The sequence below is a fragment of the Schistocerca serialis genome, chromosome 9 (assembly GCF_023864345.2).
Source record: "Schistocerca serialis cubense isolate TAMUIC-IGC-003099 chromosome 9, iqSchSeri2.2, whole genome shotgun sequence".
Taxonomy (NCBI): Eukaryota; Metazoa; Arthropoda; class Insecta; order Orthoptera; family Acrididae; genus Schistocerca; species Schistocerca serialis.
Window position 1 is genome coordinate 45882719 of NC_064646.1, and position 125610 is coordinate 46008328.

The window sequence follows — 125610 nt, forward strand, 5'->3', positions numbered from 1 at the left end:
CAAAACCTCTGAAGTCTCTGGTGCGGTCCTTCCACTTGACATAGAACCAAGGTGCCATGATAAATTCTGGGACAATGCTGCAAGATGAGAGATCTGTTGAAATTCCATACCCAAGGCTGGCCTTCTCAGCCTTCTTTGCCAGTCACTGGACTGATCCAACCCCTACCCCTTTGGGTTTGCCTCCTCTTAACACCCGACAAAACAGGTTTCCACAAAGCAGGCAAAGTGAGTGTGTAGCCAAGGATGTGACATCAGACAGGAAACAATTCAAGAAGGCTTGTAGCTATATGCCTCTGCAGAACCAGTTTGCAAATTACTATCATCATCAGCACCAGCCATTTGCCATCCACTGCATATGCAGGCCCCTTCCAGACTTCTCCATGAGTTACCATCTTCAGCTTTCCACATCCAATCTTTTCGTTTCACCACCTATGTCCTATTTGTCTCATTACATTCACATCCTATCACCATGTAAGTTTCGTAGCTGGCAGTGTCGTGTCCCCAATTGCTCTATTTTTTCTTATCCACTTGTTTGTTTTACTCTACTTCCTGTTTTCCATTACTCACTAGTCACCACTCAATTACTGAACATCTTAAGATGATGAAGAAATTGATGAAATGTATGACGAGATAAAAGAAATTATTCAGGTAGTGAAGGGAGACGAAAATTTAATAGTCATGGGTGACTGGAATTCGTCAGTAGGAAAAGGGAGAGAAGGAAACATAGAAGGTGAATATGGATTGGGGGGAAGAAATGAAAGAGGAAGCCGCCTTGTAGAATTTTGCACAGAGCATAACTTAATCATAGCTAACACTTGGTTCAAGAATCATAAAAGAAGGTTGTATACCTGGAAGAATCCTGGAGATACTAAAAGGTATCAGATAGATTATATAATGGTAAGACAGAGATTTAGGAACCAGGTTTTAAATTGTAAGACATTTCCAGGGGCAGATGTGGATTCTGACCACGATCTATTGGTTATGAACTGCAGATTGAAACTGAAGAAACTGCAAAAAGGTGGGATTTTAAGGAGATGGGACATGGATAAACTGAAAGAACCTGAGGTTGTACAGAGTTTCAGGGAGAGCATAAGGGAACAATTGACAGGAATGGGGGAAAGAAATACAGTAGAAGAAGAATGGGTAGCTCTGAGGGATGAAGTAGTGAAGGCAGCAGACGATCAAGTAGGTAAAAAGACGAGGGCTAATAGAAATCCTTGGGTAACAGAAGAAATATTGAATTTAATTGATGAAAGGAGAAAATATAAAAATGCAGTAAATGAAGCAGGCAAAAAGGAATACAAACGTCTCAAAAATGAGATTGACAGGAAGTGCAAAATGGCTAAGCAGGGATGGCTAGAGGACAAATGTAAGGATGTAGAGGCTTGTCTCACTAGGGGTAAGATAGATACTGCCTACAGGAAAATTAAAGAGACCTTTGGAGAGAAGAGAACCACTTGTATGAATATCAAGAGCTCAGATGGTAACCCAGTTCTAAGCAAAGAAGGGAAGGCAGAAAGGTGGAAGGAGTATATAGAGGGTTTATACAAGGGCGATGTACTTGAGGACAATATTATGGAAATGGAAGAGGATGTAGATGAAGACAAAATGGGAGATAAGATACTGCGTGAAGAGTTTGACAGAGCACTGAAAGACCTGAGTCGAAACAAGGCCCCGGGAATAGACAACATTCCATTAGAACTACTGATGGCCTTGGGAGAGCCAGTCATGACAAAACTCTACCATCTGGTGAGCAAGATGTATGAGACAGGCGAAATACCCTCAGACTTCAAGAAGAATATAATAATTCCAATCCCAAAGAAAGCAGGTGTTGACAGATGTGAAAATTACCGAACTATCAGTTTAATAAGTCACAGCTGCAAAATACTAACGCGAATTCTTTACAGACGAATGGAAAAACTGGTAGACGCGGACCTCGGGGAAGATCAGTTTGGATTCCGTAGAAATGTTGGAACTCGTGAGGCAATACTAACCTTACGACTTATCTTAGAAGAAAGATTAAGAAAAGGCAAACCTACGTTTCTAGCATTTGTAGACTTAGAGAAAGCTTTTGACAATGTTAACTGGAATACTCTCTTTCAAATTCTGAAGGTGGCAGGGGTAAAATACAGGGAGCAAAAGGCTATTTACAATTTGTACAGAAACCAGATGGCAGTTATAAGAGTCGAGGGGCATGAAAGGGAAGCAGTGGTTGGGAAAGGAGTGAGACAGGGTTTTAGCCTGTCCCCGATGTTATTCAATCTGTATATTGAGCAAGCAGTAAAGGAAACAAAAGAAAAATTCGGAGTAGGTATTAAAATTCATGGAGAAGAAGTAAAAACTTTGAGGTTCGCCGATGACATTGTAATTCTGTCAGAGACAGCAAAGGACTTGGAAGAGCAGTTGAAAGGAATGAACAGTGTCTTGAAAGGAGGATATAAGATGAACATCAACAAAAGCAAAACAAGGATAATGGAATGTAGTCAAATTAAATCGGTTGATGCTGAGGGAATTAGATTAGGAAATGAGACACCTAAAGTAGTAAAGGAGTTTTGCTATTTAGGGAGTAAAATAACTGACGATGGTCGAAGTAGAGAGGAAATAAAATGTAGACTGGCAATGGCAAGGAAATCGTTTCTGAAGAAGAGAAATTTGTTAACATCGAGTATAGATTTAAGTGTCAGGAAGCCGTTTCTGAAAGTATTTGTACGGAGTGTAGCCATGTATGGAAGTGAAACATGGACGATAACTAGTATGGACAAGAAGAGAATAGAAGCTTTCGAAATGTGGTGCTACAGAAGAATGCTGAAGATAAGGTGGGTAGATCACGTAACTAATGAGGAGGTATTGAATAGGATTGGGGAGAAGAGAAGTTTGTGGCACAACTTGACTAGAAGAAGGGATCGGTTGGTAGGACATGTTTTGAGGCATCAAGGGATCACAAATTTAGGATTGGAGGGCAGCGTGGAAGGTAAAAATCGTAGAGGGAGACCAAGAGATGAATACACTAAGCAGATTCAGAAGGATGTTGGTTGCAGTAGGTACTGGGAGATGAAGAAGCTTGCACAGGATAGAGTAGCATGGAGAGCTGCATCAAACCAGTCTCAGGACTGAAGACCACAACAACAACAACAACTGACTATTACTAATCTTCAGGCCTACTGTCATACTTGCTCTGTTCAGCTACATTATACTCTGCAGTTTACACTTAAGTGTTTGGCATAGGGTTCATAAACCACTGTTAGACTGTTTCTCTACCATTCTGCTCTTGACTAGAATGTGAGAAAAATGAACATTAACTCTTCCTATGCAAACTCTGATTTCTCCTATTTTGCCACAATGGTCATTTCTTACTATGCAGGTGGGAGTCAACAACATATTCTCACAGTCAGAGAAGAGTTATTGATTCATTTCATGAAAAGCTCTCATAGCAATGAAGAAGTGTCTGTTTCTAATACTGCCACACCAATTCATGTCCATGACACTCTCTTCCCTATTTTGTGCAAACCAAGTTACTGTCCTTTGAACTCTGCTGGTGTCCTCCATCATTGGTGTCCTCCATCATCCTGTCTAGTAAGGATCCCATATTGCACAGCAGTACTTCAGAAGAGACAAGTGTAGCGTAGTGTAGGCAGACTATTTAGTAGATCTGTTTCATCTTAGAAATGTTCTACCAGTAAAATACAGTCTTTTTTAACCTTTTCCACGACTTTTTCTATGTGATGGTTGCAATGTAAGTTGTTTGTATTCCTAGGTATGTAGTCAGAGACTTTTTATTATTCAGGTCAACTGCCACATTTCACACTGTGCAGGTATCTTTTCTAACAAATTTTATAGTTAATTTTGATCATCTGATGACTTTACTAGACAGTAAACAACAGCATCATCTGCAATTTAAGAGGGCTGCTCAGATTGTCTTCTAAATTATTTATATAGATTAAAAGAGCGTAGGTCCTATAAATCTTCCTCAGAGAATCTCAGATATAACCACGGTTTCACTGAATGACTTCCCATCAATTACTACTATGACCTTTCTGACAGTAAACCACAAACCCAGTCAATCAGCTGAGACGATACTCCAAAGGCGCACAATTTGATTAGAAGGTGCTTGTGAGGAACAAAGTCAAAAGCCTTCTGGAACTAAAGAAACATAGCATCGGTTTGAGATCCCTTGTTTACTGCACTCATTGCTTCATGTAAATAAAGAGCTAGTCATTTTTCACAATACTGGTATTTTCTGAAACTGTTCTGGCTCTGTGTCAATAGATTGTTTCCTTTGAGGTAGTTCATAATTTTGGTACACAGTATATGTTCCAAAATCCTAATTCAAATTGATGTTAGTGATGTGGGTCTATATTTCAGCAGATCACTTCTATTTCCTTTCTCTTTTATTAGCATGTCCTGTGAACTTTCCGGTGTATAGGTACAGATCTTTCGCCGAGTGAGCAGTTGTGTGTGTTTGCTAAAAATGGAGCAATTTTATCAGCATACTAGACAATGAGCCTCTATATTTTGCTGAATTAGTTTGGGATCCAAAGCAAACAAAACAATGTCACCTGCAGATCAGAGGTTGTTCAGGTAAGATCCATTTATGCTTATTTATTATTCATCCCAGTTTAATGTTTTAAAAGCCCTTTCTGATTTGTGTAAAATAGATTTGCTGAAAAAAGTCATGTTGCATAACTCCTTCCTTAGTTCTGAACTATTCACTCTCTTGATAAACTTGAATCGAAACTATAACATGTAGCCTTGTATCCAGATGTAAGCTTGGCAGGGGGACAGGGGGTGACTCATATTAGTGTAATAGAATGTGGAATAGCTGAAGAATTGGAGGAAACAAAACACAATCTCTTAAAAATCAGATTCAAAACTATTGAAAAACTGTGTCTGTTAATTAATTTAATACTACATTCATGGCCACGGTTGCTAATGCAATATATACTGATGAGCCAAAACATGATTACCCCCTGCTTAATAGCTTGTTTGTCTGCCTTTGGAATTAAATGCACCACTGATTCTGCATATCAGGGATCAGACAGTTTGTCAGTAGATTTTTGGAGGTACGTGGCATTAGATGTCTATGTACTTGCCATGTAAATAATGGACCACTGTTTTTTGTATGCAGCGATGGCGCCTGATAATGACCCAGATCGGTTCCGTAGGGTTTACATCAGACAAATTTGGTTGCTGAGATAGCAACATGAATTCATACAATGCTCCTCAGACCACTGTAGCATGTTTCTGGCTCTGAGAAACGGACAATTATCCTGCTGAAAAATGACATCGCCACCGGGGAAGACGTCAAGCGTGAAGGCTTGCATGGTGGTTCACAGCTGCCACCGTGTCTTCAATTACTGCCACAGTTCTCAGTCAAACACAGGGGAATATCTTCCACAGCATAATACTGCTACCACCAGCCTGCATCTGTGGCGTGCTGTGTGTCTGAGTTGTCATTCACACCAGTGACAGTGTTTGTGTTGACGACCATCGTCCTAATGTAGCAAAAATGTGATCTACCCGAAGACACGACACGTTTCCATTGATCAGTGGTTGAATCCTGGTGATCCCATGCCCACTGCAATCTTAACTGATGATGTTGGGTCAACATGTGAACATGTAGGGGTGGTCTGCTGTGGTGCTCCATGTTCAACAGTATACGATGAACACTGTGCTCTAAAATACTTACGCATACGCCAACATTGTGCTTTTTCAGCAGAGATGCCACAGATCACCATCTATCCTACTTTACAGAGCAGATAGGCTTCTGAACCATAAGTTCTGTGAAGATTTATGGATGTTCAACCATTTAGTGCCTTGTGGTAGTTTCGCTGTCCTTCTACCTCTTTCCGTAGATGCTCATGGCAGTAGCACATGAACATTCGACCACCTTTCCTGTTTTCAAGGTACTCATTCACAGGTTCTGTATAATAATAATAATAATAATAATCTGCCCTTTGTTGAAGTTGCTTATCTCAATGGATTTCCTCATTTGCAGCCCATGTCTCTGCTAGGATGATCCCCCATCCACGTCTGCTTTGCTTACACATTTGTATTACCGCGTCACATGCCTGCAATGCCATCTGGCAGGATCTAGTGATGGAGTGGGCAGTGGTCATAATGTTTTGGTTTATCAGTGTATATGCAATGGTGCTTGACTCAAAAGGAAGTCAATCCAAATCATAGCTGAGGATGAAATTGTCATGACCTGTATTTGGTCACATGGGGAGGAGAGGTGGTAGCATGTATTTCCTGATGACCATGGGATCTTTGTCTCCTGAATGCCCAGATTTTTGGGGCACTCAGGGTAAAAGAATCATTTCGAGCATTGCATCTGTGCACAATGAACTTATTCATTTATTTTATTTTTATTTATTTATTTATTCATCCGTGGAACAATAAATATTGTATGGATGTCGTCAGATTACAACACATGAGCACACATTTACATTTACAATTAAACAGGTTTCTCATATTTTGTGTAGTTTTTATAACTAGTCATACACATATTTATAATTACATAATATTTTGGTGATAATGTCATATGTTGCTAATAATCTACATCTATGTTAAATATTCTTTTACAGTATAACAACTTTTACTTACTAAAAAGGTTTTAAGCTTTTGTCTGAAAGTGAGGGGCTCATTTATTTCTTTAATTTCTTGTGGTAATTTATTGTACAGTTTTATCCCATTGTAAAATATACTTTTTTGCGTCTTTGCCTTGTTCTTTCTATCTAGATGGAGGTGGTGACAAGCTCTTGTTTCATGGTCATGTATTAGGCTGTTTGTGTTGTACATGTTGAGATTTTTCTTAATGAACATTATGTTCTGAAAGATGTACTCACAAGAAACAGTTAGAATTCCTAGCTTTCTAAATAATTCTAGACAGTGGGCCCTGTTGTTGCTATTTGTTATTATCCTTATGGCTCTTTTTTGTACTTTGAACACAGTTTGTATATTACTGGCACTTTTTCCCCAAAACATGATCCCATAGCTGAGGACTGAGTGTAGATATCCGTAATATGTTATTTTAAGACAGGTATTATTGCATACCGGTGCAAGGATTCTAAGAGCATAGCATGCTGTGGATAATTTTTTTGCCAATATGTTGACATGGTTTGTCCATTTCAGTTGGCTGTCTACATTCATTCCTAAGAATTTGGTACTTGTTACACATTCTAATTCATTATTATTAACTTTTATTCTAGTGGCGTTGCGTTTTTTGTTCAATTGGAAGTTAATATAGTTAGTTTTCTTTACATTTAGGGTTACTTTATTTTTTAATGACCAGTTGTGGACATCATTCAGAGCCTCGTTTGCTCTTTCTGACAGTTGTGTTGGATTTTCACCTGTTATTACTATGTTGCTGTCATCAGCAAAAAGTATTTTTTCGCCATGTCTGATACTTTGTGGGAAGTCGTTAATGTATATAAGAAACAATACTGGGCCTAATACACTTCCCTGTGGGACGCCTATATTCACATTTTCTGGGTCAGACAGGTGTTTTATAAGGGAATTGTTTGAAACTTGTGATATCTCAACTCGTTGAACTCTGTTTTCCAAGTATGATTTGAACCACTTCTTTGTCACACCTCTTATTCCTATTTGCCCTAATTTATGAAGTAAGATTTTGTGGTCAACTGTATCAAAGGCCTTGGACAAGTCTAAAAAGATACCACTTACATTTTCACCTTTGTCCAGTGCTTCTAAAATTACTTTAGTGAACTATGCTATAGCATATTGTGTGCCTTTTGCGGGCCTAAAACCAAATTGGTAATTGGAAAGAAGATTATATTTATTCAGGTAATTTAGCAGTCTCTTTTTGACTAGTATTTCTATTATTTTAGAAATGATAGACAGTATAGAGATCGGCCTGTAGTTCTCTACATTTTCCACATCCCCGTTTTTAAGGATAGGTATAACTTTTGCTTGTTTTAGGTACTCCGGAAAGTATCCAGATTCGAAAGATTCATTAATTATGTCTGTTAATGGGCCCTTTATGGAGTCTATACAATCTTTAACTACGCAGACTGGGATTTCATCAAGTCCTACTGAAGTTTTATTTTTTAGTTGGTGTACTACTAGTGCCACTTCCCTTTCTGTAGTTGGCAAGAGCACCACTGAGTTTGTTGGCTGGTTCTGAGTAGGTAAATTATACATATCTGGAAATTTCTGCTGTAATTTTTTTGCAATACTACTGAAATATGAGTTTACAAAATCAGCTAATTTTTTAGGGTTACCTACTGGTACATCTTTGTTTTTAATATGTGAATTGAGGTCCTTTTTAGCAGAGTTAGATGTTTCCTGTTTGATGATGTTCCAGGCTGCTTTGCTCTTGTTTTCAGCTTCAAGTAATATTTTGTTGTTTGAAAGTTTTTTTGCGGCTAGCAACACCTTTCTGTAAATTTTCCTGTACTTTTTGTAGGATTGCAGAACTTCTGGGTTAGATTGATTATTTTTTATGGAGTTGAGATAGCTAAGAGTTTCTGAGGATTTTTTGATACCTGTAGTCACACACTGATTTCTCTTTGTAGTTTTAATTTGATAAAGAGTTTTGGGAAACATCTCTTCAAATCTGAGTTTAGAAATTGACATGAACTTGATAAATTTCTGATTTGCGTTGGTTTCTGCATAGACTTCCCTCCAATCTTCATATTCTAGCTGGGATTTAAACTGATGCAGGGCTGATTTGGAAAACATTCTTTTGTATGTACAAAGTTTAGGAGGAGTTTCTACATGAATGTTAGTTTTTAAGATCTGGCAGAGTTGGTCTACTAGGCCCAGGTTTTGGACAACAATATGACATTTTTTACTATCAATATCTGTAGCTACATGATCTATAGATGAGGAGGATTCTTTCGTTATTCTAGTTGGACAATTAACAAGGGAGGATATTCCATAACAGCTTAGAATATTCACATAAATGTTGCTAGCCTTATCAGGCTTCATCATATTAAAGTTTAAGTCACCACAGATAATTACATTTGCTTTTAGTCCAGAAACCTTGTCTAAGCTTTGATCCAGTTTTGAGAAGAATATATCAATGTCTCCACTAGGAGAGCGGTACACACAAAATATGACTAATTTTTTTGCTATGCCAGGTCTATTATTTCAACAGCGGAAAGTTTGAAATGTTTGTCCTCACCTAGATCTAAAAGATCATATCTTACTTTAAATGACATACCTCTTTTTACATAGATACATGAACCTCCACCATTCATTGAGATTCTGCTATAGTAACATGCAAGGTCAAATGAGGCTAATGCAATGTGTTCAATTTGCTTCCCTTTGCACCAGTGTTCAGTGATACACAAAATTTGGCTATCAAATTTTTCCAATTCTACTTCTAGCTGTTGTGCTTTGTTCTTTATGCCTTGAACGTTTTGGTGAAACACTGTTAGGCATTTGTTTTCACTTACCTTGGTGGCGCCTTTCCCTTTAGACCTGATGCTAAAAAATCCTTCAGATGAGCTGGTGGCATGGTTATTCTTCTGTTGATGACAGTGGAGGTGAGTCTGTTGCCGGTTTGACTTGGAAGTTGGTGTATCTGAAGGTATCTGCCTTATGTTAGTCTTGTAACTGAGGCCGGGTACCAAAAATCCTGCAGAGTTGAAAGTTTCCTGGTTCTTGTGCTTCTTCTGTTTGCTTCTGTTACTGCTGATGATGGTGAAGCTGGTGAAAAGTCTTTCACTGTTGAAGACTGAGGAGCGGCCAATACTGATGAAAGGTCATTGGCTGTTGGCACATCAGGCGTTTTTTTTCTTGTTAATGATGCAGTTGCGTAGTACGTAGCTGCTTCTGCTGAAGCTGCTTTGGAAACTTCTGTCCTAGTTGAATCATTTATCTCAGCTGTTTTTGAAGAAAGTGGAGATTCTAGTGCTGGACCTGTTGTCAGTGATTCAGTTTCATTTTCTTGTTGGAAATTTTCAATTGCTGTGTTTGGTGGTGGAAGTGGTATGGTCGTGCTATTCTTGTCCTTAACTGCCTTCACTGGTGATCCCAAAAGGATTGATGAGACGGATACAGCCATTGGACGTAGACAGCTTTTGATGTTGCACAAACTTCATTAGAAGATTTTTCAGTTATAGTTCTGCTGAATGATTATGCTAACAAATCGCCACTTGAGAAACAATATAATCAAGCTGCAATCACTAGTACATAATCAGTTCCCTTTGCCAAGGTTTTCCAATGTACCGATGTGAGGTTGGCAAAAATTAGGATATTTAGTGGATAGCCCACTGCAATTTGAAAATCCTGCTGAATTTTGTTTTATATTGTGTTGTCCACTGTGTGTACTATATGAAGAAATTTTGTTTGTTTTATGTGCATGGTGTAAGAAAACTTTTATGTTTTAAGCATTTCTTTTCAGATTATCGTTATTATAATGGGTTTGTATCATAATACTGAGTTACTGATTATTTTCAGTTAACAAAACACACATTTGTGAAATGATAAACTGAAAAACAAACACAAAAGCTTTTGAAACTTAAAACAAAAATAAGTAAAACAAGTAATTAGAATAATAATGAACATTTAGATATTTTAAGTAAGTATCTTGAAAATACTCCAGCAGAACACTGTGTATAACCTATTTTCCACAAACGGCATTTCAGAAGCCAGCTTTATTACAAATGGGTGGATGTGGTGTGAAAGCTTCTTTAGTTTCTGTTGTAACAATTGTTTTTATTTTACAAAATTAATTAACAGTGATGAGGTATTTCACAAAATTGCAGAGTGTTACAATAACTGATTATATAGAGTTCAAGAAGTATAATGACATGTCAACTTTTATACGAAACAGGAAACAAAAAAAAGTTGTATTGCATTATTTTGTCCCCTCTAAGTACTTGTCAACTTTCATCAAGATAATTTATTTACACTTGGTAAGTTTCTGTTGTTCGACCATTTAATAATAGATACCTATTACCTACAATGTACTTAACACAGAGAGTAGTAGTAGTAGTAGTAGTAGTAGTAGAGTAGTAGTAGTAGTTTATTCATCCAGAGACAATCTACATTGCATGGATTTTGTCAATATATATATATATATATATATATATATATATATATATATGTAATGGAAGGAAACATTCCACGTGGGAAAAATTATATATAAAAACAAAGATGAGGTGACTTACCGAACAAAAGCGCTGGCAGGTCGATAGACACACAAACAAACACAAACATACACACAAAATTCAAGCTTTCGCAACAAACTGTTGCCTCATCAGGAAAGAGGGAAGGAGAGGGGAAGACGAAAGGAAGTGGGTTTTAAGGGAGAGGGTAAGGAGTCATTCCAATCCCGGGAGCGGAAAGACTTACCTTAGGGGGAAAAAAGGACAGGTATACACTCGTACACACGCACATATCCATCCACACATACAGACACAAGCAGACATATTAAATTAAGGAAAGCTTGAATTTTGTGTGTATGTTTGTGTTTGTTTGTGTGTCTATCGACCTGCCAGCGCTTTTGTTCGGTAAGTCACCTCATCTTTGTTTTTATATATATATATATATATATATATATATATATATATATATATATATATATATATATATATATATATATATATAGGGTGAACAATACTATACAAAATACAGATGTGCATAGTAGACTACATAACATCAGACCACATTGAAATAGCATCTACAACTTTGATTATTTACATTGATGTATGAGAAAGACTTTTTACATGGAATACACAGTTGATATTTAGATATAACACAATTCTAGCACTTTTGTACATAATATTTATGTAGATCATAGCAACAGTCAGATAAAAATTACTATTGGCACAGAGTACATAAATATAATTGTTTAGTATGAAGCTATTCCAGGTATTCTTTTACACTATAATAGCAGTTGGTCATTAAAAATTTGAATACCGCTTCTTTAAATGAAGACAATTTTTTTATTTCTTTTATCTTTACCGGTAGTTTGTTATACAATCTGCTTCCTTGTATGTTTGTTAGTTTCTGTGCCAAAGCCTTGTTAACTCTTTTTATATGAATGTCATTGCACTTTCTTGTGTTGTAAGTATGTAGATCCGAGTTGGATTGGAAATTGTTAATATTTCGTTTTACATTAATTACGCTTTTCTGTATATAGAGGCACAGTAGGGGTAGAATATTCAGCTGTTTAAATAATTGCTTTGAAGGAGTTAGCCGTGAACTGTTGGTAATTATTCTAACAGCTCGTTTTTGTAGAGTGAAGATGGTTTTGAGATTTTTCTTACTATGACCCCAGAAGATGAGGCCATAGGTAATAGCAGAATGTATATAAGCAAAGTAAACAGCTCTGCTACATTCCCTACTACATACAAAGCTAATAACGCGTAAAGCAAAGCAAGCAGAGCTTAACTTATGTGAGAGATACAGGATATGGGATTTCCAGTCTAAATTTTCGTCTATATGTACACCTAAGAATTTTGTGGTAGCAACTCTCACAATTTCTTTATTTTGTATTCTGAGATCTAGATCAGAGTGTGACTTTGCTTTCCTGTAATGGATATAATTAGTTTTAGAGATATTTATGGTTAATTTGTTCACTTCAAACCAATTTTGCAAATATTCTATAACTCTGGTTGCAGATGTTGGCAATACCCGGTTTATGTCAGTTACTACAATGTTTGTGTCATCCACAAACAGGGTTATATGAGTACCATTTACTGGAATCTTGATATCATTTATGTAAAGAAGAAATAGGAGAGGTCCTAGAACACTCCCCTGCGGTACCCCAATTGGCACAGTCTGAATATCCAATCTGTAAACAACACTTTGGTTTTTACTGTTTGTTGTTGCAATTTCTACTACCTGTTTCCTATTATGGAGATATGACTGAAACCACTTTTTAGCTACTCCTCGTATACCGACATATTCTAATTTGTCTAGCAGGATATCATGTTGGACAGTATCAAATGCCTTTGAGAGGTCCAAATTTATTCCTATTGTACTGTTGTTCTTATCTAGCCCCGTTACAATATTTTCAATGAATTGGGTGATGGCTGACTCTGTACTCATTCCTTTGCGAAAACCGTGTTGGTTTACAGACAATAGATTGAATTTCTCAAGGTAATTTGTAATTCTATTTTTCATGACTGTCTCTATTACTTTTGAAAATACCGATAATAAAGCTATTGGTCTATAGTTTCTCACTTCATGTATATTGCCCTTTTTATACAATGGTTTTACTTTTGGAATTTTTAATCATTTTGGAAAGACACCTTCTGAAAATGATATGTTTATGATGTGTGAGAGTGGGTCTGATATGACACTAGCACATCCCATCATGACTGAGCAAGGTATCTCATCAATCCCTGAGGACATTTTATTCTTCATTGTTTTTATTATTCGATTAACTTCCAATTTGTTCGTGGGAGGTAGCAATAATGAATTAACACTTTGTTCTTCTGGGATTGATGTTCTACTAATCTTAGAACAATTTTTACTCAGATTGATTGGACTATTTACAAAGTAGTCATTAATGTAATTTGCTAAAGTAAGATTTCTGACTAGCACACCTTGATCATCTTTTAAAACAAAGTCATCTGGATTTCTAACATTTTTGCTTGGGCCTATTTCTTTTTTTACTACATTTTATATACCTTTCGATTTGTTTGCTGACCCAGAAATTACACTGTCATTGTGCATTGTCTTGGCTTTTTTGATCACCTTCGTGTAAATTTTCTTGTATGTCTTAACATAATCTGTGAAGTGTTCATCTTTGTTATCTTTTTTGAGTTGACTGATATGTTTTAGTGTTTGACTAGATACTCTAATTTAGTTTAGTTTAGTTTAGTTTATTGAGCACCCGTTTTATCATGTACAATGATATGGGATTTGTCATATGTTACATACAGAAAAAATATGAATAACAACATATTATGTAAAAACTATCAGTGAATAATCTGAATTAAATATATAGGCAAAACAATTATAGCTTACATGATATAAATTTGTAACAATATAGGACACAAATAAGTTACATATATTCTGTGTATAATGGACAGCAACAAGAAACAATGATTATAACACTCTATATTGACAGATTAATTAATTTTTGAGTGTACATAAAAGAGTCTACCCCACAACACAAGTTTGTATATGAGTAACTTATAAGATAGGTGAAGGCACGCTATCTTTCTGAAGAATTCATATATTCACTAACACTGTAAAAACTATTACTGATTAACATTCTTTTGAGTTCACTTTTAAAACTGCTTAGCTGCTGAGTCCTTTTTATTTTTAAGGGAAGAGCACTATAGAGAATTTTTGGGTGGTATATTGCACTCTTGTTGTATTGGGCTTTCTTATGCACTTCTCTGTGAAATTCACTACTCTGTCTTGTTGTATAGTCATGGAACTCACTGTTTAAAGAAGAAAACTGGGGGTGAGACTTCAGAAAGCATATACTTTCATAGATGTAAATGGATGGAAGAGTCATGATTTTATATTCCTTGAAAATTTCCCTACATGGATCTCTAGGTGCAGCTCCTTTTATGATTCTTATCGCTCGTTTTTGAATAATAAAGGAGCGTTTTGCCTAGCAGGTGTTATCAACTGGCTTGTGTTCCTAGGCATGACAATGATCTTTGTGAGCTTTTTTGGGAAACACATCTCAAATAGGGATATGAATGTACTAGAAAAAGCATTGAAAGATTCGTCGGTTGTTGTTTGTGCAAAGACATCTTCCCAGGTTTCATTAGCTAACAACTGGATGAAAGTATTTACTTTTTTTGTATAGAAGTGCCTTTTGTATCCCCACTTATATTTTATTGCCTTGGGGATAGAGTAATTTATGTATGTTAATAGTGTATTGTGTTCCGAAAGACCTAAGTTTACGTTTAGTGGCTCCAGTTACTACTTCATATCTAAGAATTCATCAATTGAGTAGAAGAAGTTGTCATACAGAAATTCCTTTAATTTGCTTTTGAATGTTGGTTGGCTATCTGTCAGATTTTTGTGGCAGAATAATTCACCCGTTTCTGTGCCAAAGTGAGATTTAATCCAGAATAGTGAAGATCATTCTTTCTTCTAGTGTTGTAGCTATGCACTTCACTGTTATTTTTTAATTTGGATGCGTTATTAATGACAAATTTCATTGAACCTAATCGTTTTAGCAGATCATCGATGTGTTTCTTCCAGTTCAATTTCTCATCAATGCACACACCCAGAAGTTTTGAATATTCTGCCTTAGCAACAGACTTCTGTTCGTAGTCTATATTTATCAATGGTGTTATGCCATTTACTGTGCAGAATTGTATAAACTGTGTTTTCTCACAATTTAGTGAGAGTCCATTAGCAGAGAGAGTTTGGAAGGTAGGAGACGAGGTACTGGCAGAAGTAAAGCTGTGAGTACCGGGCGTGAGTCGTGCTTCGGTAGCTCAGTTGGCAGAGCACTTGCCCGCGAAAGGCAAAGGTCCCGAGTTCGAGTCTCGGTCGGGCACACAGTTTTAATCTGCCAGGAAGTTTCATATCAGCGCACACTCCGCTGCAGAGTGAAAATCTCATTCTGGAAACATCCCCCAGGCTGTGGCTAAGCCATGTCTCCGCAATATCCTTTCTTTCAGGAGTGCTAGTTCTGCAGGTTCGCAGGAGAGCTTCTGTAAAGTTTGGAAGATAGCAGATGAGGTACTGGCAGAAGTAAAGCTGTGAGTACCGGGCGTGAGTCGTGCTTCGGTAGCTCAGTTGGTAGAGCACTTGCCCGCGAAAGGCAAAGGTCCCGAGTTCGAGTCTCGGTCGGGCACACAGTTTTAATCTGCCAGGAAGTTACATTATTTGCAATTTCATCAGCTGATTCTTGTTTGTTGGGTGTGATTACTATACTTGTATAATCAACAAAAAGAACTAACTTTGCATCTTCATGAATATAGAGTGGCAAGTTGAGAGGAAAAGTAACAAATCTGGCAGAGGACATCTGCCCACTGATGAGTGGGAAAAGCAATGCAAACCCTCTATAAATAGCCAATACTTTTAACAGATATTGTATTACTGTAGCAGACGAATTAATAAGACAAAATAAAACAAATGCAGTAATTACATTGTGAAACCCCCCACAAACAAATCATACAATGGTTTTCATACCTACAACAGATACAGAAGTGTCAAACCTAATAAAACAACTTAAAATTAAACATTCATCTGGCTTGGATGGTGTCACATCACATCTCATAAAGGAATGCAAAGAAGGTATATTGAAACCATTGACACAGATGCTGAATGCTGCGATAGAAGAAGGTATATTTCCAGATTCCCTGAAAGTAAGTAAAGTGAAGCCAATATTTAAGAAAGGGAACAGGGATGAATTAGGAAATTACCAGCCAATATCATTGATCTCAACATTTGCTAAAATCTATGAAATGATAATAAAGAATAGAATTGCAAGTTTTATAACAAAGTACAGTATACTGCATTCATCACAACATGGTTTCAGAGAAGGGAAGTCAATAAAAACAGAATCAAAAGATATAATTGAGCACATTCTTAATTTACTTGACAGACAACAAAAGACTTGTGGGATTTTTATGGACCTATCTAAGGCATTTGATTGTGTGAACCACTCAAAATTAATGATGAAATTTTATCAGTATAGAATTTGAGGAAAATGCTATGACATACTTAAATCATACATTACAAATAGGAAACAATGCACGGAAATCAGACATACCAGTGGGGGGAAATATAACACAGATCAGAATTGCAAACAGTTAAACACAGTGTGCCGCAAGGGTCGGTGCTTGGGCCAATACTATTTATACTCTACGTAAATGACTTCCCTAGCTATATAAATCAGAAACTTATAATGTATACTGATGACACAACAATCATTTGCACAGCTGACACAAAGGAGGAGCTTGAGAAGGAAGCACTCCTGAATATCGAAAATGCAAATAAATGTTTAACACAAAACAACCTGTTTATGAATCAGTCTAAAACAATGAATGTAGTATTTCAGACCAAGCATAGTGAAAATTATAATATAAAAGTTAATATAAGTGGAAAGACTATTAAAGAAGTAACCAGCACAAACTTTCTAGGAACTATAATAGACAAACATTTGGCATGGGGGGAGCACATAGATGCACTGTGTAAAAAGATAAACAAACAGATCTTCATCATGCATAAAACAGCTAAGACTGCGGATGATAAAGTCCTCAGATCAATGTATTATGGACTTGTCTTCCCACATTTGTCTTATTCAGTCCATATATGGAGAAGTGCACAAGCTGGCTACTTAAAAAGAATATTCACAGTTCAGAAAAGGGCAGTGAGATGCAGTGCAAAAATATCACCAAGACAGACCTGTAGGCAAGCTTTTGTACACTATAATATTGTGACAGTATATTCACTGTACATATACCAAAGCGTAATGGCGGTAAAGTCAAGCGATAAACACCTCCTAAAGAAAGATGTACACAAACACGGTACAAGGGGCAATGAAAATTACTACATGATAAACAGAAATCTAAAACTGTCTATGACTGCCCCTGAAGAAGCAGGCAAAAGGTTTTTTAATAAACTCACCAAAATCATTAAAAAAGAAACAAACCTAAAATGTTTTAAAAATAATTTGAAACTATATGTCACAGAGAAATGTAGATACAGTTTGAGTGAGTACTAAGATTGTTTTTAAATATGTTATATCATTACTGAAATGTACCTTGAAAAATTATCATTTCTGTATGTTGTCTGGATTTGTGTGTATATATAATGTGAAACATGTAATACCTTTGTATGCTTATAGACTATTTCTGTTTAATTATTTGTTTCATTTATGTATAATGAAATCAAGTTTGATGTTAATAGCCTATTGTATGACACACCCAATACTCTCAGCTGGATTTTCATCTGGAGTCCATGTGCAAATCATAAATAAATAAATAATATATATTAAGAACAATAAGGGACCCAAGACTGAACCATGTGGGACACCATTCCTCCCCCAATTAGAGGACTCTGCTGGTTTTTGCACACTATCTGTACTGTTAATTTCAGTCTTCTGCATTCTTCTAGTGAAGTGTGAATTAAACCACTTGTGCACTGTCCCACTCATACCACAATACTTAAGTTTATCTAGAACAGGGCCGGCCAAACGTTGCACAGTGTGCAGACTTGCGGAAGTGCTGCACATGTGCGCACGTGTGCGACGGGGAGCGACAGCGACATCTGTTATTAGACATGTGTCCTAAATGAACGGCGGCGGCTCCACTTCCCTGTTTATGTGGTACAAGCAAGAGGAAAATTGGTCATTAAACCGATTGTTTCAGTGTATACTTACATTTAGTTTTTTTTTTTTAATGTGTGAAGGGCTACGCTCAGCTGAAGTCGATAAAACATAACATTCATCTAACTGTCAGTTATTATGCAGATTTCAGACGGAACTGATGAAAGATATAGCAATAATGGTATTGAAATAACAGGTGATCATTGAGAGGTCTGCGGTTATCATTCTGTTCAAAGGTCAGTGAGAGAGAAATTATGTGGGTGTAACTGAGGGCACCGAGAATTAGTTATAGGAAACCTTGCATTAGTTAAATGTCATTTGAAATCATGAATAAGATTCGTTGGAAGTCGCTAAGTGCTCTCTTTCTTAAATACTAGCTCAAAACCATTACGCGTATTTACCTGCCGTCAGTCAAGCTTCCTTAATAAAAACCCACGGTTGTTAACTGTATTGCATATCTTACTGGGTTAAACTGTTAACATAAAAGTAGATGTCTCAATGAGTAGACTATGACAGTATTTTAAATGTTTAATACGCGAAATACCTTCCCATGGTTGGCTTGCAAGCTGTGGAAAGAGCACTAGAATGCGCCGGTAGAGAGTATCCCAGCAAGTGGATAAAGCAACATCTGTGCGTAGAAACATGCACTACATGAACACTGACGGCTGCGGCGTGCACGCTGTGACCCGGAAGTTGCACATGTGCAGGGGCACCGCACGTGTGCAGAGTTTCTGGCTGGCCCTGATCTAGAAGAATTTCATAATTCACATGGTCAAAAGCCTTTGAGAGATCACAAAATATCCCAATGGGTGATATTCGGTTATTCAATGCATTTAATATTTGATCAGTGAAAGCATATATGGCATTTTCTGTTGAAAATCCTTTCAGAAAACCAAATTGACATTTTGTTAGTACTTCATTTTTACAGATATCTCATACTACTCTTGAGTACATTACTTTTTTGGATAACATCTACATCGACATCTACATTTATACTCCGCAAGCCACCCAACGGTGTGTGGCGGAGGGCACTTTACGTGCCACTGTCATTACCTCCCTTTTCTGTTCCAGTCGCGTATGGTTCGCGGGAAGAACGACTGCCTGAAAGCCTCCATGCGCGCTCGAATCTCTCTAATTTTACATTCGTGATCTCTTCGGGAGGTATAAGTAAAGGGAAGCAATATATTCGATACCGCATCCAGAAACCCACCCTCTCAAAACCTGGCGAGCAAGCTACACCGTGATGCAGAGTGCCTCTCTTGCAGAGTCTGTCACTTGAGTTTGCTAAACATCTCCCTAACGCTATCACAGTTACCAAATAACCCTGTGACGAAACGCGCCGCTCTTCTTTGGATCTTCTCTATCTCCTCCGTCAACCCGATCTGGTACGGATCCCACACTGAAGAGCAATACTCAAGTATAGGTCGAACGAGTGTTTTGTAAGCCACCTCCTTTGTTGATGGACTACATTTTCTAAGGACTCTCCCAATGAATCTCAACCTCGTACCTGCCTTACCAGCAATTAATTTTATATGATCATTCCACTTCGAATCATTCCGCACGCATACTCCCAGATATTTTACAGAAGTAACTGCTACCAGTGTTTGTTCCGCTATCATATAATCATACAATAAAGGATCTTTCTTTCTATGTATTCGCAATACATTACATTTGTCTATGTTAAGGGTCAGTTGCCACTCCCTGCACCAAGTGCCTATCTGCTGCAGATCTTCCTGCATTTCGCTACAATTTTCTAATGCTGCAACTTCTCTGTATACTACAGCATCATCCACGAAAAGCTGCATGGAACTTCCGACACTATCTACTAGGTCATTTATATATATTGTGAAAAGCAGTGGTCCCATAACACTTCCCTGTGGCACACCAGAGGTTACTTTAACGTCTGTAGACGTCTCTCCATTGATAACAACATGCTGTGTTCTGTTTGCTAAAAACTCTTCAATCCAGCCACACAGCTGGTCTGATATTCCGTAGGCTCTTACTTTGTTTATCAGGCGACAGTGCGGAACTGCATCGAACACCTTCCGGAAGTCAAGGACAATAGCATCTACCAGGGAGCTTGTATCTAATATTTTCTGGGTCTCATGAACAAATAAAGCGAGTTGGGTCTCACACAATCGCTGTTTCCGGAATCCATGTTGATTCCTACAGAGTAGATTCTGGGTTTCCAAAAACGACATGATACACGAGCAAAAAACATGTTCTAAAATTCTACAACAGATCGATGTCAGAGATGTAGGTCTATAGTTTTGCGCATCTGCTCGATGACCCTTCTTGAAGACTGGGACTACCTGTGCTCTTTTCCAATCATTTGGAACCTTCTGTTCCTCTAGAGACTTGCGGTACACGGCTGTTAGAAGGGGGGCAAGTTCTTTCGCGTACTCTGTGTAAAATCGAATTGGTATCCCGTCAGGTCCAGTGGACTTTCCTCTGTTGACTGATTCCGGTTGCTTTTCTATTCCTTGGACACTTATTTCAATGTCAGCCATTTTTTTGTTTGTGCGAGGATTTAGAGAAGGAATTGCAGTGCGGTCTTCCTCTGTGAAACAGCTTTGGAAAAAGGTGTTTAGTATTTCAGCTTTACGCGTGTCGTCCTCTGTTTCAATGCCATCATCATCCCGGAGTGTCTGGATATGCTGTTTCGAGCCACTTACTAATTTAACGTAAGACCAGAACTTCCTAGGATTTTCTGTCAAGTCGGTACATAGAATTTTACTTTCGAATTCACTGAACGCTTCACACATAGCCCTCCTTACGCTAACTTTGACATCGTTTAGCTTCTGTTTGTCTGAGAGGTTTTGGCTGCGTTTACACTTGGAGCGAAGCTCTCTTTGCTTTCACAGTAGTTTCCTAACTTTGTTGTTGAACCATGGTGGGTTTTTCCCGTCCCTCACAGTTTTACTCGGCACGTACCTGTCTAAAACGCATTTTCCGATTGCCTTGAACTTTTTCCATAAAACTCAACATTGTCAGTGTTGGAACAGAAATTTTCGTTTTGATCTGTTAGGTAGTCTGAAATCTGCCCTGTATTCCTCTTGCTAAACAGATAAACCTTCCTCCCTTTTTTATATTCCTATTAACTTCCATATTCAGGGATGCTGCAACAGCCTTATGATCACTTGATTCCCTGTTCTGCGCTTACAGAGTCAAAAAGTTCGGGTCTGTTTGTTATCAGTAGGTCCAATATGTTATCTCCACGAGTCGGTTCTCTGTTTAATTGCTCGAGGTAATTTTTGGATAGTGCACTCAGTATAATGTCACTCGATGCTTTGTCCCTACCACCTGTCCTAAACGTCTGAGTGTCCCAGTCTATATCTGGTGAATTGAAATCTCCACCTAAGACTATAACATACTGAGGAAATTTATGTGAAATGTATTCCAGATTTTCTCTCAGTTGTTCTGCCACTAATGCTGCTGAGTCGGGAGGTCGGTAAAAGGAGCCAATTATTAACCTAGCTCGGTTGTTGAGTGTAACCTCCACCCATAATAATTCACAGGAACTATCCACTTCTACTTCACTACAGGATAAACTACTACTAACAGCGACAAACATGCCACCACCGGTTACATGCAATCTATCCTTTCTAAACACCGTCTGTGCCTTTGTAAAAATTTCAGCAGAATTTATCTCTGGCTTCAGCCAGCTTTCTGTACCTATAACGATTTCAGCTTCGGTGCTTTCTATCAGCGCTTGAAGTTCCGGCTCTTTACCAATGCAGCTTCGACAGTTTACAATGTCAGAAGTGAGATTGGGTGGTAGTTGTTAGCACCAGATCTATCCCCTTTTTTATGCAATGGTTTAACAATAGTGTATTTCAGTCTATCCGGAAAAATGCCCTGGTTCAATGAGCTACTACATATGTGGCTGAGAATCATACTTATTTGTTGGAAGTAAGCTTTTAGTATTCTGTTGGAAATGCCATCAATTCCATGTGAGCTTTTACTTTTGAGTGAATTTATTATTTTCCTAATTTCAGTAGGAGGGGTGGTTGGAATTTCAGTTTTATCAAATTGCATAGGTACTGCCTCTTCCATATACTGCCTTGCATTTTCTAATGAATAGCTGGATCCTATCTTCTCTCCAACATTTAAAAAATGATTATTAAAATTTTTTCTACTTCTGACTTCTTGTTAACAAACTCTTCATTGTGTTTGATAGAAATGCAGTTTTCCTGTGCTCTTGGTTGCCTTGTTTCCCTTTTAACAATATCCAAATTGTTTTAATTTTATTTTCAAATGTGCTAATCTCAGACATAATGCACATACTTCTGGACTTTTAATAACTTTTTTTAATACAGTGCAGTAGTTTTTATAATGTTTCACTGTTTCGGAATCATTACTCCTTCTAGCTATAAGATACATTTCCTTTTTCTGTTTACAAGATATTTTTATCCTTTAGTAAGCCGTGGCTTTTTACACGGTTTCTTACAATTATATTTCACTGTTTTTTTAGGGAAACTGTTCTCAAATATACTCACAAAGGTATCATGAATAACTTAAATTTTAAATTAGCATCATGTTCCCTGAACATCTCATCCCAGTCTCACTGTTGCAAGCTTTTCCTAAAATTTTGAATTGTTAAATCATAAATTGAATGCACTATTTTGGAGGACTGTTTTGCATTACTGTATGGAGCTATATCATATACTGTAACTAGCTGTGCATCATGATCAGACAAGCCATTCTTAACAGGAAAAGTTTTTATTTGATTAATTTTTATCTTGGTCTTTAAAAACATTATCTATCAGTGTGCTGCTGTCCTGTACCACCTGAGCAGGAAAATCAATAACTGACTCTTTCAGAAAATCTACATTGAAATCCCCACAAACAATAATTTGATTTCCTCTGTCTGACAGATAGCACAACAAAGAATCCAAGTTTTTCAAAAATAGTTGAAAATTTCCCAATGGGGACTTTTACACAGCTACAATTATAAAAGTGCCATTATTTAGTTTAAGTTCACATGCACATGTTTCTATATGTTGCTCTATTCAAAAATTTTTAGTTTCCAAATTTTTCACACTGTGACAGATTTTAACATATATGGCAACTCCTCCTCTCTCCATAGTCCCTCTATTTACATGTGCTGAAAGCTTATATTCACCTACATTTACCATTTCCATACCTGTGACAGTATGATGTTCAGACAGGCATAGTACATCTATTCCACCCTCAGTTTCTAAATCTTCTAAACAAACAAGAAGCTCATCTACTTTGTTTCTTAATCCCCTGATATTCTGATGCAATACATTAACATTATTTTTCACTGTACTGTTATAAGAACCTTGTGATATTTTCATATCTCTAGTGCTTGCCTGTCTAAACATCTCATTAAGCTTAATTTCAATCAATGTAGGATAATTGGATACTGATCTTAGCCTAAAAATGTACTCCCATGTGTTTCAGTGCCCCCCCCCCCCCCAAAGATTTTGCTATCACCCCAGATAGTTTACCCTTCCTCCTTCCCTTTCCTATTGAGATGTAGGTCATGTTTTGTGAAGTCCCACCTACCACTACAATCAACAGGAACCAAACCTTTCCCACTGCAACTAAAAATGTGAGGCGGCACAAGATTCTGGAAGTTTGTAGTAGTATTGTACTTTCAATTAATGATTTTTTTCCTTGTGTTTTTAGATTTCTTGATAAACGTCTCTGGGTGTTTATTCAGCAGAAGCGAGCAGTAAGAATTTTGCGTAAAGTAGATCATGGTACATCATACAGAAGCCTTTTAAGAATCTTGGAATTAATTCTGTACTCTGGAGGGAAGATATTAATCCTGCTCCCGTCCAATATAAAGAAAGAAGTTGAGAATCCCTACTAATTCAAAAGAAAATTAATAACACACCTCATTAGTCACTCTTTCTACAAATTATCTGAATAATTACATTCATTACATTCAGGTACTGAAAAGTTCTGTTAGCCACATGGCAAACAGCAGTGTTCATTGCAAACCTGGTTGGCGAGTCAGTATTTACAGTTGCAAGTACTTTTTTCTTTGAAAAATATCATTGTAGCAAAGTAAATAGCTGCTAAGCAAATAAGCAGCAGCTCTATGCTGCAATTGATACAGCAGCGGATTTTTCCAAAGTATCTGTTTTTTTTACTCGATTAAATTTAGATGGTATAAGTGTGTACAGCATTAAGAGGTAGTGTGATAATTCATTGTTAATACTCGTACATTGTACAGAGTAAGTTTCTATGATTTTCTTGTCTTTTGTTAATGTGTATCTTGACTCATTTCACATCCCTGATGGTTCACACTACATAACATGATAACTGAATGAATACATGCACGAGTAATGGATCAAAGGGTGTTTCTGAATGCAAGCAAAACTGCATGTACCGGATCATCTTGATCCATGGCCTTGCAGGTTGTCATGTGAGAAAAGTTCAAGTTGAATTTCACATTAAGATAAATATTCCCAAAGAACTACTACATTTATCCCATGTTTGAAAAGAAATTAAAGAATATGTAAAAAAGAGAATTAAAGGAAACATGTCACTATGGGTGACCAAAAGTGGGCAACCACAAGACCAAATGAAGCTGTGTGAACTAGACCATCCTCGGTGTGGGATGTGGAAGAGAGCTGGTTTGCACTTTTCCACAGTCACAGCTGGTACTGGTGACTGCAAATCCCCTTGTTGGAGATTATGTCTTGATCTTCTGTCTACAGAACATAGGTGATTGAGAGCACACTTATGTAGTTCACTCCTCTTGATGGGCATGAGGAAGCTTTTCAAATTGCTGAGGCCACTGTGAATCATTTACAACTTGGCTTTCCATATTTCTATTCTTGCTTTGGATGGTGGTTTTCATGAAGCTTTTCTTGGATTTCAGTCACTGGTTGAATAGCACATAACCAAACAATGGACCGTTAAGCTGGGGGATCAGTAACAAGTGGTGTAGACCTCACATATCTAGCAATAAAGCTGGATGCTTAACTTTTAGCTCTGGACAGAGTGTGTAGAGGAACTATGGCTCAAGTTTAATAGAATAGTTGACCATGCTCCGGATATATATGTTCCTAGAAAAATATTTCATGATGGGGGGGGGGGGACCCTATATGGTACACACTCACTATAAAGAAACTTCTGAAAAAAGAGAGTACTGCATAATAGCTGTACAATAAAAGATCGGGCTATAGATAGAGAGATGTTGAATGAAACACATTTGGTTGGCAAAAGGGCAATATATGGAGCCTTCCATGGCCACTATATCAGAATATTATTGAAAGATCTCTCACTAAATCTAAAGAAATTCTTGTCACATGTAAGGGCAGTTATGGCATCAAAGTTAGTGTCCAGACATTCATGGATCAGACAGGAACTGAGATTGTAGACAGCAAAACAAAAACAGAAATGCTTAACTCTGTTTTGAAATGTTATTTTACAGAGGAAAACCAGTAGTACTGCCTCAATTTAATTCTCATACCACTGCAAATATAAGTGAAATAGATATTAGTATCAATGACGTTGAGAAGCAGCTGAAATTGTTAAAACTCTAGGGCCCAAAGGAATCTCTGTCAGATTCCGTGTTGAACTCATGACTGAGTTAGCGATCTATTAAACATATCTCTTGAAGAAAACACTGGGTCCCATTCTTGGGAGAAAACAGAGGCCACACCCGTCTACAAGAAGGTCAGTAGAAGTGATCCACAAAACTAATATCCATATCCTTGACATCCAATTGTTATAGAATATTGAACAAATTCTGAGCTCAAACATAATTAGGTATCTTAAACAGGACGACCTCCTTCATGCTGACCAGCACAGATTCTGAAAACATCAATCATGTGAAACCCAATTTGTGCTTTCCTCACATGAGATGCCAAAAGCCATGGATCAAGGCAGTCATGTATATGCAATGTTTCTTGACTTCTGAGGGCATTTGATTCAGTAGCACACACATGCTTATTACCAAACGTACAATTTCATGTGGTATGAAGTGAGATTTCCAATTGGACTGAGGATTTCATGAAGGGGAAGACACGGCATGTGATCTCGATTGGAGAGTCAATCACAGATGTAGAAGCAACTTGAGGTGCTGCCTAGAGAAGTGTGTTATGATCCTTGCTGTTCATATTGTATTTAATGACCTTAAGTACAATATTAATAGTAACCTCAGACTTTTCACAGATGACGCATTTATTTATAATGAAATTCTGCCTGAAAGAAGTTGCACAAATATTCATTGAGATCTTATAAGATTTCAATGTGTTGTAAATATTAGCAATGTGCTTTAAATTTTCAGAAAAGGAAGAGAGAGGGAGGGAGAGAGAGAGAGAGAGAGAGAGAGAGAGAGAGAGAGAGAGAGAGAGGAGGTAGTAACCTAAAAGTACTAAAGTACTATGTCAGTATCCTACTACTACCATATCAGCTGGAGTTGGTCCATTCATACAGGCATGTAGATGTAACAATGTAAAAATCTGTAGAGAAATGAAACGTAAAATTGTGCTACAATATCAATGAGTCACTGCTGGAATTATTCATCTCATACAAATACCTAGATGTAACAATTTGTAGAGATCACACAGTCACATAGGCTCAGTTGTAGATAAACCAGATGGCAGACTGTGGTGGAATACTAGGAAAATGCACTCAGTCTGCAAAGTAGATTGCATATGTAACACTTTGTGATCCATCCTAGAACATTTGTCAAGTGTGTGGGACTAACAAGGGATACTGTAAAGAAGAGCAGCATGGACAGCCAAAGGTTAATGTGACCTATGAGAGAGTGGCACAGAGATGCTGAAGATACTGAACATGCAGATGACTGAAGACAGGTGTAAACCATCTCTTGAAAGTCGACTTGGATAGTTTTTAGAACCAAGTATTAGTGATGAATCTAGGAATATACTACAGCCCCCTTCACATCACTCTAATAGGGATCACAAAGACAAAATTAAACCAATTACATTACAGCACACACGCAGGCATTCAAGCAATCATTTTCCCCACACAGCACATGAATAGAATGAGAAAAAGCCTTCATACCTGGTACAATGGGAAGTACCCTCCGCTATGCACCGCACAGTAGTCAGCAGACTGTAGATACAGATTTAGTGCCTTATTGGCCTCTTTGGCGTTGGTGTATCTGCACCTGTGAGGACATGCACGGTCTGTCACAGAAAAGCAGACTGGTAATACTGTTGTTCTTAATGTTTACGCCTGAGAGCCCCATGTACTTTCAGTTCTATTCCTGGGATGCTGTTTTTTCTGGCTTCCACTTTAGCCTCAAGTTATGGCAGTGCTGCTTGTAAAGTCAAGGTGCAATCAAGAGTGGCACATAAGTATTTTGAATATGGCATAATATTCAACAGTATTCTGTACCATGATACATTGAGTTACCAACATATCTGTCTGTGTTTAAGATGGAAAACGTGCATCTAAGTATGAGGGTTGGAACTTAAATAGTGATGACTATTTATTCACAACTGATAAAAAAGAGTTACATGTTTTCACCTGTTACTGTCCTTCAAAGTAGTCACCAGCATTGCGTAGAACCTGTTGCCAGTGATGTGGAAGGTGTAGTATGCCATTAGCAGAGACTGTTCTATTGATGGTGTGAATGGAGCAGTCTACTGCCTGTCAAATCTCTGTAACAGTTCTGAAGCGAATGCCAGTTCCTTCATCTTCGGAATCAAATCAAAGTCACAAGGACTTAAGTCCGGGGAATATGGTGGATGGTACAGTACTTCTCAGTCCCATCCACCGAACAGAGCAGCCACAGCTTGCACTGTATGCATTCGTACATTGTCATGCAAAATGATGGGTGGGTTGTGCAGAAAGTGTCACCACGTCTTTCGCAAAGCTGGTCACAGGTGATGTTCCAAAAACGAGCAGTAATACTGTGCACTGACGGTCTGCCGTGGAGGAATGTAATGCATTAGGATAACACCGTCACAGTCGTACGTGAGGATTACCGTAACTTTAGACCGCTCCATTCGCACCATCAACAGAACAGGTTTTGATAACAGTATACTACGCCTTCCACATCACTGGCAACGGGTTCTACACTACGCTGGTGTCTACTCTGAAGGACAGTAACAGGTGCAAACATGTAACTCGTCTGTATGTTGTGAATAAATAGTTGCCACTATTTAAGTTCCAACCCTCGTATTAACTGGATTTGGGGGAAGTTGATTGTTTTTGTAATAAAGATCATATCATTTTCAAAGCATTTGTCAGGTGAACGTCCATTTCTACAAAGGACTTAGCCTGAGTTTCCAAAGCCAGGTCATATGCTCTTGAAGTAGGTGTTAGAAAGAGCAGGGGCCAACACACATCCTTGTGGTAACCCATATTTCAGACATCTATCATAAACAGCTGACAGATAGATGAAAGCTACACCTGTAATGTTATGTGTTTCGAATCCATCCTGTGTGTATTAGGTTGGATTAAGAATTTGAGGTATACAATTCTTTCCTGGTCTGAAATCAGCTTGTTGAAGAATAAATGCTGGCTCCATCATGTGCTGTAAGAGACTCAGAAACATTATTTCAAAGATTTTATAGAGGTTACACAATAGTGATATTGGTCTACAGTTTTTAGCACCTGTTGATAGTTTACTTGGCTTTAGAATGGACATTACACATGACTTCCTCTAAATTTAAGGATATCACATGCTTTGAGACAGTTGTTATAGAGTTAAAGCAGTCATTCTCACTTTCTTCCCAAAATGTTCTATCTGTTCAGTTTCCATGTCATCTATACCTGCTTCATAATCATTCTGGAGACTGTCAGTGGTAATGTTCAGCTCAGCTATACTAAATGAATGCATTAGTTTCATGTCCTGAAGTCTGATTTATTTTACAGCGTGAAACTATTACATTATTTCCAGGTTTTCCACTCATGAGAATCTGATGGACCAACTGGTTGACAGTAGTATGCCCTATAATAGTAGTTGAACTGCTACTGACTCTCTTAAGATGTCACCGGGTTTTCTGGCTTTTCTTGCTCAGATCCATTTCCTCCATTAACATTATCCTAGCATCTTCCTGTTAGAAGTTCTTCTCCAGCTTTCAGTGTTTCATCCCTGAAAAGGTTTCCATTACAGTGGATGAGTTAGTCCCAATCAATTTTGCTTGACCACAATCCATTCTAACAGCATTGCTGGTAGGTGACTTGTAGACTTTTTCTTAAGCAGTGCACTCCAGAGAGAGCAGGAGATGTTGCCAAATGAGGCACAAGGTGGCCAGGGAGACTGTGGTACCGGCAGTGGCTCTGTGGCAGTGCAGATTATGCATGGACAATAAATTAGTAAAACTTCAGCTCAATAACAACATTCATTTAAAGGAAACACAGTGGACTAAATCCCAGTAATATTGACAGTGATGTAAGAAATGAAAGCTTTATTGTAATAAAGGTCATGTCAATAAATCTACTATATCAAGAGAAGGCTCAGCAGCATTCACCAAAAGAACACTGTTTCCTGACTAATCTGCTCAAGTGGCCTAAAGGTTTTAATAGAGTGCCTGTTTCATAATGGTAGCAAAGAGTGTGGTTTCTTTGGCAACATTGCATTCCTTGGAGCTGATTAGTTAAGATGATTTAGTTATTAAAGGTAAAATTTTTTGGTCATTGTCTAATTACTCTTTGTGTCTGCAGCTACCTTGCCATAGTATCTAGAACAATATTGGAGCTGAAATATTTGAGGAAGGATCTATTACAGTATGTGTTATGCATCAGAGATGAAATGGACCAAAGCCAGCATTTGCAGGACGTGTTAGACAAGCCAGTTCACATCACAGTGAATGTGGTTGGGGAGGTGAGTACCGCATGTGTCACATGTCTTTCCTTGCTCAGTGTTGTTAAAGAGGGTGTTGATCTTATAGAAGGTTCCTCTTCTTCCCAAGCACAGTTGCTGTGTAAATGATATTCAGGTTGTTTATACAGAAACTAAATATTTGCTGGATATTCAAGCACTAGAGCAGGCAATTATTTCCGTACGGAGGCTTCTTTCTCTTCTCAAATGATAGGAAGGTGAAGAGAAGGACAGCTTAGATGTTGCACGAGATGTAGGCGCAAATAGGGCAGCATGTCTGTGGTAGCAATTTAGTAAGCTTCTGAATCTACTGCTTCCAATACTTCAGAAAGTGCACATTTTATCTTTTAAAGATGTTTATCACATTAAAGAAGTTTTATGGTTAATTAGACATGAGTTATGAAAATTTCCAATGAGTTGATATGTCAAATTCTCTTCCCTTTGTCAGAGAGACAGCTGAGGGGGATGATAACTGACTTGTTAAGTGGGAGTGATTCTTCAAACATACCCCAAAAGAAATTTTTAAGGGAATGTTTGGGTGTGTGCAGGCACAAAGATGTTAATGATGCTTGCTTTTATCAAGTTCAAACTGGTAATGAGGTGTTGTTGGATTATGTAGATAAGGTAAAGATGACTAAAAATGCCTTATGTGTTGTTGTTGTTGTTGTGGTCTTCAGTCCTGAGACTGGTTTGATGCAGCTCTCCATGCTACTCTATCCTGTGCAAGCTTCTTCATCTTCCAGTACTTACTGCAACCTACGTCCTTCTGAATCTGCTTAGTGTATTCATCTCTTGGTCTTCCTCTATGATTTTTACCCTCCACACTGCTCTCCAATGCTAAATTTGTGATCCTTTGATACCTCAGAACATTTCCTACCAACTGGTCCCTTCTTCTTGTCAAGTTGTGCCACAAACTCCTCTTCTCCCCAATTCTATTCAATACCTCCTCATTAGTTATGTGATCTACCCATCCCTTATGTGTTAATATACCTGAAAGAGAAGCTGTGGTTAGCACCATGAAAGGTGTGCACATACAGGATCGATCATGGATGATGTTACTGGCTAGACCTTGTTTGTTTTCCATGTTGGAACATTTGGCTGTGAGTGTAGAATATGTGCGGTATTGTGATGAGAAATAGAAAGAGGAAGGACTGCCTAAGGAGAGCTACAAAGATGCTACATTGAATGATAACTCTAAACAGCATCAAAGAGGAAGTCTGGGGTGTTTCAGATGTGGCAGCAAATTCCATTTTGCACACGACTCCACTGAACCACGGTGATGCTCTACAGATGGCTGATGCGATAAGAAAATTCAGGGGAGGGGTGCTGATGTACCACCGCAAGGTTGTCACAAGGTGTGTGCAATTGACATCTCGATTGCATTCATGTGCACTTCTGTAGGCAATGAACCTGTGTGCAGTCTGCTTGATTCTGGAAGTAGTGAGTCGTTATTGGATTATGATTTCTATGTTAATAATAAAGGTTTATCATGGTTACAGTCAGCTAACAAGGATTGTCAGTCTGTTGCTGATGAAAGTTTGGATGTTGTTGGTTTGGTCTGCTGTAAACATGAGATAGGCACATTAACTTGGCCGTGATGGTTTTCAGTTATTAGGGATCTAACAGTACCTATGCTGCTGGTGTACAACTTTCTTGTGTGCACCTGTTACATCTTGGACTATGATCAGAGAGAATTTTATTTTAAGTTTTGACCTGAGGAAAAATTTAAATTTTGTAATTGTTGGGTAAAGATTAATGACAACTACATTAGTAATCCACAATCCACCTTATAGCATGTGGCAGAGGGTACCCTGTTCCACTACTAGTCATTTTCTTTCCTGTTCCACCTGCAAACAGAATAAGGGGGAAAAACAACTGTCTATATGCCTTTGTATGAGCCCTAATTTCTCATATCTTATCTTCATGGTCCTTACGTGCAATGTATCTTGGAGACAACAGCATCATTCTGCAATCGGCTTCAAGTGCCAGTTCTCTAAGTTTTCTTAATAGTGTTCCTTGAAAAGAATGTCACATTCCCTTCAGGGATTCCCATCTGAGTTCCTGAAGCATCTCTGTAACACTTGTATGTTCTTTGAACCTAACAGTAACAAATCTACCAACCTGCCTCTGAACTGCTTTGATGTGTTCTTTTAATCCGACCTGTACAGATGACAAACACTCGAGCAATACTCAAGAATGGGTTGCAGTCTCCTTTACACTTCCCTAGAATTCTACCAATAAACTGAAGTCGACCATTTGCCTTTCCTACCACAATCCTCACATGCTCTTTCCATTTCATATTGCTTTGCAGTGTCATGCGAAGATGGTTAAACAATGTGATTGGTCAAGCAGCATACTACTAATACTGTATCAGAACAGTACAGGCATGTTTTTCATTCTCATTCACAGTAACTTACACTTTTCTACATTTAGAGCTACCTGCCATTCATCACATCAACTAGAAATTTTGTCTAAGTCATCCTCCCACAGTAATGTTTTGACACCTTACTGCACATCACACTATCAACAGCAAACAAACAGAGATTGCTGCCCATCCTGTTCACCAAATCATTTATATATAGAGAGAATAACAGCAGTCCTGTCACGCTTCCATGGAGCACTCCTGACGATATCCTTGTCCCTGATGAATACTTGCCATCGAGGACAACATTTTGGGTTCTATAACTTAAGAAGTCATCAGGCCATTCACATGTCTGTGAACCTATCCCATACGCTTATATCTTCTTTAATAGCCTGCAGAGGGGCACTGTGTCAAACACTTTCTGTAAATCTAAAAACGTGGAATTTGCCTGTTGCCCTTCATCCATAGTTTGCAGTATATCATGTGAGAAAAGGGGAAGCTGAGTTTTGTACAAGCGATGCTTTCTAAAATCATCCTGATTCATGGACACAAGCTTCTTGGTCTTGAGAAAATTTATGATATTTGAACTGAGAATTTGTTCAAGAATTCTGCAGCAAATCGATGTTAAGGATATTTGTCTATAATTTTTCAGGTACGTTCTTTTGTCCTTCTTATACACAGGAGTCACCTGTGCTTTTTTGTGTTGCTTGGTACATTTCACTGGTCAGAGATTCATGTTAAATGCAAGCTAAGTAAGGGACCAATGCCGTAAAGTACTCTTTGAAAAACCAAATTGGGATTCCATCCGGACTTGGTGACTTGTTTGTTTCTCTATACTGGGAATGATTATTACTATGTCTGTGCGATGGTCAAACAATGGTATGTTTGAATGATTCTCCTGTTGAATAATTTCTTGACTGTAAAATTTAAAACTTTGGCTATTGTTTTGCTGTTTTCAACTGCCACACCAGACTGGTCAACAAGTGACTGGATGGAAGACTTAGACCCACATAGCAATTTTATATAGGACCAGAATGTTCTCGTTTCTGTACCAGGTCTTTTGCTAAGGCATGAGAGTGGTAGTAGTTGTAAGCTTCACACATAGATCTTTTCACAGACACACAAATCTCTACCAATCTTTGCTTCTTGTTGTTTGCTCATTTTCTTTTCAACTGAGAGTGCAACAGCTTCTGTTTCCTCAGCACTTTCTGAATATCAATGTTAAACCATGGTGGTTATTATCTGTCCTTAATCGATTTATTAGGTACATAATTCCCCACACCATAATTTACAATCTGCTTAAACTTTGCCCATAATTCCTCTATGTTCATCTCAATGGAACTAAGAATCTCAATTCACTGTCTTAATGAGATACTAACAACTGCTGCTCTTTCCAGCAAAAACACACTCCTATCCTTCTTAACTTATTTATTAACTTTATTAACCCTTAACATCATGATTGCTAATCCCCGTTTCTATACTGATGTTGTTGATAAGGTTCACCCTATTGTAGCTGTGAGGTCTAAGATATATCCACATGCAATGGAAATATCTTAGATCTTATAGCTACAAACCGGCTGGACCTTATTGACAACATTGATATGGAAATGGGGATTAGCAATCATGATGTTGTTATAGCAACTATGGTTAATAAAGCTAATAAATAAGTTAAGAAGGAGAGAGGAGTGTTTTTGCTAGAAAGAGCACATATTCAGTTGTTAGCATCTCACTTAGACAGTGTGCCAAGTCCAGGGAGGTGGCTCTGGGTTTGATGTTAGACATCTACCAGACCCTCAATCTACATCTACATCTACGTACATACTCCACAATCCACCATATGGTGCATGGCTGAGGTTACCTCGTACCACAACTAGCATCTTCTCTTCCTGTTCCACTCCCAAACAGAACGAGGGAAAAATGACTGCCTATATGCCTCTGTACGAGCCCTATTCTCTCTTATCTTATCTTTGTGGTCTTTCCGCAAAGTGTAAGTTGGCGGCAGTAAAATTGTACTGCAGTCTGCCTCAAATGCTGGTTCTCTAAATTTCCTCAGTAGCGATTCACGAAAAGAACACCTCCTTTCCTCTAGAAACTCCCACCAGAGTTCCTGAAGCATTTCCGTACAGTCGCGTGATGGTCAACCCTACCAGTAACAAATCTAGCAGCCTGCCTCTGAATTGCTTCTATGTCCTCCCTCAATACGACCTGATAGGGATCCCAAACGCTTGAGCAGTACTCAAGAATAGGTCATATTAGTGTTTTATAAGTGGTCTCCTTTACAGATGAACCACATATTTCCAAAATTCTACCAATGAACCAAAGACGACTATCTGGCTTCCCCACAACTGCCATTACATGCTTGCCCCACTTCATATCGCTATGCAATGTTACGCCCAAATATTTAATCGACGTGACTGTGTCAAGCGCTACACTACTAATGGAGTATTCAAACATTACAGGAATCTTTTTCCTATTCATCTGCATTAATTTACATTTATCTATATTTAGAGTTAGCTGCCATTCTTTACACCAATCACAAATCCAAGTCATCTTGTATCCTCCTACAGTCACTCAATGATGACACCTTCCCGTACACCACAGCATCATCAGCAAACAGCTGCACATTCCTATCCACCCTATCCAAAAGATCATTTACGTAGACAGAAAACAACAGCGGACCTACCACACTTCCCTGGGGCACTCCAGATGATACCCTCACCTCCAATGAACGCTCACCATCGAGGACAACATACTGGGTTCTATTACTCAAGAAGACTTCGAGCCACTCACATACTTGGGAACCGATCCCATATGCTCGTACCTTAGTTAGGAGTCTGCAGTGGGGCAGCGAGTCAAATGCTTTCCAGAAGTCAAGGAATATGACATCCATCTGATACCCTTCATCCATGGTTCGCAAGATATCGTGAAAAAAGAGCGAGTTGCATTTCGCAGGAGCGATGCTTTCTAAAGCCATGCTGATGCATGGACAGCAACTTCTCTGTCTCAAGGAAATTCATTATATTCGAACTGAGAACATGTTCAAGAATCCTGCAACAAACCAATGTTAAGGATATTGGTCTGTAATTTTGAGGATCCGTCCTTCTACCCTTCTTATATACAGGCGTCACCTGCGCTTTTTTCCAGTCGCTTGGGACTTTATGTTGGGCAAGAGATTCGTGATAAAAGCAAGCTAAGTAAGGAGCCAATGCAGTAGAGTCCTCTCTGTAAAACCAAATTGGAATCCCATCAGGACCTGGCGATTTATTTATTTTCAACCCATTCAGCTGCTTCACTACCCCAGGGATGTCTATCACTATGTACTCCATACGGGAATCTGTACGAGACTCAAATGGTGGTATGTTTGTACGATCCTCCTGCATGAAAGATTTCTCAAATGCTAAATTTAAAATTTCAGTTTTCGTTTTGCTGTCTTTCGTTGCAGGCCAGACTGCGCACTGAGTGACTGGATGGAAGCCTTCGACCCGCTTCCCGATTTTACGTAAGACCAGAATTTCCTTCGGTTTTCAGCAAGATCTTTTGCTAAGGCATGACAGTGGTAGTGGTTGAATGCTTTGCGCATTGCTCTTTTTACAGCAGCAAGAATCTCTACTAACTTTTGCCTGTCCTCATTCTCCTGATCTTTCTTGTACCGCGAGTGCAACTGCCTTTGCTTCCTGAGCATTCTCCGAATTGCGCTGTTAAACCACGGTGGGTCTTTTCTGTCCGTAACCCACTTTTTCGGCACATACTTTTCCAATGCGTGATTTACAATGTGTTTAAAATTTGCCCATAATTCTTCCACGTCCATCATACCGGAAGTAAATGAAGTCGATTCATTTACTAAGTGGGATGCTAACAACTGCTTATTTGCTCTTTCTAGTAAGAATACTCTCCTAGCCGTCTTGACCGACTTTTTAACTTTTGTAACCATAGTCGTAATGACAACTTCATGATCACTAATCCCTGTCTCAACACTGACACCGTCGATGAGATCTGGTCTGTTCGTGGCTACCAGATCTAAAATATTTCCATTACGCGTTGGCTGTCAATTTAGTTGCTCAAGACAGTTTTCGGATAATGTGTTCAAAAGTAATTCACGCGACGGCTGTAATGAATCCATAGACATCCCAGTCTATACTAGGTAGGTTGAAATTGCCTCCGAATAATATAGCGTGATCCGGGTACTTCTGCGACACAGAATGTAGACTCCCTTTGAATGATTCTAGAACTGTCACGGTGGAACCTGGTGGCCGGTAATAACCCCCCACAATTAACTTTATTTCCCCTAGCGCTGTTAAACGGTCCAGATAACTTCACAAACACACTCTACTTCGACCTCAGTAGACACAATATTTTTGTCAACTGCAATCAAGACACCACCTCCTACGGTGTCTAATCTGTCTTTCTGATACACGTTCCAACCCTCACTAGATATTTCAGAACTTCCTATATCAGGGTTCAGCCAGGTCTCAGTCCCGAGAATAATTAGCGTGCCACACGGTTCCTGGAGGGCAGTAAATTCAGGAACTTTATTCCGAACACTCTGAATATTTACTGCAAATATCTTGACAGCTGAAGTGTCTTTACACTGAGCGTGACCTGATTTCCCTGCCTGCACGTCGACTGGTGAGTGTTCATCAGGACACCTCGCAATACTGCCTAGCCTAAAAAAAAACCATGTGCACGCCACAAGTACTCTGCTACCCGAGTAGCCGCTTCCTTTGTGTAGTGCACCCCTGACCTATCTAGGGGCGTCCTACAATTCCCCACCCAATAGCACAAGTCTAGAAATCTGCAGCCAAGACCGTCACAGAGTCTAAACAATTATTGGAAGCCCTTTATTAGTTCCCGGAATTTTTTCAGAGAAATTTCGAGCAACACACAAATCAGGCTGACTGATCATACACTGGCCAGTCAATTGCCTTATTGGCTTTCCCCTCCAAAAATGAAAGAATTGCGTAAAGTCTCAGGCGGGTTTTGGAAGATGGTGTTATTGGATCGTTGGTATCTCCCTATGCTCTGATTTTTCTGCTACCAAAACAAAACAGTGCTGGTTATAGGCAGGTAGTCAATTTCTGGTTCCTTAACCAAAAGGTCACTTTATAATCTGTTCCCCTGCCTGACTTGCACAACTGTTTTGTATGGCTTGCTGGTGCACATATTTTCTCAGCATTGGGTCTAAACCTGGCATCCTACCAAATCCTGTTTACCAAGGAATCTAAACCATTGACAGCTTTCTGTACGGACTATAACTTATGTGAATTTAATCATGTGCCCTTCAGATTTTCAACCAGGACGCAGTGTTGTTCTGCCTGTTAGATTGTGTTTTGGGAGAATTCAAACTCGCATATAATTACCTAGATGATGTGGTGATTTATAGTAAAAACTTTGAAGAACACGTTGAATATATTAGGCATTTTATCAAACCAGGCAAGGCAAGGTAACTCTGGCCACGAATGAAATTTCATTTTTAGGGCACATTGTGTCAGAGAAAGGAGTAAGAATCTATCATTGTTGGACCAGTGCACACCATAAATTACCGGTGACTTGTTATAAGAAAGAGGTTCCCCAGTTCATCAGATTGTGCAGTTTTTCACAAATTTGTGTGTAACTTTGCCAGGATTGCAGCTCCTCTCAACCAGCTGAGACAGAAGTATGAAAAATTTAACTGATGTGATAGTTACAGGCCACCTTTGAGACATTGAAGGGGGCAGTAATGCTCTGGTACTGGGAATTCCAGATTTTAACCTGCCCTTTTTGTGCAAACTGATGCTTCAAGTGTGGGCATCATGTTTGTTTGTTTTGGTTTTGTTTGTTTTGGTTTTGGGGCGCAAAACTGCTATGGTCATTAGCGCCCAGTCTGTGACTTAGGAAACGGTAAAAAACGAAAATGGAAACCAGCAGCAATGGGAACGAAACTCAAAAAATTGAAGAAACTAAAAGCAGAAGGAAAGCTTAAAAATCCACTACAGAAAGGGGTTGGTTGTCCCCAAAAAGAGCTTCAAATGACTGACGTCATCTCACTGGCCCTAATAAACTCAAGAACGCGATCAACCGAGCGCGTGTCATCTGCTAAAATGGACGATATATCAGGCAACAACTGTAGACTGTCGCGTAATGGAGTAAAATAGGGGCACTCAATTAAAAGGTGTCTTACCGTTCACAGCTGAGAGCAGTGGGGACAGAGTGGGGGAGGATCGCCGCTTAAAAGATGTCGATGGCTAAAGAGACAGTGCCCTATCCAGAGTCTAGTTAAAATTACCTCCTCCCGACGACGCGTTCGGGAGGAAGAGGTCCAAGCACAGGGAAGAGCTTTCACGTCCCGCAATTTACTATGGGGAAGTGTCGACCAATGTGCATGCCATAAAAGAACAACACGACAACATAAAAAACTCCGTAGATCGGCGAAGGGAATCGATCGAATAGCTGGCCGAAGAAGAGAGACTGCAGCCTTGGCCGCTATATCGGCCGCCTCATTTCCACAGATATCAACGTGTCCTGGGAGCCAGAGGAACGCCACCAAGACGCCCCCCAAGTGGAGCAAGCACAGGCAGTCCTGAATCTGGTGGACCAGAGGGTGGACAGGATAGAGAGCTTGGAGACTGAGGAGAGAGCTGAGAGAATCTGAACAGATAACATACTGTATCCACTGATGGTGGCGGATGTATTGGAGAGCCTGGAGAACAGCATAAAGCTCCGCAGTATAAACCAACACTGGTCGGGAAGCCGAAATCGATTTGGGGTGTCGCCAACAATATAGGCACTCCCTACACCTGACGATGTTTTCGAGCCATCAGTGTAAATAAATATGGCTTCCTTCATTGTGCGCAGAAAGCAGCAAATGCCCGAGGATAAACAAGTGAAGGGGTACCACCCTTGGGAAACTGACAAAGGTCACGGAGCAGGCAGATCCGGGGACGGAGCCAAGGCGATGCTGTACCCCTAGTTGTCAAGAAAGTTTTAGGAAAGCGGAAGGAAAGAGATTGGAGCAGTTGACGGAAGCGGACTCCCAGTGGTAGTAGGGAGGAAGGGCGGCCTGCATACCCTACATCCAAGGAGGCATCGAAAAAAATGTCATGGGCCGGATTAGCAGGCATGGAAGACAGATGGCTAGCATAACGACTCAGAAGCACTGCTCGCCGATTGGACAGTGGAGGTTCAGCAGTCTCAGCATAAATGCTTTCCACAGGGCTGGTATAAAAAGTTCCAGACACTAAACGTAATCCACGGTGGTGGATAGAGTCGAGACGCCGAAGAATAGACGGCCGAGCAGAGGAGTAGACTATGCTTCCATAGTCCACTTTCGAGTGCACTAAGGCGCAATAGAGGCGGAGAAGGACCACTCGGTCCGCTCCCCAGTAGGTACCATTCATGACACGGAGGGTGTTGAGGGATCGCAGACAGCGAGCCAAAAGATAGGAAACGTGGGAGGACCAGCACAGTTTTCTGTCAAACATAAGACCCAAGAATTTAGCGACGTCTGAAAACGGAAGGTTGACAGGTCCTAGATGTATGGAGGGTGGAAGAAACTCCTGATGACACCAAAAATTAACACAAACGGTCTTACTGGGAGAAAAGCGGAAGCCGGTTTCGGTGCTCCAAGAGTGGAGGCGATCGAGACATCCTTGAAGACGTCGTTCAAGATGGCTGGTCCATTAAGAGCTGTAGTAGATCGCAAAATCATCCACAAAGAGGGAGCCTGAGACATCGGGAAGGAGACAGTCCATAATTGGATTTATGGCAATGGCAAACAGTACAACACTTAGCACGGAGCCCTGGGGTACCCTGTTTTCTTGGGAGAAAGTATGGGAGAGAGTAGTGTTCACCCGCACTTTAAATATGCGCTCTGCCATAAATTCGCGAAGAAAAAGTGGCAGCCGACCTCGAAAGCCCCAAGAGAACAGTGTGCGGAGGATGCCTGTCCTCCAACAGGTATCGTATGCTCTCTCCAGATCAAAAAATATTGCTACTGTTTGGTGTTTCCAGAGAAAATTGTTCATGATGTAAGTGGAGAGAGCAACAAGATGGTCAACTGCAGAACGATGCTTTCGGAAACCACATTGGGCAGGTGTTAGAAGACTGCGGGATTCCAGCCACCAAGCTAAACGGCAATTCACCATATACTCCAAAACCTTACATACACTACTCGTGAGAGAAATGGGGTGATAGCTAGAGGGGAGATGTCTGTCCTTTCTAGGTTTCGGAACAGGAACGACGATAGCTTCCCACCATCATCTGGGAAAAGTACTGTCGATACAAATTCGATTATAAAGGCGAAGGAGGTAATGCAGACTATGGGTTGATAACTGCAGCAACATTTGGATGTGGATACCATCCGGTCCTGGGGCGGAGGAGCGAGAAGAAGAGAGTGCATGTTGGTGTTCCCGCATGGAGAAAACAGTATTATAGCTTTCGCGATTTTGAGAGGAGAAAGCAAGAGGTTGCACTTCTGCTGCACGTTTCTTTGGGAGAAACGCTGGCGGGTAATTTGAAGAGCTCGAAATCTCAGCAAAGTGTTGACCCAATGAGTTAGAAATTGCGGCGGGGTCCACTAACGTATCATGCACGACAGTGAGCCCAGAGACCGGGGAGAAACTAGGCACGCCAGATAACCGTCGAATCCGACTCCAAACTTCCGAGGAGGGAGTGAAGGTGTTAAATGAGCTAGTAAAGAATTTCCAGCTTGCCTTCTTGCTATCGCGGATGATGCAACGGCATCGCGCACGGGACTGCTTATAGCAGATACAGTTGGCCAAAGTAGGATGGTGGCGGAAAACGCAAAGAGCACATCGCTGCTCACATATTGCGTCATGGCATGCCTTGTTCCACCAAGGAACTGGGGGGCACCAGGGCGATTCGGAGGTGCGTGGTACTGAACGTTCTGCAGCTGTAAGAATAACATCTGTAATATGAGTGACCTCATTGTCGACGCTAGGAAAGTGACGGTCATCGAATGTCGCTAGAGACGAAAAAAGTGTCCAATCAGCTTGGGCAAACTTCCAGCATCTCGGGCGCATATATGGCAGTTGTGGCTGCAATCGAAGGACACATGGAAAGTGGTCACTTGAGTGTGTATCAGCAAGGGCGAACCATTCGAAGTGCCGAGCTAGCGGAACAGTACCGACCGAAAGGTCCAAGTGAGAGAAATTTGTTGTGGAGGCAGACAAAAATGTAGGGTCCCCAGTGTTGAGGCAAACAAGATCCGCTTGGTGGAAGATGTCTAGCAATAGTGAGCCACGTGGACATGGATGTGGAGATCCCCAAAGCGGGTGGTGGGCATTGAAGTCCCCAACCGGCAAATAGGGGGGTGGAAGCTGACCAAGAAGAAGAAGGAGGAGATCAGCTTGTGCCATTGATGTGGACGATGGAATATATACAGTACAAAGAGAGAAGGTGTATCCAGAAAGGGAAAGACGGACAGCGACTGTTTGAAAGGAAGTGTTTAAGGGGATTGGGTGATAATGGAGAGTATTATGGAGAAGAATCATGAGTCCTCCATGTGCTGGAGTGCCTTCAACAGAGGGGAGATCAAATTGGACTGACTGAAAATGGGGAAAGACAAAGCGGTCGTGGGGACACAGCTTTGTTTCCTGAAGACAGAAGATGACCGGCGAGTAGGATTGTAGGAGGATCGTCAATTCATCCCGATTGGCTCGAATGCTGCGGATATTCCAATGGATAATGGACATAGGGTGGACAGAAAATGGAAGAATGCGACCAAGGTTGCTGTCAACTCAATGACTGCTCAGAGCTTGCGACCGACAGCGTGGAACGGCACTCAGCCAAAGACAAAAGATCCTGATCCATAGGTTGTTCAGGAGCAGCTCCTGCCACCAGCGATCGGCCGGTTGATCGGCCGCCAGCAGTGCGCCTCGGCGACACAGAAGACGGCCAAGGGCGATTTCCGCCAGGTGGTGCTGTAGATGAGACACGCTGTGGCGGAGAAGGAGAGGAACTGGGTTTCTTATTAGCTTTCTTGGAAACATGATGTTTAGATGAAGGAGGAACTGATGGTTGTGAAGTTGGGGTATGTAAAAAATCTTCACGAGTATGCTCTTTTTTGGAAGTCCGGGTGTCTGACTTTTGTGATCGAGATTTAGCAGAACCCAATGAAGTGTGAGCCATAGATTGAGCAGGCGAAAGTGGGGAGGTTGAACGGGCGATCTTTATGCTGGCCAATCTGACGACTGTGTCACAAAAGGTGAGATCACAAGTCTGCGTGGCCGCCTCCTTTGTTGGCCGAGGAGAGGCAAGGACAGTGCTGTATTTTCCTGTCTGAGGCACAGTGGGCTTTCGACTTGCGAATAATTTTCGAGCAGCAAAGGTCGACACCTTTTCCTTCACTCTGATTTCCTGAATGAGCTTTTCGTCTTTAAAAATTGGGCAATTTCGAGAGGAAGCAGTGTGGTCACCCATACAGTTGATGCAACGAGGGGATGGAGGTGGACAAGCACCCTCATGGGCATCCTTGCCACACGTAACACATTTGGCCGGGTTGGAACAGGACTCGCTGGTGTGATTGAACCGCTGGCACCGATAGCAACGCGTAGGGTTTGGGACGTAGGGGTGAACGGAAATTATCTCATAGTGGGCATCATGGCGGTCCTGCTGCAAGAGCAGAAAGGTGAATGGTGTCGATTGGATTATGCTTCGAGGGCACTCTCAAATCCTGAATAGCGTTATTCTGTTCATGAGCTAGAAGCATTAGTGGTGCTATTTGCCTTTGGGTTTAAGTTTTGTCTGGTACATCGGCAGTTTCAGCTTGAAACGGACAATCAAGTGCTAAATTGGGTGTCAGCTGACCATGAAGAATGGGAAGAATTAGTCCAGTGGGGATCTCGGCATTCCAGTTCAATGTGGTTCACATCCGTGGTTCACAAACTCAGACTGCTGATGTGCTCAGCCACGTATTTGAACAGGAAGAGGAAGGCAGAGAGAGAGAGAGAGAGAGAGAGAGAGAGAGAGAGAGAGAGAGGGCCCGCAAGCACTGTCATCTGCTGAGATTGTGGAGGCACCTGGACCCAAAGTACTTCCTGCCATTCTTATGGCTATCCCGGCTTTGTTTAGTGGTCTGAAGGAAGAACTAGAGAAGGCTTGTCAACTTTTTGCCGTTCACAGGGGATTAAACGAGGGACACACTTTGGTGGGGTACTCATTAGAGAAAGGGGTGCTTTGGTATCAAGAGCGATGTGGTCAGAAAGCTACAACTTGCCTGCCTGGAAGTTTAGTGTACCAGTCGTTCTCGAGTACTATCATCAGCCTCTGTGTGAGTGATCATTTGGGTGCCCAGAAAATGCAGGCGAAAATAAGTGAGTATTTCACTTGAAAAGGTGTGATAGTAACTCCCAAGATTGTAAACACAAGAAACCGAATACTGGTAATGGAAAGAACTTTTGCAATCCACTGGGGAGTTTCACCCTTTGGACAAGCTATTTGTGAATTATGAGGACTGCTCACACACACTAAAGATGGAAATTGATTCATCTTTGTCATGGTAGACACTTTTACCAGGTTTGCTTAGCTTCGCACGAGTTCTGCAAGTTTTACTTTTGGCATGGAATAAAGCACTTTATGACCTCACCATATTATCTCCAACCTTCATTTGCAGAGTAAATTATGTGCAATCTTAAGTCAGCCCTGATAATTTCGCTCAGGTTCCCAATGGAAGTGGGACCGTTCATTGAACTGGTTAAGTCTTGTGTTTAATACTGCTTGCCACGAAACCCACAAAACCCCTCCTGCGAGGTTAATGTTTGGTTATGCATTAAATACCCCAATAAGTAATCTCTGGTCTCTTAATGACCTGCTGCCAGAGCATGTAGATCCCAGAAATTTGAAGGCTAGATGGGAAGCCACCAAGAAGACCATTCTGGCACACCAATGGGAAGCTTGAGCTTATAGCAAGGGATGGCATGTGGTGTCGATTGTGGTGGGTGAATGGATCAGTGTGAAAAATGCGTGGGGGAAGAGCGGAGGCAAAAAATGGGTTAACTGGTAAAATTTTGCCAAGGTATGTTGGTCTGTGTGAGGTGGTTAAAGTCCTTGCACCAGTTACTTTCTTGGTTAGAGACTTGCAAACACAAAGGAAAATATGGCTCCACTTGAGCCAGCTCAAAATTGGATGGGTGAGGTGTTGAAGTGATGGTAACAAAAAGATATTGGGTTGGTAAACCCCACTGGAGGGCTTCACTTTAGGAGGGGGGGAGGGGGGGAAGTCAAAGGTTGATGCATCCCAATCGCTTTTGCTCAACCACAATCAATTCCAAACATCACTAGTAGGTGACTTGTGGACACATGCCCCGTGATGGACCAGTTCTTGAGCAAAATGCTACATAGAGAGTGGGAGAAGTTGCCGAATGACACACAAGGTAGTGTGGGAGATTTTGGTGCCAGCAGTGCCTCTTTACCAGTGCGGAGTACTCTTTAGCAGTGCGGAGTAAGTGCGACATACAGCCACTAAGCAAGCATTGTGGGCCAGGCGAGACACCTTGTTTTGGTGAGACAGAGTGTAAAGACATCCTTGTGAGGTGTGGGCATTCTATAGCAGCTTTGGACGACAGTTAATATGATGAGATGGAGCATTAAACTATGGGGGCTGTGCTGGGGTTGTGACTCATTATGAATGTTACACAGTGCGTTTGCTGCTGCCATTGAATTTTGAATTTGTGTCCTTGAAATTCCAAGGATCTAATTAACAATGTTAATTTCACATTATGGCTGGTTCAAGTCATCATGGGTACATTTTTTTGCAAAGTTTTGAAATTCACAAAGAAGCTGATGTGGCAGCATGGACAAATTTAGCCAAGTTTCACTGTTCTGATTCCCTGTGTTACTGTTCAATGGGAACACCGCTGCTGATAATAAGTGCATATATGGAAGTGTATGTCATTTCAGTTAACTAATTTCACTTTTCTTTTTGTTCTAGAAGCCTGATTATACTCTATGCATTGGTTTCTGCACTTGCACAGGATTATTTGTAATTGCAAGCGGCCTGGGGCAGGTTTGACCACACTTGTCCAGATGACAGAATGGTGCAGTTCTGTAATGCTGGTACCTGAATTTCCCTAGGTTAAAATTTCTCGAAAGATTTTTCTTTTCTTCTTTGTATTTCTTTAATGTTATTCGAACTATTTGTCAATGATTATGCCAGTTTATAATTCTTAGATTGCTATTTATGTGTTTTCTAAACTCTAATGTTAGGTATTAGTTAAAAGATGACAGCTGCATACACTGAAATGCCAAACAAACTGGTATAGGCACGCGTATTCAAATACAGAGACATGTAAACAGGCAGAACACAGTGCTGTGGTTAGCAATGTCTCTATACGGCAGAAAGTGTCTGGCACAGTTAATAGATCCATTACTGCTAGTACAATGGCAGGTTATCAAGATTTGAGTTTGAAAATGGTGTTATAGTCAGCACACGAGCAATGGGACACAGCCTCTCTGAGGTAGCAATAAAGTGGGGATTTTCCCGTACGGCCATTTCATAAGTGTACCATGAATATCAGGATTCCGGTAAGACATCAATTCTATGACACTGCTGTGGCCAGAAAAAGATCCTGCAAGAATGGGACCAATGACAACTGAAGAGAATTGTTCAACGTGACAGAAGTGCAACAACAAAACATTGTCGATATGGATTTTTGGAGCTGAAGGCCCATTCGCATACCCTTGTTGACAGCATGGCACAAAGCTTTACGCCTCGCCTGGGTGACTGTTGATGATTGGAAAGATGTTGCCTGGTCGGACGTGTGTCATTTCAAATTGTATCAAGCGGATGAACATGTACGGGTACGGAGACAACCTCATGAATCCATGGATCCTGCATGTCAGCAGGGGACTGTTCAAGCTGGTGGAGGCTCTGTAATGGTGGTGGTGGTGGTGGAAAGGGGGGGGGGGAGAATGTGCAGTAGGAGTGATATGGGACCTCTGATACATATACATATGACTCTGACAGGTGACATATACATAAGCATCGTGTTTGATCACATTCATCCATTCATGTCCATTGTGCATTCCAACACACTTCGGCAACTCCAGCAGGACAATGCGAAACCCCATACATTCAGAATTGTTACAGGGTGGCTCCAGGAACACTCTTCTGAGTTTAAACACTTCCGCTGGCCACCAAACTCCCCAGATATGAACATTATTGAGCATATTCGGGATGCCTTGCAATGTGCTGTTCAGAAGAGAGCCCCACCCCCTTGTACTCTTACGGATTTATGAACAGCCCTGCAGGATTCGTGGTGTCAATTCCCTCCAACACTACTTCAGACATTAGCTGTGTCCATGCCACATGCCCCCCGTGTTGCGGCACTTTTGTGTGCTTGCAGGAGACCTACACGATATTAGGCAGGTGTACCAATTTCTTTGGATCTTCTGTGTATCTCTCAAGGTGGTCTGTAGATGTTTGTTGACAGCAAAAATTTTGGGTCAGTGGCTTGAATTTCTGGCAGTAATTTCATATTACGTTTAGGGGCCCCAAGAAAGTTGTTTAATCTGCATCTACATCCATACTTTGCAAGCCACCTGACAGTGTGTGGCGGAGGGTACCTTGAATACCTCTATCGGTTCTCCCTTCTATTCCAATCTCGTATTGTTCGTGGAAAGAAAGATTTTCGGTATGCCTCTGTGTCAGTTCTAATCTCTCTGATTTTATCCTCATGGTCTCTTCACGAGATGTACGTAGGAGGGAACAAAATACTGCTTGACTCCTCGGTGAAGGTATGTTCTCAAAACTTCAACAAAAGCCCGTACTGAGCTACTGAGCATCTCTCTTGCAGAGACTTTCACCGGAGTTTATGTATCATCTCTGTAACACTTTTGCGATTGCTAAATGATCCTGTAATGAAGCGGACTGCTCTCTGTTGGATCTTCTCTCTCTCTTCTATCAACCCTATCTGGTACGGATCCCCCACCAGTGAGCAGTATTCAAGCAGTGGGCGAACAAGTGTACTGTAACCTAGTTCATTTGTTTTCGGACTGCATTTCCTTAGGATTCTTCCAATGAATCTCAGTGTGGCATCTGCTTTATGGATGATTAATTTTATATGGTCATTCCATTTTAAATCACTCCTAATGCGTACTCCCAGATAATGTATGGAATTAACTGCTTCCAGTTGCTGACCTGCAATATTGTAGCTAAATGATAAAGGATTTTTCTTTCTATGTATTCGCAGCACATTACACTTGTCTTCATTGAGATTCAATAGCCATTCCCTGCACCATGCGTCAATTCGTTGCAGATCCTCCTGCATTTCAGTACAATTTTCCATTGTTACAACCTCTCAATATACTACAGCTGTTACAACCTCTCAATATACTACAGCACCATCTGCAAAGAACCTCAGTGAACTTCTGGTGCTAACCACAAGATCATTTATATATATATTGTGAATAGCAATGGTCCTACGACACTCCCCTGCAGCACACCTGACATCACTCTTACTTCGGAAGACTTCTCTCCATTGAGAATGACATGCTGTATTCTGTTATCTAGGAACTCTTCAATCCAATCACACAATTGGTCTGATAGTCCATGTGCTCTTATTTTGTTCATTAAATGACTGTGGGGAACTGTATCAAACACCTTGTGGAAGTCAAGACACATGGCATCTACCTGGGAACCCATGTCTATGGCCCTCTGAGTCTCGTGGACAAATAGCACGAGCTGGGTTTCACACGATTGTCTTTTTCTAAACCCATGCTGATTCCTGCAGAGTAGATTTCTAGTCTCCAGAAAAGTCATTATACTCTAACATAATACATGTTCCAAAATTCAACAACTGATCGACGTTATAGATATAGGTCTATAGTTCTGCACATCTGTCCGATATCCCTTCTTGAAAATGGGGATGACCTGTGCCCTTTTCCAATCTTTTGGAACGCTACACTCTTCTAGAGACCTATGGTACACAACTGCAAGAAGGGGGGCAAATTCCTTAGTGTACTCTGTGTAAAATCAAACTGGTATCCCATCAGGGCCTGTGGCCTTTCCTCTTTTGAGCGATTTTAATTGTTTTTCCGTCCCTCTGTCATCTATTTTGATGTCTACCATTTTGTCATCTGTGCGACAATCTAGAGAAGGAACTACAGTGCAGTTTTCCTCTGTGAAACAGCTTTGGAAAAAGACATTTAGTATTTCTGCCTTTAGTCTGTCATCCTCTGTTTCACTACCATTTTGGTCACAGAGTATCCGGACATTTTGTTTTGATCCACCTACCACTTTGACATAAGACCAAAATTTCTTAGGATTTTCTGACAATCAGTACATAGAACTTTATTTTCAAATTCGTTGAACGCCTCTCACATAGCCCTCCTCACACTACATTTCGCTTCGTGTAATTTTTGTTTGTCTGCAAGACTTTGGCTATGTTTATGTTTGCTGTGAAGTTCCCTTTGCTTCCGTAGCAGTTTTCTAGCTCAGTTGTTGTACCACAGTGGTTCTTTTCCATCTCTTATGATCCTGCTTGGCATATACCCATCTAATACATATTGTACGATGGTTTTGAACTCTGTCCACTGATCCTCAATACTATCTGTACTTTAGATAAAACTTTTGTGTTGAGCTGTCAAGTACTCTGAAATCTGCTTTTTGTCACTTTTGCTGAAATCACCAATGCTGTAACCACTTTATGATAGCTGATTCCCTGTTCTGCATTAACTGTTTCAAATAGTTTGGGTCTGTTTGTCACCAGAAGGTCTCATATGTTATCGCCACGAGTCAATTCTATGTTAAACTGCTCAATGTAGTTTTCAGATAATGTATTTAAAAAAATTTCACTGGATTCTTTGTCCCTGCCACCCATTATAAATGTTTGAGTCTCCCAGTCTGTATCTGGTAAATTAAAATCTCCACCCAAAACTATAACATGGTTGGGAAATCTACTCGAAATATTTTCCAAACTTTCCTTCAGGTGTTCTGCCACAACAGCTGCTGAGCCAGGGGGCCTATAGAGACACCCAATTACCATGTTTGAGCCTGCTTTAACCGTGACCTTCATCCAAATTATTTCACATTTGGGATCTCCATCAATTTCCTTTGATACTATTGCACTTTTTATCGCTATAAGCACGCTTTCCCCTTCACTGTCCTGCCTGTCTCTGCGGTATACATTCCAATCTGAGTTTAGAATTTCATTACTGTTTACATCTGGTTTCAGCCAACTCTCCGTCCCTAGTACTATGTGGGCATTGTGAATGTTTATTAATGAGAGCAGTTCTGGGACATTTCTATAGATGCTCCTGCAGTTTACTATTACCACATTAATATTGTCACTCCCTGTTGCGTTTTGCCTACTGCTACCTTATTGCATCTCAGGAGGCGTCTTGTCGGGCCTAGGGAGGGAATTCTCTAACCTAAAAAACCCACATGTGCACTCCACACATACTTCGCTACCCTTGTAGCTGCTTCGTGCTTGTAGTGCACACCTGACCTATTCAGGGTGACCCTACATTTCTCCACCCAATAGTGGAGGTCGAGAAATTTGCAACCCAGATCTCGGCAGAATCGTCTGAGCCTCTGGTTAAAGCCTTTCACTCGGCTCCAAACCAGATGTTAATGTTAAGATGTCTTATGTGGTTTGATGTATGTGCAGTTAAACAAAATTGTCCTGTATTTTATTGCCTTTTACATCATTGTTAATATTACTGGGATTTGGTCCACTGTGTTTCCTTTAAATGAATGTTGTTATTGAGCTGAAGTTTTACTAATGTGTATCTTAAGTACCAAGGAATGAAAGCTTTATTGTAATAAAAGTAATGTTTATCAATTTAGTATCTCAAGAGAAGGTTCAGCAACACTCACCAAAGGAACACTGTTCCCTGACCGACCTGCTTAAATGACCTAAAGGTTTTAAAAGTGTGTCCATTTCAAGCCTGATGATAAGCCTTTTATATATTATGTTCTGCAACCTCGGGAACTTGCAATACACAAACAGTATTTCACAATTTCCACAAACTCATCATATGAATTTGGTACAGGTCTCGCATGGACAACAAAATCATCTAGGGATGAGGTAAATTATTACCAATTAGCTTTTTTAATATTATATCTACAGTGAAAGGGAATGATCTGTCATTGAATTTCTGTATTTAATTGGCATAAGACTGAGTGGTGCTGACTAGTAGGAATGGCCTGTCCAACAGTCTTCATTGTTTGTTGGCTGATTTGCTCACTCATGAAGATAATATCAGGGTTATAATATCGTATTGCTAAAGGATGTTGGGAGCTTGTTGTCATGCTGCAGAGTAAGTCTAATTTATGTCATTCCCAGTGTATTTTTAGGAAACTCATACATTATGCTTTTATTACATTCTTAAGTCTAAATCAGAATTGGTTTTGTTTCCTACAATAAATGAAAACAGTTTCAGCCAGAAGCCATCACCAGAAACGTTAAAACATGAAACAAAATTTACTGTTACAGTCTGAGACAAAGTACTGGTAGAACACAGAAAAAAAACTGTGTTTTGTACCACATCAGTACACACCACCTGACACATAGTATCTACTCGCAGTAGCACCACACATATGAAGAGCATTAATTCATTTCATTTCATTCATTCATTCATTGTATTTCACGTATCCTATCAAGGAAAACCTTTGGAGATGTAAAACAGGACAAAGTATACATTAACAAAAGACAAGGAAATCAAAGAAAATTATTCAGTATGGCCTACAGAGATTATTTTTATTTTATTTATTTATTTTTTTTTAAATCAAAGCCTTCTAAGCTTTTCATGATAATTGAGGGTATATATGCAAAGTCTTCTCAAAATGTGCTTCTGACCAAAAAATGACACTGGTAGCTGGAGTCCGAAGTTTCTGTTAATCATGCCTTTTGTGGTCTTGTGGAGGTACTTCCATAGCAACTTTCATCCCATAACAAATATTTCATTATATCTAACTGAGAAGGGAACTAACAATTTTCATAAATTTAGCTTTAAATTTTTTTAATGTAACGAAATATTTACTTTAAAATTTTCATCCCCTTTTGTACCCCCTTAGGTGTTGAATTTCCTGAAAGACTGAAACATGTATTTTTTTTTATTTCTAATCGAGAATTCAAATACCAGTTGTCACAGATGTGGCCTTAAAAATTCTTTAAGAGTTTTTTAGCAATTATTATTTTCAAAAAAACTTTCATGCACTATTTTGCCTCCTTCGTGGTTAAATTTCCAAAAATGCAGAAACACGTTTTTTTTTTTTTTTTTCATTTTCTAACTGAGAAACCAAATACCATTTTCATAATTCTAGCTTCAGAATTCCCTTAACAGAAACATACTTTGAAAAAGCCTTTTATCCCCTATTTCATTCCCTTAAGAGTGGGATTTCAGACAATCCCTTCTTAAATGGTGTCTACAGTATAAGATCCACAACCTCCACAAAAGAGTCAGTGAATCAGTGTCACTCTATTTCACCCCCTTAGGGACTGAATTTCCAAAAACAGTGAAACATGTATTTTTCTCTAATTGAGAAGCCAAACGCCAATTTTCAAAGATTTAGCTTTAAATATGCTTTCACAATTAAATATTTTCATAAAACATTTCACCCCCTTAGAGGTTGAATTTCCAAAAACAGTGACATTCATATGTTTAATTCCTAACAGAGAAGCAAAACATAAATTTTCATAGATTTAGCACCAAAAATGTGTGCACAATGAAATATTTCCATAAAAACTTTTGTCTCCCATTTCTCCACCATAGAGGTTGAATTTCCAAAAACAGTGGAACACATATTTTTTTTTTATTTGTAACTGCGAAGTCAAATACCAGTATTCATAGATGTAGCTTTGAAAATATTTTAGTAGTTCTTCAATAATAATATATTTTCAAAAAATACTTTCACCCACTATTTCACTCCATAGGGTTAAATTTTCAAAAATACTGAAACACATATTTCTTAATTGCTGACTGAGAAATCAAATAGTAATTTTCGTAGGTCTTGCTTCAAAATTGCCTTAATAGCAACATTTTCCAAAAAAACCGTTCATCCCTATTTCACCCCCTTAAGGTTGGAAGTTCAAAAAATCCTTTCTTAAACTATGCCTACAGTGTAAGACCCACACCTTCTCCAAATTTCTGCACTTAGTGGTTTGGGCTAGGCAATGATGAGTCAGTAAGTCAGTCAGTCAGAACATTACCTTTTAAATATGAAGACGAGGTCAAAATTAAGCCTGGCTGGGGCGTTATCTAGACACAAGTAACTGGCCTACGTAACTCAAGTTAATCACCAGATGTTTTTACAAGCCACCTGATTCCACCATAACAGTTGTAGAAACATTCAATGAAAGTCTACACTCAGTAGTGCAAAGTACCTCAATCATGGAATATTTGTCGGAGGCGACTTTAATCTACCAACTATAGACCAGGAAGTCTGTGGATTAATAGCAGGTGGTATGGACAGATAGTCTTGTGAAGTAGTTCTGTGCACATTTGCCAAAAATTCTTTTGAGTGACTAGCATGACAACTCACATGCATTGGAAATATTTTAGACCTTGTAGCTACACAAATAGGGCTAATCTTATCAACAGTGCCAATATAGAGACAGGGATTAGTGACCACAGTTTCATCATAATGACGATGGTTACTGAAGTTAGTAAATATGTCAAAAAGGATAGAAGAATATTTATGCTGTAAAGAGCAGAAAGCAGTTGTTAGTATTCTACTTGAACATTTAATGGACGTCATTTAGTTCCAGTATGATGAATGTAGGGGAGTTGCGTGCAAAGTTTAGACTACAAGGGACTTTTTTTTTTTTTTTTTTTCAACCTCCGATCGCTTAGTATAGAAGCTACACGAGCGGCAGAAAGTGGACTATACACTCCGCCACTGCCGACCTCAAGGCAACAGTCTGTGTTGCACTACAGCCACGAAGACATGGCTGCCGTCATTGTTGCTCCCAATAAGTGTGAATTATGAAGTGTAATTCAGTTTCTGCAAGCAGGAGGGAATAGTGCAGCAGAAATTCATCAGAGAATGAGCCAAGTGTATGGTGATAATATCACGAACAGTGTTGTGCATGAATGGTGCCGAAAGCTTAAAGATGGCCGAAATGACATGCACAATGAAGGAGGGCCAAGGACGCAAGTCTGTCATTACAGCTGACCTTGTTGAACGAGTTGACAGAATGGTTAGAGAAAGTCATAGGTTCACCATACCTGCTTTGTCTGCAAGTTTCAAGATCTGTCATACACACTATCATTACTGAACATTTAGGCTACAAAAAACTTTGTTCTCATGGGTTCCAAAAATGTTGATGGACGCCCACAAAAGTCACACAATGGCGTCAGGCTTTGAATTTCCTTGATCGTTATCGTGATGAAGGAGAGAACTTTTTGAAATCAATTGTTACTGGAGATGAAATTTGGATCCCATACAACATAACAGAAACAAAACGGCAATCAAAACAATGGATGCATCCAAATTCACTATGGCTATTGTGTTTTGGGACCAAAAAGGTGTGTTGCTTGTAGAGTTTACGCAGCCCAGAACCACTATCAATGCAACTGCTTATTGTGAAACTTTACGTCGTTTGCAGAGAGCCATTCAAAACAAATGAAGAGGAATGCTGATTTCAGGAATTGTGTTGATCCATGACAATGCTCGTCCACACACTGCTGGCACAACCCCACACCTCCTTGAACAATTTCAGCCGGATGTTTCTCATCATCCACCGTACAGTCCTGACCTGGCACCCAGCGGCTTTCACCTTTTCCCTGAAGACATGGCAAGGAGGGCAGCACTTTCAAACCAATGAAGATCTTCAAACAACGGCAATGCTCATTTGCAATCATAGGTGGCAACATTTTTTGAAGGGGGTATTGCAAAGCTTGTCCACAAATACAATAAATGTCTCAATCTTTTCGGTGATTATGTTGAAAAGTAACCATAAGTGAACAAAACTTTTGGTTATAAAATAAAAGATAACTGTTTTCTATTAACTTGTCTTATTTATAGCCTGTTGGCGAGGGGGGGGGGGGGGGGGGAGAGAAGGCCCTTGTTATTGTAAATCACATTCTAGAGAAGTATGTGCCAAATCAGTAGATTAAGGATGGGGGAGACACATCGCGGTTTAATAACAAAATTCGGAAAATGCTGAGGACACAGAGATTGTTGCACTCATTGTTCAAAAAAGAATGTGCAAATGTTGACAGGCAAAAGTTAGTAGAAATTCATGCACCTATAAAAAGACGTATGCACAAAGCATACAACTATTTGTTGTCATATGTTAGTGAAAGATCTTGCCAATAACCTGAGAAGATTCTGGTCCTGCATAAAATCACTAACCAGGTCGAAGTCTTCTAGTCAGTCATTTGTCAACCAGTCTGGTGTGACAATAAAAGGCAGCACAGGAAACCTGAAGCTTTAAATTTTGCATTTAAAATATCATTGGATTGCACAGACATAGCATCATTTGACCATCACACAGATTCATGTATGGAGGACATAGAAATAGCCATCCCCAGCAACTGAAAGAGTTGAAAACAAATGAGTTGGCAGGTCTGCACAGAATTCCAATTCGGTTTTACAGAGAGTACTTTTTGTACTGGCCCCTTACTTAGCTTGAAGTTATCGTGAATCTCTCACCCAGCAGAAAGTCCCAAGTGACTGGAAAAAAGCACAAGTGACACATATGTAAGAAAGGTAAAAGAACAGATCCACCTAATTACAGAGCAATATCATTAAAATTGGGTTGTTGCAGACTTCTTGAGCATAATCTTAAGTTTGAATATAATAAATTTCCTTGAGAAAGGAGAACTTCTGTTCACAGATCAGCCTGGATTTAGAAAGCAAAAATCAGCTTGCTCTTTTTTCATGCAATATCTGACAAACCAGGGATGAAGGGCAACAGCCAAATTCCGTATTCCTAGATTTGCAGAAAGTGTATGATACAGTGCCCCACTGCAGACTGTTAATGAAGACCTGAGCATACAGAATGGGTTCTCGGATATGGAAGTGACTAGAGGACTTGTTGAATAATAGAAACCAGTATGTTGTTCTGGGCAGCAAGTGTTCATCAGAGATACAGGTCATGTCAGGAGCGGCTACAGGGAAGTGTGGCAGTATCATTCTTGTTCTTTACATACATAAGCAAATTGGTGGATAGGGTGAGCAGCAATATGCAACTGTTTGCTGATGATGCTTCAGTGTATGGGAAATTGTTGTCACTAAGTGACTGAAGGGGGATACTGGATGACAGAATTTCTATTTGGTATGATGGTTGGCAGCTTGCGCCAAAAGTGTAAAAATGTAAGTTAATGTGAATAAGTAGGGAAAACAATTCTGTAATGTTCAAATCCAGTATTAGTGTTGTGCTGCTTCACACAGTGACATTGATTAAACAGCTAGGTGTAATGTTTCAAAGTTATATGAAATGGAACAAGTACATAAGTTCGGTGGTAAGGAAGCCGAATAGTCGACAATGTTTTATTGGGAGAACGCTAGGACAGTGTAACTCATATGTAGGGGAGACCATGTTAAGAACACTGATGCAACCCTTTCTTGAGCACTGCTGTGGTGTTTGGGATCCTTATCAGTTTTGATTAAAGGAAGACATCGAAATAAATCACAGGTGTACTGCTAGATTTGTTACTGGTAGATTCGAACAACACTTATTACAGAAATGCTCTGTGATCTCAAATGGGAATCCTTGGAGGGCAGACAAAGTTCTTTTCATTAAATTTAGAGGAAAGGCATTTGCAGCTGACTGCAGATCAATTCCACTGCCATCAACATACATTTCATGTAAGGGCTAAGAAGACAAGATAAAGGAAATTAGGGTTCATATGAAAGCATATAGGCAATTGTTTTTCTCTTGCTCCATTTATCGTGGAACAGGAAAGGGAATGACTAGTAGTGATACAAGAAATCCTCTGTCACGTGCCACGTGGTGGCTTGCTAAGTATGTAGGTAGATGTAGATTTATTAGATTTAAATGCTGTTTTTCAGAGTTCAGTTTACAGTATTAGTACTTGTCATACAGGTTTATAACAAATTCTGCTGCTTGCTATACAGCTAATGTAACTTCTCAATCACTGAATCTAATTATTCAGATAATTTGTAGAAAGAGTAGCAAATGAGGTACATTTTTAATTTTCTTTTGAATTGGTACGGATTACCAATTTCTTGCTTTATGATAGATGAGAGGTTGTTAAAAATCTTCCCAACAGAGTACAAAACTACATTTTTATCCTGCACAAGGCAACAAAGTCTACATGAGTATTATTTTTGTGTTTTGTATTGTGACTGCGTAAGCCACAAGGCAGCTGAAACTGATTTTAATTATCGGCAGCAAAGACCATTAACTGATAAATGTATTGGAGTGAGTGTAAGAACTCTAAGACCCTTAAAAAGACTTCTGCATATATGCAGTTATAAATTTTACACAATATGCTTATGCTCACTTCTGATAAATAAACATTTTATTTATTTTAGGTGCATTGCATAATTCTATAATCCAACAGGAGTGAAAATATGAAAAATAAGCCAACACTCTTGTCTTTAGATCAACACAATGAGAGATGCTTGTAAATGTGTGACACACTCAACTCTGCTTATTGATTAGTTTATCTATATGTTCATTCCATTTTAACAACATAGGAAAAGACAGATTGCTAGGTACTCTAAGTCTAAGTTGCAGACAGGCACAATTAAGACACACTTACATATAAGCTTTCAGCCACAGATTTTGTCAGAAAAAGTAAAACACAAGCAAACACACCTGATGCACACATGTTCGCTGACTCTGGAAGCTCGGCCCAGAATGCCACACAATTCATTCACACATGCAAGCACACCACATGCACATATGACCACAAACTCTGGCAGCTCGGACCAGAATGCAATTGTCACACGGAATGGAAGCAGCAATCTGGAAGAGCGCAGAAGTGGAAGGGATAACAGTGTATGAATGAGGGTAGAAAGGAGCACTGTCTGGCAGAGTGTGCAGGGACTAGACTGCTAATAGGCGCAGCATCAGGCAGTTATGAGGCAGGGAGTGGGGAAAACGAGCGAAAAAGGAGAGGAGCAAGGAAAGGTGGGCAGGTGCATTGGAAGAGAGCAGCAAAGAAAGAGAGTGGGAGATGAGAATGGGGAGGAGGTGATAGGACGAAGAGGGTGGAAACTGTTGGGTGGAGCATGTGGGGACAGTATGTTACGATACATTGAGACCGAGATAATTACGAGAGCAGAGAATGTGTTGTAAGGATAACGCTTATCTATGCAGTTCAGAAAAGCAGGTGGTGGAGGGGAGGTTCCAGATGGCTCAGTTAGTGAAACAGCCATTGAACTCAAGCATGTTATGTTCAGCTGCATGCTGTGCCACAGGGTGATATACTTTGTTCTTGGTCACAGTTTGGTGATGACTGTTCATCCTCGCAGACAGCTAGTTGGTAGTCATACCAATATAAAAACACTGTGCAATGATTGCAGCAGAGCTGGTGAATGACATGGCTGCTTTCACAGGTGTCCAGGCCCTTGGTGGGGTAGGATAAACATGTGACAGAACTGGAATAGCAAGTGCTGGGTAGGTGGATTGGTCAATTCTTGCACCTGGGCCTTCCACAGGGATATGATTATTGTGGATGTTGGGATTGGGAGTGGCACAGAGATGGACTAAGATTTTGTGGAGGTTGGGTGGTCGATGGACCACCACTTTAGGAGGGGTGGAAAGGATCTCTGGTAGGATGTGCTTCATTTCAGGGAATGACGACAGGTAAATGAAGCCCTGGCGAAGGATGTGGTTCAGGTGTTCCAGTCTGGGGTGGTATCGAGTGACGAAGGGGCCACTCCTTTGTGGCTTATTCTTGGAGGTGGTGAGAGGATTGAGGGTGTGAGGGTAAATGGCACAGGAGATCTGTTTGTGGACTGGATAGTGCCTGTCTGTGAAGGCCTTCATGAGACCCTCAGCATACTGGGCAAGGGGGCCCTTGTCACTGCAGATATGTGGTCTGTGGGTGGCCAGGCTATATGGGAGGGGTGTTTTGGTGTGAAAGAGATGACAACTGTTGAGATGATGCAGGTGTTGTTGGTGGCATTCAGGCTCGAGCTGCTGGAGTTGGACGTCATGTGTGCATGAGGTGTTCCTGCTTGTGAGAGTGAATGTGTATTTTTCTCTTTTTCTGATGAAGGCTGTGGCTGGAAGTTTGTGTGTCTTTTAACTGTGCCTGTCTACAACTTAATATGTTATCTTTATGGTAAGTAGCAATCTATCTTTTTCTACATTGTTGATATTCCTGCCTGGAGATTCCATTTTTTTAATTCCAGTTTAACTTGTTATCTAGCTGAAACTCAAGGAGTTGTATACAGTACATTTTGTCGAGTGTATGTCCATCAATGTCTACTTCTGGTGTTAACAAGTCATTATTGCTGGGTTGAAATAACATGAGTCTTTATGAGATTAGGACAAACACAGTAGCTGTGAACCACTTGTAGGTGTCTTCAGCTATCATTTGAGTTGTGTCAACTAAACATAAATGTGGGCTCTAAGAATAGTATGCCTGTGTCATCAGCAAAGAATATAGTTTTTGAATCACCCTTTAATATCATTTATGCAGGTTTGAAAAATGACTGGGCCTTGTACTGATCCTTGTGGCACTCCATGGTTACTTTAATGTCCAAGACATAGTTTTTTTAATGGGATCATCTTCCTCCTTTTATGAAGCTAATACTCCATCCATGAAAAAGAGATGTCGTTATGCCATGACACTTTAGTCTTCCAGTCAGTATATTGGGGTCCTCACATATAAAGGCACTGGTGAGGTGGTAGAATAATTCTTCTTGTTTAGCTCCCTCAGGACTTTGTGATGTCTTGTAGTGCTTCCTCTGTAGAGAATCCTGTACAAAAGCCAAACAGAGAGGCAATTAACAAGTTCTGGTCAGTTAAATCAGTCAGTGCTCTACCATATGCCACTTCCTCAAACACTTTTGAAAAGAGTGGGGTATGAGATCATTTGCTTATCTCCAGTTTTACAGTTGGGTGTTCGTATTGCATATTTAAGCTTAATAGGAAATATGCCCAGAGGCAATGATTGATTACAAATAGTATCTAAGAGTAATCCTAACAATTCAGCATAAGGTTTTAATATTCTGCTACAAAATCCATCACAGCCTTCCGAATTACTACTAATTATTAACGTGATGAATAATTATCTCAGGGGTTGTATTTTTTGTCTGTCGGTAGTGCATGCAGTATCAAATAAATGTAATGCTTCTGCATTTCATTGTTTATTAGTGTGTGCAGTGTTTGCTGCTACTGTGAGGAAGTAATCATTGAATTTGATGGCCAATGATTTGAAAGTGAGACAATTTGTACCACAGCTATTTTCTGGGGGCTCAGTTTCATTTGCATGCTACTTTTGTTTATTTCTTGTTTTAAATTGTTAGCCACGAGATGACCGGAGGTCACAGCAGAGGCTCAACCTTGATGCTGTGGACCCGCTAGCGGTCACAGCAGAGTATTGCATCTAATGCCATGACCTGGCAGTGAAACATCCACCACTGTGTGTGCGAGACAATGAATGTGTCAATGTTTCAAATAGATTTTGCTTTAGTGTTGGACTATTTTATTTTGTGTGCACTGTGCAAATATTTTATTCCCCTATTAACAGGCTCGAGGATTTTACAGTACTAGTTGTGACTATAGTCTGTCTTCCATATAGCATAAGATACTTTAATTCTAGAAGTTATCCATCCCTTATTCCTTCTGCTGTTTTACCATTGTTGTTTTAAGGGAAAACGAGACCCAAAATGCTGTAAGAATATTTTGAAGAGAAAATTAAATTTTCCATGTACACTATCTGCTTTATATATTTCTCCCCAGCATTCTTCCCATAATTAGTCTCTAAATTTTATGATCGAGTCATTATTGATGGTTGTTTGATACAGTGCTTGTTTTTCTAAATTCTGTACAAAATTGGTCAGTATATTGTACTGTTAACATTTGATCATCAAGGTCATATAAACTGTTGACTATACTTTTACAATTAAATCACTGTAGGGTGTTGGGCCTAAAAACAGGGAATTTTTCTGCAGCGTATAATTTGAAGTTGGGCATCAACAACTGTAGGTGCCCTCAGTTAAATCAAATCAAGATTAAAGTCTCCATTGACAATATGATGGACATTGCTACAGTCTGACTGGGTGCTTCTGGAAATTAGCCATGCAAGTATATTTTTATCTGAAGCATTTAGATGCAAACCATGTTCTGCATGCTGTAGTTGTGACACCCAGGTGTGAACATCTCTCTTCCCTGAGCAATTCTCAATATTCAGTGTTAAATTTTTCCACTGCACTCTTCAACCATGGTTTATGATACTGCTGAAGGAGTGACAGAATCTTCACACTACTGCGGTGAGAATTCACAACAATGTGTCTAATGTCATGTTCAGAATTAATAGAGGGAAACATTCCACGTGGGAAAAATATATCTAAAAACAAAGATGATGTGACTTACCAAACGAAAGTGCTGGCACCTCGATAGACACACAAACAAACACAAACATACACACAAAATTCAAGCTTTTGCAACAAACTGTTGCCTCATCAGGAAAGAGGGAAGGAGAGGGAAAGACGAAAGGATGTGGGTTTTAAGGGAGAGGGTAAGGAGTCATTCCAATCCCGGGAGCGGAAAGACTTACCTTAGGGGGAAAAAAGGACGGGTATACACTCGCACGCACACACACATATCCATCCACACATATCCAGACACAAGCAGACATATTTGAAGGCAAAGAGTTTGGGCAGAGATGTCAGTCGAGGCGGAAGTGCAGAGGCAAAGATGTTGTTGAATAAAAGGTGAGGTATGAGTGGCGGCAACTTGAAATTAGCGGAGATTGAGGCCTGGTGGATAACGGGAAGAGAGGATATATTGAAGAGCAAGTTCCAATCTCTGGAGTTCGGATAGGTTGGTGTTAGCGGGAAGTATCCAGATAACCCAGACGGTGTAACACTGTGCCAAGATGTGCTGGCCATGCACCAAGGCATGTTTAGCCACAGGGTGATCCTCATTACCAACAAACACTGTCTGCCTGTGTCCATTCATGTGAATGGACAGTGTGTTGCTGGTCATTCCCACATAGAAAGCATCACAGTGTAGGCAGGTCAGTTGGTAAATCACGTGGGTGCTTTCACACGTGGCTCTGCCCTTGATCAAGTACACCTTCTGGGTTACAGGACTGGAGTAGGTGGTCGTGGGAGGGTGCATGGGACAGGTTTTGCACCGGGGGCGGTTAAAAGGGTAGGAGCCAAAGGGTAGGGAAGGTGGTTTGGGGATTTCATAGGGATGAACCAAGAGGTTACGAAGGTTAGGTGGACGGCGGAAAGACACTCTTGGTGGAGTGGGGAGGATTTCATGAAGGATGGATCTCATTTCAGGGCAGGATTTGAGGAAGTCGTATCCCTGCTGGAGAGCCACATTCAGAATCTGATCCAGTCCCAGGAAGTATCCTGTCACAAGTGGGGCATTTTTGGGGTTCTTCTGTGAGAGGTTCTGGGTTTGAGAGGATGAGGAAGTGGCTCTGGTTATTTGCTTCTGTACCAGGTCGGGAGGGTAGTTGCGGGATGCGAAAGCTGTTTTCAGGTTGTTGGTGTAATGGTTCAGGGATTCAGGACTGGAGCAGATTCGTTTGCCACGAAGGCCTAGGCTGTAGGGAAGGGACCGTTTGATATGGAATGGGTGGCAGCTGTCATAATGGAGGTACTGTTGCTTGTTGGTGGGTTTGATGTGGACGGATGTGTGAAGCTTGGACATCCGTCCACATCAAACCCACCAACAAGCAACAGTACCTCCATTATGACAGCTGCCACCCATTCCATATCAAACGGTCCCTTCCCTACAGCCTAGGCCTTCATGGCAAACGAATCTGCTCCAGTCCTGAATCCCTGAACCATTACACCAACAACCTGAAAACAGCTTTCGCATCCCGCAACTACCCTCCCGACCTGGTACAGAAGCAAATAACCAGAGCCACTTCCTCATCCTCTCAAACCCAGAACCTCTCACAGAAGAACCCCAAAAGTGCCCCACTTGTGACAGGATACTTCCCGGGACTGGATCAGACTCTGAATGTGGCTCTCCAGCAGGGATACGACTTCCTCAAATCCTGCCCCGAAATGAGATCCATCCTTCATGAAATCCTCCCCACTCCACCAAGAGTGTCTTTCCGCCGTCCACCTAACCTTCGTAACCTCTTGGTTCATCCCTATGAAATCCCCAAACCACCTTCCCTACCCTTTGGCTCCTATCCTTGTAACCGCCCCCAGTGTAAAACCTGTCCCATGTACCCTCCCACTACCACCTACTCCAGTCCTGTAACCCGGAAGGTGTACACGATCAAAGGCAGAGCCACGTGTGAAAGCACCCACGTGATTTACCAACTGACCTGCCTACACTGTGACGCTTTCTATGTGAGAATGACCAGCAACGAACTGTCCATTCACATGAATGGACACAGGCAGACAGTCTTTGTTGGTAATGAGGATCACCCTGTGGCTAAACATGTCTTGGTGCACGGCCAGCACATCTTGGCACAGTGTTACACCGTCTGGGTTATCTGGATACTTCCCACTAACACCAACCTATCAAAACTCCGGAGATGGGAACTTGCCCTTCAATATATCCTCTCTTCCCGTTATCCACCAGGCCTCAACCTCCACTAATTTCAAGTTGCCACCACTCATACCTCACCTTTCATTCAACAACATCTTTGCCTCTGCACTTCCGCCTCAACTGACATCTCTGCCCAAACTCTTTGCCTTCAAATATGTCTGCTTGTGTCTGGATATGTGTGGATGGATATGTGTGTGTGTGCGAGTGTATACCCGTCCTTTTTTCCCCCCTAAGGTAAGTCTTTCCTCTCCCGGGATTGGAATGACTCCTTACCCTCTCCCTTAAAACCCATGTCCTTTTGTCTTTCCCTCTCCTTCCCTCTTTCCTGACGAAGCAACCGTTGGTTGCGAAAGCTTGAAATTTTGTGTGTGTGTTTGTGTGTTTTCTTTATTGTGTCTATCTACCAGCGCTTTCCCATTTGGTAAGTTATGGAATCTTTGTTTTTAATATATTTTTCCCATGTGGAAAGTTTCTTTCTATTTTATTCATATACAGACACAGGCAGACATGCCTGTGTCTGTATATGTCTCTCTCTCTCTCTCTCTCTCTCTCTCTGTGTGTGTGTGTGTGTGTGTGTGTGTGTGTGTGTGTGTGTGTGTGTGTGTGTGTGTGTGTGTGTACCTGTCCTTTTTTCCCCCCTAAGGTAAGTCTTTCTACTCCTGGGATTGGAATGAGTCCTTACCCTCTCCCATACAATCCACATCCTTTTGTCTTTCCCTCTCCTTCCCTCTTTCCTGACGAAGCAACCTTGGGTTGCGAAAACTTGAAATTTGTGTGTGTGTTTTTTATTGTGCCTATCAACATACCAGCATTTTCTCGTATATAGGCCACTGTCAAAATACCCAGACTCGTGAAAAGGGGTCGACAAGAGGTTCATGAACTTACACCACTTATTGCCCGAATCGCCCGTTTCTGAGCCAAAAATATCCTCTTAGAATGGCAAGAGTTGCCCCAAAATATAACACCAAATGACATAAGCAAATGAAAATAAGCATAGTAGACTAATTTTTTGTTGAATTATCACTAACTTCAGATACTGTTCAAATAGTAAAAATGGCAGCATTAGTCTTTGAACAAGATCCTGAACGTGGGCTTTCCAGGACAGCTTACTATCTATCTGAACACCTAGAAATTTGAACAGTTCAGTTTCACCAGTGCTAACATGTGCAGCACAGTACTTTTCTATTTTGCTAGGAACTCCATGAGAGTCCTTAGTCTTCCGTGATTTAATTATTGACTCAATATCCCCCTTGTCTGTATCACAGAGGAATATTTCAGCAATCTCGGAAAGGCATATGACAAGAAGTTACATGATTCCCTGTAGAAACCAAATTTTTATTTAATTCATAAAATGATTGTTAAATATTGTACATATATCTGATTTATGAGTAACAGAAATATTTTTACTGCAAATTGACTGTATATCATCGACCTTGTGCTGCTGACCAGACACTTCTTCACAACTAATTTTATCCTGTGAATTAGCTGTTCTATTTGCATGCCACATGCTCTTTGCCTTCCTTATAACATTTTTAAGCACCTTACAATACTGTTTATAAAGGGCTACTGTAGCTTGGTTGTGACTACTTCTAACGTTTTGATATAATTCCCGCTTTGTTCTACATGATATCCTTATCCCACTACTCAGCCACCCAGGCTGCCTATTACTGCTAGTACCCCATTTCTAATGGAAAGCATTATATTTATCATCTATGTTATTGACATCACAAACATCCTGCCACTCTTGTTCCTTGACAAGGTTTAAAAAACACACTATTGCTGTTGGATTAACTTCCCTACACAGTTTGTAATTAAATGTGACATTTGTTTGAGTACTTAAGCCTTTTAATGTTAAAATTTGTGTCTCACGGTCTCAAAGGACATTCACCTTTTTACTAACAGAAGGCCCATCTAGTAATGAAGAATGAATAAAAATATTGTCTATGGCTTTGCTACTGTTTCCCTGCACTCTAGTTGGAAAAAAATATAGTCTGCATCAGATCATATGAATTGTAAGATCTACCAACATCCTTTTTTTTTTTTGCACCATCATATACAAAATTTATATTGAAGTCAACATATATAATTAATTTCTGGTACTTCCTACAAAGTGAAGCAAGAACCCTCTCTAGCTTGAGCAGAAATGCTCTGAAGTCAGAGTTAGGGGACCTATAAACAACAATTAGAAGTTTAGTTTCACTAAATTCAACTGCCACTGCACAACATTCAAATATCTGTTCAGTGCAGTGCCTTGATACATCTATGGACTCAAATGGAATACTTTTTTTTTTACGTACACTCTTTGACATAAAACTTGACCGGCGGCCGGCCGCTTCAGAGGCTAAGTCCGCGCCGATCGCGACATGGGACAAAAAAACTGGCCAACTCGCTAATTCTCTAAGTCCGGTTATCTGAACAATCTGCCAACACTGTAGACTGCGGCACTTCCTGGAGGAAAACTTGTCCCATGATAGAGAAACTCTAGTCTGATTACGCCTGTGGTCTAGCGGTAGCGTGCGTTGTTTCTGTTCATAATGTCAGTGGATCGAGAGCAGCTGGCATAAAATATTTTTATAGCCTCTTCTGTCTGAATGCTGAAGACGTGAATGTAATGGTAGCGCAGATTCAATCTATTTCGCTTTGTGACACACCGATATCAAAATTTTATCCAGTAACGATTTTGCGGCAGATTTCTTGCAGACTGTCCTCCTCTGGACGCCGTATGCGGCGAAGCTCCGGGATCAATTTGCTGGCTACTGGCAGCGGCCGTGGCGACAGCAGCGGCGCTGCACTCCCCCGTTCTTTATCGAAAGCGCCTGCTACCGCTCATCGCTTTTGATGATTTAAAACGCTTTATTATTAAATGTTGCTTCACAGAAAATTTCTACAATTTCCATTCACGCTCAAAAGCAACGGAGACGGACGCCCTGATTAGTAGGCGGGTATTATATTACATTAATCGGCAAGAGCTGAGTATAGCCCGAAATTAATTTTATAGACTGGGACGAAATTAAACCACCTCACTACATTCGATGAATTTATAAATGCTTCATACCTCGTTTCTTTTCCTTTCAAACTCAATTATTTGTGCAACTTTTGGTCAATGTTTGGATGTTTTCGTCAAGCCAGAGTGAGCGTCTGTGGTGTAAAGTGTATTACAGTTCTTGTTTCACTCCTTATGGTAAGTCTATGCGATAAACTGTGTGAATACCTTGCAATGCATGCTCTGTAGCAGCGCAGGAACACTGCACATTTGGAGTTCCATGTATGGGTTCATGAAGTATTTATTGTTGATCGGGAGTGATAGTTAAGGTCATCAGATTTAAACCAGAAAAATTTGTCGTTTTGAAGGTTTCAGAGAACGGAAAGGAATTGCTAACGCCGGTGTTAGAAAACGTCTACAGTTAAATGCTATTGCAAAAATTTAGAAGAAGGGAACTACATTAATGAACATGTGCACTTCATAAACAACCTTCTGACATGTTAGACCTATATGACGAACAAAGCTCAAATTTATATCGTTGACAGTCGGTTTGAATCTTTTCAGGGTCTATTTTACAGTGAAGCACCTTGGAATTCGCAAAGCAGAAATCCATGATATTAACTTAATTTACTAAGTCGAAATCGGACGAAGATTGATGTTTAAAGGCATTCTTCAGATTTCGCATAAGAAATTTTTACTAGCAGTTTGCAACTCCATTAATTAAAATGGAAAATAAAAGGTTGTACTCAGCGGCTTCTACCGTGCTTCGAACTGCTATGTCTTATAGTACAAGCACTGCAACGCACAAGGGAACCTCTTTTTTTTTTTTTTTTTTTTTTTTTTTTGGGGGGGGGGGTCTCCTTCCTCCCCTTCAACCCATCCTTTACGCTCGCCAAGTGTTGCCTTCTCGGCCCGGCTTCTCCGCCTTTAAGAATGAATGTAACTTGATGATGTGGAAACGCGCTTCTTCTGAACGACGAACGAAGTATGCCCCTTCTGTTGCCTTTGTTTGCAACATGGCTTGAATAAAAATAATTGTAAATTCCATTGAGAAGGCAGTCTCATAATTGTTGTGGAAATGTAACTGCATCTGTAGTTTTCGTTCTCCGTGCGTGGAAAAACGGAAAGAAGCAAACTCATTATTGCTGATAAATATAATTTCCTTTTTCATAAGGTAATGAAGTAAAATAGGCTTCTTCTGCTTGATTTTACACTTAATTAACATAAATGTGTCTTCTTGTGAAAAGAAAAGGAAAGAAAAACAGAAACTAAATAAATGGCGTATACCAGTTTCATCACTGTGCTTCCCGCAGAACAAAGTAATAGACACACATAGGCTTAACTGGTCTATACTGATGATCTTCTCTGATTACTTTCTGTTGGAAATCCTCCTCCTGCTACGTGAAGTACAAACTTTAACCAAAAATCATTCGTCTAATATACGAAATGCTTGGATGTGCAATGTAAATTACGCATTTCTAGTGGTTACAGGATTGTTTTAGTTAAAAAGTTTGCGTAATTTTCTTTGTATTTTTTAGTACACATCAACTTTTGGTGCTCAGTTGTAAGGTATACCCAGAAGTCCTCCCTATTGCTTGATTCTTTTGTTAGGACGTAATGCATCGTTTGGCCTTTCAACCAGTTAATTGCATTTCGTTTTGTTTTAGGGTAAGGTATACCGTCAGGGTTTAAAAATTCAGCAGTCGTAACGGCATTGGGCGTAGTTCTGCTGACGCTCGCTATCTTTTGTCTTATGTAGAGCCATATCTCTTTTACCCTGTCACACAGCAATCTATGCTCTTCGGTATCTGGTATTTTACATAATGGACACAGCGGTGACTCGGCCAATCGTATAGAGTGAAGTTTAGAGTTCGTCGTAATTTTTCTGTTTACAGCAAAGTACCAGGTCGATTTGACATACGTTGGCAAGTTCCGGCAGTGAATATTTTCCCATATTGTTTCCCAGTTATAACAAGGATACTTTTGTTCTACGTCGTTTCTGGGTTTGTCTTTCATCAAGTTATTATAAAGTTCTTTTACTTTCATGATGTCTTTTCCAGGAATCCTTGCCTGTATATAGCTGTATTCTACGAAAAAGTATTTCAAGTGGTATAGTCCGTTGGGTATGTGTTGGACATTTATAGGTGCACTGACGTCAGCAGGAGCTACTTCGTTTAACAAATGTGCAGCAAGGGTACCACTTGGCTCTTTCCATTGTTTGTATGTGGTAGCAAGGTATAAGGCTTGCGCTTTTTTGCTGACATCGGTAAGATTTAACCCACCACATTTCGTAGGGAGCATCAGAATGTCATATTTGACTTTGAAAATACGTCCGCGGCTCACAAAGTGTCCTAGTGCAGATGCGATGCTTTTCAACAAAGTCGCAGGTGGTGGCAGAACTTGTGCTACATAATTAACTTTGGATGTAATGTATACATTTGCCACTGTTACTTTTTGAAGTTCATCGAGTTTCCTAATACTATGTGCTTGTACAGAGGCGCGTATGCTGTTAAGTAATTTTCGATAATTCGCAGCAATAGTGTGCTTGATATTTCTTGTAAAATCTATGCCGAGACATTTCATGGTTACAAGCTCGCGTAACAGATCCTGCGTTTGCGTCCCAATTCCACGGCCGATGTTGAAAATCCCCGACTTTGTTCTATTAAGTTTTGCACCAGATGCCTGTTCATATTTTGTTACTATTCGTAGTGTGCTCTGTACTTCAGCGCCATTCACGACTAGGAAGCCAACATCATCAGCGTATGCCTTGCACACGATCTTTTCTCCATGTATTTGTAGTCCTTGTAGATGTTTCATAAGGGAGGCAAGCAGGGGCTCGATGGCGATGGCGAAGAGTGCCATTGACATTGGACACCCTTGCCTAATGGAGCTGGTGACGGCAATCGGGCGGCTAATGTGTCCATTGATGACAAATCTGGCTGAGTTGTTTGTTACTATATTTCTTACTACCGCAATGAATAGAGGTGGGAAGCCCATTGCGCCCATGGTGCGAAGGAGAAAACTATGATTAACTCTGTCGAAGGCTTTGTCAAAGTCGAGTGAGATGAGTGCACATTTTATTTTGCAGACGTCGGCCGTTGAGATTAGGTCCTTGTAATCACAGAGGGTCTGGAGAATTCTTCTGTCTTTGCCCACACTTGTTTGATAAGGGCCAGTGACGCTGGTCATTGTGGTTTTCAGCCTGCGAGCGAGGATGCGGCCAAAGATTTTGTAATCGCTGTTTAAAAGCGTAATTGGCCTCAGAGCGCTTACAGATTTCGTATTGGTAGTTTTTGGCACTAGCACTACGAGTCCCTCACGAAATTCCTTCGGGATGTCATTCTCAGGGTTTAGCAGTTCGTTGCAGATGAGAGTAAACTTGCCTTTTACGAGGCCACTGAATCTGCGATAAAATTCTGCCGGAATTCCATCTGCCCCTGGAGCCTTATTTTTCGTGCTTCCATATATAGCTTCTTCGACGTCTTCTTCAGTCACTTCCGAGATGAGAGTTTGTGCTTCCGCGTGGCATACTTTGCCCTGGAGGTTAATCATTAACTCGTCTTGAAGCTGTTCGTCAACCGGCTGACTAGACATTAAGGATTCAAAATGCTGTACGATTGCCTCTTTAATCTCTCTTTGCTTCGTCAGCTTCCTTCCATCATCAGTTGTTATTTCAGATAATATCTTGCGAGACGCCCTTTTGCTTTCACGAATGACATGATAAATGGAAGTGACCTCGTGCTGGGCTATGTTCTGGGCACGCGACCTTATTTGGTAGCCTTCCAGTTGTTTACGCCGTAGTGCTAAGATTTTTGCTTTAATTTTGTTAATTCTTTCGTAGTTGTCCACAACTGTTGCATCGCACTTGTACAAATCCCTTAGACACTGAAAGTAAAATTCTATAGTTGATTTGTACCAAAAGTTTTTGTCTTTGGAGTAGTTTATGAAAAACCTCCGTATTTTAGGTTTGGCATGTTTCAGCCACCAGTCAGTGCCAGAGTTGTACGAGCTAAATTTGCTTTCAAACTCTCTCCATACCTTGTGAAATGCCTCCTGACAAGCATGGTCTTCCAGAAGTGACACATTGAGCTTCCATGTGCGTCGACCTCTGAATGTCCCTTGTTTTATCAGATTGATTGTGCATATGTAAGCAGCATGATCTGAAAAAACGGTAGGCCATTCTTCGGACTGCAAAATGAGGTGTTTCAAATTGTGCGTTACATATATCCTGTCGAGACGGCTCGCCGAGTGACTTGTGGCGTGGGTGAAGCCAGGGGCTGCACTGTGCATATGTTCCCATGAGTCTATTAGTCTTAAGTCATTAACTATACGTTCCAGTTCAGTACACTTGTTGAAATTGGGAGTTTGGTCTTTGGCATGCAAAACACAATTAAAATCTCCTCCTAGGATAAGGTGATCATATCGAGTTCCAAATAGTGGGACAATTTCTTCTTTAAAGAACTCCGTTCTGCGGTGCCTGTTACTGGATCCTGAAGGGGCATACACGTTAATGAGCCGTATGTTGTTTATTGTGGCCGCTATGCCTTTACTGGTTGGTAGTTTTACTACATCTTGGACTACTATGCACTCCTTTGTGAGCAGAGCCGTGCCCATTTCCGCTCCATGCCCTGCGTTTGTAATGGCGTTGAAGCCAGGTACGTTACCAAGCTCAATGTCTGTCACTTCTTGTAAAAGTATAATGTCACTGTCAGAAGCATATATAAAATCTTTTAAGTTCTGTAGTTTAAAGGAACTGTGAATCTTATTAAGGTTTACTGTCGCGATTTTGTATGCTTGTATGTCAGACATTCTTCATTCTACTTGATCTAACTTTAAAAAACATTCTTCTGTTTTGTCTCGCAAACGTCAGCTTTAAAACGCATCTTAATAGTATTCTCCGGTAGCAAATGTTTCAGCGGTGTGTCCTTGTTCTTTAGAATGTTCGTTCACGGAGACGTCGTCGTTGAAGAAATCAGCCACCTGTGGGGCTAGCTTACAGTCTGTCTGAGTTTCTGAAACTTCTGTCATTTCAGCGTCGGCATTGTTATGGTCGCTTTCGTCTGCCCAGCTGGTTGAGGTTGTCGTCGTGGGTGGGACGAGTGAAGCTTCATGAGAGTGACTCGTTTCTTGAGGGTCGTTGGATGCTTTCTTTGTTGGCTTTCCTTGGACGTCTCGTTTTTCCAGCGCAGAAGGGGAACGCTCCACAGAAACTGGTGTCGCTTTCGTGTTGCTACAGATCTGTTGGCGTAAGGTACTACCTATTTCCTTCGCTTTTTGTCGGAGTGTGGGAGCTGTTTCCTCTGCACCTTTGCGCGCCAGCCGGCGTTTCTTATTTTTCTTCGGAGAATTGCCTCTCGACGGACTTTCTTCAGTATCCACGTTAGTGTCGCTTTCCTGCAAGGTGTGTCGGTCTTCAGCTTCCGGCGGATCTGCTGCCTTTACAATTGCAGGTGCCTGTGTCGGTGGAACTTCAACTGTTTCCGTAGATTGGCGGGACTCTTGTAGGTCGTCAGCTATGACGGCACTGACGTCCATCGGAATTTCAGTGTTTGGAGAATTTGTATTTGCACACGATTCAGGGGCTGAGGAGACAGTCGGCCGTTCGCGTGCCACGGCGGCGTAGGTTCCAGGCAGTGTTGTCATCGCCGGTGGCCTGGCGGCCTCGCCGGCCGGCAGCTGTGCAACGCGCTGCTGTATACATTCTGCGCGAACGTGCCCAGGCTTATTACAGGCGGCACAGGTTCGCGGTTGGTCGTCATAAATTACAATCCCTCTATATCCGCAGACATTGATGTACGACGGGATGTGCTTTTGTAACTCTACACGAAGCTGACGTACGCCATTTAGTACTGGGAATTTATGCGCGCTTGACCATTTCTCGGCAAAGTTGCTAAGCACTTTCCCGAAGGGTGAAATTACAGCATTAATTTGGTCTGTTGTAATCTCAAAAGGTAACTCAAAGATTCGAATTGTGCGAATGCCAAAACCAGCATGTGCAACGGTGACTTCACCAACGTTTCCATCTGAGTGCTTAAATTTCATGACACCTCCGGAAGACTCAACTATTTTCTCGCACGACTCGGAACTACGCATTTTAACAAACACGACACAAGTTACAATCGACAGGTGGATCCCAATTACATCATTAAAGGAGAGCTTCACATCTTCTTCTAACCAATTTTCTACTTCAAACGACTTGGGTCTGGCATATCGAGGATCAAAGGTAAGTTTCAACGTATCTTTTCGACTTGGTTGAGCCATCACTGCATGTTACTCATTACTTCTCGAAGCGTTCTATAAAAAGAGTTTTAATCCGCAGCAAGCGCAAGACTTACCACGCGGAAGCACAGACGGCGCAGCGCACACCACACTACATCCTACCTCCACGCCGTCCGCCGGCGAACTGAAGCTCACGACACACTGGCGGCCAGAGGCGGAATATAGTCACTGCGATGTTGCCTGAGCCTCAAAACGCAACCTTAAACACACGAACAGAGGAGGTGGAGATTACTGTTTTAACGTCCCGTCGACAACGATGTCATTAGAGACGGAGCACAAGCTCGGATTAGGGAAGGATGGGGAAGGAAATCGGCCGTGCCCTTCCTAAGGAACCATCCCGGCATTTACCTGAAGCGATTTAGGGAAATCATTGAAAACCTAAATCAGGATGGCCGGGCGCGGGATTGCACCGTCGTCCTCCCGAATGCACACACAAACAGGTGTTACTTATGTGAAGAACACCGTTCTTGGAGTCCAGAAATTAAATATACTTTCTAATTGTGTCATCTTGCAGTGGATTATATCGTACGAGTCTTCGATGTGGAAAACGAATGTCAAGTGAATTTAGCGAGGTAACGCCGACCTACACCCGGAAGCAAATGCACTATCAGAGTGTTGACAAATACTTGCTACGACGCTGCCATTTCTAGGCTCTCTGACGAGGCAGCTCTTCAGCGAAATGCTTGCCGTGATTCTCCGATACGGTTCTTCAGAGTGGAGACGCGCGCGCACGTTTGGTTTTTATGCGGCGTTCTCCCCTGATGATTTCTGACGTCGCCTTCTGGGCTATGTATACATATGAGACATTCAATTATCATTAATCCAGAATGATACAAGTTTCAGCTTCCGGCGTGGAAGAAGGCTGTTGACGCCGACATTATATCATTTCAACGTAGGGAAAGCAAAACGGATCATTCAATGTTTCTCATTCAACATAAAGCATGTGAGATAATTTTCCGTAACGTTCATAATCATCTAAAAATACAAACGAAGTAAAAATACACCGGAAGCTTATTCGAATTGAATATAACGATTTGCACCTCGATGTCGAATTTGTCCACTTGCAATCTTTTGCAGCATACACATAGAATGTCATGATTACCATGAGAATGAAGAAATATGTTGGTAAGGATGGAAGCAAGAAGAGACGCAGTCAACAAATATTCTATTCCTCATGGCATTCATTTCATTTGACACGTAAGAAGAGGTAAAGCGGGAATTTACTTTCGTTAACACGAAAGATATGCCGCACATATTGATAACGAGGAAGTCTGCGTCTTCATACGTTTCCTCCTTGAAATCTGTATGCTCTATTATATACTAAGTAGCCCGATCATTGTTTCAGTAATGTTACCCTCTTGTTTGACCTCGTAACGATGAACAAATTCCAAATGCATGTCTCCCTTCCTGGGTTGTTTTTTGTGTTTTATTGCTTGGAATTCCTGAAGCAGACCACTGTGCCTTCCCCCCTCGTGGGTTAGGTCTCAAAACTAAACCGCTTTGTATCCAATGGCATAATTTATTCAGACAGCATCAGCATAAGACTATCAAACAAAGCCTTCTATTTACAGTTGCAGCACTCTAACCAGCACTGACCAAAGTGTAATCCACGGTCATGGTCCTAAATTACCAGCTGTCTGCTACTGTGGCAAAGTCCGTACTACACTGTCGATTCCGCAGCACCATTTTATCTGGTAACACTGTGTAGTTGCACAGTTGTGCTACCAGGTCTGTCCTCACACTGTCAACTTTATGTATCTCACTTCTCCTGTAGCGTAGATCACGAGGAGCCGAAGTAAATGAGTGTATTCTGCATGACGTAACATTCAGTATTCCCTTCTTTCATAGCCACTCTTCATGTGCATCGATACCAAATAGGAATGCGAAAACTCTTGCGAGTGAGAGAATGACAATAACAATCGTAACAAGAACAAGCAAATAATGAATGATGTTTATTCCAACGCAGAACGAGAATGGCTTTAAATATAAAAATCTGTATCTATATCTATATCCATATCTATTGATCTTTGAGTTGGCACAATGCAAATATATTCTTAGCATTTAGTTACTGAATTTAGTTCTGGATGTTTGCAGAGAAAAGGAAAAGTCGGTACTTCTCGCTAGTGTAATGTAATGTGAACCAGCAACTACCCTTTCCTTAGAACACGACTCAAGCAGGTCCTCAAGTAGGTAGCAAGGCACTGCTGCATTCTGTTCCCTGACATTGCTCTGATGACAGTTAATGCAGATAGTTCCGATTATGAAATACAAAACGTATTGCAGGTTAGTTCCTAGGATAGTAACATTAAATTTGCGTTGTAGACGGCACATGAACGTGACGACTATCCATATTACTCATCAATATAAAAAGACAATATTTAGGGAATTTAGCAGGATTACTCAAAATGAATTCTGAAATTGGGTGACTGACTGCACAGGTGCTAAACGTCGTCAAGAGTATACGATGTCCTAATCGCATTAGGAATATGAAGATCGTCTTCGACAGCTCGCAACTTTCACATTGCTATCTCCACCCTACTCCAGACAGCCCTCGGTGGAGTTGCACGACGTTGCCGATGTTATGGAAGGCCTTCAAATGACAACAGACCACATATTGAAAAATACAAGCGAATTCTCTTGCAGCGTAAGCTTATTGTAACTAATCTAAAAATTATTGGAGAGGAACATTGTCCTATTCAAAAAAAGTAAAATGTTACACACTGTTGACGTCAAACGGACATTATCTATGTCCTGTCTTGTGTCCTACTCATCTATAATATCAAGTGTACTATGAAAATGATTATATATAATGGATGATAGGGTAATGCATTGATACCAGATGGTGGGGGCCGGCCGGTGTGGCCGTGCGGTTCTAGGCGCTTCAGTCTGGAACCGCGTGACCGCTACGGTCGCAGGTTCGAATCCTGCCTCGGGCATGGATGTGAGTGATGTCCTTAGGTTAGTTAGGTTTAAGTAGTTCTAAGTTCTAGGGGACTGATGACCTTAGAAGTTAAGTCCCATAGTGCTCAGAGCCATTTGAACCATTTGAACTATTTAACACAAAATGACATTAAAAATTAAAGTTATTCACGAGCAGCTAGTTGAGAATATGTATGAACATTAAATGACACGACGAACTGAAATAATATGACGAAGAGTTCAGCGCTCACTGGGAATAGAGCCCCACACATATCGTTGTTGACTACACACAAAGAGACGTCAGCTACCGAATTTTTCTCCACCAGCTGCTCAGAATAGCATCTTGAACTTACAGTCATCTCGCAAATAGTTCTGTGTCTCACTGGGAGTTAAAAACGTCAGATATCGTTAGTGTTGACAACGAATGAAAATACATTAAAAATCAAAATTATTATCCACCAGCAGATAGGTGTTCTCATGATAGAGCTTGATAATACATAATTAAATCTTTAGTGCCGGGCCAGGATTCGATCCCATTCACGCGTAATATGTGAAGGTGTTGAGGAATCTGCAGTTTTGAACAAACAACAAATTGTAGCCGAGCTGTATTGCCACGAAGGGATCAAATTCCGCGTTAAGGGCGGTCTGAGTTGCATTCCCAGTTTAGAACCAATTTTATCGACATACAGAAGCTCAAATAAAAGATGGAATAAGTGTTCTGTGACCATACATAGCGCTTGTGTCGTCACTTGAAATAAATAACTAGTATAAGAAAGGTTACTGGTGATAGAGTTTCTACATGTCGCCACTCCAGACTTTATTGTGGTTCAACCTACCGCCTACTTGGTAAAGAAGGAATATCATCTTTAATGTGAATTTTCAGACCACGCAGCCATTATATCTCCTCACTTGGTGTAGCCAGGAGAGAATGGAATCTGTCTCTCCCTATCTAAAATCATTGACGGAAGTGGGAATCGAACCCAGACCATAGGTATAACAACCTACCATCCGTCCAACAGACCACGAAATCCTCTTCTCTGCGAGTCATTTTTCTATCGTAACGCAGTTGCGCCACACTGGATGAGAATTCTGACACACAGGCTCCCTGTAGTAATTTGCAGCATGTTCAGTTAATTCATTTACTTGGTTGACCGAATCACCATGAACTAGCTGCCTCGGCTACCCAGTGCATACATTCGACTATTTTGTAATCACAGAAATAAAATCACGTAACTGCCACCTACACACAACTGCCAACAGTGTAGGATGCAGAAGTTTAAATAGGAAGTGTTCCTTTCCACTTGAGCTATTCTATTGCGCTATCTGTTACTAGAAAACGTCGTTCAGTCCAAAAGAAAAGCTGTAACTGTTTGTCTCTCAGAAGTCAAGACCTGGCCATATGCATAATCTCACAGTGCTGTGGAATCCAAAAGTTCTGGAGGAATAGTTACCGAGCTCTGGAGCTGCTGTAGCTACGTGTCAGCTTGTAGCATAGATAAGATGTCGAATTCATTCAGTGCTACATTTTTTAAAACGCAATTCTGCTCTCTGCTGAAGGTATCAATCTAATGGAACTTTGAACATAATTCCCTTCACTTCTCAACCCAAAGTAGTCGCATGTGGAAAAAGGGCTAACTACTGTGACATTTTGTTCTATTCAGGTTTAATAGACAGCAGGCAGCAGATGCATCTCGAAGATGTGCAGGGAGAGCGCATCGTGCCATAATATGTCAGAAAAGTATTTTCTATATTAGCCGTCGTGTGGTAGTGATATTTTATTCTTCTTCAAACTTTGTTTGACAGCTTTAACTCAGAACAAGTTTTCTACATGCATGTAATCAATAAACTGCATGTGCATTGTCAGACTGTCATAGGTAACATCTGAGAATTCGCATATATCGTTGATGATTAATTTCTCTCTCATGTTTACTATTGTTTTAACAACACTAAAGGAAACCTTACGAAAATTGTGCACTGTATTATAAGAAATGAAATAAAACTAACCATGGTAACCTTACGACGAAAGTATCTGTAAACAAGCATGCCTCTATCGACACGAATTAGTAAAATACTACTTACTCACTTAGATTTTGATTGGGTCTGTCTTTAATTGGTATGCTGTGTCATACTCAAGAGGTACGCAAATGTGGCATTTCATAAATATAGTTACGTATTCCTAGAAACCCAAAATTCGCTTGTCAGCAGCGGAAAGAGGCCTTACCTGTTGTGCAGCATTGTAAGTTTTTCAACATTGCACTATGAGCTGAAAGCATTTTCTTGCGATTTCCTTATTGATGTTTGATCTGACTGCTTGTAGCTCTTTCGCAGAAGGGATAAAAACGTTACAGTCAGTGAGACTGGAACTGCGAACCGTAACAGACGCTTTTTCACAGCTCAGCACGTTACCACAGAGCTGGCGAGGAGGTATGGGTCTTAGCTTCCTATTACGAAGGCAATAGTAACTAGAACTCGTAAACCGCTATTTGAATGTCGAGATTAGTTGCGGTTTCCACCTGCAACGACTTTCCTGTGCTGGAAACCGTAAATTTTCAATCTTTTGTTACCCTGCAAGCGATAATAACTCGGATTATTCAATGGAAATGACAGGTAAAATCAAGTGAACTTTGAGGCTTAATTCCGTGCACACCAGGAAGTAACTCGTCGATCACAGAGTTGCCAAACATACGTTGCCTTGTTGCCAAATCTCAGTTACAGTACCAGCAGGAAGAAGACGAACCGATGTGATCCTACAGCGGTCTGGGAAGTGACCATAGCTGGTGTCTCCAAGTCACGGCTGCTACGGCCTGGAATACGTAATGCGTCTGATTCGCTTTCTGTAACTAGGTTTAGGGACTGGAGCGTAGTTACTAATAATACTCAGAACTGACTGCAAACTGAGCATCATAAATCAGTAACTCTCATTGTTGTTTTTATATTTCTTTCGTAAGTGTACTCAAAACTAAGAAAGTCATTCACAGGCGTTTTCGTGCCTCGCCGATAGTCGAGCACAACATACAAATAAAAATAAAAAAGAATGTGTGTGTGTGTGTGTGTGTGTGTGTTTGTGAGAGAGAGAGAGAGAGAAATAAAAAGCAATGAGAGAGAGTGTAAAAAATTGTTGTAAAGAAATTGAATCATGGTATTTAAAGAAATCTTTCATTAAAATGACACGTTCCATATCATTACGAAATGTCGTATTCATGATCTATGGAACAAGGGTTAATCTCTTGTAATCTAATCTAATCTAATCACATCATATTGATGATTAGCCATGAAGAGTCATGAATTACCGAAATTTTGGCCAATACCAGTAACCAAATCTAAACTTGAAAATAAAAGACGACAGTTTTTGTAATAAACCGTGACTCCTATCAAGACCCTTTCGTCCCTGTTATCGAACCACGAAAGATGTCTGATATACCTCCATTCTGAAGTAACAAAGTGTGCATGCATTTAAAGATGAAGTGCATGATGTGAAGTTCTGTGACGGAGATACGAACCCAACACGTAATCCAATTGTTAACTAAGAAAAATCAAATGTTACGTATCGGTTTTTCTTACGAGCCGCTAGGTGTCTGAATCTAAAATAAGGATACAAACTTTTGTGCCTAAGCGACAATCGAACTGCACACCTACCGTGCATCCACGAATATAGCTTAAGTTTCAGTTGCTTACTCATGAACAGTAAGATGTGTGCGTGTTTGACCAGAAATAACGACACCTGTTGCCATTGTTGGAAACACATGAACAGACATTGAAATTGCGCGTTAATTTTCACTAGCAGGTGGGTGTGCACTTGATAAAGCTAGAAATGAAATTATGAATATTTTTGTACTGGATCAGGTTTCAGACCCACATACTTACCTTTGGAGGAGACCTAGAGAAGATTGCAGTCTTGGGAAAAGGAACGAAATGACTGAACTATACTGTTCCGTGAGATTCAGATCCTCGAAAGAGGAGATACGAATTCGAATCACAGTCCAGCACCAAATTTTTAAACGTCTCTAGTTCAATCAAGTACAAGTAAAATAAGAGCCCTGTCCCTTTAAACGGCTATCGGTTCATCAAATAAAATAAAATTTTCTAATGTAAGTAAGCTTACTGGCGACTGTATTTCTGTTTACCATGACTTCCGCTGTGTCATTTCCCAACGTAAACCGGCTCTGCCCAGTTGGTAATGAAGGAACGTGATGTTTAATGCGAATTCTGGATTATAACGTCTTTCTCTTGAGGTTACCAGAGGTAAAATAAATCTGTTTGTGCCTCTTAAAAGTAAATGCCTGAACCCACGCATTGCACCTGTGATAGCTCGTTCCACCATACCATTGTGGCCACATTACCCAGCCCCAAGAGTGTGCTGTAACGGATGATGTGCTTAGCTTACAAAATTAGTCACGGTGGAAAAAATGCGAGTCTATTAAATGGCCGAGTAGAAGCAAGCTTCTGACGCAGAGATTATGCTATTCTCATGTCATCAGGATGTAAAGAGTCTTCTAGGCATCATAGGCTGGATGTGAATCCATTTTGATTTTTCACAAATTCAGCAAATTTCTTAGTTCGAGAAAATCCACTGTGAAGTGTGAAGTTGCCGGATAATTCGATTATTACTGTTATTATTAATATCATTTTATTCATACCGCTGCTGTAACACAAGTGCTTGAACATCATTTAATGCCTTTTGGTCACTATAGATGTAGTTTCCCATGAACAGGTTCTTTCCCTGTCTACGGAATCCTTTTCATGTTAATATCAAACACCAGCAATTACTCGTAGATTACTTTAAAACTAAAGTAATTGACGAAGACGTTACTTGGTAACAAAAACGCACTGCCTTTCTTCACTTACTTTCGCCTAGAAATGGCTATCGAGTACTGACAAACCAAAAGGCAAGAGATCTTACTGCCTTCCGATATACGTTGCTGTTAGTTCTTTCACATGATTTGGTCGACATGACCTGTTTCAAGTTGTGTATGACAGACAGTGTTTTAGAAAATCTATTGTTTCCCTTTGAAATAAACAGAAGTATTTTCATTCTAAGCTGCCCAAGTACAAAATTTTCGCACTATTAGTTCAAATTTAATATTCGCTTCTATAATGTAGGAAAGTATTTCACAGTCGCAAAACTCGCATCCGAAACGTTGACCTTACACTTAGTCGCTGACCATAAATTCTAGCTCAGAGTGACACCAGTTTAAATAACCTAATGTAGTGAAGACTGTTTGCCAGTGCTCTTTCTCACCGGAAAATACGCAATTCACTTATTTGGCTCCATAAGTACACTGTAACAGTAATTTCTGTGTGAAATTTGTCTGTAAGCTTTTGCCTTCCAACCGGCAAAATACGGCAGAGTACGGCCGGTAAACAATTCACAAACCACGATTTAGTGCCAATAAGACGATTTCTTTAAACATTGTCGAAGCTGAGGGAATTTAGTTTCTGCTTAAATCGTCTTAAGCAGTAACAATCACAGATATCTCAAATAGGAAAAAGCTGAATATCCAGGTACGAAGGTTGTAAAACAAACTTCCCACAGTTTGTGTCAGGTTGATCTTTTCGTCTGATAACACTGCTTAAATATTTTGTCTAAGAGGTATCACAAGTAGTATCCTTGTAGCTGTGGGAATCATTGGTTGAAAACGAGTTTAACACCAATGGGTACAGTGCTGCTAAATTTTCACAATTATTATCAACCTAAGTCTGAGTTCATCCACAAACTGAGGCATATTTATAATATTGGAGCTAGACTGTGTATCCTTGTCTTTCTTGAGTGGTCATTGGAAGGCATTTACACACACGTATACAATACTATGAATACTTTGAACGCTATGGTTAACGTTGCTCTCATAAACTACTTTTTTTTTTAATTCTTCTGGGTCTTCAGCGTGCAATATGTGTTGTAGATACAGTCTCAGACCAAAAAATTGACCGCCGAGTCGTTCACGTAAGGTGGACAATACAGTCGTGCTCCTCTCAGAATTCTATGTCTGGCAATATGCTCGATCTAGCAACATGTAGACTGCGGCACTTCCCAGAGGAAGTCTTGACTCCAGTCTTAGTACATTACTCTTGACTACGACCGTAGTCTTGAGGTAAAACGCGAGACCAGCTAATATGATATTGTAGATTCGCTTGAATTACACTCATAGCTTCAGCACCGAGAGGAAAGGGGCGGTAAATATTTTGTCGATATGTGCTTTCGGTCGCCAGACGTCATATTAGCTGGTCTCGCGTTTTACCTGAAGACTACGGTCGTGTTCCAGCAGCGGTTTGAATAAAATGATAGTAATAATAACAGTAATAATCCAATTATCCGGCAACTTCACACTTCCCAGTGGATTTTCTCGAACTAAGAAATTTGCTGAATTTGTGAAAAATCAAAATGGATTCACATCCAGCCTATGATGCGTAGAAGAGTCTTTACATCCTGATGACATGAGAATAGCATAATCTCTGCGTCGGAAGCTTGCTTCTACTCGACCATTTAATAGACTCGCATTTTTTCCACCGTGACTAATTTTGTAAGCTAAGCACATCATCCGTTACAGCACACTCTTGGGGCTGGGTAATGTGGCCACAATGGTATGGTGGAACGAGCTATCACAGGTGCAATGCGTGGGTTCAGGCATTTACTTTTAAGAGGCACAAACAGATTTATTTTACCTCTGGTAACCTCAAGAGAAAGACGTTATAATCTAGAATCCGCATTAAACATCACGTTCCTTCATTACCAACTGGGCAGAGCCGGTTTACGTTGGGAAAAGACACAGCGGAAGTCATGGTAAACAGAAATACAGTCGCCAGTAAGCTTACTTACATTAGAAAATTTTATTTTATTTGATGAACCGATAGCCATTTAAAGGGACAGGGCTCTTATTTTACTTGTACTTGATTGAACTAGAGACGTTTAAAAATTTGGTGCTGGACTGTGATTCGAATTCGTATCTCCTCTTTCGAGGATCTGAATCTCTCGGAACAGTATAGTTCAGTCATTTCGTTCCTTTTCCCAAGACTGCAATCTTCTCTAGGTCTCCTCCAAAGGTAAGTATGTGGGTCTGAAACCTGATCCAGTACAAAAATATTCATAATTTCATTTCTAGCTTTATCAAGTGCACACCCACCTGCTAGTGAAAATTAACGCGCAATTTCAATGTCTGTTCATGTGTTTCCAACAATGGCAACAGGTGTCGTTATTTCTGGTCAAACACGCACACATCTTACTGTTCATGAGTAAGCAACTGAAACTTAAGCTATATTCGTGGATGCACGGTAGGTGTGCAGTTTGATTGTCGCTTAGGCACAAAAGTTTGTATCCTTATTTTAGATTCAGACACCTAGCGGCTCGTAAGAAAAACCGATACGTAACATTTGATTTTTCTTAGTTAACAATCGGATTACGTGTTGGGTTCGTATCTCCGTCACAGAACTTCACATCATGCACTTCATCTTTAAATGCATGCACACTTTGTTACTTCAGTATGGAGGTATATCAGACATCTTTCGTGGTTCGATAACAGGGACGAAAGGGTCTTGATAGGAGTCACGGTTTATTACAAAAACTGTCGTCTTTTATTTTCAAGTTTAGATTTGGTTACTGGTATTGGCCAAAATTTCGGTAATTCATGACTCTTCATGGCTAATCATCAATATGATGTGATTAGATTAGATTAGATTACAAGAGATTAACCCTTGTTCCATAGATCATGAATACGACATTTCGTAATGATATGGAACATGTCATTTTAATGAAAGATTTCTTTAAATACCATGATTCAATTTCTTTACAACAATTTTTTACACTCTCTCTCATTGCTTTTTATTTCTCTCTCTCTCTCTCTCTCTCACAAACACACACACACACACACACACACACATTCTTTTTTATTTTTATTTGTATGTTGTGCTCGACTATCGGCGAGGCACGAAAACGCCTGTGAATGACTTTCTTAGTTTTGAGTACACTTACGAAAGAAATATAAAAACAACAATGAGAGTTACTGATTTATGATGCTCAGTTTGCAGTCAGTTCTGAGTATTATTAGTAACTACGCTCCAGTCCCTAAACCTAGTTACAGAAAGCGAATCAGACGCATTACGTATTCCAGGCCGTAGCAGCCGTGACTTGGAGACACCAGCTATGGTCACTTCCCAGACCGCTGTAGGATCACATCGGTTCATCTTCTTCCTGCTGGTACTGTAACTGAGATTTGGCAACAAGGCAACGTATGTTTGGCAACTCTGTGATCGACGAGTTACTTCCTGGTGTGCACGGAATTAAGCCTCAAAGTTCACTTGATTTTACCTGTCATTTCCATTGAATAATCCGAGTTATTATCGCTTGCAGGGTAACAAAAGATTGAAAATTTACGGTTTCCAGCACAGGAAAGTCGTTGCAGGTGGAAACCGCAACTAATCTCGACATTCAAATAGCGGTTTACGAGTTCTAGTTACTATTGCCCTCGTAATAGGAAGCTAAGACCCATACCTCCTCGCCAGCTCTGTGGTAACGTGCTGAGCTGTGAAAAAGCGTCTGTTACGGTTCGCAGTTCCAGTCTCACTGACTGTAACGTTTTTATCCCTTCTGCGAAAGAGCTACAAGCAGTCAGATCAAACATCAATAAGGAAATCGCAAGAAAATGCTTTCAGCTCATAGTGCAATGTTGAAAAACTTACAATGCTGCACAACAGGTAAGGCCTCTTTCCGCTGCTGACAAGCGAATTTTGGGTTTCTAGGAATACGTAACTATATTTATGAAATGCCACATTTGCATACCTCTTGAGTATGACACAGCATACCAATTAAAGACAGACCCAATCAAAATCTAAGTGAGTAGTATTTTACTAATTCGTGTCGATAGAGGCATGCTTGTTTACAGATACTTTCGTCGTAAGGTTACCATGGTTAGTTTTATTTCATTTCTTATAATACAGTGCACAATTTTCGTAAGGTTTCCTTTAGTGTTGTTAAAACAATAGTAAACATGAGAGAGAAATTAATCATCAACGATATATGCGAATTCTCAGATGTTACCTATGACAGTCTGACAATGCACATGCAGTTTATTGATTACATGCATGTAGAAAACTTGTTCTGAGTTAAAGCTGTCAAACAAAGTTTGAAGAAGAATAAAATATCACTACCACACGACGGCTAATATAGAAAATACTTTTCTGACATATTATGGCACGATGCGCTCTCCCTGCACATCTTCGAGATGCATCTGCTGCCTGCTGTCTATTAAACCTGAATAGAACAAAATGTCACAGTAGTTAGCCCTTTTTCCACATGCGACTACTTTGGGTTGAGAAGTGAAGGGAATTATGTTCAAAGTTCCATTAGATTGATACCTTCAGCAGAGAGCAGAATTGCGTTTTAAAAAATGTAGCACTGAATGAATTCGACATCTTATCTATGCTACAAGCTGACACGTAGCTACAGCAGCTCCAGAGCTCGGTAACTATTCCTCCAGAACTTTTGGATTCCACAGCACTGTGAGATTATGCATATGGCCAGGTCTTGACTTCTGAGAGACAAACAGTTACAGCTTTTCTTTTGGACTGAACGACGTTTTCTAGTAACAGATAGCGCAATAGAATAGCTCAAGTGGAAAGGAACACTTCCTATTTAAACTTCTGCATCCTACACTGTTGGCAGTTGTGTGTAGGTGGCAGTTACGTGATTTTATTTCTGTGATTACAAAATAGTCGAATGTATGCACTGGGTAGCCGAGGCAGCTAGTTCATGGTGATTCGGTCAACCAAGTAAATGAATTAACTGAACATGCTGCAAATTACTACAGGGAGCCTGTGTGTCAGAATTCTCATCCAGTGTGGCGCAACTGCGTTACGATAGAAAAATGACTCGCAGAGAAGAGGATTTCGTGGTCTGTTGGACGGATGGTAGGTTGTTATACCTATGGTCTGGGTTCGATTCCCACTTCCGTCAATGATTTTAGATAGGGAGAGACAGATTCCATTCTCTCCTGGCTACACCAAGTGAGGAGATATAATGGCTGCGTGGTCTGAAAATTCACATTAAAGATGATATTCCTTCTTTACCAAGTAGGCGGTAGGTTGAACCACAATAAAGTCTGGAGTGGCGACATGTAGAAACTCTATCACCAGTAACCTTTCTTATACTAGTTATTTATTTCAAGTGACGACACAAGCGCTATGTATGGTCACAGGACACTTATTCCATCTTTTATTTGAGCTTCTGTATGTCGATAAAATTGGTTCTAAACTGGGAATGCAACTCAGACCGCCCTTAACGCGGAATTTGATCCCTTCGTGGCAATACAGCTCGGCTACAATTTGTTGTTTGTTCAAAACTGCAGATTCCTCAACACCTTCACATATTACGCGTGAATGGGATCGAATCCTGGCCCGGCACTAAAGATTTAATTATGTATTATCAAGCTCTATCATGAGAACACCTATCTGCTGGTGGATAATAATTTTGATTTTTAATGTATTTTCATTCGTTGTCAACACTAACGATATCTGACGTTTTTAACTCCCAGTGAGACACAGAACTATTTGCGAGATGACTGTAAGTTCAAGATGCTATTCTGAGCAGCTGGTGGAGAAAAATTCGGTAGCTGACGTCTCTTTGTGTGTAGTCAACAACGATATGTGTGGGGCTCTATTCCCAGTGAGCGCTGAACTCTTCGTCATATTATTTCAGTTCGTCGTGTCATTTAATGTTCATACATATTCTCAACTAGCTGCTCGTGAATAACTTTAATTTTTAATGTCATTTTGTGTTAAATAGTTCAAATGGTTCAAATGGCTCTGAGCACTATGGGACTTAACTTCTAAGGTCATCAGTCCCCTAGAACTTAGAACTACTTAAACCTAACTAACCTAAGGACATCACTCACATCCATGCCCGAGGCAGGATTCGAACCTGCGACCGTAGCGGTCACGCGGTTCCAGACTGAAGCGCCTAGAACCGCACGGCCACACCGGCCGGCCCCCACCATCTGGTATCAATGCATTACCCTATCATCCATTATATATAATCATTTTCATAGTACACTTGATATTATAGATGAGTAGGACACAAGACAGGACATAGATAATGTCCATTTGACGTCAACAGTGTGTAACATTTTACTTTTTTTGAATAGGACAATGTTCCTCTCCAATAATTTTTAGATTAGTTACAATAAGCTTACGCTGCAAGAGAATTCGCTTGTATTTTTCAATATGTGGTCTGTTGTCGTTTGAAGGCCTTCCATAACATCGGCAACGTCGTGCAACTCCACCGAGGGCTGTCTGGAGTAGGGTGGAGATAGCAATGTGAAAGTTGCGAGCTGTCGAAGACGATCTTCATATTCCTAATGCGATTAGGACATCGTATACTCTTGACGACGTTTAGCACCTGTGCAGTCAGTCACCCAATTTCAGAATTCATTTTGAGTAATCCTACTAAATTCCCTAAATATTGTCTTTTTATATTGATGAGTAATATGGATAGTCGTCACGTTCATGTGCCGTCTACAACGCAAATTTAATGTTACTATCCTAGGAACTAACCTGCAATACGTTTTGTATTTCATAATCGGAACTATCTGCATTAACCGTCATCAGAGCAATGTCAGGGAACAGAATGCAGCAGTGCCTTGCTACCTACTTGAGGACCTGCTTGAGTCGTGTTCTAAGGAAAGGGTAGTTGCTGGTTCACATTATATTACACTAGCGAGAAGTACCGACTTTTCCTTTTCTCTGCAAACATCCAGAACTAAATTCAGTAACTAAATGCTAAGAATATATTTGCATTGTGCCAACTCAAAGATCAATAGATATGGATATAGATATAGATACAGATTTTTATATTTAAAGCCATTCTCGTTCTGCGTTGGAATAAACATCATTCATTATTTGCTTGTTCTTGTTACGATTGTTATTGTCATTCTCTCACTCGCAAGAGTTTTCGCATTCCTATTTGGTATCGATGCACATGAAGAGTGGCTATGAAAGAAGGGAATACTGAATGTTACGTCATGCAGAATACACTCATTTACTTCGGCTCCTCGTGATCTACGCTACAGGAGAAGTGAGATACATAAAGTTGACAGTGTGAGGACAGACCTGGTAGCACAACTGTGCAACTACACAGTGTTACCAGATAAAATGGTGCTGCGGAATCGACAGTGTAGTACGGACTTTGCCACAGTAGCAGACAGCTGGTAATTTAGGACCATGACCGTGGATTACACTTTGGTCAGTGCTGGTTAGAGTGCTGCAACTGTAAATAGAAGGCTTTGTTTGATAGTCTTATGCTGATGCTGTCTGAATAAATTATGCCATTGGATACAAAGCGGTTTAGTTTTGAGACCTAACCCACGAGGGGGGAAGGCACAGTGGTCTGCTTCAGGAATTCCAAGCAATAAAACACAAAAAACAACCCAGGAAGGGAGACATGCATTTGGAATTTGTTCATCGTTACGAGGTCAAACAAGAGGGTAACATTACTGAAACAATGATCGGGCTACTTAGTATATAATAGAGCATACAGATTTCAAGGAGGAAACGTATGAAGACGCAGACTTCCTCGTTATCAATATGTGCGGCATATCTTTCGTGTTAACGAAAGTAAATTCCCGCTTTACCTCTTCTTACGTGTCAAATGAAATGAATGCCATGAGGAATAGAATATTTGTTGACTGCGTCTCTTCTTGCTTCCATCCTTACCAACATATTTCTTCATTCTCATGGTAATCATGACATTCTATGTGTATGCTGCAAAAGATTGCAAGTGGACAAATTCGACATCGAGGTGCAAATCGTTATATTCAATTCGAATAAGCTTCCGGTGTATTTTTACTTCGTTTGTATTTTTAGATGATTATGAACGTTACGGAAAATTATCTCACATGCTTTATGTTGAATGAGAAACATTGAATGATCCGTTTTGCTTTCCCTACGTTGAAATGATATAATGTCGGCGTCAACAGCCTTCTTCCACGCCGGAAGCTGAAACTTGTATCATTCTGGATTAATGATAATTGAATGTCTCATATGTATACATAGCCCAGAAGGCGACGTCAGAAATCATCAGGGGAGAACGCCGCATAAAAACCAAACGTGCGCGCGCGTCTCCACTCTGAAGAACCGTATCGGAGAATCACGGCAAGCATTTCGCTGAAGAGCTGCCTCGTCAGAGAGCCTAGAAATGGCAGCGTCGTAGCAAGTATTTGTCAACACTCTGATAGTGCATTTGCTTCCGGGTGTAGGTCGGCGTTACCTCGCTAAATTCACTTGACATTCGTTTTCCACATCGAAGACTCATACGATATAATCCACTGCAAGATGACACAATTAGAAAGTATATTTAATTTCTGGACTCCAAGAACGGCGTTCTTCACATAAGTAACACCTGTTTGTGTGTGCATTCGGGAGGACGACGGTGCAATCCCGCGCCCGGCCATCCTGATTTAGGTTTTCAATGATTTCCCTAAATCGCTTCAGGTAAATGCCGGGATGGTTCCTTAGGAAGGGCACGGCCGATTTCCTTCCCCATCCTTCCCTAATCCGAGCTTGTGCTCCGTCTCTAATGACATCGTTGTCGACGGGACGTTAAAACAGTAATCTCCACCTCCTCTGTTCGTGTGTTTAAGGTTGCGTTTCGAGGCTCAGGCAACATCGCAGTGACTATATTCCGCCTCTGGCCGCCAGTGTGTCGTTAGCTCAGAGGTTCCCTTGTGCGTTGCAGTGCTTGTACTATAAGACATAGCAGTTCGAAGCACGGTAGAAGCCGCTGAGTACAACCTTTTATTTTCCATTTTAATTAATGGAGTTGCAAACTGCTAGTAAAAATTTCTTATGCGAAATCTGAAGAATGCCTTTAAACATCAATCTTCGTCCGATTTCGACTTAGTAAATTAAGTTAATATCATGGATTTCTGCTTTGCGAATTCCAAGGTGCTTCACTGTAAAATAGACCCTGAAAAGATTCAAACCGACTGTCAACGATATAAATTTGAGCTTTGTTCGTCATATAGGTCTAACATGTCAGAAGGTTGTTTATGAAGTGCACATGTTCATTAATGTAGTTCCCTTCTTCTAAATTTTTGCAATAGCATTTAACTGTAGACGTTTTCTAACACCGGCGTTAGCAATTCCTTTCCGTTCTCTGAAACCTTCAAAACGACAAATTTTTCTGGTTTAAATCTGATGACCTTAACTATCACTCCCGATCAACAATAAATACTTCATGAACCCATACATGGAAACTCCAAATGTGCAGTGTTCCTGCGCTGCTACAGAGCATGCATTGCAAGGTACTCACACAGTTTATCGCATAGACTTACCATAAGGAATGAAACAAGAACTGTAATACACTTTACACCACAAACGCTCACTCTGGCTTGACGAAAACATCTAAACATTGACCAAAAGTTGCACAAATAATTGAGTTCGAAAGGAAAAGAAACGAGGTATGAAGCATTTATAAATTCATCGAATGTAGTGAGGTGGTTTAATTTCGTCCCAGTCTATAAAATTAATTTCGGGCTATACTCAGCTCTTGCCGATTAATGTAATATAATACCCGCCTACTAATCAGGGCGTCTGTCTCCGTTGCTTTTGAGCGTGAATGGAAATTGTAGAAATTTTCTGTGGAGCAACATTTAATAATAAAGCGTTTTAAATCATCAAAAGCGATGAGCGGTAACAGGCGCTTTCGATAAAGAACGGGGGAGTGCAGCGCCGCTGCTGTCGCCACGGCCGCTGCCAGTAGCCAGCAAATGGATCCCGGAGCTATGCCGCATACGGCGTCCAGAGGAGGACAGTCTGCAGGAAATCTGCCGCAAAATCGTTACTGGATAAAATTTTGATATCGGTGTGTCACAAAGCTAAATAGATTGAATCTGCGCTACCATTACATTCACGTCTTCAGCATTCAGACAGAAGAGGCTATAAAAATATTTTATGCCAGCTGCTCTCGATCCACTGACATTATGAACAGAAACAACGCACGCTACCGCTAGACCACAGGCGTAATCAGACTAGAGTTTCTCTATCATGGGACAAGTTTTCCTCCAGGAAGTGCCGCAGTCTACAGTGTTGGCAGATTGTGCAGATAACCGGACTTAGAGAATTAGCGAGTTGGCCAGTTTTTTTGTCCCATGTCGCGATCGGCGCGGACTTAGCCTCTGAAGCGGCCGGCCGCCGGTCAAGTTTTATGTCAAAGAGTGTACATAGCCACTCCCCAACCCCACAATGAGATCATTGAAAAACAACCAGCTAATCCTGATATACCAATAATTTCAGAGTCAACATCTATAAGCAGTTCACTAACTTTATCTCTAATACCTCTTATATTTTGATGAAATATGCTAATTCCTTCGCTACTTGGAAACATTACATCCTCTGAAGGTGAGCCCTTAGTTAGAGGGACTTCTTTAAGCAGGTATACCTATCAGCTGACTTCAATCTAAAAAAGGTGCAGCTAACACCAACTACTACTACAGGTACTTTTCCATGAGTGATCCCACCACCAGCACCCACTACCCACTACACTGTCACCTATAAGCTTTGCCAGCCTCCCCTTCCCATACCTATTGATGTGCAGGTCATGCCTGGTGAATCCCGATCTACTGATAGACCCAACTGGCACCACTCCCCATGTGAATGTGCCTAACAGCCGCATTAAGATGAGGCCGATCATGACGCTAAAACAGTTGCACATTAGTGCCACCAGTTTGAGTAACCATCTTTACCAGGTCCCTATCAAGACTGTTCCCTGCTCCACTCACTTTCACTACCTGACCCTCCTTCGTAAAATTCCTACATAACTACCCTATGCTGTCAGTCACTTTGAGCCAACCCTACACTAGGCTTCACAATGCTGGTGACCTGGTACTCATTCCCAACACTTCCTAAAACTGCTGGCCCACACTTCTACCATGCGAACTACCTAGCGGCAGAACCTTCTTCTTTCTGTTAGACATTGCTACTGACCTAGGCCTCCTAACTGCTGCATGTTTCCTACATCTACAGCTACACGAGGCTCCTCTCCACTCAACACTGACAGTTGGTCAAATTTATTGCATATATGCAAAGTACAGCTGTCTGAATACCTTCCTCTTCCTAGCTGCCTTCTTGCCAACTGCCAGTTCCTATTCCCTACCACCCTTCACCCTCCTCAACCTATCTAGTTCCTCCTTTGCGCGTTGTAACTGCACCTGAACACAGATTCTGCGTTCCCAGGAGACTTGCTAGAATGCCCACTGGCTTCCCCACTGCATTCCCCACAATAAAAATTCTTTGAACAAATCCTACACTGTAACCCACTACTCCCAAACCTACAACAGAGCCCACACTTCTCACTCATGGTAAAATTTTACAGCTACTGGGAAAAAAAAGACTTCTAATGTTACCAGAGTTCATTTGCACCAGTAGAACTATTTATAGAACTAACAATAGCGGTCTCGAAATTCTCTATCTACTGAGGAAGCCCTACTTGTATTAATACTACTACACCACAGCTAATACGAATACCAACAATATTTCACAAAATTATTAGTTAAAACTAAAAATTCAAAAGGCCACTGGAACACTCGATGAAGTTAAAGCACTGAATGAAAATTTTACTGAAATATTTCACTAGAAACAATATGAAACATCAGCTGAAAACTAAAACACGAAATTTACTAAACGACTTCGTCGCACAGAAAACCCTAAAAACTACAGCGAGCGAACATTTCCAAAAGTTTATTAAATCGTTATTTCGGCACAAACAGCACAAAACACCGCTGAAAACTATTAAATTTAATAACTGTATAACAGTGCACAAATAAATTTGTAAGTACTTAACTTTATAACCTCTACAGCTGCACTGCACACCGCAAAATGTAAACACACTACCGAGGCATGAGGCTTAGTCGAACGACATAAGCACCCTCGAGAATAACGGACCACTTGAGTCAGTAACATAGGAAGAAAGACTGAGATTAATGAAAATCCACTAATAAGTTACTTTTACAGTGAATATTAACTCAAATAGACTTTAAAATAATATAAAAACAAAGATGAGGTGACTTACCGAACAAAAGCGCTGGCAGGTCGATAGACACACAAACCTCCGGAAAGGCAACTCACTCACCCTTCACAACCTTTCCAGCAATAATTGTTTGTGTGTCTATCGACCTGCCAGCGCTTTTGTTCGGTAAGTCACCTCATCTTTGTTTTTATATATAATTTTTCCCACGTGGAATGTTTCCTTCCATTATATAGACTTTAAAATAAGTAACTGAAGATTAAAACTTCATAAAATACTGACGAGCAGTATCAACAGCTCTCCAAAACTTCCTTTTTATACCCTGTACAAGATACACTAAACACTTTTCTGATGTTCTTCGGCTATAAGAGGCAGTTTTCTTGACTCTGCCTGGGCTGCTAAAGAACGAATAGTTGCACAGTTTCATTCGTCCACAGAACCAGTGAGGTCATCACAAGCATACCATCAATTCTTTATGCCAAGTAAAGCTCAGAAATCCTGTTTTTGAGATAATCATGTATGTGCAATATGTCATTCTGGAGGAGTAATGTCCTGACATGTAAATTAATTTAGGTAACTCTCTTTGTAAATAGCGTGAATGCTGTGTAACCATATTAAGATAGGTGTAAACTGTAAATCTGTACCCAGGATGACCTCACCAGTTATCACAGAAAATTAATTCCATTGCAGAATTTTTTTCAAGCTCCATGACAGCATGCAAATATAAACTGAAGGAAAATATAAAACTATGCCTGTTTAAATTAGATGTGACTTCACCATTGAACACAAGTCCTGTAAAAATAATTCACAACCATCTGTGCTTGAAAATCCACTTAAAAAATCAGTTTTGGCTTGACTTTTGGTTTTAGTTCTTGAAGCACATAGTATTTATTTATGCTTTGAACATCAGACAGTTGAGCAACATACAACACACTATTGTGTGGATCCACTCATACATGGGTTTTTAAGGACCTGCAATTGAATCACTAATAGTCACTCAACAAAGGGTAACTAAGGAAAAAAGTATTTTGTGTAGTCACAAATTTTTGTACAATGGTGGGGTGAGGGAAAGAAACTAAAAATCCTGGTCATTGGGGTGTGGGTGTGAGCACGGGGATTGGGTTGGGGTGATCAGGGATGTTTAAAGGTCACTTTTTATCATCTTAAAAACTATAGCTTGTAGCAAAAATGTTTCTCAGTACAAAATTAAACTATATTAAACTTACTACAAAAATAGTTTCTATCCATTTTTTATCCAGCACTAACAGTTTACATGTTGCAGGGTATGGAAAAAAATTCCAGATTATTAAAAATAGTATTTTAATGGTGTGGAATTAGTTTGTATTATTAAGTAAAATGGGTTAAGGACAGTTATTAAATCTTTGTACCACATATAAGTGCAGTAGAACAGTATTAAGGGATAAATTGTGTTCTGAGGGTGTAAAGGTTAGAAGTGTAAAAAGACAGGTCGCTGGATTGTCGTCAACCGCTTCCTTCCTTTATGTGTCAACAGAATGAAGAATGAGCAATCAATTCCCCTATTCTCTGTACTGCACTGTCACAAAAAGCAACTAACTATAGGATGTTTCACAAAGTTGTACTGACTCTTCCACAGCTTGCCTTCTGAATCACTGGTGACAATGTGCCTGGGGGTGTTTATTTTCCACAAAGCTACTAATAACACTAATGTAAGAAAAGCATGTAGACTGAATCTATGTAAACCTCTGCACACTGTTCTGCACCACTAGTGGGAAACTAATTCTTAGTATTCCTGTATGGCAGTTGTAGCGTTCTTCTGTTAAAGGCAACTTCCATTACCATGATTGGTGCTGCTTTTCAATTTGCAAACATACTACACCTCCCAAAGATTTCCTGTCCGTCTCTCCCACATGAGTAGACAAAATAACTTCAGTGAGCTTGTGCAAATATAGTGGAGTTATTTTCAGTTTATTAAATATTTATTTTCAGTTGTTAAATGATGTATTACGTAAAAAAAAAAGCTTAACAGCTGGAGCTGTCAACTGTCTTACACACTGAACAGCCGGTCCCAAGTGTGACATGCTGCCAATATTTCAAACAATGGAAAATCCGTGATTCCCCTCTAACAGTGGCCTGAGACTCCAGTCATGTGAGAGATTGGGTTTGCATGAGTGTGTATGTGTGTCTCGAAGGCCTTACTGGCTGAAAGCTATATTTGTGATAGTAGTTTTGTTGTGCCTGTATGTGACTATCTCCGCTATACGGTGAGTAGCAACTTCCTTTACACAATACTGTTACATGCTGTCAATATTTCTACGAAAATGTACATTTCGCTGTCTCCACTATCAGTGGCTAGAATACTTTTCATAGTTGGAATGTATCAATTGTATCACCCATCATCTTAAGAGGCCCACAGGCTTAAATAGTGGCTGCCCTTGTAGCAAGAGTAGGTCACCTTGATGTTACTAGACCTCAGATATTTCAACACACGTAAGGCAGTGCATACAGCACATTACTATTCTACCTTTAAACATAATCAGTCTCATTCCATGAAATGTATTGACACCCACCTTGGAAGATATGCTGTGGATGTGTGGTAAGTGATTACACTCATTGTAGCCCACTCTACAAGTGTCAGCAATTCCTGAATGGAAGAGATTTATGCAGTCTATCAGTAACACAATTAATGATGAGAAAAGTGCAGTAACTTTCTGGTCATTCATTAATTCACCACCAAGTGACTACAGCATGGTTACATGGCTTTACAATATGCTGTCTACAACAGACAGCATAAGGATGCCACATTTACCAACTTAGTCCCTTTCCCTCAAACATTACATACTTCACTGACAACATTGCACAAATTAAGTGCTTCTCAGCCATTGTTTATGGGAACATATTTTACATAAAATCTTGATTAACAACTGCAAATAGGTGTTGACTTAATAAATTGAAAATAACTCCACTAATAAACACACGCTCAGTGAAGTTATTTTATCTACTCACATGAGAGAAATGGATAGGAACTGTTGGGGAGGTACAGTATGTCTGTAAGCTGAAAAGCATGCAACACTTGTGATGGGGGACATTGCTTTTACCAGAAGAACATTATTGCTGCCATATAGGATGTCTAAGACTCGCTTCCCTTCTAGCAGTGTAGAACAATGTGCAGAGATTTACATAGATTCTGTCCAGATGTGTTTCTTTAATTAGTGTTATTAATAATTGATACCATGCTTCAGTCAACAAACTTTGTGGACAATGAACAACCCCAGACATGTCTGCAAACTGTGGAGTTAATGACTCAGAATTCGAACTGTGGAAAGGTTGGTATAACTTTGTGATACACAGTAGCAGTTTCCGGATTGCATGGGATGGAAACATCACATATTATTGATAGTGTTTTAATGGTATAAAATTAATGTATACTGTTAAATAATGAGGGTTAAGAACAGATATTAAAGGTGTGTACCACATCTAAGTGCAGTGGAACTGTATTAAGGGATAAATTGTGTTAAGGGGTGAAACAGTGTAGAAAGGTGGTGGTGGTGGTGGTGGTGGTTAGAAGTGCAAAGTCAAGGTAGGTTGCTGGATTGTGGTCATGCCATTCCCTCCTTCAGAGGTCTGCAAAATGATGAGAGAGCAGGCACTTCAGCGTTGTCTCTACCACACTATGTCACAAAAGGCATCTGTAGGGTGTTTCACAGAGTTATATTGAATGGGACCTTTTTTTGAACAAAGTTAATGTAGTTATATTCTGTACTTGTAACATTTTTAATAGAAGCCACAGTTTTTGAGATATTCAAGAAAAACTTTGAAACGTCTTTTTACATACCCCACTGTCCTTATGCTCACAACCCTCTGGTCAGGATTTTTGCTATGTTGCCCATGACACTCACACTTTACCACTGTCTACATGAATTTTTCCCCAGCTGACATTTTTTGGTCTTTGTTGACTGGGCTCTTAGGCTCTGTCCTAAGTGAAACAGGTGGCTGACTTCAGTTCATTGGTAGGACACGGGAAAATGCAACCAGTATACAAAGGAGATTGCTTACAAAACACTCTTGTGACCTGTTCTAGAATATTGCTCAAATGTGTGGGCCCCATACCATACTATGGAAGAGTATCAGAGAAATGCTGATAAACCTGAACTGTTGGAGACTTTAAGATGGGCACCACGAACCTGATAGCACAACCACCTCACTCCCGTAAGGATTGCAAAGACAATGTTATACTAAAGGGGAGCTTCCACGTCGTCATTCCACTTTAGGCAGCTGTGTTGTTTAGGTGCTGCAAGTTTTGCTGTTAATGTACTTGCTGCCAGAAACCCAACTAGACGCGGTCACTGGCAGTTTGAATGTTGTGTATTGTATTGTATTGTATGGAACTGGGGACCTAGGAACAACAGAGAGGCTTCGTCCCCGCTGTAGCCTGCAGTGGAACACAACCCTACAACAGTCCACTCACCACAACGCCGCCCCACACCGAACCCAGGGTTATTGTGCGGTTCGGCTCCCAGTGGACCTCCCGGGAACGTCTCACACCAGACGAGTGTAACCCCAATGTTTGTATGGTAGGGTAATTATGGTGTACGCATACGTGGAGAAATTGTTTGCGCGGCAATCAACAACATAGTGTAACTGAGGTGGAATAAGGGGAACCAGCCCATATTCGCTGAGGCAGATGGAAAACCACCTTAAAAACCATCCACAGACTGGCCGGCACACCGGACCTCAACACTAATCCCGCCAGGCGGATTCGTGCTGGGGACCAGCACGCCTTCCCGCCCAGAAAGCAGTGCCTTAGACCGCACTGTGTGTATTGATGTACTTCTTGAAGGAAAAAGCACACAAAATGGGCGAAAAAAATGGATTGCCAAAAGGCAACATTCCAGCCATATGGGTTGATTCAGAGTCTCAGAGATCCAAAACCTGATGATTACAAGAACTACGTAACAATGAGTCAGTATACTATCTTGATCTTATCTTTTTACGCTGTCCAACCCCCTGGTGGTCATCTCATTACTATCAATGACACTTTCCTCTACACTAACATCTCCAATGCCCATGGCCTTGCCTCCATTGAAGACTACTTTCCTAATGCCTTACTGACCCAAACTTACAACAACCTTCACAGTCACTGTGACCAACTTCATCCTCACTCACAATTACTTCTCTTTTGTAGGATCACCATCAAATAAATCTGCAGTACTGCAATGGGCACCCACTTGGCACTATTTTCTGCGAACCTATCCGTGGGTCATCTAGAGCAGTGCTTCCCAAACTGTGGGGCGTGACTCGCAAGATTTATTCAGGTAGGTCACCGAACAATTTTTAAAATAACTAAGTAAAATATCTTACCGACTGAAAATATGAAATCTTATTTCAAGAGGAAAGTTGTATAATCTGAAAGGTTATATACAAAATCATTCTGGCTTAATAACGAGCTCTGGGCGAAATGAGAACAGCGCAGGTGCACGACTCATCGCTATTTGCAATAATGTAACACCGCTTGTGACAATGTGACTCATGACTGTGAGAGCACGCTTTGTTTGTTTTTTGGTATAGTGTGTGCATGCATGTTTATTGTGGCGACTTGTTTCATTTTATGTCACTATGGACCTGTGGATTAAAACAGGATCGTGCCATAAAAGAGTGACTTCATGTAATTATGACAAACCCGCCACAATTGGTACCAGTGCATCATGTAATACACCTAAAGGTGGCTGTGTTAGTGAACTGAACTCCTTCCAGAAGAAGGCAAAATTTTGCTTTCGTAAATACGATGATGATTATTTGAAATATGGATTTGTGTTTTCTGGCAAAGATCAAGAGCCACTTCCTGAAAAGACATTTATCAAAGAAACATCCAGAATACCTAAGTAAGTCAATCGATTTTTTCCAAAACAAAAAACGAAAATTTTTAATGTGAAAATCAGTAACGACAAAATCTGCTGCTGGGGAACAAAATAAGCAAGCTACAATCACTTCATATCGACTGTCATTATTGATAGCCAAAAAGGGGCAGCTCACAATGCAGGAGAGGATATAATTTTACCAGCAGCCAAAATAATATCCTATGCTTTATTTAGCCAAAAGCACACAAGACTAATTGACGAAATACTCCTATCAAACACAATGGTAAAGGAAAGGATTGATGAAGTGTCAGAGTTTGTAAAACAGTCCATGATCACAGTTTCCAAGCAAAGTGACTACTTCTCACTTGAGCTTGATGCACAGATACAGCCGGTGAAGCTATTATTTTAGCTTTTGTTAGGTTTACGTTTGATGAGAGTATAGATGGGGAACTGCACTTTTGTAAATGTTTGCTAAAGACAACAACAAGGGAAGAAATTTTAAAATGTCTTGATGGCTTTATGGTAGAAAATGAACGAGTGTGCATAAAATGTTTTTCACTAACGACTGATGGTGCCTGTGCTATGTCTGGCGTTTAACTCAAGTTCGATTGCCAAAGTTGAGGCAGTTGCCACTTCTGTTCAGTGGACTCACTGTAGCCTGCACTGAGAGGCCCTTGTATGTAAAGATCTGCCTGAAAGCCTAAAGAAAATCATTAATGATGCAGTGAAAATTGTGAATTTGATTAAATCTAGACCTAAAAATTCAAGATTGTTTGCCATACTGTGCGATGAGAACACAACACACTTCTCCTGCACTGTGAAGTAGACTGGTTGTCAAGAGGGAAAGAGCTATCTAGATTATTCGAGCTTCGAGATGAGCTGAGAATCTTCCTATTAGGACACAAAAGTGATGTGAAATCTGTGAGCAGTTTCTTGGACATGTTACATGACGAAAACTGGCTAGTAGGTCTTTCATATTTGGGGGACATGTTCAGTGCTCTTAATAGACTCAATTTATCACTGCAAGTGAAGGATGTGCACAAGTTCAATGTTCAAGATAAAATAAAAGCAACCATTAAAAAACTTGAAAGATGGTCCAGTAAAGTGAAAGAGAGTTGTTTTGATGCATTCTCTATCCTCATTCATTTCTTAGATACATATGGAATTAAAGTTAATGAGGAAGCAGCAGCTGCTATGAAGGAACATCTTGAAGCACTGGCCTCTACTTTCAGGTACTTATTCTGCAATAATTTTACTAGTAATCACTTAGATTTGAAGTATTCCTTATTAAACATGTTTATAATTATATGTGACTGTTTGTCACCCAGTACAGAAAAGTAACAATTAAGTTCAACCACCTCCATCTTCAAAATGATAGTTTTAGACCGTCCCCACATAGTGAACTCAAAAGAATCTGATAATTTCATATTAATCCCACTGATAATTGTTTGCTTATTCAAGAGTGTTACTTAATATTGATTTCTTGATATAGGTATTACTTTCCAAGAATTCCTGATGAACTGCTATGGATAAGAAATTTCAAGAGGACAACCTTCAAAAGTTAAAACTGTTGGCATCTGCAGAAGACTCCCTGATAGAACAATCATGTGATTCTTCTGTGAAAACTTTATTTCAAGAATTAACCCAAATCCCATTTTGAATCAAATTAACCCTGTGGTGCATGAATTTCACTGCAATGGACAACTTTTAATGGTCAATTCTCTGGTGTTTTCATTCAGTCATGAGGCTGCAAATGCATGCAGGACACAACACTAGTAGGGAGTGCCCACTGCAGTGAACTGTGTGCATTTGCAGCCTCAGGACTGATTGAAAATGCCAAAGAAGCGACCATCAACAGCTGTCCACTGTAGTGGACGCAATGCGTCACAGCATTAAAGGGAGATTATAGAGTGCTTGAAAACATAGCTATGAAGGAACTAATGGGATTCACAACTACTTACTTATGTGAATATGCTCTTTCTAGCTTACTTTAAAAAATAAAAAAATATACAAAACAAACATAGAAACAAGCTTTGCATGGAAAACAATTTACAACTAAAACAAACAAGCTTCAATCCAGATATAGAAAGTCTCATTAACACCAAGACTAAGCAATACCACAAATCTCATTAAGTTCACCATTGAATTTGCATGAAATACAATTCTTATGTGCGAAAATATTGTTTTTTTTTTCCCTTTAATTATGTTCCCTTCGCCATTTTCAAAATTACTCAGCAAAACATTTTTTGATACAATATGAAGTTCAGTTTCAAACTATATATAATTTTTATATTACCATTAACTACTGTGTAGTGACTGTAGTGGTAGAGTATACATATGTATATACCGGATTGCAAAAATATTTCCAAAAAATTAGTGGGTCGCATTACAGAAAAGTTTGGAATTACTGGTCTACAGGTTACCTTTCTAACAACCCAGAATCCTAAACTCCTCACTTGTTTGCGATTGACTGATATCTTCCCGTTTTGCAGAGGGTTAGATACCCTATTCACATTTCTCGAAAACCTCAAATACCTTCTGCTCCCTTCACCCAGTCCTCAGTCCAGCAAGCCACCTTCCTTTATGACTACCTCCAATTGACTAGATGGCTTAATCAGAATCTCCATCCACATCAACAATACCTCCATTTCAACAGCTACCACCCATTCCCCGCCAAGAAGTCTCTTTCATACAGATTAACCACCTGTGTTTGTTGACAAGAAGTTGTCGTCCTCTAAATACGCCGAGGGTCATATACCCCCTGACCGACCACAATGGTGTGTTCCCCCTCAGTACTCCACATCAGCTAGGGTTGGAGCAACTGAATCTTGTTCCCTGCCAGGGTTTCAACTACAGTTCGCCTTGTCCTGAAGCGACAAATATTCTTCGCACCCATCCCACAACGGTAGTCCGCAGTCCATCCAACCTACACAGTACCCTCACCCATTTCTACTCTGTACTTGCTCCCAACCCATTGCCCCACCTCTGTAATAGACTCAGATGCATGACCTGTTCCACACGTCCTCTCACTACCACCTACTCCAGTCTCATCAGTCATCTCCTAACCTGTCAAAGGCAGAGTCATGTTGTCTACCGACTAACCTGCAACCAATGTGCAACATATGCTGTGCATTTGGCTGCCAACTGTCAATCTGCGTAAAATGCCATCACTAAACTGCGGCCAAGAGAGAGTTGACCCATCCAGTTGCCGATCATGCTACCACCATTTGGTTGACTTTAAATCCTTGCTTCACAACTTGTACCATCTAGAGTCTTGTTACTAACACCAGCTTTTCTGAACTGCTTAGGTTTTTCTGAACTCTGCCTGCAACATATCCTTCGATCTCATAATCCTTAAGGACCACAACCTTTGTTGGTCCCTCCTTGCTCCCATTCCAGCCTCCCGATACCTTCTATTGGCCAAATGTGCCTACACAACCCCGTTTTCAATCTCTGCTGCTTCTTCTCTCCTCTCCTTCCCCTTGCTTCCACTTTAGCCTTAAACGTGCTGTCAGTCCCTCCCTCTCCCAAAGCACACTTAGACAGTCCTCTTACCTTCACTGCTTCTCTCCTTCCCACAGCACAGCCTCCTGATGCAGCACTTAGCAGTCCACCATCCTGTCCATACATAGTCTCACAGGTAGCATCATACAATCTTCCCTCACCCAGGGTCAGTTCAAGATCATTTTTCCACACAAGCGACTTACCATTTGGCACTGAACACTCAGTCTCTCCTGCTCCTGCCGTCCAGTAAGTCTCCGGTGACCCTGGGCAACTTTTCCGTGACTCTCTCCACTTAGATGTCACCAGCCTTTTCCTTCATCCCTATTCCTTGCTCTTCAACCTTTTTGCCAAGAGGAGCAACCACTGGCTCAAAAACTTACACATTTCCTTAAATTTTGTAAATTTGCTTCTGTCACTGCTTAATGAGAAGATTTTTTTATCAACCCACTTATGTTAAATTTACAATATCTAATATTTTAAAGCTAAAAGTTGTGTATCCAGTCCAATAGTGTTTAACATTTGGTATGGAAACAGTGTTAACTGTTACTGTGTGAGAGACCATTGTGAATTTACTTTGTAAGAATCCTTAGGATGTTGAATGAGACTAGAGAGCATAAGGGGTCGAGCGACTCGATTGGTAATAGGTCTGTTCATTAAGGTGACAGTTGCACCTATATAATTTTAATTTTGTTCCAAAATGTGGAGAAAGATAAATAATTTACCTAGTGTTTTAGAGCCTGGAAAATATCTAGGGAATACTGAAATGCTACTCATATGCAGGGGCTCAGGACTTTGAATTTTGTTATGTGATGTTGAGGTGATTGCTTTTATTAGGTTGATGCATAAGTTCATAGCATTTTTGTTTTGCTTGTTGGCATTTTGGTTGCTATGGGTTTATTTATCAACTGTCATTTTTTATTTGTAGTTCACCCTTTCTATTTGAGTTTATATATTGTCATTTAGAGATAGCGAGTGGAGCTGTGGACACTAGAAAATGGAGTGCCAAATAGAGAGATCAGAACATTACCAACATATTCTTCTGTTTGAGTTCAGTAGAGGGGTGATGGCAGGGGAGGCAGCCAGAAACATTGCCTCATGTATGGGGATAATGCCACTGGACAGTGCACAGCAAGAAAACGGTTTTCTCATTTTAAGGAGGATTGTTTTGACATTAATGACTCTCCATGTTCAGGAAGACCTTCGGAGTTTGATGATCATTTAAATGCATAAATCCACAATGAGACAGTGTACTCAAGAACTGGCAAATTTGTAGTGAACTGTGATCATTCCACCATTGTGCGACATTTGCATGCAGGTTCAAAAATCTGATGTATGGGTACCCCATGTTCTCAGCCAAACTTGCAAAAATCTGCAGGTGACCCTATGTGCATCTCTGTGTACTCCTCATCAGTTGGCTCATGAACAACACTAACCATTCCTATCCAATATTGTTACTGGTGAGGAGAAATGGAGTCTTTATGCAAAAATAAGGGAAAGAAAGGAATTGTTGAGCCCGAACAAAGCAGCAACGTCCTGTAGACTGATGCACATCTAGGTAGAACAGTGACAGTGTGATATACTATGAATTGCTTCCCCGAGGTGTAACCATCACTGCTGACAATAATTGTCAACAACCACGACATTTTTCAGATGCAATCCAAGAACAACCAGGAAGTCTACACGGAGTGATGCTACTCCGCAATAACACCCGCATGCGTATTGCTAGACTGGCAAAAACCACTATTCAGGAGCTGGGTTGGGAAGCCATTCCGCACACACCTTATACACCTGATCTTGCGCCCTCAAGATTTTCATCTTTTCTACTCTTTATTGAACGACCTTCAAGGAATTTCTTTTCTTTTCTGGATGAAAATGTGCTCCAACCAGGGCACAAGTACTTTGCCTCAAAACTACATTTCTACAGTCATAGAATTGAAAAGTTACCGCAGCACTGGTAGAATGTTGTAAATCGCGAAGGAGAATGTACTAGTGATGACTAAATTTTCTATGACATGTATCTGATGTGTTTATTAAACTTACGGAAAAAAGCTACAAACTTGTGCACCAACCCAATTCTTGTGTGGAATTTTTTTTGAGTTGGTGCTAAATATGGCTCACATGAACCACATAATCAATGGCCATACACATCAGAGGCTACATTGTAAAGTTTCTGGGCATCTTCATAAATAAAAGTTGATGTACGTGACTACATTAACCAAAAGCTAGTTCTGCCTGCTTTGCATGCAGAAATCTGTCTCACTGTTTCAGCCTGCAGAAAGGATTGCTAGTTACTTTCACTTAGTTCTGCTGTGTGGCATAATCTTCCGGCGCACTGAACCTAATACATATTCTTCAGGACCATGCAATAAGAATTCTGTGAAAAGTTGATAAACATCCTGTACAAACCTCTTCAGGAACCTAGGGATTCCTATACTTTTATGTCAATACACTATCTGATAAAAAGTAGGCGGACACCCCTATATAATGCAGAACTGATCACTAGATCTCATGAGCAGCAGACCTGCCAGTATAAAAAGAGGTGGTGAGTCTTCTGCAGTAACAACAGAATGGGTCCATCAGGAGAGCTAAGTGACTTCAAATGTGGACTAGTCACTGGCTGTCACCTGAATAACGCATCGATCGGGGACATCTCGAATCTTCTAAGAAGGCCAAGTTGACTGTTTGTGAAGTGGAAACATGACAGAACAACCGTAGCTAAATCAAGACTAGGCAGACAGTCAGGACCATGGAGCACTGCGAAGGATAGTTGTAAAAAATTGCATGAAACCAGCAGAAGGAACCACTCATGAGTTCCAAAGTGCACAATGACTGTTCCTAGGGAGTTAAAGAATAGATTACGATGGTCGAGCAGCTCCTCAAAAGCCACACATTTCTGTAATTGATGCTAAGCGACACTTGAGGTGGTGTAAAGAGCGACAACACTCAATAGTGGATGGCTGGAAACGGGATAAATCACACCATACACTGTGGAAATCCAGTGCAATGGTTTGGGTTTAGCGAATGTCAGCGCAGTACCTGCCATCATGTGTAGTGCCAACAGTGCAGTCCAGAGGGGGTGATTATGTAGTATAAGGGTGTTTTTCCGTGTTAGACTATGGTCCCCTTAAGAAAAAACTAAATACTTTTTAGTTTCCAAGTAAAAATATTCTGGCGAACACCAGAACCATAATAGAAGTATGTCAGTGATTTCAAAGCCAACGTTTAATTTTCTTTATATTGATACTATACTGATCAAGAAAGCAAGTGCAATCTGAAAACAGGTCGCAGTGTTCTGTGGGTACAGAGATAATTATATTGTTTGCCGCGGTAGAGGCGTGAGGGTGAGAAGAGGTCAGACGGAGCATAGTCGCGCATTTTCAGTCACTACAATCAGTTGTCCAAGTACACCAGCGAGTACAGATGTGATTACTGTCTTCGCTCTGAGGGAGCATAAAATGGACAAGGTTTTTTTTTTTTTTTTTCCTGCGACCGCGACCCGCTGAGCAAGGCTTTGTGACCTCCCAGGGGGTCACGACCTACAGGTTGAAAGAACACTGCTGTAGAGGAGCAATACGGAGACAATGGCTGCATAGTAATGCACTCTATAATAAAGAAGCATCTGTAAGCAAAGGTTTTTGGACAATGATGTTCATGAAATAGATTGGCCTCCACAGAGTTCCGACCTGAACCAAACAGAACATCTTTAGGATGAGTTAGAATGTCAATTTCACTCAGACTACAATCTCCAACATCATTACGTACTCTGGTTTCAGCTCACAGGAAGCCATTCTGCACACATCTTATTCACCTGACCTCGCACCCTCAGATTTTCACCTTTCATTCCTCCACAAACATTCGGACACCTCATTAAAAGCATTCCCAGCAGAGTTCAAGTCAGAATAATGGACAATGGCGAACATATCCCATATTACATCCACTAATAGGTGTCTGGATACTTCCAATCAGATAGGAGTACTCTATAACGGTATTTGTGAATGTACATGAACTCGGTAATTCACAATCACAATACGAGAAATAGAAAGAGTTTCCATAATGGAGTCATCTCTAGGATTCCAATGAAGTTTTATTTTCCGATGCAAAAGTATATACTAAGTTGCCATTTGACATCAGGCTGCAAACTGAAAATCCCATGATTGGAGAAAGTAAAAACACCTCGTTGCCACTCCTCTTACAGTTCATCAGAAAACTTGGGCTCAGGAATGCTAATTCTGCATAACAAATATCAGATAGATCCTAACTTCTCCAGTACATAGACAGGTGTTAAGTTACGTAAATGCTTTGTTTAAAATATTAGATGAGAACAGCAGCTAAGTAGTACAGGCGGAAGAACAGTGGCTCTTTCTCAAAATGCCTGTTTTTCCTCAGACATCCATACGTGAATAATCCAGCTATCATATTCATCATTTTGCTAAGATCAAAGTCAGTGTATTTTACAGAAGTTGCTTCTATCTGATAACATGTCGACTGCCACAAGGCTGCCAGTGGGCATACAGTGTCAGGCATCAGGCTCTGCTGTGTCTGCCAGCAACTTCGTAGCAGTCAACATGTTGACAGGCACACACATAATCGGTCGTATGAATAAAACAGAGAATATACTTTATACTCAGAAGTTCGGAGAAAGTTCTCTGGTTGGCATGAATAAAGCGAGTCTAGCTGAGTGAGTTGTGTTGGGTTGTGTTGTGATTAAGCGTTACCGAGTGTTTTTAGCGAAAATGGCGGAATTTATGTTTCTTGAAAGGCAAAAAAAGATATACGTAATACGCAGGAACACAGAAGAAAGGAACTGTAGAAGTTTGTATAGATTTAACAGTCAAAACATTAATTGGCTGGCGAATCACTTTCTTCCGGAAAATCATGAAAGAAGAGGAGGCGCCCTTTCCTATGAATGCAAAATGAAAATATTTTTGCGCTATTTAGTGGATCCAGGTTTTCAGATAGGTGTAGGAGAAGATTTGGGAGTATACCAGACTACAGTATCACTAACATTTTCTTATGTTCTGCAAAAGGTCAACAGGAAAGCACCATTGTGGATCAGATTTCCGAGAAATATTAACGAACTAGAAACAGCGAAAGTTAAATGGCAATCGGGATACAAGTTTCCATGTGCGGTAGTGGCCCTAGACTGCACTCACATACCTATAATGAAACCACCTTCACATGGAGACGAATACGTCAATCGAAAGGGCTTTCCATCAATAAACGTGCAGGTGACGTGTGACAACAGTGAAATGTTTACGAGTGTTGATGCTTCATGGCCAGGGTCTGTACATGACGCTAGGATATGGAGAAACTCCGATGTCTATCGTATATTGCGTGAGAACCAGTGCAACGCCCTAATTTTAGGAGACGAAGGATATGGCATTGCACCGTGGTTAATGACACCATTTCAAAATCCAGAAACACCTGATGAGAGGGCATACAACAGACTTCACTCTAAGGAAAGGGTGATAATCGAACGGTGCTTTGGACAGGTGAAAAGGCGTTTCCCAATTCTGCAAAATAAAATAAGGCTTGCCCAAACAAAAATCCCCAGTGTGATAGTAGCCTGTTTTGTTTTGCACAACGTAGCAAAACATATAGGGGATGAGGATTTTGAGGCACCTAGTGATGACGACAACAATCTTCCAGTACTGGGAGAAGAGGAAGCAGCAAACGTATGTGTACGTGGAACAAATAGGAGACGGGAAATTGTAAATGTAATACGACAACTGTAATGTATGGGTGTCTGCCCAAACATTGAATAATTAAACCCAATTTGATATTTTTTGTAATTATTCCCTCATGAAAATAAAGCAGTGCTCTGACGTTACGTAATAAAATGCTATTTAGTGTTGTTTTTTTTTCATTCTCTATCATCGATTTTACTTTCAACAAAAATTGTTTAACATGTAACTATTTGGAACAGAGATACTACTGTAAATAGCTTTGGACACAACAGGTTAACATGAACTGCTGGAACCTTACTGTAATTTCTGTACTGTAACTTCAGCAGATTGATGGCACAAGTTTTTATTTTACTTTACCAAAATTGTTCCAAGGATGTGGAGAAGGTATTTGCCACGTGCTACAGTGAATAAGTGCACAACTGTCTAACCTGCAGCATTTAAAATACAAACAAGTTAGGGTGAAGTGGGGTAAGTGTAACCACGTTTTGGCATAGTTCAACTTTGACACCAAATTGCCAACTTGTTATTGAAGATATGATTTTGAAATTTCTCATGCTTAAAGTTTGACTTACTGTCTTTTAAACAATACACATTTTGTTTTTGAAAAAAAAAATAATATGGTCAAATAATTGTTTTCAAAATTTTGTGTTGTGAGATTACACTTGCCCCATGGTTCGGGGCAAGTGTAACCCCGCATTGTTGTACCATACAGAGCATTGTAAAAGAGACTTGGGACAAGTGACCTGATTACCCAATTTTTACTGAATTTGAAGGTTTTTAAATTATTAAAATATCTTAAATTTTACTCAAGATATGAACTTTTTAGCACACGCCTCTTTGTATATTATGAAATACACAGAAAATGTTAGCTAAACTAAAAAATAAGTGTTAGCCTAAACCATAAAACACTGAAACAGAATGCATCATAGATGATTTATTTTTGTTTTAGGCCAGTAATTCATTAGTTTAAATTCTACAAAAGTAATTTTTTTCTTTACTAGGCAATTTAACAAAAATAATAAAATATGTAGCCTCAAGAGAAATTCACTTTATAAGTTCACTTTCTATTATTTTTCATGGAAATTGAACTAAAGTTGTAGGCAATTTGTGTTTAATGCTAAACTGCCCTAATTCAACTTATTATATTCACACTTAGGGCCTAACTATTATTTAGTCACTGAACGTTGTATGAATCAAACGTAACACCAAATGTCAGGTCTCCCTTGTGACCCAAAGTAGGCTCAGGCAGCACTGAAATGACATCAGAGGATGGAACTTCCGTCTCATCTCTTCTATCAGGCCAGTAGGATGTGGTGCCATGCTTTGTCTTATTTTTGCATCTGAGGAAAATCACTTCTGGATCTCCTAAATCACTAATTTTGGTAACTTTGCCAGTAAAATGAACTTTCTCACATTTTGTTGCAAAAGCTACCAGAACGTAGTTTCCAACTGTAATTTTATCTTTGGCTTCAAAAAAGTTTGCCTCTTCTTCTTCTTCTTCTTCTTCTTCACAGTTTATCATTTCTTTCCTGAGATTGTCCATTGTTATTATGGTCCCATTTTCTTCATCACTACTTGTTAAAGGTAGGCCTCCTTCAGTTTCACATTCTTCACTTGTTGATTCAACTTCCAGTCTTTTTTCCTTGTTACCCACATGAGCAATCAGGGATTTTTTTTCTATAACATTCTGAGATGCCATTTCGGATAAAGTAACAGCACTTTGTGTGAAAGATTTACTTTTCATTACCAAGCCCTTTTTTATGCCAGTAATGCTTTTTTGTTTTGCTTTCTCATTATTCTTGTTTCCTTTAAAATCTTTTTCTTTATAGATGGCATCTTGAAAAGTGATAACTTCAGCTCCTGGTGCAATCCTTTTCTTCTTTGTTTTACTAGTGGGACTACACTGTCAGACTGTTTCCAATAATAAGCTTTCAAATGACAAATCAGAAGTTCCAGAACATAATGAAACATTGGTTAGCTCGGGAATGGTTGAGAAAGAACTCTGATACTGGGAGAACTGCAGGGCTCAGTAGATTTAGGCCTGTAAAATTCTGGAGGTTGTTAAGCTGGAAGCTTCCCAAAAATCTGAGCTACTTTCTGTTAGGGACGTAGCTTCCACACAGTCCATGGCTGCATTATTGTTTTATCAATTACTTCTTTACTGTAAGGGAATATTCCTGCTTTTTGAAAACTACATTTCAACAACTCAGGTGGTGTTTCATTCCATACAGCAGTGAGGAGATTGGAAAAGTCACGTTTGCTAATTTTTACCCCTTGATGATGTGTCTGGTGACGAGTTAACTTTTGGTCCCAAGTGGATTTCACACTCTTAAACACTGCTACATCCATTGGCTGCAGGACGAATTATCAGGTTCAACATTGTTGTCAGTCAGTCAAACAATGGTTCACATACTGTACTTTAATTGAAATGGCGACATTTTTTACAGTTCTGTGTCATATTTTATAAAAGGAAACGTGGTTTAAAAATATAGTAGACGTAAATAAAAAATAAAATATATCTCTCACAAACTCAGTAGACCTACAAATCCAGCACATCAGGTATTCTGGTGTCCATGTGTACAGGAAGGCCAGTTTAGTTGATCTAGTGTGATGGCAAAAACAAGGTTACAGCTTAAATAAATAAATAAATAGGTTCCAGTAAGTTTGTTTGGGGCAAGTGTAACCCCCCCCCCCCCCCCCCCCCCCTGCTGGTTACATGTGCCCCAGCCGATTGGTTACACTTGCCCCACATGGGAAAAAGTTGGGGTAAGTGTAACCATGCCTGGCATAACAAGAGCTTTATCAGTAGAGTAAAACGAATCTCATATTTGAAATTATCATGCAAAAGTTAGTTTGTAACCAAAAAATTGTGCAGTTATCTTTAAAACTGCAAAAATGACAGACCACCAAATTTTGAGTGTCACTCTCTCGCAGAGTGAAAATGTAGACGTCCATTCAAGTCCAAAAATTAATTACCAATTTATGTCAGATTTGACAACTTATGGTTAAATATAACAAAGAAAGGAGTAAATTAACATGTGTGATAAATCAGAGGTAAAAATACAGCTTCTTTAAGGCACCATAAGCCATGGTTACTTAACCCCATGGTTACACTTACCCCACTTCACCCATACTCTTTTTGCTTTACTTTACCAGAAATTGTTTCAAGGATTTGGTGAAGATATTTCCCAGGTGCTACAGTAAATAAGTGCACAACTGTCTAACATGCAGCATTTAAAATACAAACAAGTTACTCTTTTTGCTTTACTTTACCAGAAACTGTCAAGGATTTGGTGAAGATATTTCCCAGGTGCTACAGTAAATAAGTGCACAACTGTCTAACCTGCAGCATTTAAAATACAAACAAGTTACTCTCTTTGCTTTACTTTACCAGAAATTGTTTCAAGGATGTGGTAAAGATATTTGCCAGGTGCTACAGTAAATAAGAGCACAACTGTCTTACCTGCAGCATTTAAAATAGAAACAACTTCCTCTTTCTGCTTTACTGTACCAAAAATTAGTCGTGAAGGTATTTGCCAGATGCTACAGTAAAACAAGTTACTCTTTTTGCTTTACTTTACCAGAAATTGTTTCAAGGATGTGGTGAAGATACTGGCCAGACACAACAATATAAGAGCATACACTTTTTTTAACATTTCAGATTGGATTATATTACTCTTATTGTTTCATTGAAAAGACATTTGTACTGAATAATTTTTGTAAGAGGATATGGAATTTGGAAAATGAGGAATGAAAATGAACATTCACTTTAAAAAGATGTTTTTATTAATAAAATTCGTTATGTAAATAAGACACTACACATTTTATTGTTTGTCTTCTTCGCGCATCAATTTCTGCTGCTTTCGTTTGAGTATGTCCAATTGATACAATAGCACCAGCCTTTGCAGCTCTGGAGTAGACAAATTACGTGTCTCATCCGTTTCCATGCTTAATTGCCGACGTTTAAGCACACACTCATGCCCCGAAGCAGGCGATTGTGAAGGTACAACGACTTCGGGGCCCACGAGATCCATATGGTCGGCTGGAACAATTAGTGGTAGCTGCAAAATTGACTCTTGTTCATACATGCAGTCTGTGCCAGCTACTTCCGAATTCCTTGGTGATGTGATGACAGAGGTGGAACCACCACCTACTGCACAAGCTCCTAATGAAAATTAAAAAAAGTAATAGTAGTGTGTCAGGATTCAGTTTCTAGTTAGTAAATATACCAAACATGTTTACGCAGAAATGTGGGAGAGGTTCGTCCAATTTCATGCATAGTACACTGTGATACTTTTACTGAAAAGTGGTGATATAGTAGACGAAATTTACCAAACATTGTTTCATTTTCACATGTTAAAAATACGTATTTGTCTGAATCACAATTTCAAAGCATTAAGCGCGTAATTAAAAAATCGAAAAGTATGGGACTTACCAGGAACTCTGTGGATAGTTGGGTTGCAGTCATCTCCGTCCAAAAACTTTAAAAATATCTGCTCCCAATTTTTCAGGGAAATCTTGATGTTTCCCGTCTTATTCACATCCGTTTTCGCCTTGATACGGGATTTCATATTGTGCAGTTTCTTCATTATCTGCACATCCGTTATTTCTTTCCCGAAATTAACCATATAACGGTGTTGCACTTCTTTAAGACAATCCGCTTTCTCTCTTCTTGCGGCCGGAGTTTGTGATTTGCTGATAATTGCGGGGTAATCTTTAATAATGTTAACAAACGCTAATTCTGAGTCTTCCATTTCGGCACAGAAACAATTTCAGAAAACTTTCGCTAACACAAAACACACGCAAAGTCGCAAACGAAACAAACTGAGAACCAAAGATGTTGGATTTTAATCCCTTTGCTGAGAACTTACTCAGTAAGGAGGGGAGGTAGAGAGAAAGTACTCCAGGGTCAGAGATTATGCTTCCTAGTTTTTATTCATACGAAACTGAGAACTTTCTTTGAGAATGTTCTCGTTTTTATTCATACAACCCAATGTATAACTTGACTCATTTTACATCCCAGAAAGTTGTTCATGATGGAATTTACGGAACACAATTTGAATAAAAGGATAATCACACTCTACTTGTGCCACAGCTCGTGACAAGAAAAGTAAGGCTATTGTACTCTGGGTAGGTATGAGACTGAAGACCTTTAAGCTTTGAAAAGTGCCTGTTCTTGCAACTATTTGTTCCCTGCACACTTTGGATGCTTCTTGAAGAGGGGTCAGGTATTGTTAGCACATCTTTCTGAATCTCTTAAATGGGATACACAGTCACAGACAATTCCTCTTCATACAGTGCTTACAGCAGATGCACCTGCATATTTGGCTTAAGCTACAGTTATCTACTACCAAGGCACACAGCAAATGATTACATTGATTTCTGAACTATTAAAAACTTAAACTTCAAGCAAGGTTGTAGTCTGGCTACTGAAGTGTGCAGTTAACTGGAGACAATTTTTTTCCAAAATCTGGTTACTGTAATGGTTCTAGGAGAAGAGGAGTGAGGGGAGGTAGGATAACTGAATTGGAATAAAATGGGCTTTAACACATTGACTGCCACATGCTTAGTGATGGATGTCTCACAGCCAGACTAAGCCCATGGCATCAGGTGCGAGGCTCTGCTGTGCCCGACAGCAACAACACGAAGTAGGCATGTGGTTTTGCTGTGGCCAGCAGCATCTACATGGCAGTCAGTGTTTAAGAAAGTACTCAAGATGTTGGAAGAATTCCAGACTCTTAATTGCTGCGGTAATGATGACCGACAGACAAGAGCTATTGGTGGTTTTGGTTCTTAATCATTGTAACACATGTTGATGGTTGCATTGCCATGGTTTGAAGAATTGTGCAACCATGTTACTGTCCACAGCTCTAATGAGATACAAATACTCTCTTCACCAGTTTTGTTAACTGTGAGAACTCATACTGGTTAATGTTACAAAACTGACAATATAAGTAATGAACATTCTAACAGTTGGGTCCACGAGTGCACAAAAATACAATCCCATGGTAAGGTGCTATTTTATTAATAGCATTGACAAAGTGCTTAGTAGACTCAGTAGACTGCATAGTCATAATTCACTTCACACATGGGTCACTTAAGGCCCTTCTATCACAGTGAGTACACCCTAGAAGACTCAAGTACTTTTAGTCATGTTTCACTGCTTCCTTTGTTACAAATGTGCAGCAGTCTCAACTGAGCAGTCTCCACTGACCTTCCATGTCACTGCACTTTATCTTTCCTGTTTTACAGTTTCTTCTAGTTATCAGCTACACTATGCAGCAGGTTGTCAGAATCTGGATATGTTTTGTTGCAGTTAGATTCCGCTAAAATATCAGATGACCTGTACTGTACCTTTTTCCTTTCTTTCCTTCCCTTTTTAGCTTCCTATTTTATCAGACAGCACCATATGCATTTGTAGATTGGTCATGCAGTTACATGATTGGAAAATCCAGGATGGAATGCAACAATCCATAAAAGGAAAGTTGCTACTCACTATATAGTGGAGATGCTGAGTCGCAATAGGCCCCCTCCCTGCTCCCATTCCAGCACTACACAGCAGTCATTTCACCACCACATCCAGTCTTAATTTCTTTTATTTCTCTCCTTTCCACTACTTACCCCCTCCGCACCTTCTCTCCTGCCCTCCGTCTAAACTCCAACACTTGACTGTCCACCACTCCCACTATACTATCCCTCCCCAGCCTCCTCCTTACCCCCACCCAGTCGCCACTCTCATCATGCACTGGTGCTGCTGTTCGCAGTGTCGTCTCAGCTCAGAGCTGAGGCTGCAGACACACGTGTGTGTGTGTGTGTGTGTGTGTGTGTGTGTGTGTGTGTGTGTGTGTGTGTGTGTGTGTCAGCACAGCATTTAAGATACTGGATGCCATGAAGAGAGCTAAAATCCACATCCCACCATTTAGATGTTTCTAGCTGTTTCACAAAATCAATTTATATAAAACAGTGGTTTGGTTTAATTTAGGAGGACATGTCCAGTTCTCTTTTGTATACCATCCTTGTCCAAAAGAACAAACACACACTCAGTCTTCAATGAGCCCATTCTCATTTGGATATTACACCCTAACTCATCTTTATCAGTGAAGACAATTCAGAAATAACTTGTCTTTTGGTTTCAAGCATAATGCCCTTGGAGGATGCTTGGTGTGGTTCCATCCCTTCTTTATTTAAAACAAAGCTCCAACAAATCCCACCAATGACTGAACATATGTACAGGGATTCAGCTGCCCCTACCAATATTTTATGCACCCCATAATTCTATATCTCACCTTCAAAAACCACAAGAGTTTTCGCATTCTCTCTCTCACTATACATAACGTAGTTATATTTTGTACTGAGATATGTTTTAGCTGACTTATCGAATGTAACAGTGGCACTCTACATTATCCATTACTACTGTTGAATTCTAAAGAATATTTTTAACAAATTAGAAAACTGTGGTATTTATTTCCTCATGAGTTACTTTGCTTTCTGGAACAAATAAACAGTTTAAAATGAAGAAGCAAGCCAATTTTGTTGTTCTTTTGGTTGCACACAGTGCAGCCACTGTTTTTCAATGCATGACATCCATTAACTGATGCCTCGCAAAACCTCAACTAAATGCTCCTCAATGCATGCAGGTATTGGTATCTCCAAACCCATGTCTACTTTTCTATGCGGGAAATGTCAGATTTAATAATTTCACACAAATCTGCAATTTTGTTCCCTGATTATAATTTCCCCTCTAACCCTTGATACGTATGAAGCTGATGATTGTGTGTTCTTGGATAACCTCTTTTAGGGCGAACCTTGTCTTGAGACACATACTTCTACCATATCACCACTAACACAAAAAACACTAAACCACAGCACTGAAGCACACAAAGGATTCCACAACTTGAGAAAACTACATTACACGATGGTCGAGGAATGTGGAAGCAACTAATGCTCAACATCATGGGCTTTATCAGGCTACTGCAAAACATTTTTATGTTGAAATGGTCTCCCCCCTTTTCTGAAAAGGATAAGAACTTTACACAAAACCTACTACATACAATTTAGTTCAGCCTTTGGACACAAAGCTAATGCTGCAAAGGCTTTCCAGTGTTCCACTACATCGTAATGCAGAATAGATGCTATTGCAAACAAACGAGAAGCATGTGCCAAGTATGAAGAGAATTTAGACCATCCCACCCTGTGGTCTATTACAGTAGAAACTAGGACCAAAGTTTTCATTTACATCCCACTATGTCCAATGTGCCCCCCACTGGATGAACAACAAACAGCCCGATTATAGTCAAACTCATCCCATACTTTTGTGAGCACATCTGAAGTTACTGCATCGTTTCAGAATGCAAGATCCCACAACTCTGCAGGACAATGGTGCAATATGAGATCAACATATTCTTACAGTTTATCTATTGTTAAAGGACTGTGTTGATAAAATCACCTTCGGCCATGTCGACACAGTAATGCAAAATGCTTTTTGTTGCTGTTCCATTGCCACCTCCAATTGACCAACAGTGGGTACATGAGCAAGTGCAGCTTATCAGGGAGACCCCTGTACTGGGAACCACAAAAACAATCGTCTTAGAACTGGAGCAAAGGTAAATTTAATTCCAATGCATACCCAAGTCTCTACCTTCATTCATGTAGAAGTTAAATCAGATTCATAATCTTTTTGAAACTCCTGGTAGATTGGAGGAGGTGAGGGGGAGCAGGACCACAGATGCCTTCTAACTCAGAAGAATTGTGTCCCTTTCCAAACCACACTACAAAATCTACATATACAGGGTGAAAAGTATTTAAACCGACAAACTCTGGGAGGTTGTAGGGAACACCAAAACAAACATTTTCCCTGATATTTTTTCCTATGAGGAGTATTTAAATCGGCAGAGGAAGATTTCTCTGGCGGCAAATTAATTAAACCAACAAACACTTTTCCATTTTTTTTATGACCAAGAGAGAACACATTAACACAACCCAATTTCAATTACAGTAGATTTTCAAAAATATCTCTGTTGACACGTAAACAAAGGTTACACAGTCGGATGATGCTCTGTCTGACATGGTCAAAAAACCCCCAGGACTATCCTGAATTGTTCCTGCTGCTGCTGCTGCTGCTGCTACTACTATCTGGGCAACCAGATCCTCTGCTGATGCAACAGGAGTTGCGTAAACAAGATTGTGCATCTCTCCCCACACAAAAAGTCCAGAGGGGACATATCTGGGGATCGAGCAGGCCATGGTACAGAACCATGTCTGCTAATCCACGTTTCTGGGAACCGTCTGTCCAGGAATCGACGCACAGGATGACTGAAATGTGCCAGCGCCCTGTCATGTTGGAACCACATGCATTGTCTTGTAGGGAGCGGGATGTCTGCCAGCAATTCTGGCAATGCTCTGGTGAGAAAATTGTAATAGTGCCTGCCATTTAATGGCCTAGGTAGCAGATACAGACCAATTAAACAGTCCCCAACAACACCGACACACATTAGCCAAGAACCACACTTTATGAGCGCTAGTAACTGTGGCATGTGGGTTATCCTCACTACAAACATGTGAATTGTTCACGTTAAAGACTCCATCAAGCCCGAATGTTGCTTCATCGGTAAACAAAACAGAGGCTGGAAATGTAGGATGCATTTCACACTGTTCCAGGTACCACTGCGAAAACTGTGTTCTGGGTGGATAATCAACTGGTTCCAGGTTGTGGACACACTAAGTGAAATGGACCTAACAATTGCTCTAGAAGAACTGTTCTTACGTTCGTCTGATTCGTCCCCATGTTATGTCCAATTGCGCAAGTGCCGATTGAAGGATCCTGCTCCACATGCTGCAAGACAGCTTCCTCAAATTGCAGCGTTCTTACCATGCGACGGCGTCCCTGTCCAGGTAATCTGCTAAATGACCCAGTCTCACACAGACGTTGGTACACAGCAGCAAAGGTCGTATGATGCGGGATACAGTGATCAGGATATTATTATTGTTAAACCCGCTGCGCATCTCGTCCGTTGTGGTGCGCTACGTAGTACGCACCAACCATTATCAGTGTACTCACTCCATTAGTAAACAGAGACAATACACTACTACACTGGTGGACAGCAGTTGCCTACAACTGAAGAGCGTAATACGGCCTCCACTGATTTAAATAATCCTCATAGGAAAAAATGACATTAGGGAAAAATATTTGTTCTGATGTCCCCTACAACCTCCCAGAGTGTCAGTTTAAATACTTTTCACCCTGTATAATAATTTATTGTAATGGCATGTGGCAACTGCCCAGCTCTGTGCAGAAACCACACATAATTGGCTTTATCTCAGCATGTAAATGCCACAGTGTCATTTCTAAGGTTGTATATACATCTGTATTTATTTCATTTGTACTGATATTTACCTGTCCTTTTGTATTCCTTTCATCATTTTTTCTTATCTCTTGTTCATTTTGTTACAACGTAACCCATCCCATGGTCTTTCCTGTGGTGTAGGCCTACTTATTTCCTTTCTGATCACATTTCCTCAGATTCTTTGAAGTATGGCTCCAGTTAGAACACTGGCATCATTGAAAATATATTCACAATTCCAAAAGCTAGTTTCAATTTTAATTCTCTTCGAGATCTCCAGTGTTCCTCTCTTCGAGATCTCCAAACATGAACGACAAGCCAGTGACAGGTGAGTTGGTGTACTGAAACTGCTCTTCACGAACACTATGAAATTTAAGCAATACTTACAGTATAAGTGTACAGGGCTATTACAAATGATTGAAGCGATTTCATAAATTCACTGTTGCTCCATTCATTGACATACGGTCATGACACACTACAGATACGTAGAAAAACTCAAAGTTTTGTTCGGCTGAAGCCGCACTTCAGGTTTCTGCCGCCAGAGCGCTCTATAGCGCAGTGAGAAAACGGCGACAGGAGCCGAGAAAGCGTATGTCGTGCTTTAAATGCACTCACATCAGTCAGTCATAACAGTGCAACGACGCTTCAGGACGAAGTTCAACAAAGATCCACCAACTCCTAACTCCATTCAGCGATGGTATGCGCAGTTTAAAGCTTCTGGATGCCTCTAAGGGGAAATCAACGGGTCGGCCTGCAGAGAGCGAAGAAACAGTTGAACGCATGCGGGCAAGTTTCACGCGTAGCCCGCGGAAGTCGACGAATAAAGCAAGCAGGGAGCTAAACGTACCACAGCCAACGGTTTGGAAAATCTTACGGAAAAGGCTAAAGCAGAATCCTTACCGTTTATTATTGCTACAAGGCCTGACACCCGATGACAAAGTCAAACGCTTTGATTTTCGGCGCGGTTGCAACAGCTCATGGAAGAGGATGTGTTCAGTGCGAAACTTGTTTTCAGTGATGAAGCAACATTTTTTCTTAATGGTGAAGTGAACAGACACAGTGTGGGAATCTGGGCGGTAGAGAATCCTCACGCATAATTCGCAATTCACCAAAGTTAACGTGTTTTGTGCAATCTCACGGTTTAAAGTTTACGGCCCCTTTTTCTTCTGCCAAAACAAAAAAAAAAAAAAAAAAAAAAAAAAAAAAAAAAAAAAAAAAAAAAAAAAAAAACACACACACAAACCCTTAAAGGACACGTGTATCTGGACATGCTGGAAAATTGGCTCATGCCACAACTGGAGACCGACAGCGCCGACTTCATCTTTCAACAGGATGGTGCTCCACCGCACTTCCATCATGATGTTCGGCATTGCTTAAACAGGAGATTGGAAAACCAATGGATCGGTCGTGGTGGAGATCATGATCAGCAATTCATGTCATGGCCTCCACGCTCTCCCGACTTAACCCCACAGAAAGAAATCGCATGGGGTTATGTGAAAGATTCAGTGTTTAAACCTCCTCTACCAAGAAACGTGCCAGAACTGCGAGCTCGCATCAACGATGCTTTCGAACTCATTGATGGGGACATGCTGCGCCGAGCGTGGGAGGAACTTTATTATCGGCTTGATGTCTGCCGAATCACTGAAGGGGCACATGTCGAACATTTGTGAATGCCTAAAAAAACTGAGTTTTTGTATGTGTGTGCAAAGCATTGTGAAAATATCTCAAATAATAAAGTTATTGTAGAGCTGTGAAATCGCTTCAATCATTTGTAATAACCCTGTACTTAACACCTGCCAATTAGAACAGCACTGTCATTTTCTGCTCCAATGAAAGGAGAAGTGATCGACACCAAAAGCAAATGGAAGATGAAACAACAGCAGTAACCTTCCACAGCTAGAATTATTTTCCTTCCCAAGGAGGGGAAACGTATAAAGAACACTAACTACTTTGGAATACTAAAGCCTAATAAATTGAAAACACATAGGTAATAAAGTTTAACATTTCATTCTTGTCACTTTGCACCTTACTGTACTGCAACCACAAATTTCATGTTCAGCATGAAAAATTTACTGTTTCCATTACAAGCAACGTCCCATGGCTTGACTACATTGTATGAAAGAATCCTTACTTGCACAGTACTCCAACAACACTGATTTCACCAAATTCATTTTAGATTGTTACTGCCATTACTAACTTACTTTCTGGCTCTCTCAAAACACATTAATCACCTTTACTATGCTCTACACATCTCAAACAATCCCCATTTTCCTAGGAAAGCAGAAAAAATATTTTCTGTACTAGAAAGTTATTGTTTCTGTCAGTGTCTGAAGGATGCAACATTTACTTTTTTCAGGGTTATTCACATACCACTGCATATATGTTTTTATTATCTTGAGAATAGATTATGTAGAATGTAAAGAGTCCTGGCAACAAAAGTAGTTGAATTGTGCCTCTTAGAATGCAGAAATAGAACACTGATTAACAGAAGCATAATTATGTGAAGGTTTAAAATATCTTATTAACAATGTCCAACAAGATTATCTTTAATCCCTGAACCACAACTGTAAACTTGTGCATCAGAATGTGCACATGGTCAATGTAATCTATAATATAAAAATGAATCGCAAAATGTGTTGGTAAGCGCATAACTCAACAACGCCTTGACCAATTTGGCCAAATCTTTTTTTAAAATGTTCGTTGAAGTTCAAGGATGGTTTTTACGGCGAGAAAAATTAGAATTATTGCTGGAAAAACCCTAAAAATAGCCCTTTTCTTTTTCCTATACAAATGATTTGTAACTAAAACGTAGTCAATTTGAGCTTTATTGCTATGGTATAAAGTTCATATTAAATTACAAGCACTCACTGTTGTCTAAGCAATGTAGGTGTGTTCCTAACGTCAAAGATCATATCTATCAAAACAATGTGCGTGTGTGCGTTGGAGCACAGAATACATAGTTGGAGAAGTTTAATGTCGCGTTCCGAAACTCGCGTTTCTTTTGTATTAGTTTCGGCACGCGAGATAAAATGCATCAGTTTCCACGTCATTACATCAGTCAAACAAAAATCGCGTTACAATTCGTACGGCTTAAAAGGATTTGACTTCAAGTCATATAAAATTTAAAAAAAAAAGTTGTCTGTGACCTAATCTACTGAGTTTGCTTTTGTCAACTGATACACGAAACAAATTCGTGTTTTGTGCAGAGTGTTTACTTAGTTAGTGTTTGTTTAGTTCGTGATTAGTGAAAAACTAATTTATATTTGATATGCCTCCTATAAGACGAAGCAATTTAGGTAGAAGAACCAGAAATGCTACAAACCAAGCTAATTACCGATCTAATCGTACGGCACAAGAACGTGACGACGGAAATGAACGTGAAAGAATTCGGATATCACAAACGCGTGAAGCGCGAGCGCGACATTCAACTAATAATCGCGCAACTTTGAATCGAGCTGCTTTCAGTTACGATGTGTCAATTGACTACAGTAACTACCAATGTGTTGTTATTGGTTCTATGAACTCCGTTTGCTCACACTGTAAGGCATTAAAATACAAAAACGAAGCCAATGGATTGTGTTGCGCAAATGGTAAAGTGAAATTGATACCATTGGACCCACCACCAGAACCATTGTACTCATTGGTTTCAGGAATAGGAACAGATTCTATACACTTTTTGACACATATCCAACAATATAACAATTGCTTTCAAATGACTTCATTTGGGGCAACAAATTTAGTTCGGGAAAATTTTATGCCAACTTTCAAGGTATGTATTATAGCAGTTACTCATAATTATTTTAGCGAACAAAATTTTCTGTCACAAAAGTTAAGAAGTGTCACTAATCTTCAATTTCTTAATCACTTATATATCACTTAGTCATCATATTATATGGTGATTCAGTTTCAGTGACACTTATTATATTTTATATTTGATAGATATTAGTTCAAACTAAATATATACTTTTTAAGATCAAATATTATTTAAGTTTGATCACTGACAATCCATTAATTTATACCACACCATAATATTTTATTTTATTTACAGATACAAGGGCAAATATATCACAGAGCAGGTTCACTGTTACCAGTGTCAGATAGCGACAACAAATTCCTGCAAATTTATTTTATGGGCAATTCACCACAAGAAACTGATCTGCGTTGTGCACATAACAATTTAGTAAAGAGGTCTATTGTAGAACAATTACAAACTTTATTTCATCAACACAATCAATTGATTATATTGTTTAAAACTGCCCTGGATCTGATGCCATCCGATAATCACAAAATTGTAATCAGAGCTGATAAAACACCTGCAGGTCAACATACAAGACGTTTTAATGCACCAACTATTGATGAAGTTGCTATCGTTGTAGTTGGAGAAAACTTGGAATCCCGTGATATTGTTTTACATCGTCGGAATGATCAATTACAACGTATAAAGGAAACACACCGCTCATATGATGCACTGCAATATCCCATTATATTTTGGCAAGGTGAAGATGGCTACGATTTCTCAATAAAAATGATAAATCCCATTACAGGTAACTAAAATATTAATTTAGCTATGGCGATAATATCTCAGTCATTATATTATGTATTTTAATTTTATATTTGAATGTTATCAAAAGAAAATCTATTTACAGGTTCTGAAACCAACAAAAAAGTCAGTTCAATGAACTATTATTCATACCGCCTAATGATTCGGGAAAATAAAGAAAATCACATATTGAAATGTCGGCGATTATATCACAAATATGTTGTTGACATGTATGTAAAAATTGAAACGGAGAGATTAACATTCATCAGGTTGAATCAAACCAAACTCCGATCTGAAGAGTATATTCACCTTCGAGATGCGATTAATACTGATGGAAATGCACAGAATGTCGGTCGGATGACTATTCTTCCAGCAACATACATCGGAAGCCCTCGGCATATGCACGAGTATGCTCAAGATGCCATGTCGTATGTTCGTCATTATGGTACAGCAGATTTGTTCATCACATTTACATGCAATCCGCAATGGATAGAAATCAAGCAGGAGTTATTCCCTGGGCAATCACCCATTGATCGTCATGATATTACAGCCAGAGTCTTTAGACAAAAGTTGAAATCTTTAATGGATTTCATCGTAAAACATAATGTGTTTGGTGAGACACGCTGCTGGATGTATTCTGTGGAGTGGCAGAAACGAGGATTGCCACATGCACACATTTTGATTTGGTTGGTTGAAAAGATAAGGCCAAATGAAGTTGATGCAGTGATATCAGCTGAAATCCCTAATGTACAAGTAGATCCTGGATTGCATGAGGTAGTTCTCAAAAACATGATACATGGTCCCTGTGGAACTCTTAATCAAAATTCACCGTGTATGATGGATGGTAAATGTTCAAAACGATATCCACGGACATTAATATCGGAAACAATTACTGGTAATGACGGTTATCCATTGTATCGTCGCAGATCGACAGCAGACAATGGAAAATCAACAATTGTCAAATTAAATCAACAAGATATTGAAATAGATAATCGTTGGATTGTTCCATATTCACCCATTTGATCAAAGACATTCAAAGCACACATCAACGTTGAATCTTGCCATTCAGTGAAATCTATTAAATACATTTGCAAATATGTAACCAAAGGGAGTGATATGGCTGTGATTGGAATTGGTGCAGAGAATTCCAATGATGAAGTTACCCAATACCAAATGGGCCGCTATGTCAGTAGTAATGAAGCAGTTTGGCGAATATTTTCTTTTCCTATTCATGAGAGACACCCTTCTGTTGTTCACTTAGCTGTGCATTTAGAAAATGGACAAAGAGTGTATTTTACAGCACAGAACGCAGTACAAAGAGCTGCTCAGCCACCATCTACTACATTAACCAGTTTTTTTGAGACATGCCAAAACGATCATTTCGCACAAACATTGCTATATTCTGAAATGCCAAAATATTATACCTGGAATCAATCCTCAAGGAGATTTATACGACGGAAACAAGGAAAACCAGTTCCAGGATATACAGATGTATATTCCACCGATGCGATTGGCCGGATTTATTCAGTACATCCAAGCAATGATGAATGTTTTTATTTACGACTGCTATTAGTCAATGTACGTGGCCCAACATCATTCCAACAGTTACGAACTGTTCATGGTGAATTGTGTGGATCCTACAGAGAAGCCTGTCAACGTTTGCAATTGCTTGAAAATGACGCTCATCAAATACGAACATTGTTTTCTATAATCATATCTACATGCTTCCCATCAAACCCAATTGATTTGTGGATCAAGTACAAAGATTATATGTGTGATGATATTTTGTATCAAATACGGAATAGAATGGGAAATCCAAATATACGAATCAGTGAAGAAATTTACAATGAAGCATTGATTTCAATTGAGGACATGTGCTTGATAATGTCAAACAAACTATTAATTCAATTAGGCCTGACCGCGCCCAATCGTCCAATGCATGACGCTTTTAACCAAGAGTTGCATTGAGAAAAACTGTATGATCTCAACGCTTTGAAAGAATTAATTCAAACAAATCTTCCACTGTTAACTGAACAACAGAAGTATGTATTTGAAACTCTTATGAAAGTAACAAATGATGAAACTGGAGGGATTTACTTCTTAGATGCACCTGGTGGTAAAGGAAAAACTTTTTTGATTTCATTAATATTAGCAACAATTCGCTCACAAAATAAAATTGCACTTGCACTCGCTTCGTCGGGAATCGCAGCAACTTTGCTTGAAGGTGGTTGAACAGCCCATTCAGCACTAAAATTGCCATTAAATATGCAAAGCAATGAAACTCCAACCTGCAACGTTTCGAAGAACTCTGCAATGGCAAAGGTTTTGCAGCAATGTAAATTGATTGTTTGGGATGAATGCACGATGGCACATAAAAAATCTTTGGAGGCTTTAGACAGAACCTTAAAAGATCTACGGAGCAATAACAACCGATTTGGTGGTGCAATGATTTTATTAGCAGGAGATTTTCGTCAAACATTGCCAGTGATTCCACGATCAACGCCAGCTGATGAACTCAATGCACGTCTAAAGTCCTCCAACTTGTGGAAACATGTCAAAGTACTTCATTTAAGCAAGAATATGCGTGTCGAGTTGCGAAATGACCAATCTGGAAACATATTCTCTAAACAACTCATTGACATTGGTAATGGCAAATTTCCTATAGACATGTTGACTGGCTGCATTAACTTTCCTCAAAGTTTTTGTCAGTTAACTCGATCAAAAGATGAACTTATTCAGAAGGTGTTTCCAGATGTTTCTCAAAATTACAGAAACCATGATTGGTTGAGCGAACGAGCTATACTGGCTGCAAAAAACATAGATGTAAATGAATTAAATTTCAAAATTCAAGAACAAATTACAGGCGAATTGAGGATATATAAATCAGTTGATTCGGCTACTAATCAAGATGATGTAGTCAACTATCCACCGGAATTTTTAAACTCGCTGGATTTGCCAGGATTGCCACCTCACAATCTTCAATTAAAGGTTGGATCGGTGGTTATAATGTTGCGAAATATCAACCAACCGCGTCTTTGCAACGGTACACGGTTAGCGATAAAAAAATTACTAAACAATGTGATAGAAGCAACTATACTCAAAGGAAAGTATAAAAGAGAAGATGTTCTCATACCGCGCATCCCAATGATTCCGACTGATGTGCCATTTGAGTTTAAACGACTACAGTTTCCAGTGCGGCTTGCTTTTGCTATGACTATAAACAAGTCCCAGGGGCAATCATTAAGTGTTTGTGGTATTAATCTAGAAAACCCATGTTTCTCACATGGTCAATTGTATGTTGCCTGTTCCCGTGTTGGAAAACCATGAGATTTGTTTATCTATGCGCCAGGTAATCAAACAAAAAACATCGTATACCACAAAGCACTACAATGATAATAATAATAATTATGATTCACATGATTAACAATAAAGCGATTACTTACTTTTAAATCCTTATATATGTTTTATTTAATTATTTTTTATTCACAACGCCGTATCACCAGGGTGACGGTTCTGTTCAGGAGAATTT

The 125610-nt window shown here is 40.1% G+C and overlaps 1 protein-coding gene across 2 annotated transcripts; it reads left to right on the plus strand.

The window, feature by feature from the left end:
• Positions 1-3868: 3868 nt before the first annotated feature.
• Positions 3869-100069, plus strand: LOC126418682 (uncharacterized). Of its 2 annotated transcripts, XR_007575885.1 has the most exons (5): positions 3869-4578; positions 29855-30014; positions 35816-35872; positions 97338-97467; positions 99503-100069. XR_007575885.1 is itself a non-coding variant. In XM_050085575.1 (4 exons), the coding sequence occupies exons 1-4, from the start codon at positions 4550-4552 to the stop codon at positions 99541-99543; spliced, it is 360 nt and encodes a 119-aa protein (XP_049941532.1). In that variant the 5' UTR covers positions 3869-4549; the 3' UTR covers positions 99544-100069. The 2 variants fall into 2 exon arrangements, 1 of the variants encoding a protein (XP_049941532.1); XM_050085575.1 differs by lacking the exon at positions 35816-35872.
• The last annotated feature ends 25541 nt before the right edge of the window (positions 100070-125610 follow it).

Coding starts and splice junctions, on each gene's coding strand:
- LOC126418682 (XM_050085575.1), top strand. CDS start 4,550: ATGTCACCTGCAGATCAGAGGTTGTTCAG. Junction 4,579..29,854: donor GCAGATCAGAGGTTGTTCAG/GTAAGATCCATT, acceptor TTGTGTCTGCAG/CTACCTTGCCATAGTATCTA. Junction 97,468..99,502: donor GACTCGCAAGATTTATTCAG/GTAGGTCACCGA, acceptor TTCTTGATATAG/GTATTACTTTCCAAGAATTC.